Source organism: Sebastes fasciatus, chromosome 19 (assembly GCF_043250625.1).
Source record: "Sebastes fasciatus isolate fSebFas1 chromosome 19, fSebFas1.pri, whole genome shotgun sequence".
Lineage (NCBI taxonomy): Eukaryota > Metazoa > Chordata > Actinopteri > Perciformes > Sebastidae > Sebastes > Sebastes fasciatus.
Genome location: NC_133813.1, coordinates 21,441,870 through 21,564,428, shown reverse-complemented (window position 1 = coordinate 21,564,428; position 122,559 = coordinate 21,441,870). Strand labels below are relative to the sequence as shown.

The 122,559-nt window shown below is 40.5% G+C and overlaps 11 protein-coding genes across 21 annotated transcripts; 10 read left to right on the top strand and 1 right to left on the bottom strand.

Moving 5' to 3' along the window:
• Window positions 1-4,339: 4,339 nt before the first annotated feature.
• Window positions 4,340-14,850, top strand: LOC141757264 (synaptic vesicle 2-related protein-like). Of its 3 annotated transcripts, XM_074617641.1 has the most exons (17): window positions 6,262-6,347; window positions 8,574-8,709; window positions 8,884-9,014; window positions 9,855-9,940; window positions 10,031-10,129; window positions 11,345-11,416; window positions 11,514-11,638; window positions 11,747-11,810; window positions 11,931-12,056; window positions 12,128-12,256; window positions 12,462-12,535; window positions 12,862-12,938; window positions 13,033-13,137; window positions 13,675-13,786; window positions 13,882-13,963; window positions 14,045-14,134; window positions 14,279-14,850. In XM_074617641.1, exons 2-17 carry the CDS (start codon window positions 8,651-8,653, stop codon window positions 14,486-14,488), a joined length of 1,641 nt encoding a protein of 546 aa, XP_074473742.1. In that variant the 5' UTR covers window positions 6,262-6,347; window positions 8,574-8,650; the 3' UTR covers window positions 14,489-14,850. The 3 variants fall into 3 exon arrangements, with proteins under 3 accessions (XP_074473741.1, XP_074473742.1, XP_074473743.1); XM_074617640.1 differs by lacking the exon at window positions 8,574-8,709 and having other exon boundaries at window positions 4,340-6,347; XM_074617642.1 differs by lacking the exon at window positions 6,262-6,347 and having other exon boundaries at window positions 7,859-8,805.
• A 104-nt stretch (window positions 14,851-14,954) lies between these two features.
• LOC141757265 (synaptic vesicle 2-related protein-like) lies at window positions 14,955-28,538 on the top strand. The gene is made up of 17 exons (XM_074617644.1): window positions 14,955-15,959; window positions 18,396-18,537; window positions 18,764-18,894; window positions 21,738-21,823; window positions 21,914-22,012; window positions 22,603-22,674; window positions 22,771-22,895; window positions 23,022-23,085; window positions 23,207-23,332; window positions 23,404-23,532; window positions 25,158-25,231; window positions 25,497-25,573; window positions 25,672-25,776; window positions 26,042-26,153; window positions 26,754-26,835; window positions 26,913-27,002; window positions 27,118-28,538. The coding sequence occupies exons 2-17, from the start codon at window positions 18,476-18,478 to the stop codon at window positions 27,325-27,327; spliced, it is 1,644 nt and encodes a 547-aa protein (XP_074473745.1). The 5' UTR covers window positions 14,955-15,959; window positions 18,396-18,475; the 3' UTR covers window positions 27,328-28,538.
• A 357-nt stretch (window positions 28,539-28,895) lies between these two features.
• On the top strand, window positions 28,896-54,960 carry ssh1b (slingshot protein phosphatase 1b). 2 transcript variants are annotated; one of them, XM_074617620.1, is made up of 15 exons: window positions 28,896-29,430; window positions 32,558-32,595; window positions 38,754-38,854; window positions 40,657-40,721; window positions 42,079-42,200; window positions 42,294-42,362; window positions 42,735-42,800; window positions 44,464-44,658; window positions 45,330-45,423; window positions 45,670-45,798; window positions 45,970-46,016; window positions 46,744-46,890; window positions 47,935-48,135; window positions 48,295-48,937; window positions 49,685-54,960. In XM_074617620.1, exons 1-15 carry the CDS (start codon window positions 29,350-29,352, stop codon window positions 50,315-50,317), a joined length of 2,631 nt encoding a protein of 876 aa, XP_074473721.1. In that variant the 5' UTR covers window positions 28,896-29,349; the 3' UTR covers window positions 50,318-54,960. The 2 variants fall into 2 exon arrangements, with proteins under 2 accessions (XP_074473721.1, XP_074473722.1); XM_074617621.1 differs by lacking the exons at window positions 28,896-29,430; window positions 32,558-32,595 and adding an exon at window positions 35,023-35,308.
• A 2,978-nt stretch (window positions 54,961-57,938) lies between these two features.
• On the top strand, window positions 57,939-78,913 carry coro1cb (coronin, actin binding protein, 1Cb). 2 transcript variants are annotated; one of them, XM_074617618.1, is made up of 11 exons: window positions 57,939-60,344; window positions 69,376-69,575; window positions 71,947-72,069; window positions 73,449-73,578; window positions 73,814-73,995; window positions 74,154-74,273; window positions 74,653-74,757; window positions 74,847-74,992; window positions 76,107-76,164; window positions 76,259-76,501; window positions 77,912-78,913. In XM_074617618.1, the coding sequence occupies exons 1-11, from the start codon at window positions 58,355-58,357 to the stop codon at window positions 78,041-78,043; spliced, it is 3,429 nt and encodes a 1,142-aa protein (XP_074473719.1). In that variant the 5' UTR covers window positions 57,939-58,354; the 3' UTR covers window positions 78,044-78,913. The 2 variants fall into 2 exon arrangements, with proteins under 2 accessions (XP_074473719.1, XP_074473720.1); XM_074617619.1 differs by lacking the exon at window positions 57,939-60,344 and adding an exon at window positions 62,677-63,096.
• Window positions 78,914-80,699: 1,786 nt separating this feature from the next.
• On the top strand, window positions 80,700-85,990 carry LOC141756916 (uncharacterized). 2 transcript variants are annotated; one of them, XM_074616966.1, is made up of 3 exons: window positions 80,700-81,108; window positions 81,319-81,426; window positions 82,470-85,990. In XM_074616966.1, the coding sequence occupies exon 3, from the start codon at window positions 82,478-82,480 to the stop codon at window positions 84,077-84,079; it is 1,602 nt and encodes a 533-aa protein (XP_074473067.1). In that variant the 5' UTR covers window positions 80,700-81,108; window positions 81,319-81,426; window positions 82,470-82,477; the 3' UTR covers window positions 84,080-85,990. The 2 variants fall into 2 exon arrangements, with proteins under 2 accessions (XP_074473067.1, XP_074473068.1); XM_074616967.1 differs by having other exon boundaries at window positions 81,316-81,426.
• An 827-nt stretch (window positions 85,991-86,817) lies between these two features.
• On the top strand, window positions 86,818-89,834 carry tmem119b (transmembrane protein 119b). Its single transcript, XM_074616968.1, has 2 exons — window positions 86,818-87,042; window positions 87,890-89,834. The coding sequence occupies exon 2, from the start codon at window positions 87,906-87,908 to the stop codon at window positions 88,755-88,757; it is 852 nt and encodes a 283-aa protein (XP_074473069.1). The 5' UTR covers window positions 86,818-87,042; window positions 87,890-87,905; the 3' UTR covers window positions 88,758-89,834.
• Window positions 89,835-96,501: 6,667 nt separating this feature from the next.
• Window positions 96,502-99,479, top strand: LOC141757321 (chemerin-like receptor 1). Of its 2 annotated transcripts, XR_012591623.1 has the most exons (3): window positions 96,502-96,699; window positions 96,780-96,859; window positions 96,990-99,479. XR_012591623.1 is itself a non-coding variant. In XM_074617739.1 (2 exons), exon 2 carries the CDS (start codon window positions 97,004-97,006, stop codon window positions 98,021-98,023), a length of 1,020 nt encoding a protein of 339 aa, XP_074473840.1. In that variant the 5' UTR covers window positions 96,777-96,859; window positions 96,990-97,003; the 3' UTR covers window positions 98,024-99,479. The 2 variants fall into 2 exon arrangements, 1 of the variants encoding a protein (XP_074473840.1); XM_074617739.1 differs by lacking the exon at window positions 96,502-96,699 and having other exon boundaries at window positions 96,777-96,859.
• Window positions 99,480-100,715: 1,236 nt separating this feature from the next.
• rnf185 (ring finger protein 185) lies at window positions 100,716-105,482 on the top strand. Its single transcript, XM_074617030.1, has 6 exons — window positions 100,716-101,280; window positions 102,621-102,639; window positions 102,763-102,875; window positions 103,038-103,092; window positions 103,523-103,640; window positions 103,727-105,482. The coding sequence occupies exons 1-6, from the start codon at window positions 101,099-101,101 to the stop codon at window positions 103,822-103,824; spliced, it is 585 nt and encodes a 194-aa protein (XP_074473131.1). The 5' UTR covers window positions 100,716-101,098; the 3' UTR covers window positions 103,825-105,482.
• Window positions 105,118-109,785, bottom strand: LOC141756949 (uncharacterized). 4 transcript variants are annotated; one of them, XM_074617026.1, is made up of 2 exons: window positions 109,477-109,785; window positions 105,118-106,465 (listed from the first exon to the last, which is right to left on the bottom strand). In XM_074617026.1, the coding sequence occupies exons 1-2, from the start codon at window positions 109,604-109,606 to the stop codon at window positions 105,768-105,770; spliced, it is 828 nt and encodes a 275-aa protein (XP_074473127.1). In that variant the 5' UTR covers window positions 109,607-109,785; the 3' UTR covers window positions 105,118-105,767. The 4 variants fall into 4 exon arrangements, with proteins under 4 accessions (XP_074473127.1, XP_074473129.1, XP_074473130.1 ...); XM_074617028.1 differs by lacking the exon at window positions 109,477-109,785 and adding an exon at window positions 109,024-109,147; XM_074617029.1 differs by lacking the exon at window positions 109,477-109,785 and adding an exon at window positions 109,015-109,085.
• Window positions 109,180-115,884, top strand: LOC141756951 (homeobox protein goosecoid-2). The gene is made up of 4 exons (XM_074617032.1): window positions 109,180-109,313; window positions 114,326-114,665; window positions 114,762-114,997; window positions 115,330-115,884. The coding sequence occupies exons 2-4, from the start codon at window positions 114,437-114,439 to the stop codon at window positions 115,405-115,407; spliced, it is 543 nt and encodes a 180-aa protein (XP_074473133.1). The 5' UTR covers window positions 109,180-109,313; window positions 114,326-114,436; the 3' UTR covers window positions 115,408-115,884.
• A 1,103-nt stretch (window positions 115,885-116,987) lies between these two features.
• ess2 (ess-2 splicing factor homolog) lies at window positions 116,988-122,349 on the top strand. Of its 2 annotated transcripts, none has more exons than XM_074617490.1 (10): window positions 116,988-117,377; window positions 118,219-118,387; window positions 118,515-118,598; window positions 119,200-119,369; window positions 119,647-119,764; window positions 119,888-120,021; window positions 120,160-120,262; window positions 120,402-120,511; window positions 120,617-120,732; window positions 121,494-122,349. In XM_074617490.1, the coding sequence occupies exons 1-10, from the start codon at window positions 117,228-117,230 to the stop codon at window positions 121,765-121,767; spliced, it is 1,428 nt and encodes a 475-aa protein (XP_074473591.1). In that variant the 5' UTR covers window positions 116,988-117,227; the 3' UTR covers window positions 121,768-122,349. The 2 variants fall into 2 exon arrangements, with proteins under 2 accessions (XP_074473591.1, XP_074473592.1); XM_074617491.1 differs by having other exon boundaries at window positions 116,994-117,377; window positions 118,515-118,577.
• Window positions 122,350-122,559: the final 210 nt, after the last annotated feature.

Here is a 122,559-nt window from a genome sequence, read left to right as displayed (position 1 = left end):
AATATCATACCTTAAAGTGGCTATCTCAAACATTGTCATTTAAATAAATGAATGTTAAGTCACTATTGCCAAATGAAGTAACAAAATGGTGATTGAGCCTATAGCCCACTGATGAAAATATTGCAATATTTATATTACTGCAGTATTATGAAATGGATGTCTGTAGTGATATTCCTGGAAAAATGCTGTTGTAGACACAAAAGATGGAACAATGCACATAATTCTGAAAACTAGATTTTTTTTCTACTCTATTTCTATGTTCATGTATCGAGAAAAAGACTCCAGACTAAACTCGAAAACTGCTAATTTCGACGCACAATTCCAATGTTTTCACTCAAATAGAAATTTTAAATCAACCAGGACTGAAATTGTAAGGATTGACACTTTAAATACTGGCTTAAAGGTACAGTGTGTAGGATTTGGATCTAGTGGTGTGGTTGCAGATTGCAACCAACTGAGTATCCCTTCACTCACTCCTCCCTTTCCAAGACTGTGGTAACGTGAGCTCAGAGGCGATCCATACCATAATAACACGACTTTAGGAGCAACAGAAGTCAGACGGCGGCTGGCGGTACCACGGTTTTGCATTCTGCAGCTCACATTACCATATTTCCCCAACGTGTTGGAGACCTAGTCTGGCCTTCAGGTAACGCAAAACGTGAAAGGCTCTAATTAGAGTCAGTGTTTGGTCTGACCGTTCTGGGCTAAACATGTTGAAGCAACATGGCGGACTCTGTGAAGAGGACCCACTCCCTATATAGATATGAAGGCTCATTCTAAGCTAACAAAAACACAAAGATTCTTAGTTTCAGGTGATTATACACACTAATAAAAACATGGTTATAAATATTATATTCCATTTCGGCTAATAGATCCCCCGAAATGTTACACACTGTGTTTAAGGTGGAAACCCCAAAAAATAATAGCAGTACATATCAATAAAACTTGATACCAAATGCGTTCTCTAATTTAATCACAGAGGTGGCCTCTCCCAAACGTTTAACATTTCTTGATGGGAATTTCTTTGTGTGTCTGTGAATAACACCTGAAAAAATCCTTCTGACACTCCAACTGTTCTTTGATAAGTTGGGTTTTGCTGTCAAGGCTCTAAATGTCTTGCATCAAATGCAAAAGTAAACAAAAAGAGGTAAAGCAGCGAGCCGCTAGGTCTGTCTCAGACACTCTGCCCTGTTGTTGGCTCTGTGTGGGCGTCTGTGTGAGCAGGCTGTTGGCCGGGCACCGAGCGCAGGGCCGAGATTTTCTGCCATTCAGAGGAAACGTGACCTCTGCTTGGACACGTGGCAGATGGTAAAACAACAGTATGCTGTAAGAGGATGGACAGTTTTGCTAAAGATAGAGAGCAACAAGATAAGATGTGGCTTTTTTTGGGCAACATTGTCATCTGATGTAAACTGGACAGTGTCCCTGACGTTTAAGATATGAACAGAGATGAACGAAACACAGTCCAGTGTATAAGGTAACACACAAAAAAATCCAAAATGAACAACTAAGATAAACATCAAATTTTGATGTCAGGCTACAACGGAAGAGGAAAGTCTATCTGACCTGGAGACCATCACCTGAGAGGGTGCTCCATTGTCCCTGTCTATCCAGTATGGTGCAGGATCCTGTTACGCAGCCACAAAGTGGCAGTTAGGCTCCTGAAAGAGATAGCGCTCCTCGTGGGCCATTGACTGACACCACACATCACCCAGGGCAACACACATTTAGGGGGCTCCAGGTGTTTAGAGAAACCTGACCGTCACAGGCCTCCATCACACCAGTCAAGTACAGTACCTCCACTGTTGCTACTGTTTCCACAAGCATACAGTGAGTCGGTGACATGCTATGACCCGATTACCCAGTTTGGGTACATGTTGCGTCGCTAAATTGATTAAACGTGTTACTTCTAGACAGTAAAATGTAGTTAACTTTTATTTAAAGCAGCATTAATTTCTTTTTCGCAACATTTTTTTTTTTTTTTAACCTTTTTTTACTTTAGAAAGTCGTTGTTGTGAACATATTAGCAAAAAGTTGCCTATTTCCTCATCCCGTACACAAAGCAACATTAGTATTCAGTTGGAGTTGTGTTTCTGGTCACCTGACATCCAATTTTTACTCTATTTTAGCTCCGTTTTTGGTCGCCACCAATTGCTGAGGGAAATATGTGTCTTTAACTGCTAAGTGCTCCGCTATGTTCACAAGCAAGTCACTAACTTTGTCTGTCTGTCGTTTGGTGCTGAGCAGGTAGTGTACAATGGGTTCCTGAGAGGTATTCATTGAAAATTGCTTCTGCGGCAGAGTGAACCATCCTAAACAGTAAAGTTGTGGGCATAGACTGTACTGTATATGAGAAATGGCAGCATCACTGTGACGTCACCCATTGTTTTGTGCACTGCTGTTTTGAAGCCTCGAGTTCGGCATCTTGGCCGTCGCCCCCTTTGTTTTTAGCCGTTGCCATCTTGGATATTTTACAACCAGAAGTGACACAAGAGGGTGGAGCCAACACTGATTAATGATCTTTAGGCGATCAAATTGTTATAGTTAACTTCCATGACCTGAAAACACAATGTGAAAGGGTTAAAGTTCTAAAAACAAAACAGGGACATCACCCAGACCAGACAACGCCGTGGTAGCGACCTGTCAATCCCATGGTAACCACGCCCTAAAGCATCCCCTGCTTTATGGTCTATTTGACTCTAAATGGGACCATAATTTACTAAATGAACATCATGCTGTATTGAAGAAGACTTGAAACTATAGATTTAGACCATATACTCATGTTTACTGAGGTAATAAATCAAGTGAGAAGAAGGCTCATTTTCTCATAGACTTCTTTACAATCTGACTTCTTTTTTACAACCAGAGGAGTCGCCCCCTGCTGGTTGTTAGAAAGAATGCAAGTTTAAGGCACTTCAGCATTGGCTTCACTTTTCACAACCAGTTGCTGCTTGGTTGCGGGATATAAACCCAAAACAATTGGCTGAAAGATGCTAAACTGCTCCATAGAGCTGAACTGCAGAGTCAGGTGATAATTCTTCAAGGATTGGTCACCACGAGCGACGCCTTTCACATTACAGATAGTCGTTTGATCAATTGAGGATATAAAAATATTGATTTGCGTAGCTTTAAAGCCATTAATTCATTTGAATTTGAACATATTTGACTGTGGCGCCCCCCCAGAGGTACACTACTCATCCAGTATCAGAAAATACTCTGAGGCTGTCAGCAATGCACACCTATATCAGACCAGTTTCTACCTGTATTGTCTTTTCTACAAATACAAAAATATGCACATGTGATGCTGCAATATATGCTTAAAATAATCTACAAAAAGTGTTTTTAAGTACAATAACACAACTGCATACACAAGCCATGTTCATGTAATTACCTCCTTTACTTCCAAAGCCGGGTGCGTCATTGTTGAATCTGTGTGATGAACCCAAGAAATCCCGATTACTTTGAACTCAGACAGACACAGCACTACAATGGCTGTTTTAGTAGCCGATGAGTTCTCCCATAGTGGAGCCTCTTAAGTCAGCACAGGTATTTCACCTAGAATCTACTGTCTCCTCTGCTGCTCAGGTTTGCATCGGCCCCTGATTCAAGTATACTGGCTCGGAGACTTTACTTTACCACGGCCTGGGACGGAGAGGCTGAAGAAGAGGAGGAGGAGGAGGAGTCTGGCGCTGCTGCTTCCTGCCGGGCTGGCGTCCCTGCATTATAGGTAATGAGGCAGTAATGAGCTACCTGGCTCTGGAAGCAACTGGGCTGCTTAAACATTCATGGAGCCCAGGCCGCAAACATCCATTCAGCGCTTCACCTGAGTGTTCAACAGCTACTCCATGTGTTTAAGGAAGAGTGTGTGTATATGCGTGTGTGTGTGTGTGTGTGCATGCAGGTATGTATTACAAGGATGCAGTAACTCTATCCTCCCAGAGACCCGTCCTCACCCTCCTCCCCACAAAATTACAGCACAGGTATTCGATTACTGATCTTTGATTAGGCAGATGCATTTCAAACTAATTACTAACTGCTCATTAGAGCCAAGACGACCAGACGACCAGTTTGGGATTAGACTATTGCAGATTCGGTGATACCAGCTGTCAAAGTCACAGATTTAATTTCAGATCTACAGTAATGTGTAACTATAATTGTTATGCATCCTGTTGGTGCCATCTTCAACATTGAGAAGCTTTTAAATTAAACCTCAAATGATTAATCTGCAACTTGGTGGAACTGACTATATGTATTGTATGAAAAAAACTCATATATAAGTGGCACAAAATGTTATTTTTTTAAGAATGTCTGCCTTTATTTTAAAAAGTTCAATGGAGCGTCACCAGGAAATGTGTGGGGAGAGAGAACAGATGAAGATGAAACATTATGCTATGTGTTTTTAAATTGTTTTAAAATTGACATCACAATAACACAACAATGCACCCTGGTGCTTTTATCTCTTGTATCTTTGTCTAGTGGTTCAGTTGTGACCGGCCTGCGGACAGCGTAACGTTGCCCTCTCATTCCGTCTGTTTAAAATTTAACATTGCGCTTCCTGTAAGAATCAACAAAGGCATCTTACGTTACTGCCTGAAGATCGGCCAAAAACACACGGTGACATAAGAGAGCATGCTGGAAAAAACATAATCATTAACATAATGTAATCCATTATGCAAATACTGAGGGGTTTCTAGGATCTACTCAATCTTTAAAGAAGACCACTGTTTTAATCAGCGCCCAATAAAACAAACACACACACACACACACACACATATACACTCAGACACACACACACCATGCTCACCAAAGATGAGCTGTGGTGGCCACATCTTAATGATTTACAGTGCACTCATTGAAAACCCAGTTTGTCTATTATCATTTGATGCAAGCACCACATATCTCTACACACCAATCCTATGTGTTTGGCACATTTAATCCATCCATTGTATAATTACATTATAAATGCAGTGGCAACTTCTGCTTGAAAACATACAGTATTTAAATCATGTGTTTACCATCTATCTATGATGGACTGAATATTTCTAACTGAAAGTTTTACATTCATTTAGATACCTACTATTTGGAAGTTATATGTTTTAGATGATGGCTCAAAAGAGAACTCAAAACTAAATTAAATCTAAACAGCTTCATATTATTTGAAGTATTTTTTACAGCAAATCGGTGCCAATGTGATATCTGAGCTATGGTACCAATACAAAAAAGCTTTTTCAAAACCTTTCTATTGTGAGCAATACACTTTTTATATTGAACAAATTAGCCTCAAAGTTCTGAAATGCTGTTCAATGCTGTATTAACTCCAGAAAATGATGAACAGTATTTTAAATTGTATATATCTATATAGAGTCAAGAAGAATCTGAGAATTAGCTGTACTTTAAGTATTCAGTACTATTGACACGATTTGGTCAGTCTTCAAAAACTATTGTGGTTAGATAGCCAGCCATAAAATCTGTCTCCTGCAGTATCTCCTTCACTTTTGCATTAATTTCTTTTCATAGCCTCACTCCTGCACTGAGGGTTCAACCTTCAAACCACACACTGTACAGTATTAACTCTCACACACGCAAGAACACACTTCAAAAATCTCAACACTTGAGAAGAGAAGTAATAAAAGGTAAATAATACGGGCTATTGCGATCTTGTTTCTAAAGAGTGAATGACAAGTCGGATCACAAGGTATCCTCGATCCACCACTTGTCCAAATAAATATTCACAAGCCCAAACAACTAAACTTTCAACTAATCCTTTATTCATGTGAGCAAACGGATTGCTGTCGACAGGGCAAGACTCTGAAGGCCAAAACGAGCTGTGGGGCTATTGGTTTCAGAAGTAAAGCATTTAGTGAACAAATCGCACAATAATTAAAGTACAGCATCACAAAACCAGCTGTTTTAGTGTTTTGTGCATGCAAACAGGATTTTAACAGATTGAATGTGTGTTAGCAGGATAGATCATTCACATGTCAAAATATAAACTACACTCGACTACAATATTTTGACTTTTAAGCATCTACAGTAGAATCAAATCTTACCTTTGAATCCATGTCTTCGCTCTCTGTGCAAATCAGAAAAGCTCTGCTGAGGTTCTGTGTTGTTCTGTGTGAGTGTGGCCCAGCAGCTGATGTGACCAGAGGATTTGTGGGGACAGAGGGATGTATTGTATATTCTACCTGTATTTATGACCGTCCCATAATGCAGCAGACTCAGCATGTCCTCACAGTGTCCTACTTTTTCTACAGCGTTTATTTTCAGGTTGGCCTTATTCACTTGGAGACGTGCAGAGGACTGAAAGTGTCAGACAGTCACAGACAAGATGTCCTCCTGTGGCGGTAAATACTCTGTAATTTATTTTTTAGCTTGTGGCACCTTACAAAAGGCAGTGTCTCGGAGCTCCTTGTCACGTTGTCTATGAGTTGAAAAGAGAGATTTCCCTTCTAAACTTCTCAGAGTGTTTCATTTAGATTAATGCTAAAGCTCCCCCAAAAAAAGTAAGATTGTGCAATATTAAAAAAAACAAAAGTCCAAATATGAATGTGCTGATAAAACAGCTGTACTTTTACTTAGCATGTCGATATCATGACTTTTACTTGTAGTGGAGTATTTTTACATCGTTGTATGGCCCTTTTCACAGCAGCCATTGTGACGTCATGGCAGGGCAAACACAGGTGTAATTGATAAAATGAATTATGGTCCCGTTCTATTTTGTGTTTCACAGCCATTCCAGTGAGTCAGCATGCACAATACCAGGGCACTGGCATACCAAATGCAACAATGCCATAATTAATGTTATTAATTACACCTGTGTTCACCCTGCAAAGACATGTTAAAATGGCTGATGTGAAAAGGGCCTATTGGTGCTTTTACCGAGGCAAACGATATCAATGATGATGCTACTCATTTACAAGTTATCTCATATACTTTTCACTTTACTGCATTTTACTTTTCCTAAGCATAGCATCATGTTTTATATTTTTAAGTATGTTTTTGTTCTATGTAGCCAGTGGTTTCTTTTCATTTTAGTTTGCAGTAAGTAGAAACTTGTTCGAGAGACAAGGTAACCCAGAGCCCAGTGTCGGAGGAGCAGCAGGCCTGAACTGCATACTGAAGTCAAAGCAGGGCCGGCTTAAGGCCCTAGGTCATATAGGCGGTTGCCTAAGGCACCACCTTCTGGGGGGCAATGGTCGCCCTCTAGAACAAAGTAAATAAATAAGAAAAAAATGTAAAAAGAAAATGCCGGTGGGCGCCCTTCCTCATTTTCTGCATTGAGGTAACACATGAACCAATAAAGAAAGAAAGAAAGAAAGAAAGAAATACACTTTTCACCTCTGTAACTGTCTTTCTCACACTTGAACGTCACACTATGGCTGTGCGCACTGGGGGCCCGGGTTGGGGGCCGGTGTGGTTGGGGGGAGCACCATGCCATGAGCATCAAAACAGCCCGAGCATGGGTCAGGACGTAAGATGTCAAGAGGCGTAGATATGTAGTATTTTCACATTTTATTTCTTCATAATGAAAAGGTCCAAGCCTTCAGGTGCACAAGGAAGAAAATTGAGAAAAGAGGAGGGAGGAAAAGAGGTAGAGGAGGCAAGGGGCCTCTGTGAAGAGATACAGTAGGCTTTGGAATGTAAGTCTATGATTGTTGCATGTTTGTGCGAATATGAACCCACACACAGCTATGAACTCAAGAAGTGCAACATCTGACAACAGCAACCTTTACAGAGAAAACCTTCTGGCCATTTGATCCAGAACAACATGAAGGATGAGAGCACAACCTGCTGTTGGCTGCAGGCTATACCAGGTAATCAGCTAAAGAACCACGGAGCTGTAGGCGTAGTGTAAGATGTACCATATGTCACCCTCCCATCATATATTTGTTAACTTTACTTATGTAAGATATATGTCACCCTCCCTTCACATATTTGTTCACTTTACTTATGTCAACATTTCTTCACTCATCCCCCTGTGTCCACAGGGATAGTGTAAGGGCTCTGTAACATACCTTCTCTGTGTTTGCTTTAACTTTTGGTGATCAGTTAATTGAGCTTAAGCTTAGCTCACTGTTGTACTTATTGTAAGTCCTGCTGGATAAGAACATAAGCTAAGAGCCTTTATTAAGGGGACAATGGGTGGTTAATACAGTTTGATTTATCTCTACTGGTTAGATTTTTGTTTGTAATTTAGTTACTGGCGATAATAAAATACAAAAAAAAGAATATTCAATAACTAGTGTCGTAGTTTGTGTCTTGTTTTTGATTTTTACTTTGACATCTAAACCCCCCAACGAAACATCAAGTGTTGAAGTTTGAAGCTGTAGAAGTGTTGAATCTGAAATATGCAAAGTGTTCACCATTTTCAATCCTATCATCTCTACCTATTATTCGAATGAATCTAGCCCTCTAAAGAGAACGTTTAAATAAATATGGATGAACCATTTTGCACAAGTCAGAAATTAACCTACAAAGTTTAAGTCCATTCACTCCTGCACAGTAGCACCTTTTTGGATCCTGGTGAAACCCCCTCCCCTTTCTTCTCTTGTCGTCTGATTGGGTGTCAGACTGCACCAGCAGGTTTGATTAGAACACAGGTGTGTTGTTTGGTGACAGTCGGAGCTCTCTAACACTTCACACTGAAATGGACAACTGGAGAGGAGCCAAGATCGCTTACAAGCGATGGAGAAATCCTGAACAAAAGTAAAACAACCACATGATTCTACTTTATTATTTCCTCATATACAGTATATGGGCTATGTATATCCAGGATTAGGCGAACCCATTTTAAGATAAAAGGTAATATATTGCAATTGAAACTCAACCTTTTGTGCTCAATAATTCCTGAATTTCTCCTTTTGGTGTGCTGACATTCAGGGTTGAGGCAAATGCAGTGGATCACAGCGATGAGGACGAAACGGACAATGAGATCTGCACTATAGCCTCAGCAGGAGTCAACTCAGAGGGAATAAAGTCTGCATCCAGATCTGGATTTGATAACACTGATGGTTTGTAGAACACTGTTGTACACATTTTGATCTTGTCTGTCTGCCATGTTTGGAAATGTGAAAAATACAGTATCATCAAGGTGGTCTCTCTCTCTCTCTCTCTCTCTCTCTCTCTCTCTCTCTTTCGCTCTCTCACTTTCACTCTCACTCTCACTCTCACTCTCTCTCTCTCACTCTCTCTCTCTCTCTCTCTCCCTCCCTCTCTCTCTCTACAAAAGTAAATATATCCATTCTTCAGCAGAATGGCCACTGTCAGGGTTTCATCATCATGTTATTGGATCATTATTGTTGACGTATTGACATGTGACTTTAATTTACTTTAATGTTGTAGTTTGGTCAGCGTAGAAATAATTTTGATTGCTTTATATACTTTTGTAGTTTAATTTATAACAATGAGTCATATACGATAAATTAATGTAATGTTTGTTTTGTTACATTTTGATTTGAAAAGTAACTATAGCTGTGGAAAAAAATGTAATGCGGTAAAAAGTACAGTATTTCCCTTTAAAATGTAGTGGAATAGAAGTACAAAGTAGCATTAAACAGAAGTTTAAATACCTCAAAGATGTACTTTTGCTAATACACAAAGTCAGAGTTTGTGTGCTGATCTGAGGCCTGTTGGTGTGATTCACGCGATTAAGTCTATCAGCTTCTGTTGCTCTGAAAGTTATCAGCTAAAGTATTATTTTTAACATCATTATTCAACACAGTTTTGAGATGTGTAATAAATTATTTTAAAATATTAGTTATGCATCATGTTGTTTATTCTTGAGTGATTCTGCATGCATTTCTTTACATGGGGACAGTGAACTTGCAGTGACTGTCTTGTCCCTTTTACAGAAACCTTTACAATAGACGATGCTCTTGATGCCATCGGCTTTGGAAAGTTCCAATGGAAAATGTCTGTCCTCACCGGACTGTCATGGGTAAGAATCCTAAAACATGCAGAAATGTCCTCACTCTGACTTCCAGATACTGTATGTCTCTCATGTAGCACTCTGCCTCTCTGAGAGCAGATAGGAGACGCCATGGAGATGATGATCCTCAGTATCTTGAGCCCTCAGCTGCACTGTGAGTGGAGGCTGCCCAGCTACCAGGTGGCTCTCATTACATCGGTAAAGTCTCTTTAAGTATTGTCAGAAAAGTGTTATTCTACAGCATGTTGATTTATAAATGTGTGAAAATGTTCGTTCTCAAGATCTTTTTTAATGCCTCCATGAAAATTTGCATAAGCGTAGCCGGCCAATCAGGACGTGCCCACCCGAATACGCGCGGAACCCCAGAGTATATAATGCAGCACACATAGCTGTCTGTCATTCTTTTCTCCTCAACGAACGCCAATTTGCCTACTGACTGGTCATCTCCACGGATGGAGTCGCCGCTTCAAGAACCTTGTCAGTGCCCATCATGTCCCGGCCTCCTTTTCAGGGTCTGTGACACAGGACTGGTGAAAGGGGTGGGATGTGTGTCTACATGTTCCCGTGCTCCTTGATGACCTGGGGAATGTGGTGTGCAGGGTGTCAACTGCTTGTCTTTTTGAACCCTACAGGGTTAGGCATGGCTCTACCTGGGTTGGCTGGGGCCCCTCTACTTCTATGTTGTGTCGTGGCAGGTTGTGCATTCATTGGGCTCCACCCAATGAACGCATAGAGTCCAGTAGAGGGCGGAGCCTGTGTGAGTTAGAAACAAAGGTTCTAATTCTTTGGGGTTTCGCACATATTCGGATAGGGATGTCCTGATTGGCCGGCTATGCTTATACAAATTTTCAGTGTGGGAATGCATGCTCGTGATTGGACAGGAGTATTGCCCATAGAGTCCAGTAGAGGGCTCCGCATAGCTTTTAGAACTAGGATTACAATATTGTAACCCTGAAGAAACTGGGGGCACAATAGAGGAGAATTGGTTGAATTTACTTTTGTAGAGCAGCAACAGAAGGTGGGGGGTAACAAAAAGTGCTTTGAGTTTGCGGATGACAGTCTTTGTTGCAGCATATGTGGATGTCAGTGGTAATCTGTCCTATTCTCGTGAATACGATAGCCCTATCTCAGGAACACTTTGAGGGAATATCTTCCAATTTGGCACAAACGTCCACTTGGACTTGATGATGAAATGATTAGATTTTCGGTAGTCAAAGTTCAAGGTCACTGTGACCTCAAGAAACACTTTTTTTGGGCCATAACTCAAGAATTCATTTGCTAATTATGACAATTTCACACAAATGTCTAACAGGATAAAATGATGAAGTGATGACATTTTGGACAGACAACTAGACTGATTGGCAGAGGCATATAACCGCAAGGCGGTAATTCTAGTTGTTTTTTTTGCCTCAGGTGGTGTTTGTCGGAATGGGGATCGGTTCACCTATAATGGGGAATGTGTCCGACCAGTACGGCCGAAAAGCAGTAAGTCTGATATCTGGGTTTTTCATGATTTAGTGTTTTTTGGACTTGCTTTGATGTTTAACTTGTGTGTTTTGGTATATGTCTCTGTGGTGAACAGGGTCTGACGATTTGTATGTGCTGGACTCTGTTCTACGGCCTGTTGAGTGCCTTCGCTCCAGTGTACGGCTGGCTCTTGGTCCTGCGGGGCCTCGTAGGCTTTGGCATCGGAGGAGCTCCTCAGTCGTAAGTTCGACTGCTTCCTCTGCTCGTGAGGAGATGAAGAGACTGAAAAGACTAGCACAATTTAATAGCCATGAAATGATTTGCAACAAACCTTTGGTCTCTTTTAAGGGTGACACTGTACTCAGAATTCCTCCCAGTGAAGTCAAGAGGCATCAGCATCATGCTGATTGCGGTACTGTGATGGTTTTGTTATAACTGCATGACTTTTACTGTATTCCAGTGTTAAATCGTTGATCTGATTAAGTATACCGCTCATTGATTCCCTCCTGATTGATGTGTTTGTGTGCATCAGGTATTCTATGCTCTTGGTTCTGTGTTCGAGGTCCTCTTGGCGTTGTTGGTAATGCCCACTCTCGGCTGGAGGTGGCTGCTCGGCTTCTCCACTATACCGATGGCGATCTTTGTTTGCTTCACATTTGTAAGTATGCTTGTTATAAAATAAAACCAGCTGATAGTCAAGCTGTCAACTGAACTTTCTGTGTTACACAGTGGCTGCCTGAAAGCGCTCGTTTTAATGTGCTGACGGGGAAACCAGAGAAGGCCATGGCAACTTTAAGACGCATCGCCAAAGAGAATGGCAAGGACATGCCTCGAGGGAAGCTTACCGCCTATAAACAGGTGAGGTTAAAGATATACATATATATATACATATATATATGTATATATATACGTATATATATATATATGTATACTGTATATATATATATATACTGTATATATTTAGCATTTTTTTTTTCAGATAAAGGATATCAGTGTCCAATACAATGCCTAATTATTGATATTAATAAATACGCCTTCTATTTTTGTCATTTTAATTTCACAGATTGACCGTGGACGGATCAAAGATCTCTTCAGTCCTCCGTATTGGAGGACTACTCTTCTTCTGTGGTTTATATGGTTAGCTTGAGTAACACATTTTCTATTTTAATTGGGTTTGTTGATCAAAGGTAATATTTAATCAAGGCTGGATTACCAAGTAGTGATGGGTATCTATAGGGCACCAGGAAACATAATGCTGAGATTGCCCTGCTTTGTGCACTGTACATGATGGCCAATTAAAGGCCTGTATACATACAGATTGCACAGAGAGTGGGAGCAACAGGGGACCATAGCTGATTTTTGCCCCAGTGTCCACTAATGGGTTAATCCAGCCATGTGTTTATGGCTTTATTTTCAACTACTTGTTCACAACTTAGAACCCTGTATTGTTATTTCATCCAAAGGTTTGCAAATACCTTCTCCTATTACGGGATAGTGTTGTTGACAACTGAGCTGCTCCAAGCTGGACATTCATGTGTGAGTAAGTAACACCTCCATGTGTACCAGCTTTTAACATTTGTCATGTTGTGTCTTAAATTAGAACACAAAAATAAAACTGTCCTTCTTCCTTATAGCGATACAAGGGGCCAAGATTGAACCAAGCTGTAGTCTGGAATGCAAATATTTGACATCAGCTGACTACAAAGACCTTTTATGGACGACCTTGGCTGAATTCCCAGGTAAAATGCTCCCTATTAGCATTTTCTCAGAGCTGTGTTACTGTATGTAATTGAAACTGTAAGGTGAAGAAGACCTTCATGATTGCTCTTGCAACAACAGTGTTACGCCAATATACAGAGGTTCCTCCATATTTCTTCATTATCCATCCATAACAAAAATCTGAGACAACACGGATACAATACTGATCAAATTCAAGAGCTGATGGATTTTGTAAATGCATCTCTATATTTATAGAATTTCTCTAAATGTCTCACTGAGGAACCAAAAGTTCAGGTCAAATATAAAAAAGTTTTAAACACATCAATGGCATGACATTTGGTGCACATATAAAGCTGTCTTTACATTTATATTTGCATACTTTTACATTGCGACTTTCTTGAAAAAACATGTCTTAGGTTTTGTTGATATACAGTCGGCACACCTCTGTCACCCCTCAGGAAAGTGCGATACACAAATGTGTTTTATGAGTGGCTTAGGCTGTGTCTTTACAACTCTTGACTGCCGCATTTTAAAGATATGTTTGCTGTTTGTTTCAGGTATTTTAATTAACACTGTGGCGATTGACCGTATTGGCAGGAAGAAGAGCATGGCTCTGTGTTTCTTCATGTTTTCTTTGTTCATGCTGCCCATATTTGGTTGTATTGGGAGGTAAGATTGTGTGTTATTGTGTAATATTGGAACAACAGCAATATATTAAAACATCACGGCTGACCTCTTAACTGTCTGTCTTTCTGTCCATGCAGGATAGCTGTCACAATCTGCATCTTTGTTGCCAGAGCCTTCATCGCTGGAGGATTCCAAGTTGCCTATGTTTACACACCAGAGGTAGATATACATACCATTTCACGACATTAACTTTTGTTTTTAGATCATTTGAACTGAACAAAATCTCTCTCCTCTCATTAGGTTTTCCCTACAGAAAACAGAGCCTTAGCAATGGGGACTGCAAATGCGATAAGCAGGGTGGGTGCCCTGATTACCTCCTTCGTGGCGCAGGTATGCAGAAGTGACCATCTCTGTTGGCACTTTCCAAAGAAACTATAGTTCAAAATGAGTTCCAGCACCAGTCTGATATGAGACTCCTTCAGGCTGTGTGTTTTTTATCGGCCTGGCTCCTCACATCTTGTGTTTTGGTTCTAGGTGTTAATCAGGACATCAGTGTATGGGACCCTGTCGTTGTACTGTGTCATAAGTCTGCTGGGTGGCGTTGCATCCTTGATGCTGCCCTTTGAGACGTTGGGCAGGGGTCTGCAGGAGTCCAGTCTTGATCAGGAGGCCAGTCTTGATCAGGAGGCCGGAGGGCAGACGATCACCACAACCAGCCAGTCAAATGGCAGCACGGGAGAGTGAACCAGAGGGAGATGCCACAGTAGCCTGTTTAACTGTGGACTGAATCCTGTGAGCGACCATGGGTGAAGACCAACGGGACAATCTCATTACAGGCAGGGAGTGATAATTGAGGGTAGGCCTACTTCCCATGTCTAATGAGAGCGGAAGCACACTTGTGCTTGGACTGGTTTGTTTACTTTCTCTCTTCCATCTAGGCCACGAGAAGCAACAGAGGGACATTTATGGACAATGCTGATTCATTGTAGGGGCTCTGCTTAGAGCTACACATTTCAAGCCTTGCCCTCACATTTTGGATAAAAATTACTTCTTGTGTTTATTTATAAGCCAGGTTGCCTTTTGCCAATTAAAGTTGTTCAATATGCTTTAGGCTCTATTTTATTGTGTCAGCGCATCTTGGTGTAATTTGCACAATAAAAGATGCATGGTTCTATTACATTAGAGCTGTAACAATTACTCGATTAAACAAATCTTTATCATAAAAAGTATAGAAAGTCAGTAAGACTAAGAATCTGAGAATTAGCTGTCAATTTGCAGTACTTTCAGTATTCAATACTATGGACACAAGGTCAATCCTCATCCAGCCATAAAATCTGGTTCCTACAGTATCTCCTCCACCTTTGCATTATTTTTTTTAGCCTCACTCCTGCACTGAGGGTTCAACCTCAGTAATTAAAAAAGCTTGATATTTTAGACTTCAAACCACACACTGTACAGTATTAAATCTCACACACTTTAAAATCTCAACACCTGAGAAGAGAAGTAATAAAAGGTAAATAATACGGGCTATTGCGATATTGTTTCTAAAGAGTGAAGGACAGGTTTGATCACAAGGTGTCCTCGATCCACCACAAATAAATATTCACAGGCCCAAACAACTAAACTTACAACTAATCCTTTATTCATGTGAGCAAACGGATTGCTGTCGACAGGGCAGGACTCTGAAGGCCAAAACGAGCTGTGAGGGTATTGGTTTCAGAAGTAAAGCATTCAGTGAACAAATCGCACAATAATTAAAGTACAGTATCACAAAACCAGCTGTTTTAGTGTTTTGTGCATGCAAATGGGATTTTAACAGATTGAATGTCTGTTAGCAGGATAGATCATTAACATGCTAAAATATTTTTTTTTTTAAATGACTACAATATTTAACATGTACAGTAGATATCAAATCTTACCTTTGTATCCATGTCTTCGTTCTCTGTGCAAATCAGAAAAGCTCTGCTGAGGTTCTGTGTTGTTCTGTGTGAGTGTGGCCCAGCAGCTGATGTGACCAGAGGATTTGTGGGGACAGAGGGATGTATTGTATATTCTACCTGTATTTATGATCGTCCCATAATGCAGCAGACTCAGCATGTCCTCACAATGTTTTACTTTTCTACAGCGTTTATCTTCAGGTTGGCCTTATTCACTTGCAGGGCTGCAGAGGACTGAAAGCGTCAGACAGTCACAGACGAGATGTCCTCCTGCGGTGGTATATACTCTTTATATATTTTTTGATGGTATATAGTATGCTTACCAGCACATCACACTGCCGGTAATGAGTTTTGAACAGGCTTATGTCCATGCAACATGCTGCATCTGCAAGTAAATTTCCATTTGCTCAAGTAATGTACTTCCGTACTCTACCTGAGTATTTCCTATTTATGTTACTCTATACTTCTATAATATTGTACTTTTTACTCCATTACTTTTATCTGACAGCAATAGTTACTTTTCAGAAACAAAAAAATACATGGTAAGTATAAATTAAAGGTATAATATATAACTTTAAGAGTAAACCAGTTGGCTTGTGGAACCTTACGAAAGGCAGTGCCTTGGAGCTCCTTGTCATGTTGTCTATGAGTTGAAAAGAGAGATTTCCCTTTCTTAACATCTCAGATTATTTCATTTAAAGTAATGCTAGAGTCCCCCAAAAACAAGATTATGCAATAATAAAAAAAATATTTAAAAAAATGAGAAAAGTCCAAACAATGAATATGAATGTGCTGATAATACATCTGTACTTTTACTTTGGTAGGATGTCAAATTCATGACCTTTACTTGTAATGGACTACTGAAGTCAAAGCCTCATAAAGTGTGTGTGAGTGTGGTGTTCTTGTAGACATGCTACAGGAAGTGATGCTTTTTAGATAGAGTACCATGTCTTGAATAAATCCCTTCCTCTCATGAGGCTTCTGGGAAGAGAAACAATAGGCTTTAGAAAGTGTAAATACCACTATGGTTGTTGTTTGTGTGAAAATGAACCTACATACAGCTATGAACCCAAGAAGTGAACAACAGAAGGATGAGAGCACAACCTGCTGTTGGCTGCTGGCTATAACAGTTGATCAGCTAGTGAACCACAGTGCTGTAGTCGTAAGCTGTACCTCATGTCACCCTCCCATTGGTGAATCACACCTCACTGTTGTACGTATTGTAAGTCCCACTGGATGAGAACATAAACTAAGAGCCTTTATTAAAGGGACAAGAAAAGATGAATACAGTTTGATTTACCTCTACTGGTTAGATTTTTGTTAGTAATTTAATTACTGGCAATAATCAAATTAAAGCTGCAAGCAGCGATGAACGGGCCCTTGCACATCTGCGCACATCAGGGGCACTGGCGGGACACCGGTAGACACAGCTGTGCATTTCCATGTCCATTGGTAGCAGTGATTCCTGCGTGGAGTGTGTGTCACTGGAAATGATGTATTGCAAATTTTGTACCACTTCCTGTGTCCATTATGTGGCGCTGGAGATCACACATTAATATATACAACATGTTGCTGTATAAAATGTGTAGACCACACCATGTCAATTTCATGTAACTCAGATGATCTTTGTCACTTAAGGCTGACTTCCTGTCGTCAGTAGGTGGCACTCTTGACTATAATATGGGTACGTAGATGTCTTCAGGCCAGCACTCTTATCCAGCAAGTCAAATTTGGGACAGATTGGTCAAGTTACAACACCTTCCTGTGTCATGGCGAACATGCAAATTGCTTTCCTCACCACGGCAACTCCATTCCACGTAAACACAAAAGCTTCTCAAATTGGTATTGTGACAGTCTTGAGATTCTGCTGACCAAATTTGAGATTGATCTGTGGAATCGTCTAGGAGTTTCAAAATGTTCCTTACCTGTAAAGTACCTAAAGTGGCGTATTGTCACATGACCTATGACATCATCGTTCGAGGTATCGACTATTCCTTCGTAATTTACCGTCACTTTAGTCAGAGGGCTATACCAACCAAATTTGAAAATAATACAATAAACCCTCCAGGAGGAATTTTTGTGAGTTTTTGTGCATTCTAAAGTCATTAAACGTGTTCGTAAAATGACCGTTAATGCACAAAATCCAATGTCTTCATGACGGGTGAAAAAAAATTCTAATTTTTTATATATGTTCTTTAAAATGAGAGTAATGCTCCCACCAAATTTTGCAAACATCAAAGGTACCCTGTCATACGTTTGGGGGCGTTATGGAGTGTTCTGAAGTTTTTTCTCCAATTTTTGTGAGTTTTCGAGCATCCCAAACCCCTCAAAAATGCGATTGCGCAGCAAAAAAATGATCTCTACAAAGATAATAGGTTCTTGGTACTTTTGTGCTCAGGCCCTAAAAAGAATATTCCAAAACTGGTGTTTTGTATTTACATTTTTACTTTGACATCTAAACCCCCAATTAAACACCAAGTGATGAAGCTGAAATATGCAAAGTGTTCTCCATTCTCCGTCTTATCATTCCTACTCATTATTTTAATGAAATTAGCCCTCTAAAGAGAATGTTGAAATAATCACGACTGACCCATTTTGCCAAAGTCAGAAACTAACCTACGAAACTCAAGTCCATTCACTCGTGACAAAAGCATTATTTTGTTTCTTGGTGTAACCCCCTCCCTTTTCTCTTGTCTCTATTGTTCCCTGATTAGGTGTCAGACTGCACCAGCAGGTTTGACCAAAACACAGCCTGTTTGGTGACAGTCACAGCTCTCTCACACTTCACACTGAAATGGACAACTGGAGCAGAGAAGCTAAGGTTGTTTACAAGCGCTGGAGAAATCCTGAAGACAGGTAAAACAACCACATGATTCTACTTTAATATTTCCTCATACAGTATGTACTTATAGGGAGTGCACTCTGAGGCAAAACCTGCCCTGCTGTGCACATACATGAGTGTTGCCACAAGACTATGTATACCCAGGCAAACCCATTTTATGATAAGAGGTAATATATTGCACTTGAAACCTTTTGTGCTTAATAATTCCTGAATTTCTCATTTTGGTGTGCTGACATTTAGGGGTGAGGAAAATGCAGTGGATCACAGCGATGAGGACGACACAGAAAATGAGATCTACACTGTAGCCTCAGCAGGAGACAACTCGGAGGGAATAAAGTCTGCATCCAGATCTGGATTTGATCAAACTGAGGGTTTGTAGAACACTGTTAGTTATACACATTTTGATCTTGTCTGCCATTTTTGGAAATGTGAAAAGTACATATCATCAAGATGGCCTTTCAATATAAAAGTGTCTAAGTTTTGCAAACTGAAAATCAGTCTACCCTGGCTAATATGCTTGTTTTGTTGGGAAAAGGTCAATTTCAAGGACAATTTGCATATAAACTGAGGAAAAGATATTGGCCTACATTGTAGCAGTGTAGATCGGCTGACCTACCATCAGTGTTGGAGGAAGTATTTCGATAATTTACTGAAGTAAAAGTAGCAATACCACAAAAGTTCTGCATTCAAAATTGTACTAAAAGTACAAATGTATTGGTAACAACTTGAAGTATCAGAAGTAAACATATCCATTATGCAGCAGAATGGCCCCTGTCAGAGTTTCATCATCATGTTATTGGATCATTATTGATGACTCATTGACATGTGACTTTAATTTACTACTTATGTTGTAGTTGGTCTGCGTAGAGAGCATTTTAATTGCTTCATATACTTTTTGGTAGTTTAATCTATAACAATGAGTCATATTTGATAAATTAATGTCATGTTTTGTTTGTTATATTTTATTTTGAAAAGTATCAAATAACTATCGGTATGCTCAGTTGATATCTTTGGATCCAAAACTCAGATGAGATTAGATAACAGTTTATTCAAACTAGTTGGACTGGAGGCTTTAGTGAGTCGCGCCAGAGCAGAGCATGCGGAGAGAGCAGGGCCGATGGCTGGGAAGCAGATTGACGAGGCACTGTGCGAGGCAGACAGGCACGGATCCCAGGCAGGAAATGAGCCTGAAGCACAGGTAGAAACAAGATTCAGGCGTGTTCATTTTGGCTGAGGTGTTAGTAGCACATTGGCAAACTGACCCATCAGGAGAAAATTGTAGGTTAGATTATGTCGTCAGCCTGGAAGATAGCTCAGGGCTTTTGCCCTTTTCTACCCATAAGCCATCAATTGAGAGAGGAGGGGGCGATGAAGGACTAGCCCACTTGGCTCAGGCTCACGACCTAATGTGACCTCCAATGAAGGATATACTGCAGGAGCTTGAAGAGTGGATGGGTCTCAGGTGTGCTGGTGGATTGGCAGCAGGAGAGGAATGGAGTGCCACGCCCAGACAACCACAGACGGAGCAAACAGACATGGAGTTATGAATGGAACTATGGTTTGGTGAATTCCTGGCTGACAGCCAGCGGCTGTAATCAAAGTGGATATGTCTCCTCACGCTCTGCGCAGGTTGTGACCAATGTGAACGAAGTCACATGTGTTACGAGCAGGCTACCTGCGCGTCACAGCTATAAATACCACGTGGTAGCCTACACCCAGCCTCTCAGAATCTACCCGCCCTTAAAAAAGGTTCAGAGGGACCGGCGTGACTGGCAGTCATCCAGGAATTCACAGAACCATCGTTGCATTTGTAAACTATGTTCTGTTTCATTCCTTCCTGACTGCCAGTGGCAGTAAACAAAGTGAATGACTCCTACCAGCAGCGTCACGAGGAAACGGACACCCGCCTACTGGTCAACCATAGATGCCGATGGTAGAACAGCCGATGCCAGTGTGGATCCAGAAGCCACATGAAAGCGATAGAACCTTGAGAAGGTGCAAGGTGCTGTCCAGGACGCCACCTCGCAGATCACAGATAGTCGCAACCCTGTCATTATAGCCCAGGATGTGGCCACACCCCTGGTAGAATGATAGATGACATCGGAGGGGGCAGGTTGACCTGCTACCTCATAAGCCTGTTTGATTGTCTCAACAACCCAGTGGGAAAGCCTGTGTTTAGACAGTGCACATCCCTTGTCTTGCCTCCTGCGCACTAACTGACCTTCCATCAATGTGGCCATGGTTTACAGATATAGCTGCCACATGAACCTTCAAGGTTGAAACAGCCCGGCCAGCTTCAAAAAGATACTGCAAGTACCGCAGTGTGTCCTGCAAAGGGAATGAGACAGGGTCTGACCCTCCTGTCCCTGCAACATAAAGAAAAACAGAACAGTTTTTATACACCATTCTTGTGGAAGGAGCCTTTGCACTCTGCAAGGTCTCACAAACTGAGGGTTCAAGGTCAGTCAGGAGTGACCATACCCAGAGTTGAAAGAGACTCGGGGACGGATGCCAAACCTTCCCGTCCAGCTGGAACAGGAGGTCCATCCTTATTGGAAGCGGCCAAGGGTCCCCGTCCAACAGGCTGAGGAGTGTGTAGAACCATATCCTCAATGGCCACCTGAGGGCCACAAGGAGGACCCTGTGATTTGACAACCTCACTCTGTGAAGCGTGAGCGTTATCAGGGGGATCGGAGGGAATGCATAGAGAAACCACTCGGCCCGGCGTTGGCAAGAGCATCCATCCCAAGTGGACAGGCCGAACGGCAGGATGGCAAACTGATATACTTGACCTTGAAAGGCAAAGCAAACGACCTTTCTGTGTCCTGAATGAATAGGAATATGAAAGTAGGCGTCCCTGAGGTCTTAAATCTTCAATCTTCCCCCCGCTGACTACCGGTCCTCAGCGTGTGCCCTGAGGTTTCAAAAACATCCTTTAATTTGTACCCAATTTACAAGCAACAAAACGTTTGTGTGCTGTTGGCAACACATTCACATGATTAAGTCTAATCAGCTTCTGTTGCTCTGAAAGTTATCAGCTCCTAGCTAAAGTATTATTTTTAACATCATTATTCAACACAGTTTTGAGATGTGTCATATTTTAACATATTAGTTATGCATCATGTTGTGCTTGTTGTGATTCTTGAGTGATTCTGCATGCATTTCTTTACATGGGGACAGTGAACTTGCAGTGACTGTCTTGTCCCTTTTACAGAAACCTTTACAATAGACGATGCACTTGATGCCATCGGCTTTGGAAAGTTCCAATGGAAAATGTCTGTCCTCACCGGACTGTCATGGGTAAGAGTCCTAAAACATGCAGAAATGTCCTCACTGTGACTTCCAGATACTGTATGTCTCTCATGTAGCACTCTGCCTCTCTGAGAGCAGATAGGAGACGCCATGGAGATGATGATCCTCAGTATCTTGGGCCCTCAGCTGCACTGTGAGTGGAGGCTGCCCAGCTACCAGGTGGCTCTCATGACATCGGTAAAATCCCTTTAGGTATTGTCAGAAAAATGTTTTTTTTTATATATATATATATATATATTTGGGTTTGGCATACAACAGAAGTCAATAATGAGTTCTTGGGTTTTGGCTGTGTTGAGCATGAGGTCCTTGTTGTCGCACTAAGTGACAGCTTGGGCCACCTCAGTGCGGTACTGGGTTTCGCCTTTATTGGAGATGAGGCCTACAATGGTTTTAGAAGACAAGATTTTGGTGGTCAAAGATCACTGTGACCTCACATAGATAGATAGATAGATAGATGTTGTCAGTCTGTACAGAGCCTCACATAAATACATAGGTGTATTATACACCACAACATAACTACACGAAAGACATCGAGACATCCACATTCATATACACATACCTAGTGATACTATGGTAGAGGGGACGGAACTGAATGGGTTGAGGGGGTGCCTGCGGTCATGTGCTATGGTGTGAGCTTTGCGTGTAATGGCTTTGCTGTTGAGGTCGGAGCGGTTGGGGAAGCCAGTCATTTTGGAGGCTTATTGTGTGATGCGTGTGAGTTTGCTCCTATTAGAGGCAGGTAATTCTAGGTTTTTTTTTGGCCTCAGGTGGTGTTTGTCGGAATGGGGATCGGTTCACCTATAATAGGGAATGTGTCCGACCAGTACGGCAGAAAAGTAGTAAGTCTGATATCTGGGTTTTTCATGATTTATTTTGTTTGTACATGCTTTGATGTTGACTTGTGTGTTTTCTGTATATGTCTCTGTGGTGAACAGGGTCTGACGATTTGTATGTGCTGGACTCTGTTCTACGGCCTGTTGAGTGCCTTCGCTCCGGTGTACGGTTGGCTCTTGGTCCTGAGGGGCCTCGTAGGCTTTGGCATCGGAGGAACTCCTCAGTCGTAAGTTCGACTGCTTCAATAAAGTCCAATAAAAACTTCCATACTTCCTCTGCTCGTGAGGAGATGAAGCTTGCACTGAACAGACACAACAGCACATTTTACAACAAACCTTTGGTCTCTTTTTAGGGTTACACTGTACTCAGAATTCCTCCCAGCGAAGTCAAGAGGCATCTCCATTATGCTGATTGCGGTACTGTGATGGTTTTTGATATTACTGCATGACTTTTACTGTATTCCAGTGTTAAATCGTTGATCTGATTAAGTATACTGCTCATTGATTCCCTCCTGATTGATGTGTTTGTGTGCATCAGGCCTTCTGGGCTCTTGGTTCTGTGTTCGAGGTCCTCTTGGCGTTGTTTATAATGCCCACTCTCGGCTGGAGGTGGCTGCTCGGCTTCTCCACTATACCGATGGCGATCTTTATTTGCTTCACTTTCGTAAGTATGGTTGTTATAAAATAAAACCAGCTGAGAGTCAAGCTGTCAACTGAACTTTCTGTGTTACACAGTGGCTGCCTGAAAGCGCTCGTTTTAATGTGCTGACGGGGAAACCAGAGAAGGCCATGGCAACTTTAAGACGCATCGCCAAAGAGAATGGCAAGGACATGCCTCGAGGGAAGCTTATCGCCTATAAACAGGTGAGGCTAAAGATATAAATAGCTTCTGACATTTTTTTTTTCAGATAAAGGATATGAGTGTCAAATACAGTGCTTAATTACTGACATCAATAAATACACCTGCAATGCTTTACTGAATCGTGGCTACATGCCGCTGCTCTGGACTCACTCTATGGTATAAATGCTTTTTCACTCATACGGGCGGACAGGAAGGAAAACTCAGGGAAAAGCTGTGGAGGGATTTGTGTTTGCATAAATGTGCGGTGGTGTCGCCAATACACAATTAAAGATATAATATGTAACAGTGACTTTGAACTTCTGTGCATCGGTTTGAGACAATTTTATCTCCCTCGAGAATTTGGCTGCATTTTACTATTTGTTGTTTATGTTTCCCCAAGCGGCAAAGTACACGTTGCCACCGCTTCGATAGCAGAATGTGTGCACAATCTGCAACAGTAATTCCTTGAAGCCCCTGCCGTTGTTCTGAGCGATCTGAACAACTGCAGCCTGGAGACAAGTTTGCCAGGATTCTGACCGAAGGAAGGAAAATACACTGGACAGATGTTACATACCAATGCCTATCAATCCAGGAGCAAACCACCAATATCCAACTCTGACCACAATGGGGGTGCATCTTATTCCAACCAAGGTGAAAAGCAAAAAAAAACTGAGACCAAGGTGGTACGACAGTGGACTCAGAGAAACAACGATGAGCTAGGAACCTGCTTGGACTACACTGACTGGGAGGTGCTGAGAGAGGGCACTTTGGATGCAAAATGCACAGTGACAACAGATTACATCAACTTCTGTGTACAGTCTATCATCTCCACAAAAACAAAACCTACATAACAAAAGACATTAAACACACAATGGACCTACAGTAAGGAAATTAGCTTTTAAAAACAAGGACACATTGGAGCTGCAAAAAAGAGGGTGCATGTAGACAGTACGCTGTCATGGACCTACCATGTTGACTTCATCTGCTATAAGGCATAACAGAGGATCTCCTTTTGAAGGAGACACATTTGGTCATTTGGAGCCAGTAAGGAAATATTCAATCTATTCTTCTGCACCACCATACAAAGCGTCCGGCACTACGGAGGCTCAGTCTGGTTCTCAGTCCAACTGAATCCAGGATACTACGGCTCCTTGGGATCTGCTCCAAGCTGGTGGGTCACTAAGCGTATACCTCAGACTGGCCAACAAAATCACTGTGGATCCTTCTCATGTCCTACATAATAAGGAGTACCAGCTTCTGGCCTCTGGGAGGCGCTTTAGGGTGCCAGGCTGCAGGAAGAATCAGTACTAGCACTCTTTTGTTTCTTCCTTACTTTTTAACACTACTCAACCAACTAAAGAGGAGTGCAAGGAGGTGATCACCCCCAGCCCCCCCCCCCCCCCCCCCCCACACACACACACACACACACATACACTCACCATACTTGGACTGTGCGCCGCCACGTGTGTGCATGTTTGTGGGTTTTTCTCAGATGTTTTTTCGTATCTTCTGATGGTTGCTGGCGGTTGACCTTGCCGATGTTTTTTGTGCTGTTTTATATTTATGATTTTATGTTATTCCGTTGATTGTTTGGAGCGTGTGATGCAAGACAAGTAAAGTTTTATCTTATCTTTTTTTAATTTCACAGAATGACCGTGGACGGATCAAAGATCTCTTCAGTCCTCAGTACCGGAGGACTACTCTTCTTCTGTGGTTTATATGGTTAGCTTGAGTAACACATTTTCTATTTTTCTCCTTTCTATCAAATTTCCTTAATCGGGTATTTTGATCAAAGATAATTATCTAATCAAGGCTGAGATTGCCTTGTGTAGTCTGCTGTGTGCACTGCTTATGATGGCCAATCAAAGGGCATGTGTACATACACAATGCACCATAACTATTTTTTGTCCACTAATGGGTTCATCTAGCCATGTGTTTAATGCTTTATTTTCAACTACTTGTACGCAATCTTGTTATTCTATAAAAGGTTTGCATATACCTTCACCTATTACGGGATAGTCCTGTTGACAACTGAGCTGTTCCAAGCTGGACATTCATGTGCGAGTAAGTAACACCTCCATGTGGATCAGCTTTTAACATTTGTCATGTTGTGTCTTAAATTAGAACAAACACCAAAATAAAACTGTCCTTCTTCCTTATAGCGATACAAGGGGCCAAGATTGAACCGAGCTGTAGTCTGGAATGCAAATATTTGACATCAGCTGACTACAAAGACCTTTTATGGACGACCTTGGCTGAATTCCCAGGTAAAATGCTCCCTATTAGCATTTTCTCAAAGCTTTGGTATGTCTTTACATTTATATTTGCATACTTTTACATTGCAACTTTCTTGAAAAAACAGGCTCGTTGATATACAGTAGGCTCACCTCTGTCACCCCTCAGGACAGTGAGATACACAAATGTGTTTTTATGAGTGGCTTAGGCTGTTGAATTATAATTCATTCACACTGTCTTTACAACTCTTGACTGCCGCATTTAAAACATGTTTGCTGTTTTCCATGTTTGTTTCAGGTATTTTACTTGTCCTTGTGGCAATTGACCGTATTGGCAGGAAGAAGTGCCTGGCTCTGTGTTTCTTCATGTTTTTTTTGGTACTTCTGCCCGTATATGGTTGTATTGGGAGGTAAGATTGTGTCTGTGTGTTATTTGGCCTCATGCAGCAACATCCTCTTAAATTTCTCTTATATTTTCTGTTAAGAGAAAAAAAGAGAAGTCAACTCCAAATGCACAAAACATTCTTCACCATCCAGATCTGCTCAGGTGTGCCGACTGATGAATCCCACTTGATCATAATTTGGAGGCGGATCGACGATTGTTTATTGTTAGCATAGGTAACACCCCTAGAACACTACATAAGGGCAGGTGTTGTGCCATGTGCAAATACTGTGGCACATGCCCAAGAATTAGAGAGATGCCACCAAAAAATTCTGTAAGAAGAAGAACTTCAGCAGATTAGTAGGTGGGTTTTATTTATCCCAAATAAAAAAAAATCTGGAACAGTAGTAGTGAAATTGAGGTACTGTTAAATAAACTTAAACAAAGTAAATATGTGAACGTTTGGTGCATCTGGAGTTGACTTCTCTTATTTTTTCTCTTAACAGAAAGTTAAGAGAAATTTAAGAAAATGTTGCTGCATGATGCCCAATGTGTAATATTGGAACAACAGCAATATATTAAAACATCACGGCTGAGATCTTAACTGTCTGTCTTTCTGTCCATGCAGGATAGCTGTGACAATCTGCATCTTTGTTGCCAGAGCCTTCATCGCTGGAGGATTCCAAGTTGCCTATGTTTACACACCAGAGGTAGATATACCATTTTACCACTTTAACTTGTGTTTTTAGATCATTTGAACGGAACAAAATCTCTCTCCTCTCATTAGGTTTTCCCTACAGAAAACAGAGCCTTAGCAATGGGGACTGCAAGTGCGATAAGCAGGGTGGGTGCCCTGTTGACCTCCTTTGTGGCGCAGGTATGTAGAAGTGACCATCTCTGTTGGCACTTTCCAAAGAAACTAGTTCGAAATGAGTTCCAGCAGTTCTGTTTTTTATCGGCCTGGCTCCTCACATCTTGTGTTTTGGTTCTAGGTGTTAATCAGGACATCAGTGTACGGGACCCTGTCGTTGTACTGTGTCATAAGTCTGCTGGGTGGCGTTGCATCCTTGATGCTGCCCTTTGAGACGTTGGGCAGGGGTCTGCAGGAGTCCAGTCTTGATCAGGAGGCCAGTCTTGATCAGGAGGCCGGAGGGCAGACGATCACCACAACCAGCCAGTCAAATGGCAGCACGGGAGAGTGAACCAGAGGGAGATGCCACAGTAGCCTGTTTAACTGTGGACTGAATCCTGTGAGCGACCATGGGTGAAGACCAACGGGACAATCTCATTACAGGCAGGGAGTGATAATTGAGGGTAGGCCTACTTCCCATGTCTAATGAGAGCGGAAGCACACTTGTGCTTGGACTGGTTTGTTTACTTTCTCTCTTCCATCTAGGCCACGAGAAGCAACAGAGGGACATTTATGGACAATGCTGATTCATTGTAGGGGCTCTGCTTAGAGCTACACATTTCAAGCCTTCCCCTCACATTTTGGATAAAATGACTTATTGTATTTATTTTAGGGGCTCAAACAGAGGGTGAAAAGAGGTGCTGCGACAAAGCCGGTATTAGAAAAATAAAGTTGTTGTTTTTTTACATTAAAGCATGTACCCTTACCAAAAAGAAGTTTATTCAAGTGTGCTATTAGTATACTTCTTTTGAACATTAAATAAGAGCGTACTTTCGGTTTACTTTGTATGTATTTATCAGAGATATACTTTACAAAAGTATACATAAGTATACTTGGCTCATACTGACAAGTATACAGAAAAGTCTAAGTATACTTGGCTCAATTCTTTTTTAAATTTTTTTACAAACATAGCATAACAAACATAACAAAACATAACAACGGTGCCATAATACAAAAAAAATGATATCTTACATTTAACATTTAATGTGTACATACATAAAAACACACACACATCGCCTCACACTCCCACACAAAGACAGGTCCAGCCTTCTTCCCACCCCTGGAGATAAAGTTACAGAAAAAATAACAGAAAAATATTTTTTAAAATAATTTAATTAGTTAGTTAGAATTAAAAGTAATAAGTACTACAGTAGTGTAGTTCATGTTGGTAAGATAGAAACCTTAAATAAATAAATAAAATAATTAATTAAATGAATGAAGAGGGGGAAAAAAAAGAAAAACCACGCAGAAAATACTAATTCATAATTAAGTAAATACCCTAGAAATGTTAAGAAGATCCTATATAAGTGATCCATAGCATAGGTTATTTTTTACTTGGCTCATACTGACAAGTATACAGAAAAGTCTAAGTATACTTGGCGTATAGGCCTACTTGTACTTACTTTTTGATAGAGTAGCCTATTAAAGTGTTCTAGTAGAAATCCAAAATAAAAGTATGCACCTGAAAATAAGCATACTAGGTCCTCTTTAATATTTTTTTTTATTTTTGATATATATATATCTTTTTTTTTTTTTTTTGATTTTTGATTTGGTGGAACAAAACAATCCATTTGGTGACATCACCTCAGACTCGAGGAGATGTGTGAGGGGCATGTTAACTGTGTTCTGGTGTTTATGGTGTCACTAGTGTAATGATGAGCAGATTAATCGATTATGAAAATAATCGTTGCTTGGTTGCCCTCCTGGACACATTATGTCAACCTCAGTGCTTTCATAACACGAGCAGCATCGTATTATTACATTATATATTATTATCTTCCACATTTGTATTTGGGAGTTCCTAGTCTGGCCAGTCACCTTGACAACATTGGCCCAATGACAGCGCGCACGCGAACTAGGCCAGCCAATCACAGGCGTCCGTCGCTAGCTGCATGTCATTTCTGCTTCTGCTCCGCTTTGCAACCTGCAAACCGTGTTTTGTTTGTCTTGTCTGCGCAGCAGCAGTGATGAGACCGCGGGCTCCCTTGCTGCCGCTGCTGCTGCTGGCTCGGTACAAACGGAGGAAACCTCTTCTTCCCTTCTCGTGACTTTTCCCGCTCATGAGGACTCCGGTAATAACCGCAGAGGACGCACGGAGCAGGACCGAACGGGAGCGCACCACCGCCGGCTGGGCTCTGGACTCAGCTGCTGCTGCTGCTGCTGGATGAGAGAGGAGAGAGTCTGACTAGGCATTTTCTCCCCGGTGACAAGAGACAATCTCAGCGGCGCATCTTCCCACATCCTCCTCCTCCTCCCTCTTCCTCTCTCCTCTCCTCCTCCACCGCTGCCCTCCAAGGCTGCAGCCCCACCGACCATGGCCCTGGTGACTCTGCAGCGCTCCCCCACTCCCAGTGCAGCATCCTCGGCCAGCACGACCAACAGCAGTGCGGGGGAGGTGAGTGGGAAACGCCGGGGCTCGGTCTTTGTGTGAGGGAAACGACGAGAAATGCACCCTGCAGGAGCAATACCCTACCCAATACCCAATATCCCTGCTAGGAAGGGTTAACCTACTGTGTGTGTGTGTTGTAAACTTGATATATTGTGTCATTGTTAGCATGCAGAGTTGTTGTTTGTGTGTCTATACTGTGGAAGCAGGATTTGTAAACACAATCCTGCAGGGTGGGGGGGTGGGGAGGCTGCTGGGTTTAGCTTGTCAGAACAAAGTGGTCATTTTGCTGCTTGCACAAACATTTGCTGCGTTGCACACTCAGGTTGTTCTCCCTCCTTCCTTGTTATTGGCCTTTTTATGTGTAGTAATGCATGCAAGCCTCAATGTTGGGGAGGAGATCTTTAAAGGGGAATGACATCAATTTTTTTTTTAAACTTTATTGCCATTAATACAAATTAACAGGCAATTAATCATCACAAAATAAAACCACCTTGAGACTGGGCCTCACCTGACATACATGTACACAAAAACAAAGTAATGGATGGAGTGCACACACATCCACCCACATATATACTTACAAAAACTGTACATCAAAGACAATTAAGTACAGGATTCCTGACTAAGGTATTCTATAACTAACATCCATCTCCTTTTAAAAATAGGCAATTTCAGTTGTACCTGGGCAGTCATGTATTCCATCATTCCATCATGACATACATTTTTAACATCTATGTTCAGTGTGTGTGTGCCCCAGGACACTTCAGTAGTCAAGTGTTCATGAACTTTCACTTAATGAGTGATGCTACACTGAGGTATACAACCCAGGGATGTGAGATGTCTGCAACACCTCACACACAAATCACAATGTAAAAAAAAGAGATGTTATTTTCTAGCTTTAGACAACTGCAGTCAGATTCCTGATAACGAGAAGTATAACATTGAGTTTGAGAATGTGAATCAGACTATTAAAGTTGCAGTAGGCAGAATGCTTTTGGCATCATTGGGCAACAATAACCATAATAACCTTTCAGCATATTGTAATTCAAGTGTTCTGAGAGAAAACTAGACTTCTGCACCTCCTTGTGACTCTGTTTTCAGGCTTTAAAAAATCTCGTGCCCGTGGCGGGAGACTTTGGCCAATCACAGGTCATTTCAGAGAGGGAAGCGTTCTTATTGGCTGTTCATTCAACGGAGGCGTCAATCACTCGCAAACGCCTACCAAACGGTCTAACTAGGGAGCGCTGATCAAATATGAATAAATATTCTGTTACTGTAATGCCTATTTCTCATAACATCTTGTAGTGAACTGTTTAGCTGTAAAATGAGAAAGTTTGCTCCGGCTGGTGGGCGGTGCTTGGTATTTCCTCAACTGATCTCAACATGGCTGCTGGGTCACAAACTTTCTCATTTTACAGCTAAACAGTACACTACAAGATGTTTCTGAAAACATTTGAAGTGACAAATCGTCATTACAGTAACAGAATATTGATTCATATTTGATCAGCGCTGCCTAGTTTGACCGTTTGATCGGAGTTCGCAAGTGATTGACAGCTGCTTAGAGACGGCAAGTCTCCAGCTCGGCTCTCATTGGTTGTTTTCTTCCGGTCTGTGAAATCTTGCAGACGCCGTTAGGAGCACCGGAGGACACAGAGGCACATGATTTTTTTCAGATTACCTGTCTCATGCACTACTGTAAGGATATAGCGACCGTTTTATAAAAATAACTTTTTTAATCATATTTTGCTCCAATTCTACCCACTGCAGCTTTAAATCCCATGTGCAAAACAAAAATATTAGCGGCAAAAGTCAACATTCAAATGTGGAGCTGCAGTGCCAGATGTGAACGTCCCAGTGAAATCATAACATCAGCGTTGGTGCTCCAGTTTCTAGTTTTAGGAAAGTGGATTACGTGCTCTGAAGTAGGCTGACTGAACTGAGACACAAAAACAAGCAGCGACATTCTTCCTCTGATTAGAAGTTGGGTTTTAAATATCACTTTCTGCATTACAGCTCTACTATTCTGCAAGAGTCAGCCAGCGAGAAGGAAAAGTGGAGGGGTGTGATGTGTTTTTATGCTGAACTTGTGCTGTTTGAAGGCCTCCTACTTAAGGATGCACGATCCGGCTTTCTCAGTCCCGATAGCGATACCTGGGCTTTGGGTATCGGCCGATACCGAGTACCGATCCGATACCAGTGTTTGATTAATAAGCTGTATGCCTCACTATATAGAAGTGACTGGGATCATCACTTTATGTGTAAGGAAGCATCAGGCCTGACTTAAACATTGCTTTTCCTAACTTTGTAAAACAAAATATAACTAATAAATACATAGATATGCATTTATTTAATTATTCTTTATTATTAAAATAATAAATTATACTCTAGCAACTTGGCAAAAAGATCTTCAAAATTAACAGGAATTACAATTCAGGTGTAAACCTTTTTAATGCAGCAACAAATTGGTCAACAGGAATTAAAATTCCAGTATATACTGTAGTATATAATGTATATACTATAGTATATAAATATAGAATTCAATTAAATATATCTGCCTCATTGTCACTGATACTCAATCCAGCTATTTGAGTCAGTATCGGCCCGATACACGATCCGGTATTGGTATCAGAGCATCCCTACTCCTAATGATTCAACTGTCCCTCTGTAGCAGAAGAGATCACAACACTGACAGGGGAGGACCAGCAGTTGGCGCTGGCACGCTTTATTCCAATCTCATGGTCCTCAACATCCATTTACGCCACTGTACCACCTCACATCTTAAAGATTTAACGGGACATAAATCCGTAAATCCATAAATCCAGCAAACAGATATTTTTTTGCCCCAGTAATGATGCTCACAACGAATGTCGGCCTCCAGATGACCCAAACAACATTTGCCTGTGCTCATTGCAGTATCTCTGTTCACTAATCCTGTCTGGGACTTCACACAAAAACAACTCTCTGGTTCTGTTCAGCTACAAATATTAGATTCACAAAGATGTCTGTTTTTAAGAACAGGAAGACGATGTAAAAATCCTCTCCTCCAGTTTTTCCCCGACATTCGTTTGACACTGCCGTCACACGACAGTCACACTGTTGCAGTCTTTATATTCTCTGCCTTGTTTTTGTCTTTCAGGATTTTGGAAGTGATGATGAGCGGAAAAATAATCAGAGGTAAGATCTTTCTGTTTAAAAAGTTGTGTATTTGAAGTTCTTGCAGAGAGATGTCAAACAAATGTATAGTATTTCGGATTTGCTGAATGTATTTTGTGTGCTGTCCTTGTGGTCAGTGAATGAGCAACAAGGGGAGATACCAGCAGACGGTGATGTCTCACGCTGTAATTTTTTGTTTGATTGTATTTGAGATGGTAGTATCACTACATGACATGATTTTAACCAGTCTCATCTTAACAACACAGTTTATTGTCTTGAACATTTCAGGCTGCAACAGAGCTGAAATCCCCCAATGTGCAGTTAATATTTTTCATTATAGCATATTAATCTGGCTTTTAATTATTTGTAAAACACTTTATGAGACTTTTACAAAATGTTACGCAAAATAAAATTGCATTTGGAAAGCTGGGAGTAAACAGTAGGCTACAGATGAAAACAGTTGCTTAGTTAATAAAAGGATGACATCATGAAATACAATACTTTAAGTTTTCACTTAGTTTCTAGATCAGCGTCACAACCGTACAAGATGCGGTCACAAAACTTTACAGGTGTGTAGTTGAGATCAAAATGAAGGCTGAAGATGGGTGGGGTCCTGGTAAAGGGTGCCAGTGGGGAACATTATACCGTGGCCTGATTTGGCATTGTGGGTAGTGTAATCCCATTGCCAGCAGGTCTCTAGTTTGGTTGTGTTTCTGCCAAATGCTTATTGCACAATTGATTCTATAATTGATGTAATGGTTCTATAATTGGAACAAGGGTTTAAACAACACACAATTTGGCAATGACAGTTACACTTCAAATGACTAATGTAGGGCTGGGCTGCACCCTCTTAGTCGATTAGTTGAATAATCGGTTTTGGTCTTAGTCGAGTAAGATTTCTTTAGTTGATTAATCATTTTTGTCATGCTGAATGACTTATTTCTAAGGAACTTATGAGCACGACTCTGGTAAACACAGGATTTAAAGTGGTGCTTTTGTGTGATTCCTTGTGGAGAAACTCACTCACAGATCTACTGTATAATCAATCAGTCGACAAAAACGTATGGGAGTTAGTCGGCCAAGAATGTCTTTGGTTGAGGGCAGCCCTAATGTCAAAGTATCATGCTGCCTTGATTATTAAGAACTACTTTGGCAGGTGATGAGCTGCTTGTCTTGTCCTCAGTCCCGAAGATTCAGAAATATCAGTGGCAGTTTATTTTCTGTAAAGTTTCTCACGGTTGTCGAAGAGAAAAACCTGCTGGAAGTACAGTTGAGTTAAAGGGATAGTTCGGGTGTTTTGCAGTGGGGTTGTATGAGGTTCTTATCCACGGTCCGTGTATTACCTACAGTAGATGACGGTCGGCACACCCCCAGCATCGAGAAACAGACAGGAGTACCAGCACGGTAGCAAAGCGATATACTGCTGTGGACGAGGCCGGCAGAAAAACTTATTTTAGCTATCGAAAAGAAAGGCTAACCTAAAAAATGACCAAAATCTGTTTAAGTGTATGCTATACTTAGAATATTGTCACGGCTTTATCTTGCCTTCAGATAGCCCTTTCCTTCTCCTTTTCGACAGAGAACTGAACTGAAAGTGAAACTTATCTGTACCCACTCCAAAAAAAAAAACAGTATAGATGCGTTTCACTTTCAGTTCAGTTCCCCATCGGAAAATATTCGAAATATAGCGTACACTTACATGAATATACATTTTTTAGGCACGCCTTTCTTTTAGGTGGCTAAAATGTGTTTTTCTGCCTCCCTGTCCTCATCACTGTATTGCTTTGCTCCGGTGCCGGTACTCCTGTCTGTTTCTCCAAGCAGGGGGCGTGCCGACCGTATTCTACTGTAAGTAATACACCTATAATGGATAAGCACCTCATACAACCCCTCTTCGAAACACCTGAACCATCCCTTTAACATGACAGGTGTTTAAAATGTTTCCTCTGTTTAGCTACATACCAGTGAGTAGGCCTACATAAACTGTTGTTCCCGCTCGGTCACAAAGCTTTTCTTTAATCAACCCAACGTCATAAATGTCATGATTTGTGTCAGCAGAGCTTTGGCACAGACTCTGTCTTTGTGCTCACTATGTGTGTGAGTCTGTGTGTGTGTGTGTGTGTGTGTGTTGGTGTGTGTGTGGGGGGTGTCATTCACAGTAGTTGAAACAGTCGTGTCATGCTTCGTCTTGAGTGTCGACATGATGAGTAACATGTTTCTGTGGCTCAGTAATTCATCAGCGTGGAGAGTCTTCATTTAGGATTCTGCATGTCAGACTTGAGATCGACGCCTAGTAACATTTCCACCGCCTCCCCAGCGCTCGCATGAATGATGGTATTGTGGCAGAGGGTTGCGTAGGGAGAGCTGATTGTCGAAGCACGTGCTGCGAAGAGGAGATAGTGAGCGGAGACTGAGAGAGAGGACAGGGCAGCGCAGACAAGGACAGAGAGCTGTGGGAGGAAAAAAGAGGAAGACCCAAGACCACGGCTAGAGAAGTTAAACTGCTTGGAGAGGCTGCAGTCTCCTGACCGCGGACAGGGATATTCAGGTGTAGAAGATGGATGGGAGGATGTCAGCTAAATTGGAGAGTTTGTTTCTGAGGAGACTGTAAATAGTCCAGTAACTATACTAGCAGGATGCATCTGGTTGTGAAACCTTCACATAAAGCCATGCTCACCGTGCTGCCTCACTTTGTGGAAAAGGCTGCTCTGACTCGGAGGGAGATCTGTCGCATGTAAGTTCTCACAGAGACACAAACAAGAAGTTGATAGTCGACGTGATAGTAGACACTTATTAGAGTAACTCAACATTTAGTATGGGATGTTTAGAGTTAAATTATGATGATGTCACAGTGTGATTAGTTACATTTAGCTGCATGAAACTTTACATTTTTACGACAGTCATCCACATTTTAAAGACTTTTGTGATCGAGCTTTGACAAGAGTTTGACGTTGTTACTTTGAAATCAACAAACCTTTCTCAAGTGTATTTATTAATTGACATCACGCCTTGTGATTAATTTACTGTTGTCTCCAAGTCGCACGTCTTCCACATCCATTTGAAATGAAACGGTGATACCACGTAGCAGGGGGAGCTGAAACAAAAGGCCTTGTGATGGTCCCACTCAGTCATACCAGGCTTTGTGTGTGTTGGTCGAGCAGGGGGAATGAGACTGCGGTTAAACAAAGCTGCACTCTGTTCTGTGTGAGAAAAGACTAAAAGCTAAAGCTCCTCTCCTGCTTCACTGCAGCCCTCATAACAAAGTCATGACCCAGAAGTGCTGCATCCAAAACGCCGGTCGGAGAGGAGCGGAAGTTTTAAAGCCCGAGCACATATGGATAGTCCTGGTGTAACGCTTGATTCACCGTAGGTCAGCGAGCCCACGTCTGTTAATCATGCTGTAAAAACACAGGGCTGTAAAAGTCACTGCATCAGGACTCTGCTGACTTTCAGCCAGCGATGAGTCCTCTGTCCTGCTCGCTGGACCAATGAGGACTTAATAAGTATGCAGCCTACACCTGGCTGCTCACTGTACGTACAGTATCCTGACTGCAGACATTTCACATCCCTGTGGCAACTTTGTTCATCGCAATTCTTGAACACACCACGTGTTTTAAAGCGGGATTTCAACTCCGATTTACGATGACAGAAAATGATTAGAGAAATTTTGATGATTGATTCATTGTTAAAGTCTTTGCCAAACATCTATCGGTTTTAGCTTCTAAGTTTTGAGGATTTGCTTTTCTTTGTCTTATGTGATAGTAAATTGAATATCTTTCGGTTCGGGAGTCGAACATATCAAGCAAAAGAGAGGCGAAGTCCCTCCCCTTCCTGTGTCTCCCATGAGACCTTATTTTGGAAAAAAATATGTACGGTAGTCATCCCATTTGAGTTGTGGGATTTATTCCACACTTGATATTTGTCAATTTAAAAGATAATTTTGCAAGTGAATAAAAGTTTGTCGTAGTATCATTTCGTTTTGTGTGATACCGCTCAGTGAACTACATCACTCGTCTCGCACAACATACGCCACCAACACCACGCTGTAGGAGTGGAGTTGACACAAATCACTTGAGTTTTGGAGATGTTGATGTTGAGTCCAACCTGTCTGGCAAAGTTGTTGAGCCTGTCAGTTTTGGCCTGCATGTTCGAGTGGTTGGTTGTAAGGAGAGCGATATCTTCGGCAAAGTCAAGATCTTCCAGCTGAGAGAACAGGGTCCACTGGATGCCTCTGGGTTTGTCTGCTGTGGTATTTGTTGTGATCCAGTCTATGGTAACAAGGAAGAGGATGGGAGAGATGATGCACCCCTGTCTCACTCCGGACTGCACGGAAAACTTTTCAGAGATGGTATTGCCCATGATGACACTGCACTCAAAATGTTCATAGAATTTTTTTATGATGGTCGCGGCGGCGGCCATTTTTATATGTGTACCATTTCCATTGCAAAGAACTGTGGCCGTTGTAGCTGCCTAACTCATTCTGTTTTGTGTGCATCGACTCTGCTGAGCGCCATTTTCTTTTGAACTAGTCAAATGACCACGGCAAACAGTTCACTGTCTATACTCTCGTTCTATTTCTACGGGTTGACCGTTGACTCGGATGAGCTGAGGATGATTAGTAAAGGATCTGGCTCTAGATTAGAGTCAAATGTTAGAATACATGAAAAAACATAACCACATTGTAGCGACTCAATCACAAATAGGCTAAGTAAAGTCCCGCGGTCCAAGTGAACAGGGAAAATATAGTGAAACCACACCTCTGTGCCAACTACCGGTGTAGTGACAGTAACAAAAAAAAGAATGTGGGATGCCTACAGGCTTAAAGTTGCTTCTGAAGACTATATCACATATGGAAGAAGCCTTTAGAAAAATAGCTTTGTATAGGTTTTTTTTTGGTAGAGTGGAGTCTGTGCAACATTTAGAATTGAACTAAACCACGTCTGTTTCTGTTTGTCATCTTTTTCCCATTTTTAGTCTAAAGCCAAAAATAAGATGCGTTGTGGAGATAAGGAAGGCTCAGTGGTGTATGGCATGTATGGATGAGGGAAAGTATGTGTGTGAGTGTTGTTTAAGGTGCATACGTAAGGCTTCCCAGCAAGAGAACGAGTGGTTATGGAGAGCAGCCCTTTTGTACCCTCTCAGGTACAGCCAGTTACTCAGTTACCACCCACCCACATGATGTTTTATTTATGACAGTTATCAACAACTTCTTGCCTCCTGACTGATTTCTTAACTAGTCAGTTTGATTTTTATGACTGGAATCTGGAGATATCAGAGCTGTATGATGAAGGGAGTCTGAACACAATGTGTTTAACTACGATGTACCTGTGACAGCCAGTTGTGCCAGTAGTAGATATCAAATCACACTTTTTTTTTTAACTTTTTTTTTTTTTAAAAGGAGGGGGAACTACGACGGAGTATTAGTCACATTCAGGAAAAATAAATAAATCTGAGATTTCGAGAATAAAGTCATAGGTTTACGAGAAAAAAAGTCGTAATATTATGAGAATAAAGTCATAATATTATATAGTAGTAATTTTATGTGTTATTTTAGAGGGGAAATAGAGCAGTGTGTGAAAATGAGGAATGTGGAGCACCTTGTGAAGTTATACGTTAGTAAAGGTTTCACAAATAACAAAATACTTAATTTTTGGCACATCAGCACCACATTATCATAAGTATCAGGACCTTGAAAAGATTGTGCAGGATACTGCGTTTATTGCGCAGAAAGAACCACACAGACCTGAGGGAAACTGTCTTTTGTGGAGGAGGAAATAAAAAAAATTTCTCGTAAAGTTATGACTTTATTCTCGTAATATTACGACTTTTTTTCTCATAAACCTATGACTTTATTCTCAAAATATTAAAACTTTTTTTCTCGTAAAGTTATGACTTTATTCTCATAAAATTGAGACTTTTTTTCTCGTAAATTTATGACTATTCTCGAAATCTCCGATTTTTTTCCCCCCCTCAATGTGGCCCTAATACTCCGTCGTAGGAAACGATAGATTAATCACTGACTTGGTGAAAGTTGGTGCTCAACATTTTAAGCTGAAGTTCAGGGTTTCCTGGGAGTGTAGTGTAGTGCAGCTATAGAGTTCACTGTACTGCCGTTCTTTGATGGCAGTTGTTAACATTTCAAATGCCCTGAATGTATTTTCCACCTCTGCTTTTTCCAGCCTCAGTGAGAGCTTCTTCATGGTCAAAGGAGCCGCCCTCTTCCTCCAGCAGGGCGGCAGCGCACAAGGACCAAAGACCCCGACCCACCACAAACTCGCAGGTAGGAACAAACATGCACAGAAGAAGCTTTGTTTCTTGTTCTTTTGCCCATATCCTCTGCACAAATGAGCTCCAAACAGGATAGTGTATTTGCTGAGGTGGCTTTTCTCTTCGTAGGTTTGTCTGTGTTTATTCTGAACTGTGTCAGGAGTACTGTACCTGGCCGGGTCCAACCTGAAGTGACCTGAAGTGACCTGCAGTTTAACACAAGGGATGCTCACAAATCAGTTCAAACAAGATCAAATCTCAAGCAGTTAAAGACTGTACCTGTTCTTTAACCTTTTGAATACTGGGACTTTATTTATTACATAATAATCCTGCTGATGATGATGTTTGTCTGCACTTAAAATGCGGCATAATCATGCCCAATCTAAAAATAAGTGATGGGGTTCTTTAATAGATGCTCACTGTTTACAAGTTTCTAATCTGACGTCCTGTTGAGCCTGAAGTCATTTGGACAAGACGGAAGTCTGTTTACACGTGACTCAGGAGTTACTCGCTAACACTTTAGCTTAGCACGCCTGGAAGGTCTCAGGGTTTAGAGTTGTCTTCATTGAGACAAGTCCACGAGCATATTTCCTCCCACTTGAGACAAAAAATAACAATGAATGTACAATAGAAGAAGCTGAATGATCAGTTTGTAGTTGACCTTTAGATTTTTTTTGTTAGAAATTCCAGAAAGAGCGTCTCTGCAGTCAAGCCTGTCAGTGATTAAAGTGTGCATTGTTTTCTACCCCAGGTGAATAGGGAAAAACAACTAATAGACATCACCGTGAAACTTCCCCAGTTAATTACTTACATTAAGACAATTGTTTTTTGTATTACAAGTTTTCTGTATGAGGCATTATCTTATTAAATACTGTATATGTGCTGATTTGCAAACATTCAGAACAGAAATCTGAACGTTGGTTAAAGCCAGGTTCAAAATTCTTGTTTCATTTTGTTGACATATTAGAGTCAAATGTTTTTACAGAGGGAATTTTGGATATCTTTTTATCACTCCATAAATCAGAAAAATACTGTCAACACTAGAGCCATTAAAGAAAACCTTTGCCATGTTTTTAGGGATAAAATGTTCAGGCTATGAATGATATATGAACAAACAACTCTGTGAAAACCTTCAGAATATAGATACGAGTGAAACTGGAAAGTTTGGTGGATGTAAGAGCTACTGAAGAGAGATTTCTGGCTCGGAAACGGCCTTTAAAGATGTTAAATTCTATACATTTTGAAGACACTACAGGGGAATAGGGTAAAAATAATATTAACTAATAGATATCACCATGAGACTTCCTCAGTTGATTACTGACATTAAGACAATTATTTTTGTATTACAAGTTTTCTGAAATGTTATGTTTAAATATGCACATGAGGCATTCTCTAATGCTAACTTCTGGTGAATTTAGGTGAAATCTACAGACGCAAATAGACAAAGTGTAGTAAAATAAACACTTCATTTTGGACAGTTTCTTTCCACTTGTCTGAAAGAAGACACGTTATGGAAGCCAAATATCCCAAAATCTCAAAATTGACCAGTGTATGAAAAACAATGGTTTTAAGTCTGAACTTGGTAATATTCTTCAACTTGTTAAAGGCAGTTTTAGTTGTTATTGCAGCGGTGAAAAATAATTTTCTCTGTCAGGACTTTTGTGAGATGAGTCCAGTTTAGACATCCAGACTGTGATAATGACCTTCATTTGTCTAATCAAACATGAGTAAAAGAATGAACTAAACTAGTTCTCATTGAATCGCAGGAGACTCATTCAGTTTCCTAATAAGTCTGAAAGTGTGTTTCACTTTCAGGTGATTTACCTCAACACCTGCAGGTCATGTTTAAGATCCTCCGGTCTGAAGATCGCATCAAGCTGGTCAGTATAATACTTCCATACACCCACTCCATCACTCACATTTATTTATTTATTTTCAAAAGTATTAGGATATGTGTTGTGTGTGTGTGTGTGTGTGTGGGTGCTGTACACTTGAAGTTGTTAATTTAACCCATTTGTGACTGCAACTGAAATGTTTCATTTCCTTTTGGTGGAAGTGTTGCCTAAAGCACAAATTTGGTTTCAAAATTGGTCAAACTGTTTGACTGAAAAGTGAGTTTTTCTTATCATACTGTATCTAGTCTTTGGGCACATGGTACTACTGTTTTTACAATAGAGTGTATCTCAGAAACTACAAGGAGCACAATCAAGTATTTACAGATACAATATCAAAGATATGCACACTAGGGCTGTCAAAGTTATCGTGATAATAATGCAAATTCGTTATAACGCCACTGATTTCGTTAACGCAATCGATCTTTCCGAGGTTGCAGCGTGATCAGCTTTAAAGCTAGAGTGAAGATACTGGCATCATATGAAACTAGAAGGATGTTAAATAACGCTTCAAACATGCACTAAATTTTGGCGAGGAAAAACTGTCATAGTCGAGTCAACACACTGACAAACTGTTGTTGCCTGTTGGGCTGAAGTTTGCCATGTTCTGATTTGAACATATTTGTTATGCTAAATGCAGTACCTGCGAGGGTTTTATAATTAATATATAACTAATATTTGTCATTGTTTTGTGTTGTTAATTGATTTCCAAATTTGAATAATAAATCTATACTTACATTTGCATAAAGCAGCATATTTGTCCACTCCCATGTTGATAAGAGTATTAAGTACTTGACAAATCTCCCTTAAAGGTACATTTTGAACAGATTAAAAATGTGTTAATTTGCAATTAATCGCAATTAATCATGGACAATCATACGATTGCTTGCGATTAAATATTGGAATTGATTGACATCCCTAATACACACATATGCAATGTAAAAAAAAAAAAAAAATCTAATATGGAAAACATTCAATAAACACAATGTTAGCTTTTTTCCTCATTTTTCAAAAATGTGACTATTAATTAAAGTGTGATTATTCATTGATCTAAAAATGTTAAAGTGGATAATTATTAAGTAATAATTTCAAGACTTTTGACCAATCATAACAAATGTTGTGGCATTGTTCCTTATCATACTAAATACAAAGTTTGGGCACAAATGGGTTAATTCATAGAAAGTTACAGCACAAGTCTTTACTCTCTTACTCATTTTAACGTTAAAACCATTTTAGAAAAGTGTTGTTTACTGAGTGACTGATGGTTATCATACAGTCACACACGTTTTCGTACAACACCAGTAAATCCAGTATATTTCTTGCATGCTCTCCTTTTGTTCCACAGGCTGTACGGCTAGAGAGCGGATGGTCAGACCGCGTGCGCTACATGGTCGTCATCTACACCAACGGCCATCAGGATACGGAGGAAAACATCGTCGTGGGTATGGACTTCACAGACAAGGACAGGTAATCAACCTCTCTGCAGCTTTACGTTTAGTGCAGTCTAATCTCATTGTTAGATCTGTTAAAATGTTATTCTTAAATCTTTGTGATTTACAGTAAAAATTGCTCTGTTGGGATGGTGCTGCCACTGTGGAGTGATACCAACATACATTTAGATGGAGATGGGTGAGTTTCAGTTTGTCCTTTCATAAAAGATGGAATACCTAAATCAGCTGGCTGAATATTTCTGCTGGTATTCAGACGGGCCACCGGCTGCATGTTTTGGTTGTTCCCTGCCTTTTTAGGTTTTACTGCCCACCAGTGGCAGAGGCGTGAATTACAAGCATTTTTCTCTCTCTCTCTGTGTCTGTGTGTGAGAACAGTTCTTGCTGACCTGTTAACATTGTCTCTGTATGCCGGAGGAATGTTCCACCGGTTGGTGTCCTGAATAGTCCCCATGAACGAGCCGTGTCCAGTCTGTGTTTACATCCCCCTGATCTTCATCTCCACCCACACTCAAACTGATCTTCCTTCTCTCCTCCTCCTCTTCCTCACCAGAGGCTTCAGCGTGAACACGGCGGGGCGGTCCCATGTCTTCAAGCCTGTGTCTGTGCAGGCCATGTGGTGAGTGAATCCTTCCTGTTTACCTGCGATTACTGTTGTTGTTGTTGTTGTTGTTGTGTGTTTGTGTGGCGTGTGCACGGACAGGAGGAAAAAACGCATCGACCGTGCTGGATAAATGTTGTTTTAGACTCTTACATTAGATCGAAACATGTGTACCAGACCTCAAGGCAATGTTCAAGTTAATTTGAGTTTTCAGATTTTGTCTGCCTCTTTTCATGCCTGTGTGCAGCGTGAAGGTACACAATGCTGAAGGGTGAGATTACCCTAGTTAGCTCAATTATGGGATCAAGTAGCAGCTCCACAAAAAGGTAATAAATAACTGTTGTCCAACACTGAGGCTTTGTACTCCTTAGCCCAACGCTTCTCTTAACGAACATACATACAAAATGACACCAATTACTTTGTTCTAATCATATCCATATAAGAATAAACGTAAAGCATAATGAGATGTTAGATTATTGTTTGGCTCTATACTATTTCTGTCATCCCTGTACGTATATGGAACACTGACTTCACACGAAATGCGTCCTGCAGCGAGCTGCCATGAAATGTAGGAAGCAAAACAAAAGTTGGGGAAAGGTTCAACTTTTAGCGGCAAAGTGCGGCCACAGAGGACCCGCAGCCAATCCCTAAACAGATCCTGTGAGTCCTGTGACATGTTGTCCTCTGTTACAAAGAATTTCTTCCTGCCTGAAACACGAACACGACAACATATGAATTGAATTGAATTCATATTTAGATTTACATTTTTATTTGAAAAAAGGACAATGTACATTATCAACATTCAAACAAATGTAAACGGACCCGAGTTGGCTGAGAGGCGAGTTTTCATCGGCAGTCCCTTTGCCTGATGTTGTTAGGCATCCTAGAATAATAAAAATAATACAATATGTACAATAGTGAAGAACATACTACATTGTGGTAAAAAAACAAACATATATAATACAGTTAAGAAACCTGAGTGTACAAAATCCAAATAGAAGTACAGTTGCCAACCTTGAGATCTCAAAAATAGGGAGGATTTCGAAACCAAAGCGGTGGAGGGTCTGGGGGTCCTCAACAGAAAATTTCAGAGACTTTGTTTCCTGCTTTTTGGTGACTTTTAAACAATGAAAATAGCAAAATAATTATAAAGACCGTTGCAACAGCAGTTTTATGTTTATTACTTTTAATTTTACTTTTAATTCTCAGGAACGAACACAGAGTAATTGGCCCCTCTGGCGTGAACTTGCATGAATCTCTGGCATCATCAGTTTTCATTCACTCATTCGTTCATTTTCTGCCCCTGCTTGAGTAGGTTGATTTCTTTCTCCTACTCTATCTATCCATCATTGAAGAGATTTAATGATGCAGACAACATCCCTACCTTTGTGTGGGTGCTTTTTATCACATAGACATGCAGCATTGGGTAAAAGTAGCATTACCTCGCGTTAAACCTCACAAAATTAAATTAAAATCTACTTAAATTATTTTTGTAAAATAACAAACAACTATAGAGCATTTGATTATAATTTTCTCCTGGCAGGACCATTTGAACTGTCCTTCATTATTGTCACCATTGTGTGTTCAAAGACTTCTGACTCTGTCTTGCTCTAACAACATGCCACCTGCTGGTCACTTATCAGAATGACCAATAAAATAAGTCTGCTCTGTGTCTCTGCAGGTCTGCCCTGCAGGTCCTCCACAAGGCATGCGAGGTGTCGCGCCGCTTCAACTACTTCCAAGGAGGCATCGCTCTCACGTGGATGGCCTTCTACGAGAGCTGCATCACCTCAGAGCAGAGCTGCATCAACGAGTGGAACACTATGACCGACCTGGAGACCACCCGGCCCGACTCGCCCACCATGTTCGTCGACCGGTGAGACCCGACAGGCCGCTTCATGTGACACTACTGTTTTAGTGAGAAAAATGAATTCACAATACTCACAACCTGATGTAATTATCCCTTATGATATAAGTGGATTTCAAACAGTATCAGTCTCACGTGGTGAGCAACTAACGATTATTTTCATTATCGATTAATCTGCCCATTATTTTATAGATGAATGGATTAATTGCTTGGTCTAAAAAAATGTCAGAAAATAGTCAAAAATGGCTATCCAGGTGTCTCAAAGGCCTGGGGGATGTCTTTAAATGTCTTCTTACCCAAATATATTCAGTTTAATATGATATAAAACAGAGAAAAGCAGAAAATCTCCATATTTGAGGCTAAAAACAGCATATTCTGCCTTTTTTTTCATGAAAAATTACTTTAAACGGTTAATCAATTATCAAAATTGTTGGCAAATATCTTTCTGTTGATTAGTCGACTAATCGTTGCAGCTCTAAATGTGGCCAAACAGACCAACTGCTGCTGATTTCTAACATGTCTGGTGTGTGTGTGTAGTGTACGTCCTTAGTCATGGATAGATTTCAATGCTTTGGACACCAGCTGTTGTCCCTTTTGTCTTCAGCTGTGGGAACATGTTACACTGTCATGCTAATTTTCATTCAGACAGCAGCACTGATGTGTTGACTCATTATGTGCAGGCCGACTGAGCGAGAGAGAACCGAGTGTCTCATTAAAGCCAAGCTACGCAGCATCATGACGTTTCAAGACCTGGAGAACATCACCTCCAAGGAGGTATGTGCCAAATCAACATCATCAATGTGTGTAATTGGTCCAGATCTTTTTTTAAAACTGTATTATTTGTATCTATTTTTTTTTTATTAATAACAGTCCTTAACTGTACACTGAAAATCCTGTAAGTTCAAGTAGAGTGTTGTTCCGTAATAAAGATGTTTTAGTGCTTTTAGAGTGTTTTAGTGCTTCTCTGTGTATCGCTGTTTTTGGAGAGTAAAGTGTTTCTTGTTCGATCTTCGTCCACAGATCCGTAACGAGCTGGAGCAGCATATGAGCTGTAACCTCACGGAGTACAAAGAGTTTATAGACAACGAGATGCTTTTGATCCTGGGTCAGATGGACAAGCCCACGCTTATCTTCGACCATGTGTACTTGGTGAGTTTTTCAACCTTAATTTTATGCTACCTTTACCTGTTTTTAGATCATATTTTATATCCTATTTTTAAATTATTCTATAACTTTTCCTCCACGCTGATACCCACGTACTGTCAATTTATACTTACCTAATTTTTAGCAATTATTCTCAATAACTTTCTGTCTCTGTAGGGCTCTGAGTGGAACGCTTCCAACCTGGAAGAACTACGTGAATGCGGGTGAGCTGATAGTTTAACCTCTCCAACCTCGGCCAACTTTACTGTCTTTCAGTCTCTGAAGCAGGCTCCTAGAAAATCTAAGGAATCCATTGGTACCAACCATGTCATGCTAGCATGTCAGGAAGGAGGCTAAATAACGCTCCAAAGTTAGGCTAAATTTTGGCGTCCCTTGACCTTTGACCTCAAGATATGTGAATGAAAATGGGTTCTATGGGTACCCATGAGTCTCCCCTTTACAGACACCCCCATTTTCTGTATACTGGGGTCCCTAAACAGTCATGGAATCACATAAATTGGGTATGATTGTAAAGTTGAGACTCTTGTGGATCCAATGAGCCCAACAATATTCATGTGTGATGATGTTAGTCCCCATAGGAGCTATTTCATTGTAGTGAGACCATTTTTTTTAAACTTGACCTCACTGTAGACTCTACTGTAGAGAATGACCTGTGGTGACCTCTAGGATAATCACGGCCTCATGAAACTTTACAGCCACAAGCTAGAGACCTAGGTAAAGAGGGGTGAAGTGGAAAAGGTTCACACTAACATACAATGTTACCACAAAACACAGGCACTGGTAACTGGTAGTTACTTAAGTAATGCTCTTTTAGTATATTTTCAAAACCATATATAGTATTTTGTTATGTAATATGATTTGGGAGTGAATTCCATTCTTGTATATTACTGCATTCAGGTGAAGACTAACATGTTGTTGTTTTGATTGCAGCGTGGGTCACATCCTGAATGTTACCAGAGAGATTGACAACTTCTTCCCGGGGATGTTTTCTTATAACAACATCCGCGTATACGATGAGGACGCCACCGACCTGCTGGCCCACTGGAACGACACCTACAACTTTATTGTCAAAGCCAAGTAAGTCCTCACATGTAAAAAATAAACCAGTGGGCTGGGTAAAAGGCAGAATCAGGTTTATCTCACCAAGTATATACATACACTCTATTCTATGCAGCTCTCTCATTGTACTTACACAGAATAGAAATAACAGAATAAAAGAATACTAAAATAAAATGTCTATATACGAGTCAAGTGTTCGGGAGTTGCAAACAATACAAATAGTGCAAAGAAATAAATACTGGATGAATATACATGAACTGGATGATCATGTACAGACTGTACATTTGAAGGTGTCTATATACTGTATATACAGTGAGTAGGACGACAGCTATGTACGTATTACAATATTTACATGAAGTGACAGATGATATGTACAAATTACAAAAGAATATGCATTAAAGCCTGTAAATTCTAATCTAAAAATGTGCATTCAAGACTAAATTATAATCTAAAAATGTGCATTGAAGACTGTAAAAATTATAATCTGTAACGGCCGCAGTGGATATTTGGTTTTACAGGGTTATTGACAGTGTATGACTGAGTGTTTCTGTACTTAAGTGTTCATCAGAGTGATGGCCTGAGGGAAGAAACAGAAAATTCTTCAGATTATGAAATGTAAAACCAGGCTGTTATCCAACAAGTGTAGAAAACAACAGTGGACAGAACTGTGCCCCCACGGCACTTTGGTATTAATAGATGTGGGTTTTAGTCATCATTTTAAAGTCATCACAGCTTGACTGGCTCCCATCATGTATTCTCCCCGAGCACCGGAGCTGTGACCACACCGGACACATTTTTTCTCCCGCCCAAATGCACGACACGGCTGTGAGTAACATAGAGAGAGAGAAATGGTGCATTCAGTCTGGTTGCTATGCAACTGTCTAAGCATGTTAACCTGAAGTAAAAAAGGATGTTTGTAAAAAATAAAAATGGAGAAGCTCATCCTGAAAACCATCAGATCCAAACATAAACAGAATAGTTTAACTACTACTACACTGTCCTAACTATCACCAACTAGATCCACATAATGGGGATGCAAAGTCATTATTTTCTGTCTAATAGGAAGAACAATTCCAAGTGCCTGGTGCACTGTAAGATGGGGGTGAGCCGGTCCGCCTCTACAGTTATTGCCTATGCAATGAAGGAGTACGGCTGGTCCCTGGAGAGAGCCTACAACTTTGTCAAGCAGAAACGGAGTATAGCTCAGCCAAACGCCGGTTTCATGAGACAGCTGGCAGAGTACGAGGGAATCCTGGACGCAAGGTAAGCAGGTCTTTAGTTTCACTCGGGTTTGCACTTCGCTGCAGTCACCTGGGTGTTTTTTTTTACTTTAGTGCAGCCATGAGGTTTCATCTCCAGGGCTGATACTAAATTAAACATAGCTGCTTTTTATGAAGCTAATGGCTCCTTTGCCCTTCACAGTAAACATCGCCACAACAAGCTGTGGAGGCCTGGAACGGATGAGGAAGGATCAGATGATTTGCAAGCCTCTGGCCACAGTACTGGTGGGGAGGATACGCCAGTGTCCAGAGGGGATGAAGCGTGGGGAGGCTGCGGGGCGTCTCCGTGCAGGGCTCCGGGCCTGGAGATGGAGCCCCTTGACTCTCTGAACTATAATTATTACTTCAGACGTTTGTCGGACTCTGCGCTAGACAGCGAGCCCTCCACCCCGGTGCGGGGTCCCCCTCTGCTAGGCATGGAAAGAGTTTTCATTGAGATCGAGGACGTGGAGAGGGACGCCCTATTGGAGGACGAGGGCTTCCCCATGGCCCATTTAGCCCTGCCTGGCGAGGGAACGGCGGCTCAGACGTGCGGCCGCCTCGACCCCCTGGAGGACATGAGGCATAGGCTCGAGATCAGCACTTTGGAGGAAGAGGACGAGGAGGAGGCTAAGAAAGAGGAAGCTGAGATGGCGGCCTTGGCTGCAACCCCTGGAAATTCAGATGGGAAGAGGGCAGGGGAGGACGCCGAGAGGACGGAGGAAAGCCGGTTAGGCCTGGCCAACCTGAACACCAACAACAGCAACCGCCTCGCCGCCAAGCGCAGCTGCCCCGCAGCTTTTGACGTGAGTTAAGAAAATAAAGCTTTTAATTGTGGTTAAAGTCATGTTTTGTGTTTAACAACTGCTTTCATGTCAGAAGCATATGTAACTTAAAGCTGCAGCGGGTAGAAATGGAGCAAATATGATAAAAAAAAGTCACTTTATCCTGACAGTAGTGCACGAGCTGGAGCCTCGCCGTCTCTGAGCAGCTGTCAATCACTCGCGAACTCCGATCAAACAGTCAAACTAGGCAGCGCTGACTGAATATGAATCAGTATTCTGTTACTGTAATGCCTATTTCTCGCCTCAAATGTTTGTGACCCGGTAGCCACGTTGAGATCTATTGAGGAAATCCCAAGCACCGCCCACCAGCCAGAGCAAACTTTCTCATTTTACAGCTAAACAGTACACGACAAGATGTTAAATTTGATCAGCGCTGCCTAGATTAACCGTTTGATCAGAGTTTGCAAGTGATTGACAGCTGCCTCCTTTGAATGAACAGCCAATAGGAACGCTCTCTCTCTGAAATGACCTGTGATTGGCCAAAGTCTCCCGTCACGGGGCTTAATTCTTTAAAGCCTGTAAACAGAGCCATGAGGAGGTGCAGAAGTCTAGTTATCTCTCATAGCACTTGAATTACAATATGCTGAAAGGTTGTTATGTCATTTTTGCCGTATGATGCCAAAAACATTCTGCCTACTGCAGCTTTAAAGTTTGAAATATTCTGCATACCACTGACCATATACTGTATTTGTATGTTACTCCATTTAGGACAGTGCTAGCACAGGAAACCCTTTAAAAGTGAAGCCCTCCTATCAGTCCTGTAAAGACTGCCTGCGTCTACCACAAGGGCGGCGCTGTGACCGTCCAGCAGGAGGCCGTTCTCACCGCCTTAACCCCTCCCGCCACTGCACTATCCCCACCATATGCATAGATCCACCCGGGACCAATTTTGCCTCCTCCACCACAATTCTGCAGTCTCTGCAAGCCCCTGTAGTCGTCCCACCCAGCTTGGTCCAGCCCTGTAGTCATCTGTACCGCTGTGCCACCTGCATCCCCGGTGTCCCGCTAACCAACCGCCAGAAACCGGTCTCACCCATGAGCTGCGAGGAGACGCCTCCTGACCACAGCTCGGCGGACACTGCAGAGGACATGGGGGACGACGTGGGAGCCCCTGTAACCTCGAGGGAGGTTACAGGGGCCATCGGTGCGGCTCCTGCTGAAGGTTTAGAATTACAACCGGGTGGTGCGGCGGAGCTCCAGCAGCAGGCGCTGGCCCAGCTACAGATGCCAGGACTGGGGATAGAATTTGGTCTGGAGCTGATGCGACAGAGGGCGGAGCAGCTGGAGAAGCTGCCGAGCTTGGCCATGGAGGGCCAGCTCCCAGTAGGGCCTCTGCCTTAACACAGTGGCCCGGGACATGGATGAGATGGAGGAGGAGGCTCACCACTGCCTCCAGCAGGTACCTTTTAGATGACTGCCGCTGTGGTGTCGTACCAGAAACGAAGCTCTGCTTTGACCTGTACTGTCATGTCCTGGCCTCATAGCTGCACTGTCACAAGCTGCATTTCCAGAGAGTGTCCTGTCATTGTCTACCGGCATTAAAGATCCAGATGAGGCTGGTTGTTTTTGACTATACGCTAAAGGCTTGAACGCTTCTGGCCAGGTAAGGACTGAAGACTTTTCCCCCGTGTCCTTCCACTTGTCCCTCAGAGGCCCATCTGGTCTCTTCTGAGCCTGCTGACCACATACAGGATCATCACACTTCCCCACAGCCCAGTGGAGATGAGCCTTATGCTGCCATTTTACCCTCAACAGGCAGGTTTGGCATATTCCCAAGACAGGAGACAGTGGTGGTTGTTGTTCCTTTCTAACTCCTGAGAAAGCTACAGCTAGCGCTCTGATGTTGATGGAGAGAAAAAGTAACACGCTTCTGTCAGTGTACTGTGTGTTTTTCAATCCAAACTCATCAACAGTATCCATGAAGGAGCTCAGTGAATGTTCGCAGTTGAGCCATTTTGGTTTGCATTCGGCGTCTCCTCGTGTTACCACTGATAGCTGAATCCTCACTAACCTCCACTTATATATTTTTTTTCCCTGCTGCAGCTGCTTTTGCATCACGAAAGGGCATTTCACGTGGAAGCATAATAATTTTGAAAAAGGATGTGAGCCTCTTTATGCCTCTTTGTAAAGCGTCGTACCTCGGACCACAAGCATCTCTCGGACTGTTTTGGTCAAAGACTCTTTTGTTGTCTCTCCGCTCAGTGGCTGGTTCACCCTGACCTCCTGCATTTAATGTAATCATGTACTTAAAGCACTCATTTTAGCCCCACGCATGACTTTGCAGTATTACAAAACATATCGTCAACATGCTTAGACATAAAACATTTAAGTTGTCTTTTTTTAATATATCTATATATATATATATATATAGATATATTAAAATGCATTCAAATTTGTCATAATTCAGTTTAACTGACAACGATCATTCATCAGATGGAGGATAAATTGGTTGATTTGAACCCAACTCCTCGTCTTATGCCTGAAATAACGATAAAAACGACTGAAGTTCGTTACATTCATTCATTCAGATGTCAGGAAACATTCAGAAGCTCAAATGTAATCTTATTTTCCACTCTTGGTCTGATCACTTCCTGATGTAACCAAAGCCATATCACGTTGCCAGGTCCAGTTAATCACTTTCTCACCCAGTCTGCATCTGGGTAGTCATTTCTCTAAGAGGAAAACATGGCTCACACAGTTAACGTTTTGGTCACACTTTGAAAAACAACAGGCTACCTTTTCCTTAAACCCACAAACATTTGGTGAAGGCACACTAATCGTGTATAGAATTAGCACTTGGGCACAACTCCAGTATCCATTCACACACGGTGCACATTTCAGATACATTTAATCAAATTAGTTTGAGAACACTGAAGCAGGAACAGACATCAGAATGAGTTCTATTCTTTGCTTGCAGTGTAAAGTCCATCCTTGTGAGTGTAGTTTATTTGATCTAATGAATATTATTATAATAATTCTGACTTTCCAAAAATATTTCTATTTACAGTGTGAAAATTAAAAATTATAGTCTGAATTTACAATATTAGATTTCCTTTATTTTAAGTACAGAAAAAAAGTCACCTATCAAGAAAACTGCAAAGCCTGGCACTTTTTCAACTCTTCAAGTAGGGCTGCAACTATCCCTCTTTTTCATTGTCAATTAATTTGTTGATTATTTTCTCAATTAATCGATTAGTTGATTGTTCTATAAAATGTCAGAAAATGGTGAAAAATGACGATTGGTGTTTCCCAAAGTCCAAGATGACGTCCTCAAATGTCTTGTTTTGTCCACAAATCAAAAATGTTCCGTTTACAGTGATAGAGGAGTAAAGAAACCAGAAATTATTCATATTTAACAAGCTGGAATCAGAGATTTTTCACTTTTTTTCCCCTAAAAAGTGACTCAAACCGATTTAATCGATCATCAAAATATTTGCCGATTAATTTAATAGTTGACAACTAATCGATAAATCGTTGCAGCTCTATCTTCGAGTCGTTTCCTCATCTGTTATTTAGTCCATTTCGTACACGTTCACATAGCTTGAGCTTGATTGTGCCACCAATCCAAAGTTGCTGTGCCACAGGGTGTTGCTCTACAACTTCTTCTGTTTGGTTGACGTTGTGTTCCTGCTGTTTTTGGCACGCTGGGTGTGCTAGATCGGTACTGAATGGTGCCTGCTTGTATGCGGGAAAAGCGAGTGTTATTACTGTGTTTAAAAGATCTGAGTGCTTCAGAAAGAAATGAAAACTGTGCAAAGAATGAATGCAAATGATTTAATCATCTTTAATTATTGTAATTTTTTTTTTTTTGAAGATTTAACTTTTCTTTAGTTAGATCAGTAGAAACTTCAATGCATCCTCTGTTCCTTCTCCTCCCTTAACTGGACCCCAGGGAGCTGCAGGTTTGCTCCGCTAGTTAGATTGAAATACTTTGGTTTCTTTCCCTCACATGAGCACGATGTAACGTAAGGCACTTACAAAGTTGTTGACAACATTTGATACCACAAACATTTGAAATGGATCCATGTCAGAAAAGTTGCATAAAGTTGTTAATAAATATTGCAGCTATAAGAGTTAAGAAATGTTACAAAGTGGCAAGCTAGAGACGTGAGTGTGGTATCAATTTGTCATTTAACTCCCAGCAAGAAAGCTCTTCTTTTAAAATATCATTGATATGATTCTACTAGAGTGCTCCAGGGATGACTTATTTTTGTAGGCCGATCAGGAAGTCAGCATCGATCTGGTTCCCTCGACAAAAACCCAATGGGATTTTTCCATTGGGTTTTGGATTATTGCAGAAAATGAGCTCTGTGGCAAACACACGTTTATGATACTTACACCTTTTGTTCAGCGAGATAATCTTCACAAATGAACACCACTTTATGATTTTTTAATGCAATCGCCAGAAGTAAAACGTTAGGCTATAAACGAACACAACACAACGAGGCTGTAAAGGCGGACGAGTCGGCGTGATGACGTTTAGTAGTCTCATTTAGCCACTTTTTAAGACGTATATAAAAGCATCAAAATGTATTTATCGATGCATTTTATGTCGTAGAACAAATCGTTAAAATCTCTTAAGCGTGCGTTAACCACAGACCTTATCTCAGGCATCTGTAAATATGCCTGAATATGCATCAATAAAAACCCATTAAAAAAAACCCATTGACTTCCAGACGAGGAAACCAGAAGTGCTGAAATGCTAACTCACTTCCGGGTTTAAGGACTCACTCCCGTAGCACTCTATTTAAGCCAGTTGTTCTCGGTATGTTGACAGGTGGGCCCGATCAGCGTGCTATGAGCACTAAATCCTTCTGTTTGCGTTCCCAGACCACAGCACCACATTTTTGCTCGTTTGCTTCATCTTTTGAATTTGTGTTTGTATTTAAGTGCCTTAACCTTGGCCTTAGCTCTATCATACATCATCACAGGCGTTGGCAAAAAGTCTCTGTGAGCGTGTTGATGGTCTGGCTTTTTGTACATTACTTAACCCTCCTCACTCCCAATAATAACCATGCTCCTTGCAATGTATAACACGGCACAAAATAATAATGTATGCAAACACACATAAAGCTCATGCACAGCAGCCTCCTCCTCCACCCCCGACACGCGCATACTTGATGGACTTCCATTTATTAATAGCCTATAATAATATTGTATTTGTTTGATATTGTTGAAACTTGTGGTACACTGTATTGGTTCAATAGCTGGCTGAGGAACCTTACTTGCTGGAATGAGAACTATCATTTACATTCAAACATTAGATAGGATGGATGAAATTTACCAGTCTGTATATATTTTTCTCTACAATTTGCTATTGAGTACATTAGCTTGCAGATGTGGTTCGATATTAAGAAAAGCACTGATAATGCTACCGTGTATTGAGAAGTACTCATAATTAAGTTCTCGTGTTTGTACCACAGCAAAAAAAAAAAACTTTGGGCCATCTCTAATTTAGGCAAATATCTTCAGGCTCTATTAAAAATGGCAACGATTGAATTTTTTTATTCCCAGGCAGCAGGCATCAAACTGACAATCCTACTTAAGAGCCAGACGTCGAGGACTATGTGGAAGGATATTAAGACATATTGTAATTTAAAAAGGGGGATCCAGGCATTTATAGAGTGTATTTATAGAGCACAAGTCTGCCCCAAAGCATGCGAGGTCGAGACGAGTGGAAAAACATGGAAAAACCTACCTGGGAGTAAGATTTTGTTACGTTAATTGTTTTTTGTTAACTTTTGTGTACTGTACTGTACATTGCCAATGTTCATGTGTAATGCACTTTTTTTTACATTTTGTTAAAATGATGTCCAGTCTAATGTTTATCATGGAAATAAACCATTTCCTCTGCATAATCTGTTCATTCGGTTAAGCTCAGCACACTGTTTTCATTGTTTGTACACATTTTGGTGAAAAAAGGGATCTATATTATGACTTTAACATGCCTTTTTTTGCAATATACTGTACATGTTTGCATCATATGAATCGCCTCTGTCTTCCTCTGGCCTTCACTGTGTTGATCTTAAATGGACAGGGCAGAGAGCGCTCTTATTGAATTAGTCAAATGAAGTCAGTGTGACATCATGAGGCAGGTGACAGCTGGAGGCGAAGATCTTCCTGGAAGACCAAAGTCCTACAGGACGACGGGCAGGCAGAGCACACGGCCTCAGTGAGTATCTACCTATTATATCTGTGATGATTTCATCTCATGCAGTTTATTAGATTAGAAGAAGAGTAGCCTGTATTGATTGTCACGGTAAATGCTAGTTACAATAAGTTATAGGTCAGTTAAAAGTTAACATGTTCTACCTCAGTTTACAGAAGAATCTTCATGTCCAAAAGAGCCATGCCTGTGTTCTATATGTACGCTCCCGTGGTTATGTATACTGAATTATGTTATTCAAGCCATAGAAATAGCTTATTATGAGCTGGTACATTGCACATCTATCGTTTTATGACCCTGCATTGCAGAACGCTGTGAAAATTTTACTGTCAAACTAGATTATGTGTCTGAATATGATCCTGTCGTACTGCTTATTTGAATTTGAGCTTATTACATGTGATGCACTTAAAGGCACAGTATGCTGCTGCATGGGGAAAACCAAAACCTACCCTGAGGCCGGGCTAATAGTTTGTGTACTCAAAGTCACAAGTCTTATAAAACTGTGTGCATGAGAAGAGTCACAGGAATGGGAGATGGAAAGAGATATACGAGGGAGGGAGTTTCACGAGTTGATGTCACAGATGCTTCCCACTGCTGCCACTATAACACATCCATCCCAAAATAACACTTCAGATACACTAAAGCTGCAAGAGCACGCATCTGTCGTGGATTGTTGTGAGCCACGTCATACCAGCAAAGCAGAGCTAGTACCAGTGGTGGAATGTATCTAAGTACAATGACTCAAGTACTGTACTGAAGTACAATTATGAGGTACTTGTACTTTACTTGAATATTTCCAATTTATGCTACTTCTACTCCACTACATTTTGGAAGCCAATAAATTAACTTTTACTGCACTACTACTTTACAACAGTCCCTTTAAGTATACCCAAGTATACTTTATGTAATAAGTATACTAATATCAATCTACTAGTAGTATACTTGTAAGTGTACTACTTCAATACTTGTTGGGACTAAATTGACCCACTTTTTAGTTTATAAAAGTATAATTTAAATGTAAGAGTAGTTAACTTTGAGGACACAACTAGTTTACATCCAAGTTGTATTTTGTACTGCAACTATAACTATACTACTAGTGAACTTATAGGTATACTGTTAGTTTATTATATACAGTACTTGTAGCCCACTTTTTAGTTTATGAAAGTACACTTTAAAGTATACTCTCAGTAAACTACTAGTTTGATTACTAGTATTATTTTTTATTATTATTAGTGCACTTATAGTACTTAGCCAAATATACTTATATTTATCTGTATACTTTTCAGTATAAGCCAAATACACTTAGACTTTTCTGTATTCTTTTCAGTATAAGCCAAGTATACTTGGACTTTTCTGTATACTTGCCAAGTACACTTAGACTTTTCTGTATACTTGTCAGTATAAGCCAAGTATATTTAAGTATAATTTTGTTAAGTATATCTCTGATAAGTACATAAAAAGTAAACTGAAAGTATACTCTCTTATTTTAAGTTTAAAAGAAGTATACTAATAGCACACTTGAATAAACATATTTTTTGTAAGGGCATGTGGTGTTCAGCTGGCATCATATGTGGATATGTTTTTATAATCAAATTGTAATTTTGATCTTTGTTCAAATTAATTCAGCCAATCCACAATCTCTGCACCTACAAGCACCCTGAGTTGGGTATCGCTGGTGTAGACAACAAGAAACATAATTTATAGATAAACAGGAGTAAAGCTTCAAGGGGAATAGTTTCATTTATGTTCTTTGGACAAGCCCGTTGGTTAAATTGACGGGCCTGAATAGAAATGAAGTGTCACTCAGCGCCTCTCGGGCTTGAAATAGCTTAAGCAGCAGAGCGCATGATTGCAGATGCAGGGTGAAGAGGTTCAGCCACCTCTCTTTCCTCACTCACCTTCCAGCCGATGAAATCAAAAGAACATTAGCTTAGCATTTCATCAAGTGTATGCTCCTGGAAAACATACCTGATGCAACAACACATTCAGTTGGTTGTTTGTAAGCTAAAAATACTCAGATTCCACATGCCACTTTAAAGTCTGTTGAGCTGTTTTCCCTTTGCAATAATCTCTCTACCGTCATCCAACATGTCGGGGGTTAAACTCTGTTCTCATCGAGCCCCGGGCAAACAATTCGGATCAGAAGTCAAAGCACTTGTGACTTGAATCACGTATTCCAGGTGACCTTTCTATAGACCCTGTGACCAAAACAACCATAAACATTCAGATGGATTGAAGGGGAAGCACAAACACGCCTTGTCTCCAAACCAGTAATGGACAGTGCATGATGTCTCACATTGTGCTGGCTCTCGGGGGACAGTTATTAGACTTACAAATCATATAAAAGCAAGGCTTTGTTGTAAATCAAGACGTATTAATTTGGTTTCAGAGAGCATCAAAATTATTTTATAACTCATGTCTTTGGCGGCATTTATTAGATCACATTTTCTCTGAGTTTTATTTGACCTTGGCACCTGGCGGCTGACCTCTTATCTCACTTGTCTTGTTTCCTTTTTGGCGTCCTGACTCACTGGCAGCAGTCAGACCAGCTTTAATTATAGCCACCACTGCATTCCTTTCCGACAGAATAGGGGGAGATAGATGGATAGAGAGGCCATGAGAGGGCAAGCATGTAGAAGAATATACAAAAATAGAGAAAGGTTCAAGTTGGTTAAAAATAGATGCCAATGCATGTTGTGTGATTTAATTTCATTGGGATGGGGAGGTTGACATTTGTCTCTCTCTTTTCCAGAACAACAATCATGGGCCAGAAGCTGGAGAGGTTGTCGGAAAAGGATGAAGAGTCGCTTGATAGTTCAGATTGGTCGGGGCAAACTGAAGAGACAGAGCAGTCAGAGACGGCACATCAAGATGAGAGCAGAGATCAGGCCGATGGCAGTTTTGCGACCCCTCAGGGTATTGGTGGGATTAGTGGGATCAGCGGCGGCCCGGCCACTGGGCACGCAGGGGAGCTCACAGTCGCTTCTGCACGTACAGACCCCCAAACTGGGCAACCAATCAGGCCTCTAGGTCAGCGAGAGCACCCTCCTAGCGCAAGGGGAGAGTGGGTGGGTGGAGACAGGGAGAGCCGGAGTGTCACTCGAACTGCAGAGGAGTCAGAAACTGTCCCGAGCCCTAAGGAGACGAGACAAACTTCAAACAAAAGGCGAGGCTCTGAGAGTAAGGCTGTGGTCTATACTGGGACTACAGCTATGGAGGAGCAGGGAAATGGGAAGAAATCAGAACTTGGTCGTAGCAAGTTAGGTCCTGACACTCAAACCAGGACCAAATACGATCCCACCAATGAGGAGGACTTTGTGGTGCTTGAGAAGGATGAGACTTCGATGCCATCAGATCGGGACAGCACTTTTGGCAAAAGGATAAAAACAGAGACTCTTCAATCATCTATTAAAAGAAGAGTTGAGGAGGACTCTTCTGCTAGTGGCGATAACCTAACGCAACCTTCCAGGAATGCCCCGCAAGAAAAGGGCAATGAGAAGAAAAGCAGGAGAAGATCTGACACACTTCCAGTCACGACTGACAGCGTGGAAGCACAAGCTGGGAGTTCGCCCGAAGCCTGTTTTGAGAGGGAAATGGGTCCATATTTGGCTGAAGTGACAGACAGCAGGTGTCGGCTAAAAGGAGCCGGGCGTGTTGGAGCTGCCGACGCCGAGACAACTGGGAGAGGAAGAGCAGAGAGGGAGCAAAACATGAATGACCACTGCGAGGGGAAAGCTTCTACTAACATTAATAGGGAGCACCTGTCAACACAAAACAACAGCGACTCGGTGAAAAGAATAAGAAAGGGCACCGAGGATTTAGAAGGCGTGCTTGAACAGGGTAGGGACAGAGAGTCAAAATGGGAACCATGCTTAGAAAAGGTGGATCCTTCTTTAAGAGAATCAGAAAATCAATATAAAGAAAGCCACGATTCAGGATTTATTGCACAAAAAACACGAGTGGGAGCAGATCCGTCCCATCAGAGCAGGTTTGCTGGCGCTGTCTCTAAAAGGGCTAAAGCAGGTACCAAGAAAGAGGACTCTCACCCCCCAAAGGTTGAGCCCCCTAGCTCTGAAGACAATCCATTTTCATTGGAACAGGGCGATTTAATCCCTTGTCGTCTGCCAGAGAATGAATGCTGTGATGGAAAAATACAGGTCGCGAGCTTAAAGAGGGAGAGCAAGCTTGTTTGCTTCACTGCTGTCATCACCCCTCCGCCTTTAACTCATCTGTTGCCTCAGAGAGACACATCGATGCCGACGCAACTCTGTGATTCTAAAGATGAATCTGTGCCAAAAGAAAAACCCAAAGTTAAAGGTCCACCTCCGCCTGTCCCTAAAAAACCTAAAAACCCATTTATAAAGCTCAAAACTGCAAAATTAAAGTCTACCGATGTGCAAAGAAGAGGCAAAGATCATCTGCGCTCTGAGGAGAGGGTCAAGAGGAGACACACTATTGATTTTAGCAAAGATCTTCCGTGCAACACTCCAGCTAATCAGGACATGTGCTTGCTGTGGGACGAAAGGGGCACTTACACGGCGCCGACCGACGTACGCCGGCTGTCGGTCAACCTCAGCCCTTGGGAACATGATTCGCTCGGACGCATGGATGATCGGTACGGAGACATGGTCGACTTTGACTACTGTGAACGTATGGCACAGCTGTCTCCAGAGGAAGAGCCGCAAGACCTGGACATGTTGGAGAGAAGAGTGTTCTTGGAGAGGCGATCCAGATTTAAAAGCTCGCCTCCTACTGCTGCGAAAAAGCCCCCAAATCGTTTTGCGTCCGCAGAGACTCTTCACATACCTGAGGTCACATTATCACACAATGAAATCAAACCACCAAAACCTGCTTGTTCAGGGAAAAGAGAAGTCTACTCTGAGCTCCTTCCTGAAAGAGTCAGCACCCAAGTCAGCAACGACAGCCGTGGTAACTATGGTAAGCGTAGAGACAACCACAGTAGCGATAGGGATGCAGGATATGGCACTGAGGCGGAATCGTACAAGCCTGTGGCAGAAATGATCAAAGAAAGAAATCAAATGCAGAGACATCAGACCCGGGTCAAACCTGAAGGGGCCAAAGCTCCGGTTCGGGTGGCAGAGGAGAGTCCAAGTGTGAAAGTGTCCCAAATAAAGAATGCCTTTGACGTCCCAAAGAAATCCAAAGAGAGACCACCGGAGGTTCCACCACCTCCAAAGAAAGGTAAGTGAAGTGTTGGAAACTTCAGTTCTATTCTCTTATCAAAGCATTTTATACACTAAAAGCACTTGTGTGTTATATTAGGAGGAGAGGGTACTTTCCAAACTGCATACCACAGACTGTCATGTGAAAAACACATCACTTCAAATGTCATGGTACAACTTCAAGGATTCATGGTTTACTCTGAGTTAAAACACTTCTCTGTTTGTTATATGAAACCTATTAAAAACTAATTTGATGAAATTTAAAAAAGGAATTAAGTTTTATAGAGAAACGTTGACATCTTGAAGACATTTTTAAAAGTTGTGGTTTTGACTTTACTGTGACCTGAAATTAGCAGATTGGCAGATTTTAGATAAAATAATACAAAAAATGAAATATTTGTTTATTTTATATAAACCATAGCTCGGCTCAGCTCTAAGGGGATTTTTTTTGCCTCTTTTATGGCTCATTGTTCTGATTTTACGGTTTTATTCAAAGCAGCTGATGTATTCATGCTCTGCCAGTCATGTAACAGGATCAAAGTCTTGTTATTTAATATACATTTAAACTTTTAAGCCTAATTCGATCAAGTCTTGTTTTTCTTGTCTGGTTGGGAGAGTGATTCAATATAAAACAAAGCAGGGTTTTCCCAGACAACTTTTTCACATGGTCTGAACTGTGTATGTACTATATGTATGTATGAACTTTGTTATTTTATATTTCTTAACAGCAGATACTTTATGTGTCCAAGACAAATTTCCTTCGGGACTATAAAGTCTTATCTTATCTTAACCTCAGGTTCCTCCCACACCCCTCAGGGTGAAGTGGAGACTCAGATTAATCCCTAGGTGTAAATGAGAGTATTAATGTGTTAAACTTTGTCTATGGCAGGAGTTTATCCGCCTTCTGCTAATGCTTACTGTCTGGGATAGGCTCCAAACTCCTTGACCTTTTAGAAATAAGCAGATAAAGACAGAAGCAAATGCATGACTTTTCTTTCCACATCTCCCGTTCATTCATTTAGTTTAAATTCATTCTTTCATGATTTAAACAAGCTGTTATGACATCTTTCTAAAATGGAATATAACGAAAGTAGTTCTGATTTAGGATTATATTAGATGACTCAATATTTACCTAACTCAGAACTGTTTATTTTATATCATTACAGTAGATGTACTGTAATAGTACATGTCCACAGGGGCGTTTTTTATCACAAGGGATCGTCTCACTTCCCAGCATTGGACTCTTGATAGGCTGCCACTAGACAGAAGGCACTAGGCACCTGATTGGATGAACGCTCTCACTGGTGGGCTGCTGCTCCCAGCTTTCAAACCGGAACCAACATGGCGGCTCGTTTAGAAACTTTCTTCTCTTATATTATGAAAATAGTTCACCGAAACGTGTTTCTGAAAACATTTTATGCAAGAAATAAATCATGCGGTTGCTGAATCTGTCTTTATTTTAGATCGACCACGGTTAGTTTAAAAGTTTCTCGGGAGTTTCCAGAGGCGGCGCGTCGCATCGGACGCGCCGGATTTGCATAAAGTAGCCTAGACCTCAACTTTATGCAAATGAGGAGCGGCCAGCGTGACGGTCCGTGTCTCGAATCGCGCCGTCACACTACCAGAATGCATTGCACGGCTGCTTACATAGACAATGAATGGAAAACGTGGAAAGGACGGAGCCTGTGGACACGTACAATAAGTGCAAACCAACTCACAAGGTCGTCAACATATGTATCACATGGTCTTCTCAGTTACCAGTTGTCGTGGAGATGGATCCACTTTAGGACTTCTCATCTGTGTCAGCTTATAAATTAAAATTATGAATGCTCTTCTTGACCTTGACGAAGTAGACCAGGTGATAGGGTGGAAAGACCTGGGGGGGGGAAAGGTAGTAAGTGGCTCTTGAGTTGGGATTGATTTGTAATACTACTATTTCCAAGGTCAAGAATGAGCTTTCATGCTCGTTTCACAGACATATTCAGATTCCACTGACATTCATTATGATGTTTGAGACTTTGTATTATCAAAAACAGTATAACTAATTTGAGAACCCTGCATTTAATCAATCCTAATGAGTGCAAATATGTTCTGTGACAACATTAATATAGAAATGTAAAAAGATTCCTCCGAATATGTGAAGTGTGGGTGCATTATATACTATGGGGGTTCTTCATTGTGTTTGGAGGGTGCAGGCTGGGGTGGGATTGGATGGGATGGGACAGAGGGGGGAGGGGAGGGACCATGACACAAAAGATGCTGCTGGCGATGAAAATCCAAATTTTTTGCATAGCTGAACAAAAATGCATTCATTCAGTAGGTCTATTTCAATAAAACCACGAGGAGGATGCAGAGAGAAACCCAGTTTTCCTGCAGACCCCATCCCCATTCACAGCCCTGGGAGATGAAATCTGACTTTTCGTTTTGCGCATGTGCCGTAGCAGGGTCTTCAACGTATCCTATTGAATTTAATAACGATGAGAGCAGACGATTGCTAGTCTTCCGCAGGTGAGAAGAAGCGGACAAGAGATGCTCTATTTGTTCACTGGCATCCAGAAATACCTTTAGATTTAAAGCACTTTCCTCCAGAGGCCACATATCTGCAAAGTGAGGAGGGGGAATAAGTGCAAAACGACAGAGCTTTTTTTGTGTGGAGACAAGGGATACTAGAGAGCAACGTCCTGCAGGATAAGGGCGCGCCTAAACTACCAGATTCATGTGTTGTGATTGATTACCCCCGTGCTTACGAAAAGCTTGCATAGATTTAGGAGGTAAGAAAAGCATGAAAAGTGTCTTTTGCATTGTTGTATTTTGCATGTAATCTATGTCGGTCGCGGCTGTGCAGCATCCATTTAGCTCGCTGGATGGGGTTGGAGAATGAGTGCAGCCAAAAAACCTTGGGTGGAAATATCTGCACTTGCGTCAGCTGGCGGCGGTCCACCGCAGCTAACAGTTAGCAGCTAACAGTTAGCAGCTAACAGTTAGCAGCTAACAGTTAGCAGCTAACAGCTAGCAGCTAACAGCTAGCAGCTAATAGTTAGCAACTAGCAGCTATCAGTTAGCAGCTAACAGTTAGCAGCTAACAGTTAGCAGCTAATAGTTAGCAACTATCAGCTATCAGTTAGCAGCTAACAGTTAGTAGCAAGCAGCTCAAATTTAGCAGTTAGTAGCTAACAGTTAACAGTTAGCATCTAACAGCTAACAGTTAGCAGCTAACAGCTAAAAGCTAACAGTTAGCAGCTAACAGTTAACAGCTGGCATCCAACAGTTAGCAGTTAGCAGCTAGTAGCTAACCGTTAGCAGCTATGCTAGCTAGCTAACTGATGGGCGGTCCACCGCAGCTAACGGTTCTAACGGTTCGGAGGCAGAGCACACTGTGCAGGCTACTTGGAGCAGTCGAACACAAATTACACATTTAACATTACATGGACAGCCCTGCATGGACATAATACACACGTCTACGGCTACTTGTGTGATGTATTTCTGTATTGAATCACTCCCCTCGGGTCTTCTCCTCCTGCTCTGCGGTGTAACGTCTCTCCGGGTATCAGCGGCTCTTCAGACGGGACCAGTAACCCCGGTAACAGCTGCCGCGCTGCCGGGGCAGTGCGGCGGAACACGTTCCACGGTTACCATCACTACCCTTTAAACTCGCATCTTACATATCAAACTGTTTTCACCACGTGTCCATAAACCACACATGCTTTGTTTCCTTCTCAACATCTGGAGCTCACTAACATCTGCCCTTGTTTCAGAGGATGCTAACGTTAGCATAGCTAGCTTCACTTATCTCTGAATAAAAATGTCCCCACAGCGTTAACACACTGAAGAAACACTGACAGTATAGTTTAAAACCATAGTCTCATTATGATGTTGATGTTTTGGTGTATAGCTGCTTGTTTTAATGGTTGAGGAGGGGACACACCGAGCTTTAGTAGGTAGCATCGGCTAACGTTAGCTAGCAGCCATTGTTTAAGGTTAGCACAGTGCAGCTGTTCACACCTCCACTCATCTAATGTGCTATATTCAGCTTAAGTCTTAATAAATGCAACATGCTTTTATTATTATGATCTTAGGCTGAGTTAAAGTGAGTGTTTTGTTTATTTGTTTATTTATTTATTTTGCACAATTTAAGACTATACAACATAACAAAATAAATAGAGATAAGAGACAATTGTCTCTTATCTCTATTTATTTTATCTCATTATTTCTTTATTTTAGTCATATTGTTTCTTTATGTTAATCTTAAGATTAACATAAAGAAATAATATGACTACATAATAGTGATAAACAATTAGGACAAGACATATATAATAACAATACAGTAAATATATAAAAAAAGACAAGTGTGTGTGTGTGTGTGTGTTGCATGGAAGTGTATGGTTAGTGTTTGTGAGGAGGATATTGATTTAAATATATATAAAGACTTCTGGGCAATCATAACCAAACAACATTGTGAGTGGGAAAAAACAACATAAAAACGGATACATGGACAACATGGGGAACAGCAATTACAAGACAGCATTAAATGACCCTTTAGGCGACTTTTGAAACATTTGACAGATGAACAGTTTTTTGATAGATGTGAAAAGCTACTCCATAATTTGCTTCCCCTAAATCTTATCGAAAATTGACCTCTAGTGATAGAGATAGCGTCTTTTGTTGTGTCCACCCATTTAGTCCAGACAGAGGGAGGCCAGACTCCTGCAGGGCTACATCTTTATTTATATCAGATACATTCTTATACTCCAGGATAATAATAATATCATAGCACTAGTCTGTAACTGCTGAAACAAGGCAGTCCACCACCCTGATCCCCAGTAATACCCTGTGGTTGGGTGGTGATATGGTGGTAAAGAGCAGCACGTTGTGATGTGTGGCATCAACTGAAGCCTGCAGGGGCTGAATGAAGCAGCTCATTTAGTCAGATGCATATTTGGAGTGAGTGTAGCGGCTCCTTGAAATGAGCTCTAATATTGGCTCAAGGAACACGCTGTTCTGGTCTGCTGGAAACTGTAGTCCTGTGCTGTCCAGGCATTGATTCATAAAAAGGGTCTAGTAATCTACCTTCAAACTGTTAATTTCTCTCATAAATGATAATAGTTACAGATGTTTTGTTTATTTGTTTTGCTCAATTTAAGACGATACAACATAACAAAAAAATAAATGAATAATATACAGTAACAACAATACAATACAGTAAATATATCAAAAAAAGATAAGTGTGTGTGTGTGTTGCGTGGAAGTGTATGGTTAGTGTTTGAGGATATTGATTTAAATATCTATAATGACTTCTGGGCAATCGTAACCAAACAACATTGTGAGTGGGAAAAAATTAAAAACATAAATACAGATACATGAACAACATGGGAAAAAGCAATGGCAAGACAGCAATTAAATTACCCTTTAAGCGACTCTTGAAACATTGCATGAATGTGTTTGGGCTAGTACTGGTACAGTACTGGTATGCTCTGTCTGTATATGTGGGAAGAGGATGCCGTCTAAGATTTGAAGAAGTCCATATGAGAAGATGAAGTTCTCTCACAGTATTTGGCTGTTATGTTGATTGAAGTTTTATGGTTAGTTCCCATTTTTTTACACTGTTTTTTGCATCAGTATTTTTTTTAATGTTTATTTTGAAAACACCATAACGTTGTCTAATTTAGAGCTGCAACGATTAATCAATTAGTTGTCAGCTATTAAATTAATCACCTACTATTTTGATAATCGATTAATCAGTGTGAGTCATTTCTTTAAGAAAAGAGAGTCAAAATTCTCTGATTTCAGCTCCTTAAATGTGAATATTTTCTGGTTTCGTAACTCCTCTTTGACAGTAAACTGAATATCTTTGAGTTGTGGACAAAACAAGTAGGGATGCACCGATCAGACTTTTTCAGTACTGGTACCGATAGCGATAGCTGCGCTTTGGGTATTGGCTGATACCGAGTACTGCTCTGATACCAGTGATTAATTAATAAGCTGTATGCCTCACTGTGTGGAAGAGACTGGGATCATTCTTTTATGTGTAAGGCAATATCAGGCGTGACTTAAACATCGCTTTACTAACAAAACAAAATGTGACCAATAAATACATAGATATACATTTATTTAATTGTTAGTCATTATTTAAATAATAAAATCGTAAACCAGCAACTTGGTGAAAAATCTTCAAAATTAACAAGAATTACAATTCAAATATATACTTCTATTAATGCAGCAACACATTGGTCAAAACTTTGGACAAAAACACATTGGACAAAAATTCAGTATCTAATGTATATAGTATATAATCATAAGATTACATTTAATAGATCGTCCCCATTGTCACAGATACTCGATCCAGCTATTTGAGTCAGTATCAGCCCGATATCCAATCCAGTATGGGTATCGGTGCATCCCTAAAAACAAGACATTTGAGGAGGACGTCATCTTGGGCTTTGGGAAACGACATTTTTCACCATTTTCTGACATTTTATAGATCAAACAACTAATGGATTAATCAAGAGAATAATCAACAGATTAATCGACAATAAAAAATAACCGCACTAATCTAAATACTCATTTGACTCCATAGTCTACACATTAACCATGCAAGTATCATAAATCAACTCCGTGTAAGAAAAAGAAATAGGTAGTGTCAATCAATCACAGTCTGTACACACTCTGTCCTGAGAGGAGATCTAATCAGGCCAAATAATTGAAAACACCTGTGTGGGTGTATAATTGGTGTGTAGGGGCTTTAAAGGAACAGTGCATAGCAATTAGAGGAATCTATTTGCAGAAATGGGAATATAATATTAATAAATGTGTTTTCTTAAGTGTATAATCACCTAAAAATAAGAATCGTTGTGTTTTTGTCACCTTAGAATGAGCCGTTTATATCTACATACGGAGCGGGTCCTCTTCACGGAATCGGCCGCCATGTTCTACAGTAGCCCAGAACGGACAAACCAAACACTGGCTCTAGATAGGCACGTTCGAATTTTAACGTTTTTGTGTTGGCCACAGTAGTTCTCCTACATGCTTGGCACACGGGTTTCAGTTGGTTGTAATCTGCAACCTCACCGCTAGATGCCTCCAAATCCAACAAACTGGCCCTTTTAAGGCTTCAATTGAATTTTGCTGATTTCAGATTGTTGTTTATTTTTTTGTATTTATACATTTTAACTGTCCTAATCATCATTTAAAGTACAAAAAAAGTACACCAAAATTATACAAAAAACATTTATTAAAAATATGGGTACTTGGGTCTCATCAAAATAAACAAGAACGCTATTTTAATATGACAGTTTTAAATCAGAGATAATATTTGATTGTGCTGATGCAAGATCTGTTCAGTCCTTTGCAAAGCTGTAAAATATGACTCAGTGATGCTGAGGAAGATTTTGGAAAAATCCATGTTTCTTTATCAGATCAAAAAGGCTGTGATTCAGCTTTTCCATTTTCATAATCCATGACTGAATGTGAAGAAGCAGGTGGTTTGGTGTGATGACAGACTTGTGGTTTGATAACTGGAGAAAAACCCTGCAGCCTGTGTAACGGCTCAGTATGTTGCTTCAGACTGGCAGCTTAATTACCGCCCTGAGACACTATATTTTCCGCATAATTACACAGCAAAACATGCCACTAAACTGATGGAAAATCTCCCTCAGGTATCAAAGATAGTTTTTTGGAATAAGACAATGAATTTTTAGGAGAATCCCCATCGTGTTTGGTTTTCAGGTTTTGGCTGCAATCAGATCTAACCGATTCCAAAGTTGTCAAAATGCAAACGGTGGAATTTGCTGTGAAAACAACTGTTTAGTCTCAATGAATGAAGCTGGAGGCAGAAATGGGAGTTAAAGAAGAAACATGAAGAGGTGAATATGCTTGAGGGTGCACTGAGCCACAATGTGATCATTAAATGCCGATCAACAGTAGAGATCATTTCCAGAATCGTGGAGCAGCAAAAGGCCATGTGGTAAAAATAAATCATCCCTGCGGCCGTTTTTCATAAATCCATACCTTTTTACTGCAACCACACTAGAAAACCCTAAAATAGTAGCTTTATGTCTTCCCCGATTTCATGAAATAGCAATTCTGTCTTCTTACTACTTAAACTTTGTTCTATTTTCTGTTAGTTACACAAGAAATTATGCCATTCTTAATTAACCTACATTTGCTTGCTTTTTAAAGACCAAGAAGAGTCGCATGATTGTGATTTTTGCTGTATAATAAGAAACTGCCGGGCTTCAAATTTGCATTCTGCAGTATGTTGCAGAAGTGGAGCTAATTTAACTTTCTGAGGCGTCATCAGGTAGCCGAAATATTAATGACCACTAAATTTGTGCCGTCATGTAGTCGCAGTAAAATGAGCATAAGTGCTCTCCAGTTTAAACGACATCCACACACTGAAATAATGAAATACACAGTACATGAATTTAACCAGATGTCCATTTTTTAACTTGACTTACTGTAGGCTACTATCTCTGCTTGTGTTTCTATAATGTTCTTGTTAATGGCAGACCATTACAATCCCAGATATACATTTTTCTCATCATATGTTGATACCCAAAAAAATGCAATTGACATTGCTTTACGGTTGTGTCTTGAGATAACTTCTGTCATGATTTAACGCTATATAAAAATGTATTTAATGTAGTTTAATTTAATTCTTCCTGCCTACTAGTCAACAACATTTTGCTGAACTTTCGGTCTCACACACTGAGATAAGGAGGTAAACACAGCTGGAGAAAAAATGTGTCTCGTACAGTTTACCTCAAATATTTGCCAGTAGGTAGAGCTGATCTGTTTCCTTTGCATGCACAGGAACAAACTCACAGTCCCAGTTAATATACATAATCTCAGATCAGACAGACTGTGCTGGCAGTTAACCAAACCCAAAGGTTTTTCTCGGCAATGCCGACAGAAGGATGATCAGTTTCAGATTTTATAGGATCAGCTTCTGTGTTGAAAATGGCTTTCTGTAGGGTTCATAAATTTTATTTTATGTTAGAATTACTACATTTCTGGGCAAAACCACTTATTGTTCTCTTGTTTTCTCCTTACAGATATGTTGCGGCGAGTTGTGCGACAGAGCAAGTTCCGCCATGTCTTCGGTCAGGCCGTGAGGAACGACCAGTGCTACGATGACATCCGTGTGTCCAGGGTCACATGGGATAGCTCCTTCTGTGCCGTCAACCCCAAGTTTGTTGCCATCATCATAGACGCCAGCGGGGGAGGTGCCTTTCTTGTACTTCCTCTACAAAAGGTGAGTGGCGCCCAGCCGTTACAGACGAGCTGTGAGGTCCAAATTTGCATGAAGTGTTCGGAAAAAGTAGAGTTTAAATCAGGGGTGCCCAAACTTTTTCATTTGGAGGGCAAAAACTGGAACTTAATGGTGGGCCAAGGGCCAAAAGCATACACCTGTTGTGTTGTATTGTATTGTATTGTATTGTATTGTATTATTAAGATGCAAAATTGTACTAGGATCCCAAGTTCCCTAATTGAATATACTTTAGCTTTTGCATTGTTAAACCCTTAAAACCCACCTGCTGAATACAATTTGGTTCAATTCCAGTCATACCCAATTTATGTAATTCCAAGATTGTTTAGGGACCCCAGTATGCAGAAATATTCAAATACACCATTTTTAGAATAGGCTAAAATAACATTTATACTGCATTCAACCCAAACTGCATGTGATTATCATAAAGTGGGCATGTCTGTAAAGGGGAGACTCGTGGGTACCCGTAGAACCCATTTTCATTCACACATTTTGAGGTCATAAGTCAAGGGGACCCCTGTGAAAATGACCATGCCGGTTTTTCCTCGTCAAAATTTAAATGAGATGGTTGGTACCGATAGATTCCTTAGGGTTTCCTGTTTCAAATGATCACAGCATCTTCAATCTAGCTCTAAAACAGCCTGCTGCAGACTCAGACGTTGAGATCGCCGGCCTTCCCTTGGGTCTTTTAATTAACAAAAAATAAATTGCTAGAAACATACGGGCGGGCCAAATCGAACCTATTGCGGGCCCACTTTGGGCAGCCCTGGTTTAAATAGTCGGACCTCAAGGGATGGTGTTTTTCAGTTTGTTTGTTCTGCTGTGACATTTTGAAATCCTACACATAGGGGCTTTAACTGTCAGTTAGGAATAAAAAGCTGCACGACGCTGGCAGCTGAGGACCAAAATTGGCCACAGAGGTTGAAAAGCATACCCAGAGAGACAAGGGTTGTACTGTAACACTACGCTGTGTCATAGTATAGCATTCACAGCACGTAGCAAATCAATCCCATAGGCTTGTTGGTCAGCAGACCTTCAGCACACTGCTGCTGTGACCCTGACCTGCCGTTCCCTGAGGCTCGTATCTATAGTAAAAACCACAGATAATCAATGTTTAAATCTGCCTGCTAGTAGAGGGATCCAATGTGTATCCTGTTACTGTTGGCTCATTGAACACGTGATACTCACAGAGGGGACGGGTGCTGTGCCACTGGGTTAATTGATTTATATTCACTGTATTATAAAGTCCTGCCTCTGGAGAAGCTACTGTAACATTGGGCTATTCAGATAGACAGATGTCCAACCATGATGTCAGTGGATGAGGTCATAACTAGGGGTGGGAATCACCAGAGGCACATTTTGCGATGTTTGCATATTGCGATTTATTAACTCTTTTTTTTTCAACTGCAAATTATGCGTTTGGTCAACATCTGTTTTATCTAATAAGATACAGTTTTCCCTCTGTCTATCTCAGAGTTTTCATTCACATATCTTGAGGTCAGAGGTCAAGGGACCCCTTTGAAAATGGCCAGGCCAGTTTTTCCTCGCAAAAATGTAGCTTAACTTTTGAGCGTTTTTTAGCGTTCTTGCCGAGAACAACATGACATGGTTGGTACCAATCGATTCCTTATGTTCTAGTTTCATATCATATCATATGTTCAGACTGAGCCTGCTACAACCTCTGAAAAACAGAATAGCGTCCATCGGATTGTTAAGAGTTTAATATGTTAATAAGTTTATATGATAAAAGATCAATACTTGATGTCCATGGATCGATACCACGCAAAATATCGTGATACTATGCTGTATACATTTTTTCCCCCCAACCCCTAGTCACAACAGTAAAATGGTACTGTGTCCTCATATTACAATTATTCTTTGGGGTCATAAAAAGCCCAGAGGATCAAACGTATTCATGACACTAAGCCTTCTCCTTCTGTTGGTGAATTCAGTGAGGATTTGCTGCTGAATCTCACAGTTCAGTATCTCCCTCTCCTCTCATGGTCGACCACCACAAATGAATGCTATCTTTGGGAAATACTGGTTTACATGTTAGCAGGTCTTGTGTGATATTAAATAAATAACTTTCAGTTGACTTCTGAGTGTCATTTTTTGAAAATGTACAATTATTATTCTAGCTCTCTGTTGTTAGTCTAGGACAGAGGACAGATGTGTGATAAAGTTGCAATGTGATGCTCATAGAAGAGTCAGTAATTGTTCTTGTAGTCCTGCAAAGGTCTGAATATAACTTACAGGATAGTTAAATTAGCCCGGTTAGTCATTTTCATATCTGTCTGACAGATATATCAGTTCACAGGAGGACGCAGCTCACACTCTTTGTCTTCTGTCTCAACAGTCTGGCCGTATAGACAAGGTCTACCCTACAGTATGTGGTCACACGGGCCCAGTGCTGGACATCGACTGGTGTCCTCATAATGACCTCGTCATCGCTAGCGGCTCGGAGGACTGCACGGTCATGGTAAGGACTTGGTTAATCTGAGCTTTGAGGTTTTTTTCTTGGTATATTATGTGTGTTTTAACAGAGTAGCAAATATAAGTATTTATATAACCAATTACATTTTACCCTTCAACGTCTGATTTTACATCTCTAGAACATTTCCAGACTCACATCCAGTGGAATAAAAAATGTCCTGGTGTAAATGATGGGCTTTTTGTTTTTGTTTTTTTTACTGTATCATTTTCAAAGTTAGTTTTTTTTTACATAAAATGTAATCTATTACCTTTTTGAAGCATAATGATGTTAAAGGGGCTCTATGTAAAAATCTGAAATTGCTTGTTAACAGTGACACCTGTTGCCGTTAAGTCAACTACGAAACACCCTGTTGCCCTCGCTCATGCTTGTGCTCGCACTACGTAGACGCGAGCGAGCATCGGTCAAAACAGTGAGGCAACACGCACAAGACTGAACGTGATTTGACAGCCAAAATCAACATATCACTATATATTTCACATGCTTGGCAGTAATGTTCGCTTACCTGTCAAATAGGAATTTTGCCAGCTCGGGGTCCGTTTTGATACCCAAAACCAAACGAAGGTCGCTCCATGAATAAAAGGCCCAGCCGATGTTGATCCTAGTTTTCCCCCCTCGACATCGGTCACATTCCTGTTTTGCTAGACGGGCTTCTCTAGATATAACTTTGTTTTTTTGTGGTTTCGTGGAGTTTGTGTTGGAGTCTGAGTTGTGGTGGGGTCTGGTCGGTGGTTGGCATTAGCGGACTCCATTTCTAACTGAACATGAGCTATGGTTGCACACTGTTAGCCTTGTAGGGGAGCTGAAGAGAGTAGAGGCACTCGCGAGCGTGCATGACGTCACATCCGTTGGATTTTCCCGCATTCTTCACATTAAAAGCCGTCTACAGGCTGATGGAGGAAACCCAGAAAGTCTCGGAAGGTCTAATTTTTTAGGTTTTGTTACAACCTGTTCATACTTTGGGAATAAAACCGATTATACATGTAAAATCTCACACACAGTCCCTTTTAAAGATTTGTTGAATTCAATATATTTTGAGTACTTCTTGAGACTTGAGTTCGTAGTGTCTTTGAGTAAGTGTAGGTAACGGTGTGGTTTTATAGCTTTGTTGCCGTGCTGTTTCCCGGTGTCTGGCAAAGATTGTCATACAATTTTGGCTGGAGTTTTCCTGTGCATGTAAAACACTGTCAAACGTGTCTTGTCCAGTAATACAAAGTCATGCTGTCTGTGTTTTTTTATACAGAATATTAATATTTTCGTAAGCATTAACACTTTAGTCCACTCTTCAGTATTAGAACTGTAACAATCATTTCAGTGGACAGATTTTCTTTGTCTGATATGTAGCTGGTTTTATGTTTCTGCCTCAGGTTTGGCAGATCCCTGAGAACGGGCTGGAGACTCCCCTTTCAGAGCCTGCTGTCGTGTTAGAGGGCCACTCTAAGAGGGTCGGCATCGTGTCTTGGCATCCAACCGCTCGCAACGTTCTCCTCAGTGCAGGTAACCTTTGACTGAGGCCTGCGGTACACCCCGTGCCCTCAAACCGAAATATCCGTTTACGTCATTGACTGCCATTTGCCCACTGTGCACAGCTGAATTCCAAATCGGACCAATTATCTCACAGGCCGCCTTCTGTCATGTTGCTTTGTGTGTGATGTAAAGTGCTTAAAATAGCCTTGGACACAGAGGTGTGAGTGTGCGTGTAGTCAGGCTGTGCTGCGTGTGTCCATTTTAGGGTGCGACAACCAGATCGTCATTTGGAACGTGGGCACGGGAGAGGCCATGATCAACCTGGAGGACATGCACCCTGATGTTATCTTTAGTGTCAGCTGGAGCCGCAACGGCAGCCTGCTCTGCACCGCCTGCAAGGACAAGAAGGTCCGCGTCATCGACCCCCGTAAAAAAAAGATTGTTGCGGTAAGTTGAAACTGCCGCGAGGGGATTTGGGGATTTGGGGATTTGGATGCCTCTAGTGTGGAATCATCTTTCCCAGAATCGCCCACCACTAAACTTGTTGACTCAAAAGCACCTACCAACATGGCTGCCCAATCTGACAAGTGTGTTTCTGTTTTTAGGAGAAGGACAAAGCTCACGAGGGAGCTCGACCTATGAGGGCGATCTTTTTAGCAGACGGAAACATTTTCACCACTGGATTCAGCCGCATGAGCGAACGCCAGCTGGCCCTGTGGAAAACTGTATGTCATGGCAGTAAATCTCATTCATTCCTGAACACACTGATACGCCACATAATATACACCGCCTTCTATATGACAGTGAGCTTTTGTAGAGCCTTGCTTTTGTGCGGCTTCCTGCCCGTGATATAAGTCCAAATATTGTCAATGGTTTCTCGCTTCTGCTTGAGTGTGAAATGAGGATTCTTTTTTTCCTGTCAAATTTTCATTACTCCTCAGCTCCAGTAGGGGGCGGTAAATTCAAAGGGTAACATTAACACTAATTTCACTTTTTCCAGATCTAATTAACAGTAATTTTTTTGTAATGTATTTGCAGAGTATAATTTGTGCTGTGCAACTCAGTTTAGTGCTGCTTCAAATACTGAATTGTGTTTTTTTCCAGGATAACATGGATGAGCCAATATGTGTCCAAGAGATGGACTCCAGTAACGGCATTCTGCTGCCCTTCTACGACCCCGACACCAGCATAGTCTACCTGTGTGGGAAGGTGAGCGGCCGTGTAGAGAAATACCAGTTTTCACATTTCTGATCATTCAAATCAAGTGCTGACTTTGAGCTGTGAATGTGTGTCCTAAGGGCGACAGCAGCATTCGGTACTTTGAGATCACTGATGAGGCGCCGTTTGTTCACTACCTCAACACCTTTTCCACTAAGGAGCCCCAGAGAGGCATGGGATACATGCCCAAAAGAGGCCTGGATGTCAACAAATGTGAAATCGCAAGGTATTGCAGAAATTGTTGTTGTTAATATAACTTAGTATAACACCTCTTCCTAACGTACTGCGATCGAGCAAACTCTGGCGAATGGAGCATTAAAAATCGTCCAGATATACTACGAGCGATGTCACCCTTTATTACATAGAGAGCGATATTGATTACCTGTCAGTTACTGTCAGCGATGATTTTGACAAGTGAAAATAGGTTGGAGGTGCGCGAAACTTTGCATAAATAGAGCCAGAGCGAGCGTTTTTTCAAACAAGGGACACATCGCTTTGCCTGTTCGCTGAAGCACGGAGCAGGTTAGGACATCTCATTGGGAAAAACTGAAACAATCATTTGCAATTGCGTCCAGTTAGGGAGAGGTGTAAGGCTCATTATTTTTGATTATTACAGAACTTGTCTGAAAAATACCCAGATTTTCGGTTTAAACCCAAACGTTGCTTTAAGGGAGACATCACTAGAATCACAACTAAGGATTATTTTCTTAATTCATTAATCTACCGATAGTTTTTCCCAGTTAATTGTTTGGGCTATACAGTGTCAGAAAATTGTGAAAATCTAAATTTCCAAAAGCCCAAGTAACATATTTAAATGTCTTGTTTTGTGCGACCAAAATTCAAAACTCCAAGACATTCAGTTTGGTATCCTAGGAGATTATCAAAAGCAGCAAAATATTCACATTTTATAAACTGGAACTGGAGAGGTTTTGGGCATTTTTGCTTAAAAATGGAAAAACGATTAATCTACTATCAAAATTGTTGCATATTAATATTCTGTCAATCATCTAATCAATTAATCAGCTAATTGTTTCAGGTTTTGACATCACCATAGTTCTCTGTAAACCAGTTTTGTTTACTGCAATAGAAGAGAAAATAGGGACGGAGCTCATCTAAGTCAATTAAAAACAATAAATGGTTAAACTACAAAGTTTTTACAATCTGATTTTTAACAATACATTTTTACCGTATTTAAAATAAACAGACAAATTAAACAAATAAAAATAATTGACTGAATGTATTCCTATCTGATCATTTCTACTCTTACTGTTGTCTCTGTTCTAATATGTTAATATGTTGCCGTTAACTGTTTTGCTGTGTATGATTAATCCTCTCTGTAGGTTTTACAAATTGCACGAGAGAAAATGTGAACCAATCATCATGACAGTCCCGCGTAAGGTACGTCTGTGTTTATATCAGGTTATGAATATGCTGCTTTATAGTTCCCTGTCTTAGCCTCTCGTCATGACGTGTCCCGTGTCCTCTCCGCCAGTCGGATCTGTTCCAGGACGACCTGTATCCCGACACGGCCGGCCCCGATCCCGCCCTGGAGGCGGAGGAGTGGTTCGCCGGGAAGAACGGAGGTCCCATCCTGATCGCGCTCAAAGACGGCTACGTCTCCACAAAGACCCGGGATCTGAAAGTGGTCAAGAAGAACGTCCTGGAGACCAAGCCGGCCACAAAAGCAGAAACCATCCCGACTGTCCAGAAGCACGCTTCTCCAAAGCCCACAAAAGTGAGTGTCATATTTCCCACTTATTTCTTAGCTATGTAGATTTCATTTTTGTTTATGACTAGGTTCTCCAAACAGATTATTATTACCGTTTCCTCTAATAAAAAGCGTTGCATGTTTCAAACTCCCACAGCATTTTTTTGCTGACATTTGAACTCCTCCAATTATTATGGTTGGAACAATTCACGAAAGTCATGGATCAGCACATACTTTGGTATTTGGGCCACGATGCAGCGGAGCAGTGAGGGAAGATGTTAACTGCTTGGAGGGCTTCATTGCCTGTAAAATCCCTGCTCATTCTGCCAGCAAAACTAGTTTTGTAGTAGATAAGATACAGTAGAACGTATCGCCCGAATCTTCTGGAAACAGTTCTGGAAACCTTTAGCAGCCTTTTATGTCGAGCTGCACTATTAATCGTATCACGATTTTGGTTTCCTGTAATATAAATGAACATAGTTGACTGTGATATTGACGTTTAAAATGCGTGTTCCGCTCATAGAAAACATGCATATCAAATCAAGCACTTCCTAAACTAACAGCCAGCCATCGAGGGGCAATAGAGAGGTTTTGGCTTCACTTTTGATGAGCTGTCATGCAGCCGCCACTGCTGCTGCACACACCCTACAGCAGCCGGGGAAAAAAACGTTTTTGCGGTTGCAGTCCAGAGTAGGAGAGTGATACTGTATATTACTCGTTTTGAACGAAAATTCAGGTGAAGACGAATTTTATTTTAAGTCTTATTTGGATGCAAAGATTTGTACATTAGCAGGAATGTAGCACAACGTGAAAGATGTCTGTTTATTTAACCTTTTCCACTCCAACCCTCTTTTTCATATACCTGTTTTTGTCTTTTTTTTAGAAGGGTACAGGAGTTCTTTAGGGGGAGATGGCAGGTCAGCAGTAGATGTCACATAGAAGTGGTGAACATCATCTGAAAGCTGGGAACCTGAAGATTAATTTGAAATGCAGCTCAGCTCTGTGTATCAATTTGTTCTAGTCATAAAGCAGAAATAAAAATCTGCATGTGATTATCATAAAGTGGGCATGTCTGTAAAGGGGAGACTCGTGGGTACCCATAGAACCTATTTTCAGTCACATATCTTGAGGTCAGAGGTCAAGGGACCCCTTTTTTAAAATGGCCATGACAGATTTTTCCCCCGCTTCAGGCTCTGAAAAAAGTAAAGTCGGCCTAGGACGCCGGTGCCCTCAAGAAGTGGAAGAGGTTAAATGTGAAAGTGCAATAAAAATATTTTGTTCCTAAAAGCTACGAATAATCGTGATAAATAATCATGATCTCAATATTGATCAAAATAATTACCATGTTGGCCGTAATCATGCAGCCCTACTCTAAAGAGCCAAGCGAGAGGACTGAAGAACTCGGCCGAGCTAACTTTCTTTTCCGTTTTTGACCAGAAAACGGACCAGAAGATAGAAGATAAACTGGAAGAGGTACTCCGAGAGTTCAAGTCACTCAGGGACCGCGTCATCCTCCAAGACCGTCGAATCGCCAGACTGGAAGACCAGGTTTCCAAGGTTGCCATGTAAGGCGCAGCCCCCCCCCCCTCCCGGGACTGCTCGTCTTTTTTTTTGTGTGTGGAGAGGAATGGAACGGACGGGGTCAGCCACGGCTAAATTCTCCAGATTCGACTTCATTGAGCTTGGCGTCGTCCCCGTGATGAGACCAAGCCCTACATTCCAAGACAAACTTTATTTTTTTCCTCATCAAGTCTCCAGTTTCACACCAGTCTCGCCCCGACACACACACACACACACACACCAGGAAAAAACTCTCGCAGCTCATGTACACGTTTGAAGAAAAGACATTTTTGTTGAAGGAAAAGTCTTAATTTTTTTTTTTTTTTCAAATTGTGGTAAAACATTCTCATGTGAAGTTTGTACTTACTACTCAAAAACTGTATGTAGCATCAGTATTTCCATTGTTATTTTTTTGTGTTGCCAAATATGAATCGTGTGCGGTTTCATGCACTGCTTTTACATTTACTTTCTCTCCTGTTGTACATTCCAGTCACGACCTGGTAGATTGATTTAGTCAAGCTGGATATTTTTTAAACAATAGCTGTTGAACTCTTTTTCCTCCCGCCAGTTTGCTCATTGATAACCATCAGATTTATGAATGTGGAAGAATTCCTTTTAAAGCGTTTTGTTCCTGTTCTTCTGGGCTTGAAATTTAACATTGGGTTTTATTGAGGAGGGGTGGCGGGGGGGGGATGCATCTCTCTGGTGTAAATGTTGTGCAAAATGTAGTGGTGCCTCTTGTCACTGTTAAGGGTCAAACTGAAGTCGCCCTCTCCAGTGCATATTCGGTGTTGGGAAGGGACCACTCATCCAGCTTGTGTTTCACTGAACCCCTGACAAACAGTTCTGTGCACATAATAAAGATTTTACACATGAAAACCTTGATTTTCTTTCCCCTTTTCTTTATATTTGTTTGGCTTTTATCAATCTCTATCCCTGCATGTCGAGTGTAGGGCTCGTTGTGTGTCAGTAGGAGATGATTCATTTATTGTCAATCGATTAATCAACTAATCGTTTCAGCTCTAACTCACCCCTCAGTCCCAAAGCATACCAATCTGTTTAGTTAACTGTTAGCTTCTTTTCCTGCCTGATGGTGGTGCTAAAGCTGCATGAGGTCATTCAAATGGAAAACACTGACTCCTCTGCTGTGACAAATGTATTTTTTTTTATTTTAGGGTGAGGTCTATTTCAGTTTATATGAGATATTCTGACAGTTTTTTATTATTTATTTCCATTACCTCACATTCCCAGATGTTTTATTCAATAACAAAAGAAGAGGGCTTCACTACACAATGGTAGGGCTGGACAATTAATCGAAATTTTATCAAAATCACAATATGGCCTACTGCAATTTTCAAATCACAGGATGAGTAGGAAATGAATATTTTTTAAGGGCGTGTGTCAAAATACCATTTTAAATTAAATATTGTGGTGTTGCAGAGATGTCCTGTTCTACATATCATATTGTACAGTCTTAAGAAAATATCTGTGTATCGGTACAGATCCTTGCAAAAATTCACATCATAATCATTTTAACATGTTTTTCAATGAAAATATGAATAATGATGTAAAAATGATCTGTATTATCAGTCAAAATAATTATTTTTTTCAGAATCGTGCAGCCCTGCACGATGGTCTAAAAGACTTTTCCCCACTCATCCAGGAATTCAATTATGATGAGGGGAATTTGTTTAATGTATTAATTTGGCTTGGGATCTATTGGCAGAAATATAATATGATATGTATGTAATATGTGATATATATATATGATATACTTAGTTAAGAAATCAATCATTTGACACAAAAATGGTTCGCCAGAGTCCAACATCAGAACTGCGTCCATAGCAACGGTCTGTTAAAAAGAAATAACAGACCGTAGAACGCCGTGATTGACCAATCAGAATCGAGTATTCAACAAAGCCTTGTAATATAATATTCATAACTATGTTTTCTTTAGTGTATAATCACCTGAAAATAAGTATTATTGTGTTTCCATTACCTTAGAATTAACTGTTTATATCTACATAGGGAGCGGTTCCTCTCCACAGAGCCGGCCACCATGTTTCTACAGTAGCCCAGAACGGACAAACCAAACACTGGCTCTAGAGAGAGCCATTCGCCGTTTTTGCGTCGGCCGCCGTAGTTGTCCTACACGCTCGGCACCCGGAAGTTCAGTTAGTTGCAATCTGCAACCTCACCACCAGATGCCGCCAGATCCTACACACTGCTCCTTTAAAGGCCCTGAGTTCAAATAAATACATGACATTTTCCTTAAGATAAAAATGCACTTCAGGTCCCCATATTGCCAGAAACAATATTGAGGACATGACTTCTGTAACTTCACTAGTAGCTACGGTCCCGTATATAATATAGTCTCCATCACGTGTACAAGAAATACTTTGATTAAAAGACATCATCATCATCATCACATTAAAACTTGAACCAGCAAACATAGAGTATTGATTGATTTATTTCTTTATTTGGTGACCAGCCCACATGAGCTTACACGACACTGGACAACAACCAGGATGGCCACATGACCAGTCACAACAGACTGTTCCACAAATGCAGAAGTTTACCTTCGTGTCACTTTTTTATTTTCTAAACCCTCAACAGTTTGTTTTTTACAACCACATCTCGGTATGACTCATTAGTACAGGAAGTGGCAGTTATGATTTCCACACTAACAGACCATTTCCGTTTTCTTACAGGGTACAAGTGTGAGTGTAAGCAAGCCTTGTATTTTCACTGTTGTTACATTTTAGTCTTTAAAGCCACGGCACCACACTTCAAATCCATTCATTACATGGACTCTCTGATTTTTTTGCGTATTTTACTCCTGCGTGTATCACACTTGACATGATGCCCTCACATAGTTGATGGTTTGTTGTTATCTGTGCCTTGAAGTTCCGGAGCCTTTTACCCACATGACACTAATCTTAGACGAGTCATCAGAAGAAGACATGCGAGAAACATCTACAGATCTACAGATCTGAGCACTTCCCGCTACTTTATATAAAGTAGTGGTCAGAACATCAGGACATGCAGAGCTCTTCTCAACTTCCAACTTTGAGGTAAGACATCTAATCTTCTGGATCATAAAATATGTTAGCTGAGGCGATAAAAACAAGCTTCTGATACATCTGACTTCCTTGTTGATGCAAGCTCAAAGCCGTGCGTTTCTAAGGGAAGTGTGTCTGTATCTGACTTTTCAGAAATGGTAGTATAGAGCCGGTTTAAAAAAAAAAAAAGTGTGAACATTTCCTGTTTCTTCTATCAAGCAGTGCTGCAGTCAGAGCTCCGAGGATGTTCTCGCAGAGAGGCTGAAATGAGCTGAACTTCTATCAGATTTGATCCTCTCACGTCCATCCCTCTGTCTCACCAGCAGCAAGGTAAGAAACCCACCGGTTTCTCTAAAAATCTTTGTTCTGGATATGTGTTTCTGCTTTTGTGAACCACTGTTTCCTTTCACGTAATGGTGTTGGATACAGTTTACTATACCCGCTCTCTAAAAATGCTATCTTCTATGAGATAAATCAACCTCCTTTGTGAGAGAATCCTGTTCTTTACGTCATACCTTAAATATTCTGAACTTTGACAACATTTCAAGAGTAACAGAACGACTGATTTTGAAACCTTTGCTGCATTTTTCATATGGAAAAGCTTTATATGTGTTTTATAAGAACGTTTCAGGTTTACTCTAAAATGCAGTCGTTGTGTGTTTTTTCTTGTGTAAGTGTAGCAATGGGTGTGGTGAAAGACGCATGACCGTTTCATCATAAGATGTCACTAGCAGACACATGACACATTGATTTTTTTCCCCCATGTGTGTGTGTGTGTCTTTTTTACTACAGCTGTTTAGTAGTTTCCATAACCAACCTCTTGCATTGCATCCTGCAAATATAATAAATATTGTGGTGCTTTAGAGATGTTCTGGCCTATACACATCATACTCTACAGATATAAGAAACATCTTTGTTCGGTACAGATCCCCGCAAAAAATCACACCATAATCATTTGATCTGTTTATAAAATGGAAAATAAGAATAATGATGTAATCATGTCGCAATTGCAATATCAGTCAAAATAATAATTACATATTTTTTTCAAAATTGTGCAGCCCTACACGATGGTCCAAAAGACTTTTCCCCACTCATCCAGGAATTAAATTATGACGAGGGAAATTGTTTAATGTATTAATTTGATAACGTTTACTACCTGCTCTCTAAAAATGATATCTTCTATTAGATAAATCAACCTTCTTTGTGAGAAAATCCTTCGTGGTCTACGTCATACCTTAAATATTCTGAACTTTGACAACATTTCAAGAGTTACAGAACGTCTGATTTTGAAACCTTTGCTGCATGTGACACCTTTTTATTATGGAAAAACTTTAAATGTGGTTTATAAGAAAGAATCTTTTCTGTCATTTCAGAAACAACAATGGCGCTACTCAGCGTGAAGACGTATCTGGCTCTGCTTTGGGGAATATCTCTTTTGTTTGCTCTGGAGTCCATGAGTGCTTCCGTCTCAACTGCTGAACCTCGCAAACCTGCAGAGATTAGTGTCGCTGCGCCAACGGAGACCACTGTGTCACCCGCAGTGGAAACGAAAGAGGCGGTCGTCACTCACGGAAGCGATGGCGCTTCTGATTTGGTTCCCGTGAAAACTGTAGCAGCAACTACAAGCAGCACAGATCCTTCCCACAGCACGACAAAACCTGTGGAGGATCAGATACACCAACAACCAACCACCGCTTCTACTGGCGCGGCTGCTCCCGCAACAGCTTCTGCAGCAACAGTGGCCGTGTCTTCGCCGAAGCCTACATCCACCGCTAAGCCTGAAGTTACATCCCGGTTATCTTCCACCACCTCTCCTGCTAATTCTACTCCTCCGGCTCCAGTCGTCATGCCGACCCCCAGCAGTCCCTCAGCTGTTACTACGACCGCAACGACAGCTAACCCCACCTCTGGGGCTGCATCTGTGGTTGACTCCACAAGAAGTGTGACATCCACCACCAGTGCTGAGATTTTGTCTCCGTCTCAGCCCGTTTCTGGGACTAGAACCCCCGTCTCCACATCGCAGTTTCCTGACACAGCAGGCTCCACTGCTGAGGCCCCCACCATCTCATTCTCAACCGATTCTCCCATCACCACCACCAATGTCTCAACCACCACCAATGTCTCCACCACCGATGTCCCTACCACCACCAATGTCCCCATCACCACCACCAATGTCCCCATCACCACCACCAATGTCCCCATCACCACCACCAATGTCCCCATCACCACCACCAATGTCCCCATCACCACCACCAATGTCCCTACCACCACCAATGTCTCCACCATCACCAACGTCTTCACCATCACCAATGTCTCCACCACCACCAATGTCTCCACCACCACCAATGTCTCCACCACCAATGTCCCTACCACCACCACCAATGTCCCTACCACCACCACCAATGTCCCTACCACCACCACCAATGTCTCCACCATCACCGATGTCTCCGCCAGCAATGTCTCCTCCACCACTACCAATGTCTCCACCACCAATGTCCCCACCACCACCACCACCAATGTCTCCACCACCACCAATGACTCCACCAGTCCTGCAGTGATCTTGATCCCGGATGTGCCAACCACCAAATCAACTCCAGCGACCACAACAGCACCTGGTGGAGTCTCAAAGAGCCCAGCCAGCACTGAGGTCCAACCCTGCTCCACCCGGGGCGTGATGAGGCACTGCCTCATCGCCATCGCCTCCCTGGCCGCGTTGGCCACCGTCTTCATGGTCTGCACCGTCGTCCTCTGCACCAAGCTGTCAAAAAGGAAGTACAAGGTCAGGAACCCTCAGCCGGCCACCGAGATGATGTGCATCTCGGCCCTGCTGCCCGAGAGGAGTCACACCGCCTACTACTCAAGACAACGCAATCCGGTCAGTAACGGAGTCCTGGTGATGCACGCCGGTGCAGACAGCGACGAGGACGGAGAAGATAACCTCACTCTCAGCAGCTTCCTTCCAGAAAACGACCGCTATGTTTAGAGGGGATTAATATTTTTGTTATCAGATTGGACCGATCTGTCTGATGTCAGTGACGCGGAAACAGTTTCCGTTTGAATAGACTTCCCGTTTGATGTCGGCGGTTTGGCTTCGCTGCACACCCTATTTCTGTGGAGGAAGAGACATAGAGACCACAAACACAAACAAAACCAAAACTGTTTCGTGTTCATGTACCATTAACTGTATCTGGCGTTTGGTGTGGTCAGGTCATCAAATGTGTATTTTTAGGCAAGACTTTTTGCATTCTTTTACACTTGCCCTCCACAAGAGACTTGAAGTCAGGATGAGGAGAGCGATCAAAGACATTTGTTTTTTGAACATCCTGAGCTGAGCACCGATGGTATTTCACTTAGCGACGGGAGACAGGAAGGCTTGTTTTGTCAAGGGATTAGGGTTCTTCACAGACGCTGTATAGTTTACAAGAACGTGCTATTCTGGAAGCACTGAGGCTTCATTGTATGAACGCTGTAATTTGATTAATGGTAAACTGTATGTGACTCTGTTTATATGGGTGTAGGGATGCAGCTTCTGTATTGTGATAATTTATTGAACTAATGTCTTATTTAACGCTTTGGTAACTCTGTATTTTACGGTTCTGTAATTGCTTAATCGTTTTTATTTGGTACTAATTTTAGGGACGATGAAGACAAAGTTCAGAGACTATTGTTGATTTACAGAGGAATTTCCTTAAAGGAACAGTGTGTAACATTTCGGGGGATCTATTAGCAGAAATGGAATATGTAAGGGATAATGTACAGCGAGTCGTTGTTGAGAAAGCGGAGGCCGCTAGCTGTTCATTATCCCGCTTATTACACGGCTACTTACTTAAGAAATCAATACTTTGACACAAAAATGGTCCTCCATCCAGTCCGACATCAGAACTGCGTCCATAGCAACGGTCTGTTATACATAGCAACGGTCTAACAGACTGTAGAACGCCGTGATTGACCAACCAGAACCGAGTATTCAACAAAGCCTTGTAATATAATATTCATAACTATGTTTTCATTAGTGTATAATCACCTGAAACTAAGAATCATTGTGTTTTCATTAGCTTAGAATATTTCTACAGCTACTAGCAAACACCGGCTCTAACTTTGCGCGTTGAGGTTACCTGAAGGCCACCGTAATTCTCCGACATGCTTGTGAAACTGCGCTAACACGAGCGGCAGAGTGGTCGTGTAAAGAAGGAAAACTTCCAAAAACTGTCGTAAGACTCGCTGCCTTACGACTTATCCTAAACTCAACCATCTCGCGAGAGTTTTGCCAATTGTGAGTTACGGCCTCACAGAGTGCAAAACCGTGGTACCGCCAGCAGCTGTCTGACTTGCTCCTAAAGTAGTGTTATTATGGTAAGGATGCTCCTCTGAGCAGGCGAACGGCTTTACCACTGTTTTGCACTCGGCGGCTCACGTTACCGCAGTCTTGGAAAGGGAGGAGTGAGCGGAGGGGTACTCAGTTGGTTGCAATTTGCAACCACACTGCTAGATGCTGCCAAATCCTACGCACTGTACCTTTAAAAGAACTACTCCCAAGAAAAAGATTTAGCTACATCATCTTTAATTGGAATTAATGATTTGGTAGTTTACTAGCTGAACACATTCTGTATTTTTGCCTATACTTGGTGCCAACGCCTTCCTAGGAAATTCCCTGAAAATTATTAGACTTGAAATAAGGGTTTACCAAAGTTTTTCTTGCTTCAAACAGATAGCTGTTCACTCAAAATAATATCATTGTTCTGAGTTATTCTGTTAAACTTTGTGCTGCAAATGTTCAACATAACAGCTTGAGTGGAAAAACAGTGCAACCTTTCAACACAAGTCTGCTCTGTTTCTATCATGTCAAAGGTGTTTCGTGTCTCTAAACAGTCACAATAAAACTCTGTGGACTAAGTCAGTTCCCTTATTCATGACAGGCTTTATAAAAGGCCTTTCTTCTACTCTGGACTGGATTTCATATTCACTTCCCTTCCAGCGAAAACAAAACAGACGTCTGACTGCTTATTAGGGCTTTTTTTTTTCTCCGCGTTGTTGAGCTACGTGTAACTGAAACAGACACCGGTGATATCAACAGAGCTGAGACAAATGTAAACCTGGAGGATGCAGGTCTCCATCTCATGCTCCTGATGTCCATATAAAGCTACACTTGTCTTGACCGATCACAAACACAGCGGAGTTGCCAAAAATGCATTCGCAGACATACACAATCACTCATACGCAGTCACACTCTCTCTCCCTAAAGAGGTCACACACACACCGTGTGAGTTTAATTGCTTGAGCAGAATGCCCCTTTTTCTGACTGTTACGGGTGTTTTGTCTGCACAGGAAACATTAACCTCTTCCTGCATTAGCATGGCGACTCTTAACAAGCTGCTCTTTTTGTCCCAGCAGGCCTTGCTGCTGTTAGTCATCAGTGTCAGAGGCTGAGGTTGAAGGAAAGGCTAGACTGTCAATCAGAGGCTCCGTCTGCAGAAAGATATGTTAAAAGAGAACACATGTTGCAGATGATGATGTTTGAGGGTTGATGTTTTTAGAGTTATGTTTGTGTTGGCCTTGCACATCCAGTTGGCCGCACAGGAGAGTGGAGGAGAGGGTCCCTGCCCCCACAGCACATTACAAACTCCTACCTAACAAGAACAATCTGTGTGCAGGCCGGAGAGCCCAGACGCTCTCTGGGAAGCTGGAGGGGGAGGAGAACAGTGGAGAGGCAGAAGGAGGGATTTGTCCTCATAGTTAACGACATCTTTTTTTTTTCTCCTTTTGCACTATCCAGACAAACCTCCAGCCTGAAATGTGAAACTGCAGAAGTGGCGTGCCTCGCCGAGCATTTGCAACTCTCTGCTGTACTCTCACTCTCTCTCTTAGTTCACTTTTTCCAGACTGGTTTCACACACCCTCCATCAGAGGCGATTCCAACAGAGACACTTCTTCTGCCGGCAGTGGATGGTGAGAAAAATGTTTTGACGTTTCATTGTTTTTTCTTTGAATTTCTTGATGTTAGTTCACATGTCAATTTTTGAAGTGGATGATGTGACAGCATTGTGATACCTTCAGAGCAGCATCCAGCCTCAGGAAGTCAGAGCATGACCACTAAAAAGTCAGTTAAAGTGAAGGACTGAAGACAGAATCTAGGTCATAGTACTTTTTTTGGGGGAATTTAAAAAAAATCTGCCGAGTGAAGATTAGTTCCATGTGTGCACATGACCACCTTATGTGCGTATGTTTATGCATCTGGTTGCACAGGCATGTGTGGCCGTGTATATTTGGTCTGGGGTGAGTGTGTGTGGTTAATTCTGGAAAAAAAAAAAAAAAAGACATCTCACCCCCCTTTTTCCAGATGAGAGCAGAAGCTCATGTGGCTCAGCTTGCACACAGATGGAGCAGACTAAGGATAAAAGTGTAGGAGCTGCTGCTGCAAGTTGACACACAGACCGAGTAGAGAGCTGATTGTGATCCAAATAAATAAATAAAGCCGTGTTTAAAGGGTCAGATCACCCACATTTATTATAAAAAAAAACATTTTCTCTTGTATCTATAGTCATGCAGATAGTTTTAGTTCTATTTGCACTTTTTTTTTTTTAGATATCTGTTGTGTGGTGCAGGGATGACGTATTTTTGTAGGCCAACCAGGAAGTCAGCATCGCCCTTGTTCCCTTTGATTTTTCAATTGGGTGTTGGATTATTGCCGAAAATAAGCTCTGTGGCAAACAAACGTTTATGATACTTTCACGTTTTGTTCAGCAAGATAATCTTCACAAATGGCACTGACATTTCAGTTTCCTGTTCTTTACAGATCCTGAGGGGAAACCATGCTACCGATGGCCCTTCATCTGATTGGTCTGTGTGTGGTGTTCTGCATCGGCAGCAGCTCGGCCACACCTCGACCTTTTTACGGTCTTCTAGAAGGAAGTACAGACGAGGAAGAGCTCACTATCTCCACTTCCTCTCTGCCCACCAGCAACATTTCCACTGAGTACCAAACCACACCTGCTGGCCCCACCCACATGGAAACTGACTTCCTGAATCGAGTCGTGGACTTTCTGGAGGAGAACATGCTCCTCATCCTTGTCGCGGGCTCTTTCGTCCTCCTCGTCTTCCTCATTATCTGTGGGGCGATCGTAATGAGCCGCAGGCGCAAAGTCAACGCCTACTACCCTTCCTCCTTCCCTTCAAAAATGTACGTGGACGACAGGGACAAAACTGGAGGTGCTAAACTCTTTAATGAAGTGCCGGAAAAGGCCGTTCCTGAGCAAGAAAGTGAGCCGGTGGACTCTCACAAGCAGCTCCAGGCAGACATCATGAGGGCTGCCAAGAGGCTGCGCACACCAAATAAAAGTGTTGATGCTGCAGAGGGAAGTGATCCCAGTAAGAAAGTAGCAGACCACAGTCCTGAGGACAGCTCTCAGCCAGATGGCAGCATCCTGGACCAGCAGCTCCCGACTCTCCCTGAGGAAAAGGAGCTGGGTGAGCTTTCTGACAGTGAAGCAGCTGCAACAGCAGCAGCAGGAAGCCCTGAGCTTAATCCTCCAGAGCAGCTTCATCCAGAGGACGATGAGTCACAAGAGCTTCTAACTGGCAGGAGTCTGAGGCCCTCCTCTCTGCATATTCACAATGACTCTGCCACACTTCAGCTGATCGCAGGAGAGAAAACTGCTTTCTAACTATTCTGAACACTGTGACCTGAATGTATTGTTTTATTTGTCCAGTGAATTTACGAAAAGGTATCAAGGGAATTGCAGAAAGGTTGCTAAACTCCAATCACAGGTTGTTTTTATTTGCAATATTGTATTTTTTTTCATTCAGTGTAGGGTAGATGCATGCAGCAGCCTGTTGCTTTGCTTTGACTGGATACATCTTTATGCCAGATTATAGACATGTCTTATGGAGTAACGTCATTAACATCTGGTACAAAGCATATTTATTTTTATGGGATGTTTTGTGTTGTTTAAAGGGTAGTGTGGTAACGCCGTTTGCATCGCTCAGAGGCCATCCTCACCATAATAACACTACTTTAGAAGCAAAGGAAGTCAGACTGTGGCAGACGGTATCACACTTCTACACCCTGCGGCTCACGTTACCACTAGGGATGCTAATTTTTTTTCTAACCGGTGCTGTGGTTTTAGTGCCTTACAAGCTGCACAACTGCAATGATAGGCCGATGCACAAACAGGTTATATCCGTCATTTATCACCAGCTGCAGTGTATGTGCAAAACAGACAACTGAGTCCCCAGTTCACCCATCAGGGAGAGTTACTGTAGCAGCCAAGATGCTGCATGCATGTTGAGCTGCGAGGTCGTGGCGGTGTCTTCCTGGCGTTATCTGTCAGCCGGGCGTAACACTAGCGAGTGTCCGACAGGCCGTGTGTGTGTGTTGCGTTCGCACCTGTAGCGTTGCTGATGGCTTCATGCTCAACGTTAGCGAATGTCTGACAGACAGTGTGTGTGGCGGCGGTGAGTGTGGGGTTTTTGGTGGCGTTATAGCTGTGAATGTAGCAGTGCAGTGTGTGTAGTTTATTTCTTTTAACCGTTTAACCGATAGCATTAATCCGTACAAATTCTTAATGATGGTTAATGGTTAATTATTAACATCCCTAGTTACCGCAGTTTCACAAGCGTGTCGGAGAACTGCGTTGGTCTTCAGGTAACGTAAACATGCAAAAGCCTCTCGCTAGTCTTGTCCATTCTGGGCTACTGTAGAATCATGGCGGACTCCGTGAAGAGGACCTGCTCCCTAAACTCCTTCTAAACTAACAAAAAAAAACAACGATTCTTAGGTTCTGGTGATTATTCACTAATGAAAACATAGTTAGGAATATTATATTTCTAATAGATCCCTTGAAATGTTACACACTGTTCCTTTAAGAACGCACTCAGTTTGTGTAATTCGTTAAAATATTCTGCACATAAGCCACTTCAGTAAACATTATGTGTTATGTTCCTAAATACTTTGTAATTCTGTGCAAAACTCCAAGTGTTGACAATGTTTTACAGATCGGTATTTGCATGTTCAAGATTATTCACATATAGAAAACCACTGCTTGGGAATTAGTTTTGGTTTCAGGATACTTTTATTGCAACTATTCAAGGAAGCATTGCTTAATAATCATAAATTACACTTAAAGCCAAATGGACCCTTTCATTGTTTCAAGCCACTTTGCATAATTGCATATCAAAAGGGTCAGTGTTTAGGGTGCAGATAGGATACAGCTCTCAGCCTTTAATCATTGTCTCCATCACACCGTTCAAACTAAACACTCCCCCTGCACAAAATCCTAAAATCTCAAATATAAGGCCCACCTTTGTACCACAAAGCCCAGACAGTGCTTACATTGTGCGTTTACATGACAGGCTAAAAGATACAGAGGACCGCAGACTAATACGGAAAGCCTGGTGTGACACTGCTACGGAGGGTTGACGACGGTGACATCAATCAACAATACTGCAGGACAAAGTGAGGATGCTGGACTACTTCTCATCTTGATAGCAGGAAGCAACAGCGGCGCCCCGGCTCAGAGTGAGTGCGCTCCGTTTTACAAGCTGGCCCGGACTGCCTCCTGCTGGTCGTCCTGCTGCTTGAGGCGATAGTCAGCCAGGGCAGCCTTGATGGCATCCTCCGCAAGCACTGATGAGAAACAATTCGATATATTAAATATACATACAGTATGTGGAGCAGTGTGGAAAGGAAGAGCATCACTGAAAACTTACTGGAGCAGTGAAGTTTAACTGGTGGAAGACTGAGCTCTTTGGCAATGTCAGTGTTCCTGATTGTCAAAGCTTCGTCCACCTGGAAAGAAAAGCACACAGTTCCAGTCACCACAAATACCTTTCCTAGTTAATGATAAGACATGAGCAGAATAAATAAGAATATGAGAAGCAATACATGACGCACTCGGAGAAAGAAATGTCTAATGTGTTCACTCACAGATTTGCCCTTCACCCACTCGGTGACCAGAGAGCTGGAGGCAATAGCAGAACCACAGCCAAAGGTTTTGAACCTGGCATCCACAATCTTCCCCATGTCATCAACCTCAATCTGTCAAAAATGAGAGGTTTTAGGGTTATACTCAAATACCAAAGGCGACTTAACTCCAATTCTTAAAATCTATAACCACTGGAAACTGCAAAAAATAAGAGAAATGCTTCATGGTAATGTTAAACTATAAGTAACAGTGTTAATATAATTCAGTTTTAATGGCTCTGTGTGTATAAGAAAGGGTGTAATCCATCCATGCTTTAGTGACAAACAACATACCTGGAGCTTCATCACATCTCCACAGGCTGGAGCGCCCACCAATCCAGTCCCAACATTCTTGGAGCGTTTGTCCAAAGTGCCCACATTTCTCGGGTTCTCATAATGATCCACCACCTTCAGAGAGAAAAGAAAGAAAACACTGTGTTAGGAAGAAAACAATGTGGGGTTTAACAAGTTGTCGCTGAAATAAATGTGATGAAGTAGAACAACAGTAGCATCCCGGGAGGATTTTTGTATTCTGCTATAATCAGAAAAAAGAGTCAATAAGTTTTGAGCATCACCGTGACACAAGTTTTCAGCATGACGTAAGAAGCATTGAAATAAACAGATTAGGACAGGATATCATTGTCAACTAAATCAACTCCTGCATCCTGCCCCCTCCCCCCTAGTTTCTGCCAAGTCACTCTGACTTTAACAATATGAAGTGGCTGAGCTTGCATCACAAAATATCCTATAAAGACTACATTTAATACACTAATTTGGAATTGTTTGTTTTGCTCTCTGTTAGTTATCCACATATGTATAATCTTTCAGCTTTTTAAACAAGTTTTATGGTGTAGAATACAATTAGATAAAAGAAATATCTTTATCTTACAGCTTTTTAAAGGACATTTTGCTGTACGTATCCAAGCCTAACCGTTTTGCCAGATGGGATGTCAGATTTAAAGGCAGGTAGGCCTACTACGTCACAGCCCAAAAAAAAAAAAAAAAACTACAATAAGAAAGTATACTGTTTTAAATCATTCAAACATTAAGAGAGAACCATCTCTGTTTTTACCAGACCTGCATAAACTAACTTAATTTTAATATTATCATTGACCCTGTGTCTCCATGTTGCATCAGACATCACATCACACAATGAAACTCAAACTGTGCATGTGATTAAGGATGTTGTGTTAAGATGTATCCTCAAGAAGATACAATTCTATTACAGGTATATAACAGAACATTTACAGGTTTCTAGCACACTGTTAAAAGCTTATTAATCGGATGGGATTCAAGTGTTTAAGCTGTGGCCACCTGAGAGGCAGATTAGTGACGTCTCGCAAACTGGCATGAAACAAATAATGTTCCAACTTTCTACAAAAGAAAGATGAATGTTGAAATAAATATGTTTGATGTAATGCTATATTTTAAATCAGGATAAGATTGAGATTTTTTGGGGGGAAAATTCCATATTGATTCAAGTAAAAATGGTTAACCATCATACCTCAACGTTAAAAACAAAAAGCCATGAAGACCTTTAAATTATTACATGTGATGTATATAACATAAACTCTGGCATTATGAAATGTTTAAGTAATTATTTAAGTTTTGTCTTTTTCTCAGTTGTCTATGTATCTGTTTCTACCGCTTGAGCATGTTTTCAATAAAGAAAGCATAAAAAAAAAGAAACAAATAATGTTCCAACTTTCTACAAAAGAAACGTTAAGATGAATGTTGAAATAAATATGTTTGATTTAATGCTATATTTTAAATCAGGATAAGATTGAGATTTTTGGGGGAAAATTCCATATTCATTCAATTAAAATTGGTCACCATCATAATAAACAATGTTAAAAACAAAAAAGTAAATTATTTTATATTATTATTATATTATTATTATAATTAAATTACTACATGTGATATATATATATATAAACTCTGGCATTATGAAATGTTTATGTAATTATTTTAGTTTTTTTCTCAGTTGTCTATGTATCTGTTTGTACCACTGTAAATGAGCATTTGTTCAATAAAGAAAGCATAAAAAATAAACAAATAATGTTATCTAATGTTAGTTAGTGACAGCAGACTGATGTAACCTATATTGTATTTATACATCCAACTATATAGAAAACTAGCTGATTACCTACTCATGATGACACACTTACTCATGATGACACACTTACACGTCATGATTGTTATGATCTAACTACTCAAAGCTGATGGTAATATTTGTAAACAATAGACATAACAGCAGCTAGCACACAGTGATCCAGCCTCCTTTTACTGAAGCTATAACAGACTAGGTGTTTTACCTTCTGGTGGTAGCAGCACTGGGTGATGAACTCCGGAGCAGCGAGCCTCCTGGTGAGGAAAGTCAGAGGACTGAGACACTTGTTCGCGATGGTGCCGGCCATGTTGACAGTCAGTGAAGGAGAATGTCGCAGTTAGAAAGAGGAGAGCTTTTATACACGTCTCTGTTAGGGGCGGGGCCAAACTCATCACATCTGCGCATGTGCAGTTTATGTAAAACATGTTTTTATAAGACTGATTTTATAACATATTTGACTACGATTGAAAACTTAAAAACTCAAAAAATTTGAATGGGCAAAGACTATTATTTATTTATTATTTAGACATTTCAAATTTATTCCAAATGTTTAAAGGATCCCAGTTTTTTTTTCTTTTTATTCATCTTTTCCTTTCCTTACATTTTATTTGTTGTATAATTTATTTTATTTTTTTTTTATTTTTTTTACTGTGAAATATATCTACTGATTTTTTTTGTCATAAAAAATCTGAACATGTTTATGTTACTACTGTATTGAACTTTCTAAAAAAAAAAAAATTGCCTGCGCAATATTTTTATAGTATGCAACCTCTACTGCTCCCATATATCCATATATATATATCCATATATATATATATATATATATATATAAAAATAATAATGTATTTACAAATAATATACAGTATAATAATAAAGGAAGTACTTGGTATATGGTAACTATAGAAGCAAAATATATATATACATATATATATAAATAAAGGAAGTAACTATAGAAGCAAAAAATAAAAAAATACATATATATATAATTTGCTTCTTGCAAATTTTGCTTCCCGCAAAATATATATATATATATATATATATATATTGCTTCTATAGTTACCATATACCAAGTACTTCCTTTATTATTATACTTTATATTATTTGTAAATACACTATTATTTTTATTTTTATTTTATTTTATTTTATTTTTTTGCTACTTAACTTACTGTTTTCTTAATGGAGCTTCCTAGCAAAAAGTATTTCACACGATTGTACTCGTATAAACGGTGTGACAATAAACATCTTAAATCTTGAATCTTGAATCTAAATACGGTAGAGAGAAAAACAACAACAACAACATCTTTTTATAATATAGTACATCCATGGTGAACATTCATTAACCCACTTCTAAAAAATGAAAAATATATATAGCTCCCTCCCTTCCCACAGAGGGCTCTCTTTTCCTTGGCTGGTTTTGGTTTTGTTTGATGCAAACATTTTTTTCACACACCCACACATGCCTACATCACTGATTACTGACTTTCCACGTTTATTTAGTTATTTCTTCAACACATGCGCAGAACAATCTGGCCTTCACTCGCCGAAATTGAGCCAATCGCAACGCACGACCGCAGCTTCAGTCACACTGCGCATGCGTTATACCCCATACCCCAAGACCCATGTCCGCCCGTGACCCAGCCTCCTTTCAATAAGCCTTGGGCTTTTGGTTTTGTTTGCTGCAGACATTTTCGCACACCCACACATGCCTACATTACTGATTACTGACTTTCCACATTTATTTAGATATTTATTGTTAGTTGGTTAAATAAATGCCTTTTACTATTTTAAAACTCGTCTGGTCTGTCATTTTGGTAGCAGCCTTTGAGCTGGGATGTAACAGCGGTATAGCTACGGTGAAAATATTTACTGTAGGTAGGCGGCTACATTCAAATTAGTACAAAGTACAGTAGTTGATCAAATCTACTGTAGCCTATGTTACTTTGCACTACTGTGGCTTAAAAGACTTGACGGCAGAAGGCATCAGTAATATAACACAATAATATCAGGGTATAAAAGAGGTCATTCTGCTTTTAGGCTACTTTTACTTTTGATAGGCTGCCATAACCTAAGTATATTTCAGCGCTAATTATTCTGTACTTTTATGTAAAGGAACAGTGTGTAACATTTCAGTGGATCTATCAGCAGAAATATTCATAACTATGTTTTTATTAGTGTACCTGAAACTAAGAATCGTTGCGTTTCGTTAGCTTAGAATGAGCCCTTCATATCTACATAGGGAGCAGGTCCTCTTCACGGAGTCCACCATGTTGCTCCTCCATGTTGCTACAGTAGCCCAGAACGGACAAACCAAATACTGTCTCTAGAGAGACTTTCGTGTTTTTACGTTAGCCTACCTGAAGGCCACTGTAGTTCTCCAACCATTACCACGGTTTTGTACATGGGCAGTCTTGAAAGGGAGGAGTGAGCAGAGGGGTACTCAGTTGGTTGCAATTTGCAACCACACCACTAGATGCTACTAAACCCACAATGTATCTTTAAAGTAAAACTGAGAATGCAGGACTTTTACTTGCAATTTAGTGTTTTGTAGGCTACATTATGGTATTTGTACTTGAGTAAAGGATCTGAATACTTCTCCCACTGCTGCTAAAAAGCCCTATGAAACAAATAGAAGTCAGGATGGGGTCTTTAAAGGGGTAAAATTGACTGTTTTTATGAAAGCAGAATCTACAGATTTGTTGGTCAGTTGGCTTGTGCTTGAAACATAATGTACTCAGCTTTTTTTCTGTTACATAACTGCATCATATGATTTTTAGGGAACTGCTCTTACTTACAACAGCACTGCCAATGTAGAACGTGACATGAAAAGTTGAATTGAAGATTGAAGACAAAAACTTCCTCTTCCTGCCATTTGTTGTACTGGCTTTCTTAAACATCTAAAAGACTCTATATCTGCCGTTAATATGCTGTTATTAAAGACATAAGAGGTCCAGTGCTACTATTAGTAGTGATAAATATAATCCTAATGCTCTTTATCTTCACAAATTATCAATTTGTTTTTAAAAGAAAGCAGGGCACAGATGTGTGCTATATTTTATGGGTGTGCGTACCACAAACATTTATGGTTGACTTTTAATTCTGATTTATTAGTATGGGTATTTTGGATGGAGTGTATGATGTTTTTTATATTTGACATTTTATCTTTCTTACTGCAGATCTATAGTCAAAAATCAACTAATTCCCTTTGAGTTACAATAAACACTGCAACAGGAAATCACCCTTGACCTAAGTTTTGCAAACTCTGCCCTTCTGGCTAAATGGTGTAGGCCGATAGGCACACCCTTATGGGAATGTCAGCTTGTGGTTTTGTCTGTTCGTGTGGTTGTGTAAAGGGGATCTCCATTGTGATTTTGCAACACTTTACTGAAAAGCTGTTGTAAGACTTGAAATATTTATTATATATATATATATAGTGTATATTTTCAGTTGTTTTGACCTCCGTGACCAAGTGAACCCACTTAAACAGCTGACACTGGTCTCACCCACAAACGTATGTGTAAACGTAGATGTGTTTACGGTAAGTGAGAGGAGGGCAGATTCTCATTTGTTCCATGACATATCAACTGTGATTCCTCTTTCGTCATTATCACTGCCCAGGAAACAGAAGTGAGAAGTTGCATCCAGCAGCAAGGGAATACAGCACTTTAAAGTGATTTGCTTCTACGACGAGACATAACGTGAGTACTTGAGTACATTTTATATAATAAACTAAGATAGATTTTCTTGATAAAAATTGTGAACTGTTCATAGAATCATCTATGTGTATATGTATGTATATAAACGAAGACACTGTGCTATATATTTCAGGAAAAGTAACCAGCATGGAGGTGGATTATATTGAATTTGGCGATTACACTGCAGACAATGAAACCGAGAATGACACCACCACTACAACAACTGGACAGATTTTCAATAGTCCTCAGTCTTCTTTGACTCATGTTCTAGTGGCGATCAACATCATTATATCTGTTATTGGCCTTGGAGGAAATTCATTGGTGATATGGATTTGTGGATGGAAAATGAAAAGAACGGTCTACACCACCTGGTACATCAGTCTGGCCATTTCAGACTTTTTGTTCTGTGCCTTTTTGCCCCTGGAAGTTTTCTACGTGATCACCTCACACTGGCCTTTCGGACTGGTCTTGTGCAAGCTCGCCTCCTCCGCCCTGTTTCTCAACATGTACAGCTCTGTGTTTCTGTTGGTCCTGATCAGCGCTGACCGCTGTTTAATGATTTCATTTCCAGTGTGGTCACATAACCACCGGACAGTGCGGAAAGCATTTGGAGTTGTCGTCCTCATGTGGTTCCTCTCTGCACTCCTAACGTTGCCCTCACTGATCTTCAGACAAACCACGGTCCACGGCTCAGTCACTCAGTGCCACAACGGTTACATGGGATCCTCCAGACACCAGACGGTGGTGCTGACTCGGTTCATCTGCGGGTTCCTGATTCCTTTCCTCATGATTGTGTTCTGCAGCTCGGTGCTCACTGTGAAGCTGAGAAGTTTGACCATCAGGTCAACAAAGCCTTACAAAGTCATGGCGGCGCTCATTTTTTCATTTTTCTTCTGCTGGGTCCCCTATCATACCTTTGTTCTTTTAGAGTCAGACTTGAAGAACCACAACCACAGCGTAGACGTACTTAAAACTGGCCTGAAGGTGGGGGCCACCCTGGCTGCAGCAAACAGTTTCATATCCCCACTTCTCTACGTGTTCATTGGTAACGACTTTAAACGAATCCTAAAGCGGTCTTTGACATCAAGGATAGAGGAGGCAATGGCGGAGGATTTCCGTACAGGTGGTCTCAATCACTCAAAGTGTAAGTCAATGGAAGTTATCTAAAATCAAGTTGAAACCTTTGTCATCAATGACAAGGAGTATTTCACAGTACAGAACATGATTATAGAGCTGGGTGATATTGACAAAATCATGTCATAGGCATATTTTACCCGTGTATACTGTATATACATAGACGTATCAATGATTTATTTATAATGATGATAAAACCTCATTAATCTTTACACAATATCAAATTTGCATGACACAATAATCACATTTGGTCATTTGGACTGTGTTGGACAGCTATGGATTAGCCACTGACATTAATTATTGTGTCTTTCATCTTAAAAAAAAATTATATATGTATATTATTAAAAAATGTTAGATTGTTGTTATGAGTGTGAATGAATAGCTTGTGTGTTGTTATGTTAGCAAACCAGCTTGCTTCAAAATGCCCCTTGTAGGATGAATAAAGTATTTTGAATGAAATTATATTAAATTCAGCATTTTACAAAATATTATTTGGTTGAGCTGACTGTGAACTAAAACATCATTGAAATAACCATGTGGCCATCAAAACATATATGTTTTAAGTAAATCTAGTCCTCCGAAGAAAAGAAAAAAAGGGAACAAAAAGAAGAGAAAAAAAGCACTGGAAAAAACAATTACCTTTATTCTCAATCTTGTAATTAGTAATTGATACATATTTGCATTTTCTAAGGGAAAGTAAATAAATGAATGATGTTCTTTGTTGTAACTTAATTCTGTTCTGTAAATTTCAAACTTCCCTTTTGATTTAAAGCTGCAGTGGGTAGAAATGGAGCAAATATGATTTTAAGCAGTTATTTTTATAAAACGGTCGCTATATCCTGACAGTAGTGCATGAGACAGGTAATCTGAAAAAATCATGTGCCTCTGTGTCCTCCGGTGCTCCTAATGGCATCTACAAGATTTCACAGATCGGAGGAAACAACCAATCAGAGCCGAGCTGGAGCCTGCTGTATCTAAGCAGCTGTCAATTACACGCATAGTCTGATCAAATGTTCAAACTAAGCAGCGCTGATCAAATATTAATCAATATTCTGTAACTGTAATGCCTATTTCTCACCTATAAAGTTTTCAGAAACATCTTGTAGTGTACTGTTTAGCTGTTAAATGAGAAAGTTTGTGACCCGGCAGCCATGTTGAGATAAATTGAGGAAATATCAAGCACCGCCCACCAGCCGGAACACAGCCAATAGGAACGCTCTCTCTCTGAAATGACCTGTGATTGGCCAAAGTCTGGATTTTTTAAAACCTGAAAACAGAGCCATGAGGAGGTGCAGAAGTCTAGTTTTCTCTCAGAACACTTGAATTACAATATGATGAAATTTGGTTATGGAAATTTTGCCCAATGATGCCAAAAACATTCTGCCTATTGCAGGTTTAATGTAGCTGTACTACTAGCAAGCAGTAGGCTACTGTTGCACATTATTGTTGTATTTGTTTTATTTCAAGTTAATAAAGCATATCAAACATGCTCTTGTTAATATTTCTTGATTCAAAATGGAAAAATGTGAAAGAAGTAGCTCATAGTTTTAGATTTACAACATTAATAAATACTGACGTTTGATTGGTGGAGCCTCTTGTTGTGGGCACCTGATAGGCCTGACTGAGGGAATTACAACTCAGCTAACTCGTAGCCACGCCCCCTGCCTCCCTCCAGGATTTAGTGATGGGAATTCCGTCTCTTTTTAGTGAGCAAGATCATTTGGCTCAGCTCACCAAGAAGAGCTGGCTCTTTCAGCTCCCAAACGGTTCTTCATTTTACCACTTCTGCCTTTTATAATTCAGCCAAATTTAGCGCTGTTTTCACCTATGATTAGTATGTGTGCACATGTATCACTTAAATTATTAAATATAATTATACTAAACCCTATAATTTCCAGAATACCATAATTTTACATGCTGCTTTGTTTCCGACTGTCACTCGTCCTTTCTGCTATTCGCGCACCGCAATCCTCTCTCTCTTTCTCTCCTCTTCCTCCTGCTCTGTACCTGTAGACCGTCAGTGCGCCGCCCACCAACGCCCCTCCCTGCTTGATGGTATGATCCTTGTCTGTCATCACCTGATTGGTCTCACGGACGTCATTAACACAACATTCAGTCACAGTATGTGCATGGAGTGCCCGTGGTGCGGAGAAGATCGTCCTATCATTCTGCCTTGAATTAATAAACGGAAAAAACGTCTCTCGGACGGAGCCGGCTCTTATGGTACGTGTCCACAGGCTCTGTCCTTTCCACGCTCCTCATTTGTTGTCTATGTAAGCAGCCGCACAATGCATTCTGGTAGCGTGGCGGCGCCATTTGAGAGACGGAGCGTTACAACGACGCAACTCGCCGCCTCTCGAAACTACCGAGAATCTTTTAAACTAAGCCTTGTCGATCCAAAATAAAGACAGATTCAGCAACTGCATGGCTTATTTCTCGCCTCAAATGTTTTCAGAAACACATTTCGGTGAACTATTTTCGTGAAATAAGAGAAGAAAGTTTCCAAACGAGCCTCCATACTGTTTCCGGTTTGAAAGCTGGGAGCAGCAGCCCATGGAGGGAAAGCCTTCGTCCAATCAGGTGGGGACAGCATGTGTCTAGTGACAGCCCACCAAGCATCCAATGTTGGGAAGCGTCGCGTCCCCTCGCGATAAAAAACGTACCATTATCGTTCACTTAAAAGAGCCGGCTCTTTGAACCGGCTCGTTCGTAACTGACACATCACTACCAGGATGTACTTCCGGTTAACACTGTGCTGACGGACGTGTGATGCAACCAGACGTCAGGACAATAAGTTTTAGCATTTTTAGTTAGAAAATCACGTTGGGAACGACACGCGGATTAACGGCCTTGTATTGTTTGTTCGTTGTTTTGTATTTAGTAGATCCGTCCGACAGTAAAACCGGTTTCCTGTCCTCTCTCTAACGGCAGTAACTCCTTCTCTAGATGGGAGCTAACGGTCGCTAGCAGCCGGTGGATGTTTCTGGATTTCACGTCTTGTCCTCTTTGTTAGCTATAACCCCATCACCTGGGCCTCCATATGTACTTGTTTTGAGTCGCTGGGTGCCGGCGGAGTCACCTGTAACCCTCTTGTTGTTGAGTCTTTAAATGGCCACCGCTGCCCCCCCTCCTCCAGCCCCTGGCTCCACTGCGGCCACTGAGAACCCGAGTCCCGGATCCAGCAGCTCCACCGCGGCTGACAGCGGCAACCAGGACAGCACCTTCGAGTGTAACATCTGTCTGGACACCGCCAAGGATGCAGTGATCAGCCTGTGTGGACACCTCTTCTGGTAAGAACTAAGCTACTGTCTGGGACTCCTGTTTACATTATAACCCACCTCAGTCTATATTAATATAATAGTATTAAAGGTCCCATATTGTAAAAAGTTAAATTTTCGTGTCTTTTATTTTATAAAGCAGGTTTAAGTACTATATAAATACTGTGAAAGTATCAAAACGCTCAATATATGGAGAAATACAAACAGCCCGTATTCAGAAATTGCGCGTTTGAAACAAGCCGTTAGGATTTCTGTCCATTTGTGATGTCACCAATATACAATATTTAGACCATTACACGGTTTTACGCGTAAACATTCTAAATGTGTCCAAGTTTATATCCTGTTGCAGTGTATGTTAATGACATGAGCTGACAGGGAGTAAACATGGACCCAAACTGTTGCCTAGCAACGCAATTCGGTTGCAATTCCATTGAATTGCACTATAACGGAGTGTTTTAGACAGATGGTGAATACAGGCATATTCAAGAAGACAGTATGAGGAAAATAAAGTGTTTTTGAAACATTAAAGCATACATGTTCTCGTAGAAACCCAAAACACAAGTATGAACCTGAAAATGAGCACGGTATGGGACCTTTAAGGCCAGATCTAGATCAGTCTAGCTAATATTATTTCTCATATGATTGAACAAGAGATTAACTGGGTATACACCAGTCTATTGGCATACATCCTACTGGCCAACATTAGTTTCGAAAGTTAACAACAACAACAACCATCATCAGTTGTACTGTTGATATCTGGTTAGATTTACTCTAACAGTAATGGTGTAAAATAATGATATTGAAAACTACCAGGCATGGCATACAAGTGCTTCTCTAGAATAAAAACAATGTTTGTTATTACTAGCTAGTTATTACAGGAATATCATTCAATAGTTTTGCTGGTTTAATGTTTACAAAGTATAGACCTAATACCATAAAAGTATAGTCTGTAAATACAAGCTTAGAGCTGCAAGTGCAGAGCTTTTGTGTAAGCATAAGCAGTGATTTTGTCATCTTGGTGACTCCATACAAACTTTCCAGCCTCTGTAGCCAGGACAGGATAGGACAGGTCTTTAGCATGTGGTCTGATATCAGTGGTGACAGTGCCAGTTTAGTTATTCATTTTCATCAATCCTCTTAACGTGAAGCCATTTTCTTCTGTTTTCTTCTTTAGTTGCTAGCTTTCACTAATGAAGTGAGGCAATGTTTTTTAATTTGTGAACACAGGATATATGGATGCCATTTTCTTTTTTAGTAAATGTTGTATATTCTGCACAGCCAGGTTGTTCTGGTACATATATAATGTTTTACTAATCAAACTCTTGTTTCCCTTTGCTCCTCCTCTCAATCAGTTGGCCTTGCTTGCATCAGGTAAGCTGATCTTTGTTTTCTCCTTCTTCACTATTCAATATAATATATATAATCACATATCAAATGACAATGCATTGTTATTGATGGTATATAACTGATTAGTATGTCTTTGTCTTTACGCAGTGGTTGGAGACCAGACCCAACAGACAAGTGTGTCCGGTGTGTAAAGCTGGCATCAGCCGAGACAAAGTAATCCCCTTGTATGGACGGGGAAGTACAGGTCAACAAGACCCCAGGTGTGTACTTTAATGTAGTAGTACATTTCAGGCTGACTCTAAACTTCATGTATTATGTAATCATAATACACACAATATGACACACTTAAAATGAGCATTTTTTCTGAACTGTTATGAATGTATTAAATCACAGCTTTTACAAAATGTGGTTTTGTTTTATAGAGAAAGAACACCCCCTCGACCACAAGGTCAGAGGCCTGAGCCAGAAAACCGTGGTGTAAGTACTTTGTACAAGTATACTTGTATGGTAATAAAAAAAAAGTGTGCGATTGCATGATTTTGTGCCAGATCAATACTTTGATTCCAAATGTGTTAGACAGCTGTATGTAGTTTCTCAGTGTCAGCCGTTGAGTAAAATGATGCATTCATGATGAAACAATTCCATAATATGATGTAGATGCTGTCGTGCAAACCTGTGTTTTATCCATTAACAAAAGAACATTTCCCACTGGGATCTATTAGATACTAAGCGCTGAGAAGAGTAGAGACGTCTCTTGAGAATGATCACACAAATTTCCCTGGCTGTTGCGTCACATCTCACTTGCTGTATTTTTTTTAACCGTCCCTCAGATACTTTGAATATATGGCTATATATTAAGGGAACCAACACAAGTCTTCATGTTAATGATAAAATCCATGTTTCCCAGGGCTTTCAAGGGTTTGGCTTTGGAGATGGCGGTTTCCAGATGTCATTTGGAATCGGTGCCTTTCCATTTGGTATTTTTGCTACAGCCTTTAACATCAATGACGGAAGACCTCCTCCAGGTATTTATGTTTCAAACACTTCACCACTCTGTGTCTTTTTATCAACAACATGCCAAATAACCTCTGTTAAACAATTCCCCAAACAGCGGCCCCTGGGACACCACAACACATGGATGAACAGTTTCTGTCTCGACTCTTCCTGTTTGTCGCTCTGGTGATTATGTTCTGGCTGCTGATTGCATAAATGCACGGAAAGACAACATCTTCTGCGACATTATGGCACATCATCACGGTTTGCACCAATATGATTCTGCCTCCTTTCTGGTTACTTTTTTTCCCTCTCTCTCCTTGACACAAAGCCATGTGAGATTTGAATGACGCAGGTTTTTTTCCGAAAATAAAGATATGGATAACATCTATCAAGGTGAACCATTTAGCCTTGGTTTCCTAATGTTTCAACTCATAAACACAGTTGCTTTGCAAAGCAGCACACCCAAATTCTTCACCCAAACTGCATCAGCTAAAAGCTTCAAACGTCATGCTGCTTGTTACAACATGTCTGTCTCTCTTTTGTTTATTTTAATCAGACACATACATGAGGTTGTTCAGATTAGAGAAAATGGAAGAGATCATTCTCAGTACTCTTTTGTTGTTATTGTTTTTGAGTTATTACTGCTCATTTACTTAGATTTTCATTCACACTTTTAATCCCATATGTTGTATATGGTAATTTCCTTTCAGCCTATATTTGGCCCCTATTTGATCCCTATCCCCTTTAAGGCTATCTTTTATTTGAAATTAATTTTAGTCAGTTGGCCCTATTCCTATTGACTGCTCATAGCAGGAAGAGCACAGGTGTTAAAAATAACATTAATGATGCGTTCGAAATCACATACTATTCATTATATACAAAATATGTGCGCTATCGATCAACATACTTTTATGTGAATAAACAGTAGTATGTATCTCTTCAGATGCACTGAGCAGTAATTTATGTTGTCACTTCCTGAGAGCCTCTTTACCGGTTGGAGACGCATAACCATGGCAACCCGTACCAACCTGATATGACCAAAATGATGATTTGTGAGAATCATAAAGTCTGAACAAATTTTTAAAATGTATTACGGCAAGCAAAGTGAAATCTTTACTTACCCATGTCACTACCGCATTGCACTGTGGGATATTTATGCCACCATAGTGTCCACTGTTTGCATACTGTAATATTTCACCAGACATTTTATGCAATTTGCTTACTATTGGTTTCAGAGATGCTAAAAAAAATCTCACATACTGTTTTAGTGTACTAAACAGCACGCTATTATGGAATTTCGGACACAACCTAGCTCTGTTATACTCAAATGTACCAGTAAACCATGACTGTGATCATTTATTTTATTATTAACAGCTGTGCTTTTAAAATCTTTTAAATCTCTTGTCAATTTATCACAAACACAACCTGTATTGTTTTGAATTATTGCAGAGTCTTACTAGCATGTGCCTCATCCATTTTGTCTCTCTGTTCACTGATGTACTAAGATTCTTTTTTTTTAATATAGCTCTTCCTAATCTTACAAATTACACGTCATTGTCGAAATTTACCAAAATCACACACGTTTTGTGGAATCAAAACAATGTCACGCATTGTCTCTTTATTTTAGATGAGATTAAAAAGAAATGTTGATGCATGTAAGCAGTTGAAAGATTTAATTTATGAAACAGTGTTCCTCTCCAAAATGTAAAGTATTTCTTTTTTGCTCAGTTTTCTCTGTCCCTGTAATTAAATGTAAAATACTGTAGATTATTACTGGAATGAAGACTGGCTGGTTGAACATGAAACCACTTTTCTAAATGTGAATTCACTCTATTGACAGAAAATCTATGTAAATAAAAAAATTAATCAGAGTCTGTCTGGTTTATCAAGGTGTAAATATGTTAGGGCTTTCTCACAAGCCTTACTCATCTAACAAATATGCAAATCAAGACCCACCAAACCACAGTGGTGTGGAAAAAAAATGCAACAACTTGCTCAATAGTAAAAGGTATTCTTCATTGTTAATTTCAAATTAAAAAAAGGATGTACTTCAGACTCAACCACTGTGTGCTGTAAAAAAAAAAGAAAAATAGATATTTTGGTCATTTTGTGGAAGAGGTTTTTAGAAAGCAGAATAAAGTATAAAAATAGTCAGTTTAGTCCTGCATTGCCGGCTCTGGCGGTTTCTCTTGCTGTGCAACGTTGAACTCTGCTTCATACATAATCTGCTGGATCTTTATTTTTGTCTCGCACCTTTTCTGTGGAGCGAGTCGCTTCAGAGCAGGGACAAAGCTCAGAAGAAACAGTTCGTCCTCATCCCGCGGCCTGTTGGGAAATGTCGTGCCATTGTCTTTGACCAGCCACTTTGTAGGGGATGATGCACTTTGAGGAGACGACAGCGAAAGTGACTCTTGATTCTGGCGCCGTTTCCGTCCAGTCTTGGGGGTGATCTGCTGGCCCGATGGCATCTTTGCCAGAACAGCCAGCTGGGCCATCTGTGTGTCTTGAGCCACTGAAGGGAGCTGCGTCACAAACCCTACCTGGGGCTTCAGGTCAGCTTGACTCACGGGACCCTTCATGACGGAATGGGGCGTCTTGACTGCCTCGGATGGCGTGGTTTCTCCCTCGGCACTGCCAGATTCGTTGTCAGGATTGTCGTGGTCGTCGTCATTGTTGCCTCCGATGTCTCCCACTCCGCTTCTTGATCCAGTGAAGGGTGCGATAAAATTCATAAGTTGTCGATATTTCCATCTACTTTGCGCAATCTCTCCTTGCTTCTTGCTTTTGATCTCCATTCGGACTTCCTTCAAGTACCGGTCTCTCATGTTCTTCCATTTTCTTTTACATTCCTCACCTAGAAAAGTAAAATATCAGTGTAAGGAGCAAGAAATCTCATACAAATTCAATAAACAGGAATGAAAGAAATATTCCCAGCAACAATTAAGCAGCCAGTAACCTGGACGTCCCCTAAAACTGCATCGTTTTTAAACTATTATAATTAAAATATTTTCCATAAAATTATATTCCCAAACATTTTGTGAGGAAAAATCGTCTAAATGGCTTGTGAGAAGTGTGCTCTTCTTCTCTCACCCGGCAAATATTTATATATATTTATATCATTGTTGAAGTTGTAATTAGTAATTAGATTCGGTTGAGAAATATTCGAAGGTATTCAAAGCTTTGCAGCACGGCGCCGTGCAACAGGCTGACATGTTTTTCTGTCTGTCTGTCTCCAGCTCCCCCATTTCAGTGCCCAGGACAGCGCCGGTGACGCACTACTGTACACGCACGTACTTCTACACACAACAAACAGCGATATCCGTCTGAGAATAACTAATAATAATTAATGTTGAACGTGAATAATGTGGGATTATTCCTTATTTCATGGGCTATTTTGGTATTTATACATTATTATTGCATACTTATATATAAAAAATAAATAAAAAAGTAAGCTTTCGAATAATTATTTGGAGGTCGAATACCATGGCAACGGTTGAAGCTTCGAAGCATTCGGGTCAGCCCTAGAAAGCAGCCAAATCAATGCGATAGCACTTCAATTGTTCCTCTGTTAAGTTTATGTTTTATTTTTGAGACTGTCAGAGAGGTGTTGATTATGGTTGCAAATACTTATCTTCTTGATAAAATGTCAGAAAAGAGTGAAAAATGCCCATTACATCCCGGAAGTTCAAGATGACATATTTAGATTGCTTGTTTTGGTCCAAAACCCCAAAATATTCTATTTACTATACAATAAGACAAACAAAGAAAAAGGCTATTTTGTCTTTGAAAATGACTGAAATCATTAACTGATTATCATAATAATAATTGATGATTATTTTCCCGTGAACTGATTAATGATTAATCAGGGCTTGATTTATAATCTGGCATTTGAGAATGAACAATACAATCAGTGGCCACTAAAATCATACAGTTGAATCAACACCTCTTAGAAAGTTTATTTATAATCTTCCTAAATGAATAACATGTGGCATGTTGGATCAGGCCAGGAAGTGTAGGCTATTATACATTATAATGGACTATTAAAAATAGCAAAACACTACTTTATCCTGGTAAATTTCAAATAAAGCATTAAAGGTCCCATATCGTGCTCATTTTCAGGTTCATACTATATTTTGGGTTTCTACTAGAACATGTTTACATGCTGTAATGTTCAACAACACAAGCCTGAATATACCTGTATTTACCCCTCTGTCTGAAACGCTCCGTTTTAGTGCATTTTAATGGAATTGCAACAGAATTGTGTTGCTAGGCAACAGTTTGGGTCCATGTTTACTTCCTGTCAGCTGATGTCATTCACACACACTGCAACAGGAAATAAACTGGGACACATTTAGAATGTTTACGTTTAAAACCATATAATGGTCTAAATTTTGTATATTTTTGACATCACAAATGGACAGAAATCCTATAACGGCTTGTTTCAAATGCGCAATTTCTGAATATGGGGCTGTGTGTGTTTCTCCGTATACTGAGCGTTTTGATAGTTTAAGATAAGATAAGATAAGATTAACCTTTATTAATCCTCGCAGGGATATTCAGGTGTCAAAGCAGCAACATCAGCAAACAGTGAAACACAGAAGAGGTACAGGTATACAAAAATTATAAAAACAATAATAGAGATATAAAAGATACAGAGTGAATGGGTGAACATAGTGTGTACAGTCCATCAATAAATAAATGTACATATGTGCAGTCTATAAAGTGGTATATAGGATGTATAGTTTAAAGTAAGTGTAAAGTGCGCCAGTGGTTAGAGTCCAAGATGGTTGCAGATAGTGCATGTTTAAAGGCATTTAAACCTGTTTTAAAGGCACTTAAGCCTGTTTTATAATGTAAAAGACAAGAAAATCTCACTTTTTACAATATGGGACCTTTAAGCTTCAATTATAAGTCTGTATAAAGTTACACAAAGAAAGGCTAAATGTTATTTTTGATCTAGTCTGGAGATCATTCTTAATTCATCCGTGTTATAAGCCGCCCCATCATAAATTGACAGTGTGCACCTGATGATGTTTGAGGATGGGGGCCTCCCTCTCTCTGTAATGGTCTAAATATTGTATATTTGTGACATCACAAATGGACAGAAATGAGCGTTTTGATAGTTTAACAGTATTTATATAAAGCACTTAAACCTGTTTTATAATGTAAAAGACAAGAAAATCTCACTTTTTACAATATGGGACCTTTAAGCTTTAATTATAAGTCTGTATAAAGTTAGGTAAAGAAATGCTAAATGTTATTTTTGATCTAGTCTGGAGGTCCTTCATCCGTGTTACATGCCGCCCCATCATACACCTGTGCACCTGATAATGTTTGAGGGGGGCCTCTCCTCCCTCCCTTTAATACATCCATGCTCCGTCCCCTGGCTCTGACATGTTTTACCTAACAAACCGTGCTGCCGCTGCCGCCGCCAACGCTCCCACGAGAAGCTCTCCCTCTCTGTGGAGCGAGGCGGAAAAAGTACGCGGCTCGGTGGTCCCCGGTAAACACCGAGTCCGTGTGACGCTGCGCATGTTTCCCCCTCCGCCGTGCCGTGTTGGACACGCGGCCGGCGGCGGCGCAGCAGCAGCAGAGCCGTACCGTGCCGTGCCGTCCGGTGCAGCGCGGCCTACAGCGTGCGAGCCGCGGCTGCTGCTACCGCTAGCACGGTACGGTACGCGCGGCTGCATCCACACCACCGGGTGAGTGAACATCACACCACAAAGAAACAACAACATGCCTGTAAGACTCATGAGAAACACCTCTTATCTCCACGGTAACACCGCTAACGTCTGCGTGTCTAGTCGTCCATGACAACTAGGAAATAACTGTCAGTAAAGTTGTGATAAACAGTGAAATACTCACACGGCAGACCCAGGATGATACTGATGCTTCTCCACGCATTTACACGACTTTCCGTGCAGCGGTAATTGGGCAAAGTGACATTGTACAGCTCTGGGTAATTATATACAGCCAATATTAACTTATCGTCCATCTTGCCCCCCTATGTGTTGTGTGCCTGTGCGCGGACGCGGAAGCGGCAGTCTTCTCCCGCCTTTTCCGCCCAGCTGCTGCTCTGCTGCTGCTGATGCCTCACCGCGAGTTATCGCGTTGAGTGGCGGAGCTGCTGCTGCCGCGCTGTGTCGCTCCAACGTTACACGGTGGGCAATGTAGTCCACTGTCACAGGGGGGCGCACCACTCTGCTTTAGCCTCTCTTACTGCTTGTTGGTATTATATCCATAGATTATTTATATCCCAGGGGTCCCAACATAAATCTCCTGGGTAGCCATTTGATAAGATTTCCTTTTTGTGAATGACATACCTTTTTTATAATGCATAGCTCCCAATGAGACTTTTTTTTTACAAAATAAAAGCCCCCAACTCTCATTGTATGTTAACAGGAAACTATGAATTCAACCTATTGGTATTATTCAACTTTTCAATGATATTCATACAAATTAAACCCATTAGCACTTTTCCAACTATTCCTATTTCTTCTCCTTCTTCATACAGATTAAAGCCATCAATGCAGTGTAGTGTCAGCTATTCAAAAACCTTCAAATCTTCCCCATCTTTTATAAATGATTGGTAATATTGAAGTTTTCAATGATATTCACACGAATGAAACCATTCCCACTTTTCCAACTATTCCTACTTCTCCTTCTTCTTCATACAGATTAAAGCCAGCAGTGCAGTGTAGCGTCTTCAAAAACCTTAAAATATTCCACATCTTTTATACACTATTGGTATAATTCAACTTTTCAATGATATTCATACAAATTAAATCCATTAGCACTTTCCCAACTATTCCTATTTCTTCTCCTTCTTCATACAGATTAAAGTCAGCAATGCAGTGTAGCATCAGTTATTCGAAAACCTTAAAATATTCCACATCTTTGATAAATTATTGGTATTATTCAACTTTTCAATGAAATTCATAAAAATTAAACCCATTCCCACTTTTCCAACTGTTCCTACTACTTCACCTTCTTCTCACAACATTTAAGCCAGCATTACAGCGTAGCGTCAGCTCTTCAGCAACCAGCATTCACACCGCAATTTCTTCAGAAACTTCTTTTCTAGTTAGTATTTTATTATTTTACATGAACATTGTCACATTTTGGTCAACAAATCAAATATATCCTATATACAACATAATAATAATATTAATCTCTACAAAATCATAATAAAATACAAAAAAGAAACACAAATTAAATACATATTCCTAATCTGCACCATGATCTAACCTTTATAAAAAAGAAGTATACTTCAAGTTTATTTTACAAACTAAACTTAAGTATATTTCAAGTATATTCCCAAGTATACTTTATGTAATAAGTATACCAATATCAATGTAGTTGATCACTTGTAAGTGCACTACTTCAATACTTCTTGGGACTAAATTGGCCCGCTTTTTAGTTTATAAAAGTATACTTAAGTATACTTTAAATGTAAGAGTAGTAAACTTTGAGTACACAACTAGTTTACATCCAAGTTGTATTTTGTACTGCAACTATAATATGAACTATACTACAAGTGAACTTATGGGTATAGTGTTTTTTACAACTTTTTAGATTATAAAAGTATACTTTAAAGTATACTCTCAGTAAACTACTAGTTTAATAGTTTTACTGCAAGTGTACTTGTAAGTTTTCTTTAAGTTAATTTATATTTATTTAATTTATAGTACTTAGCCAAATATACTTTTCAGTATAAGCCAAGTATACTTGGACTTTTCTGTATACCTGCTAAGTACACTTAGACTTTTCTGTATACTTGTCGGTATATAAGCCAAGTATAATTAAGTATAATTTTGTTAAGTATATCTCTGATAAGTACATAAAAAGTAAACTGAAAAAAGGTTTAAAAGAAGTATACTAATAGCACACTTGAATAAACTCCTTTTTTGTAAGGGAATCTAATTTACAAGCAGCCAATTGATGTTCATAGAGAGTGTATGTGTGTTGTATATACGAGTATTGTGTGGTGGTGTGTGCTTTACTTCAAGATCTGTCCAAATTAACAATGTATTCCAAGTAGTCTCCCCACTCTCGCCACATAAAATAAAATGTTTTGTTGTTGTTTTGAAAATGTTTTTTGTTGTTTTGATCACTGTCATGATAGTCTCTTCTGAAAGGTAACTGCAGTATAATATCAAAAAGTCATAATTAGTCGGAGTCATACTGAGACAAATTTACAGAGACACAAACATAAAAAATAAAAAATATAATTATTAATAATAATAATAATAATAATAATAATAATAATAATAATAATAATAATAATAAGACCATTTAAATGAAAGACATATTCCCCACGTTTTTTTTCCACACTATATTTAAAATTACAAGTCTCTGTTGTACACACTGCTTTTACAAAATAATCAGCGGTGTAGTGGAGTGTATACAGGGTTTACCCACCTCTTTTTCTGGTGGTTCTGGTGGTATCAGCCAAAAAGCCTTAGGAATATATAGGAGAGTATACCTACTTCCTCCTCGGTAACCCACTGTAACCTACCCATCTACCTTGTAGTACACCCACCTCATCAACAACCACTACACCACCAATAATAATCTGTTGTTGCATCGATATTGTGGTTTTAAAATGGTTTATAGAGACAGAATTGAGAATCTATAGTTTGTCAAGGTTGTGTGTGAATTCAATTAAATACTATCTCAAATTACATTAGGATTTTAATGCATTAAATGAAGATTTAAACAAACTACAGTTTTACAAAATAGAAAATAAATCCTTAGGGGTATAAATGCCACTTGACTTTCAATTTCGGTAACATAAACTAACAAAACATATGGTTTCTATGAGTTCAACACCACCATAGAGCCTGCAGGGTGATGTTGAAGCCAAATTACACACCAGAGCCTAGAGCTCATTTTCAGAATCTAGGCAAAATATATGGGAAAAAGATATATAATATTTGTATTAACGCAGCTATGGAGTTTCTTCAACCACATGGTTGTTTTTCTTGATTCTTCCCAAGCCCCCAGTGTATCACCATCTGACAAGTGCTTCCTGAGCTTTCAACATTGACTGTGTTTCCCTGCACAAGCAAGAGTCTGGAGAAAACAGAGAGGAAGGTTGATCCTCTGCATTTCCTGGTCACACAGCTGCAATCTCCGATTCCCTGGAGGTTTTGGGCCCCGGTCCAGCAGTGAACAGAGACACTGAGCTTTTTCACACGTGAATAGTCTGATGCCATGAGGGGTTTCTCTGCTCATTTATCACCAGTCAGCGTGTTTGTAATCCTTTTTGTTCAAACTGAATTGTACTGGTTTGATTTGTGTCCTTTATTATTCCTGTTTCCAATGCAATTCTGCATTATAACAGTGAAATGTTTTCCAGAAATATAGGCTTAGTGTCTTCAAAATGCAGTAGGATAAGGCAGAGAAGCAATTATATATATGTTTTTTTCAGCCTTGGCTTGGTGTTTTGTCACTTTATCTGAACCGGTGTTTGGTTGGCTTTTGTTTCTGGGGAGTAAAATAAATCAACTGGTAGTTTCCATTACATGTCACTTCAGGTTGGGCCTTGTAAAGTCAGATGTTGAATAGAACCATTTCTGATGCACCACAAATAATGCTTAGTAGAAAATCACATTAAACTGAAGGGAAGCAGCTCCTTAAACATCTAGAAAACCTGCATCAGCCATGGTGTCTTTTCTTACCTCTTGTACCAAATATTGCTCTTACAACAACAAAATGAACCTTTATCATTTTAATCCCCAGTAATGAATTTTGAACCGATTGAACCAACGCGGATGTGGTACAATTCCTTCTATTGAGAGCCACAATAACTGCTAGATAGCGATCTCACATGCTCCGCAAACTATACATCAACAATCTGGACGCTATTAAACCCAAGTGAAAAGGATGGGATGGTGTTTATTGTTATCTGTTTTCAAAAGCCCTTATAAGAGGAGCTTAAGACAGATTGTGGAAATCCATTAATTCTCTGGAAGAAAAAAAAAAGGTGTATTGCCTTGTATGAAATCACAGGATTTGTTAGAGGGGGGATGAATTTAACCTGTAATAGCTTTACCTCAGCTGTGCACATTGTCAGAGAAGTGAGACTGCACCGCACAGATAAGACACATGATGCATGAATGTGAATACTAACCACATGGAGGGACCCCTTTTTCTGAATGTACTCTCACCATTTGTGTTTATCTGTACTGAGTAATAAATCTATTAGTGTCACCACCCACTCGTCACTAGCATTTCATTCAACTGCCGTGGGTGTGTAATTAGTATGCATTGCTGTTGTGTCATTTACTGAACATATCTACTAATTCGCACAAGATCATTCGTTGATAAAGCTAAATAGAAAAGCGATATTATGAAATAAATGTAAGAGCTAATCCTCAAATTCAGCATAACACAAGTCTCTGGCCACACCAAAAAAAAAAAAAGTTCATCTTTAAATCCAGGTTTCTAATACCAAGCAATCCCCTTTTCTCTAAAACCCCAACAATAAGGATCTTAGGAGCTCTCCACTTCTCATTTTATGCAGTGAAATCTGATTTCTTTCGGAGAAAGGAATGAGGCAAGATTAACTGAATCTGCCGTCCTCCCTAACCTCTTCACAAAACTGCCCAGATTAGCTAGGAATTAAGTTTCAACCGTTTTATGTGTCTGGTCCACAGGGGGGATTATAGTTTTACTCTTTTTTTTTTTTGCCTCCCAATTTCATTATAAGGGCCTGACACACTGTTGTAGAGAGAGGAGAAGCAGAAGAGCAGCTGAGCCTGGTTGTGTGTCAATATCCTGTGATCATTGCTGCTTGTGTTTTATTGGGATTTCTTTGGAGATGATCAGGATGGAGAGACAAAAGTTTCCTTTCACTATTGAAAACATACTGAGCAAATATCCAAACAGCAATGGAGACAGACGGTCATGTGGAACAAGTGGCGCTGGACTAAAAGAGAAGGCAGTGAGTCCTGTTGGAAGCCAGACAGAGACTGTTCATCATGCCTGCCTTTGCTGCTGCTACTGCTCCCACTGTGGAGACACATACCACCCTGATTTCATTCATGACGGTAAGACCAAACTCTTTATGAGAAGAGTCACTTCTGTTGACACAGTGATTTAAACTGCAGTTTACTTTCCTCCCTAACCTAATATCCTCCCTGCAGCCTGTCAGTACGGATGGCCCACAGCAATGTTCACAGACCCATGCAGGCTGGGAGATGCTCACAGGGAGGAGCAGTCGCCCAGTCAGGTGCAGAGGCGAACCAGACGACACCGCACTATTTTCACAGAGGAGCAGCTGGATGCACTGGAGGAGCTGTTCCTGCAGAACCAGTATCCAGATGTGACCACGAGGGAGAAACTAGCACAGCACACTCACTTAAGGGAAGAAAGAGTAGAGGTAAGACTGCCACATTCAGCCTTTCAACAAATAAAAGTCATGTTTTCACAGTGATACAGGGTTAGATGAGTTTCAACGTGCTGTATTGTGCCAGCCATGGCATTACTTAAGATGTGTGCGTGTTAAACACTTCATTTGAGCACTGGATTTGACCTAAACTCTGCTCAATCTGTCATATTCTAATTATATGACTGTGTTGATAATGATGTCCAATGCTACTTGTTTATTTAAATGTAAATACACAATGTGCCAAATAAGATAAGCAGCCTATAGTATGTCATGAAACAAGAAAATCACAACTAAATAACATGACTTTTTTTTTCTGCTGGTAGGTTTGGTTTAAAAACCGAAGAGCAAAGTGGAGGCGTCAGAAAAGACTATCATTTGGTGTGGGAAACACAGAAAACTAGATTTTGTACTGTATATTTGGACCACAGCATTGGAAAAGAAGAGAGCCGTGTATGTGTGTGTGTGTGTGTGAGCTTGAGTTACATAAATACAAGGTTTTTTTTAAAGAATATTGCTATTGTTATGAAATATAATAGCTAGACAAAATCTTTCTTTTTTTTCAGAAAATAGACCATTTTTTTGTATCAGTCAAATCATTCATGAGACAGTTTTGTAGCCTATTTGTGAATCTGATTGGTTGAGTGCATGATTGAAGCACTTGCAGTATATGCTAATACTAATACTGAGAGTTAAATCTGTAATTTGTTATAGTTTGCACTGGTTGTGAAAAAGTGTCCTTGAGAACAAGTAAAGTTCTTTTGAGACAGATGGAGGAACTTTCTTTATACAAACCATAACACATCCAGGTTGAAGCATCATATCAATTTAAAAGCTGTCATGCAGTGAACACATCTGAATAAAATGTAATTATATCACTGTCAAAACTCCTCCATGCAGTTTTGTGTGTATAATAAGGGGGGAATTATCTAGGCTTTTCAGCAACTTTCATCTCACAGATCTCCATATCTGTTAGTAAATTTAAACCAGTGATTGTCAGTCTGGGGGCTCAGGAGATAATTAGTGGGGTCACAAGGTCATTTCTGGGTTAGAATATAAATAGTATTTATTTTGTATGTAGGCAGATAACAGGGATCAGAGTGAAACATCTGGATATTGCTCTATAAATACAGAATCTTTTATTATTAGTAGTATTATTATTATTATTGTTGTTAAAATTGTTGTTTTATTAAATATATGTTTATTTAAATATAACCACAGATTAATTTACAAAGGGTAATATCAGTACTGCATTCTTAAGTGAGTAGCCTAAATCTGACATAACACAGAAACACTTTCTACAAAAAATATTATGATTTCACTGAAGAACACAACTTTTTATATTTAAGTTATAGTAAACGTTAACTCAGATGTCTTTAATTCGTCAACACATAAGATAAGATAAGATGAGATATTCCTTTATTAGTCCCGCAGTGGGGAAATGTGCAGTGTACAGCAGCAAAGGGGATAGTACAAAAAACAAGATGCATCAGCTAACACAGTAAAAAAGAGCTAAACAAAGTGTAACAAAATATGAACCATTTAAATAGAAGGAAGTATAAAAATAGAAGCAGTATATATAGTATTGACAATAAACAGACTATTAACAAAATTGCACAAGTGGAAAATGATATTCCACATAATAAAAATAATAATAATAATAATAATAATAATAATCTGAAAATAAAATATCTACAAAATCATAATAAAATACGAAAAGAAACACAAATTAAATACATATTCCTAATCTGCACCATGATCTAACCCTTATAAAAAAATAAGTATACTTAAAGTACCTAAACATATAATAATAAGAATAAGAATAGTTGTTGTTGTTGTTCTTGTTCTTCTTCTTTTTATTATTATTATTATTATTATTATTATTAATGATAAGAATGTCTTTGTTTATACTGAAAATTTCCTGAGAGGCAGTAAACTTCCGGTGACGTACGGTAGGTGTTACGTAATACGTAATACGTACTGCGTACTGCGTTGTTTGTACGCTGGTGCTGAAGTTAGCCGACGGTAACTAATGTTTGAGCTCTCTAACTGGTTAACGTTACAGTCAGTGACGTTCACCTAGTTTTAACTGTCTAGGTATATACTATATACTTTAAATACTTAAACCGTGTTTCTCAAGTACAAACGCCGCCTTCCGTTTCCGTTCAGTCGGTGTTTGTTGTTGAGGACTAGCCGTTAGCATAGCAGGCTAACCTGCTCTACAATGGAGGGCAGCGCCAGCGTGAGGAAAGCTCTGTCCGGGACTCTGGTCCCTATGACGGTCTCTACGGTGGCTCTCCTACAACAACAACCAGAGGAGGACGACAAGGGGAAGAGGCACAGGAAGGTCCTCGATGAAGAGGTGTACATTGAGGTAACGTCAGCTGAATGACAGACACGTAATGACCAGTTCTGAACCATCCAGACCTCTCAGGTCGTCTGGATCAGGTCTGCTTAGTGTCCCCAGAGTCACAACTCAACATGCAGAAGCAGCGTTCAGTTTTTATGCACCAAATATTTAGATAGAGAGATAGTAACTATTGATCCAGAGGGAAATTCAAGTTTCCAGCATCACAGTTCCATAGTGCAGAACATGTTAGTAAAAAGGCAGTAGAAAAGTTAGTAGTGCAAAGTACAAAAAAATATACCAGATATAAAAATATAAGCAGATGAAGAAAACTGAATATAGTGCAGAGTAACAGCTGTGATGCACGACTAATAAAAAAGTGAATATAGTGCAGAAGAGACTGTTAAAATTGAGTATAGTGCAGGGTAACTCCAGTAGCTTAGTCTAAAGTGCACTGTGTGCATTACTATCTGTCCTGCAGACCGTCCTCCTTTGTCCACCCCCCCTCCCTAGATAGGTGTTGTACAGTTATTGTATATTGGTAAAATTTCCATTTTTTAAATTCTTATTTTAATCTAACGATTTTATCTATACTTTTGTTATTATACTTCTTATTTGCACCAACAAAATCAAAGCAAATTCCTAGTGTATACCTCTTACACCTGGCAATAAACACGATTCGGATTCTGTTAGGGACGAGCGGTAGTCATCAGACAACAGAACAGCATCCATGCAAATACCAGATTGAGGGAAAGTGAGACTTAGTCTGAGAAATACATGTCAATTTTGTTCTTTGTTGTATAATAACAAAGAACATTATCTTCCCTTTTTACAAAGTCAAATAAACCCACCTGTCATCTTCCAACAGAGTTTAGAGAAGATCATCCAGAGGGACTTCTTCCCAGATGTCACTAAACTGCAAGCGCAGAAGGACTATCTTGACGCGGAGGACACTGGTGACCTGGAGAGAATGAGAGAGATATCCATCCGATATGGATCATCTTTGACTAAATCTACACCACGGTCTACTGCACCCTGTGAGTAGTATGAGGAGTGAAAGTGAACACTGTATTTTCATGTTGTTATACCTTAATTACAGAATGAAATATTTAGTCTGAATGCACTTTACACCATTTTCCCCCTTTGTTTCTCTTTATATGTAAGATGTGACGCCAGCAAGCTTTGAGACACCAGTGGGCCGCTCAGGGTCTCCCTCCTCCATACATGGTAATAAAGGTTTAGATGGCGGTGAGTGTCTATATTTTGATTGATTGACTGATTGATCCCAGATGGGAAATTGTGGTGTTACAGCAGCAATTTACATAGATCACAAAAAACATGCATCACTCAAACAAAAGACACAAGGTAGGTACGAAAAACACTGTATTTACAATCTCTATATAAATGTACATACCAACTACTTTAAACTAGATAAAATAAATTTAAATAATACAATGAAATATAATTAAAGACATACATGTATCTGCTGCTTGAAGTAGAATGTGCCTTGTGCATTGCCACTCAGAAGATAAGTTTCCTCTCCCGGCACAGAGGAGAGTCATTGTATATTGCTATAGCTGTGGGCAGGAATGATTTCCTGTAGTAGTCCTTGTTACAGCAGAGTTGGAGGAGCCTCCCCCTGAAAACATTCTGCTGTCTGACCAGTAAATGTTGTCCATTATGCTTAGCAGTTTATGCAACATCCTTCTCTCAACAATGAAATGTAGGGGCTCCAGGGCGGTCCCTAGCACAGAGCCAGACGTCTTAATCAGTTAAGAAGATGAAGAACATGGACTTACAAATGCTTAACAGTAATTTAACCCCATTGCTATCGATGTTGTATTTATAGAGAGCAAGGATGGTGACAAGGAAGAGAAAGAGCTGCCCTGTCTGGATCGCTTCCTTGCTAAAAATACCAGTGAGGATAATGCATCATTTGAGCAGATTATGGATCTGGCAGAAGACAAGGAGAAGCTGAGGCATTCCTGGTTATATGAAGCTGAGGCTGAATACAAGCAGGTATGTGTGTGCAGAGTTAAACACTTGAATTCAATTTAATGAATGAAATGTTTGGATTACAGGTGTGCTGATCATAACATTGTTGCATGTAATAGTTTTGTAACATTACATTTCATAGCTTACTCCTGCAAGGAAAACAACATCTTTGATGGTTATGAGGATTGCTTGATTTTGTTTGCAGTGGCAGGTGATCACTGTCAGTTAGACGGCTATTAAAGTATTGGTACACCCCTGGACTACATTGAAAACATCTATAAACACTTCTGATATTTTTCAGCGCCATGATGAGAACCTTGCATTACCATCAGTAGAGAAAGCAGCTCTTGAATGTGTCAAAGCTGGACTTGAGACATGGGAGTACAAAGCGAAGAATGCCTTGATGTATTATCCAGAGGGTAAGAAGACCAAACTTGGATAGAATTTCTTTCTTTTCTCTTTTTTTTTGACATACATCCCTATCAAAGGCATGCAATTGATCAAATTTAGCTGTTTTTTCACATTATTATTGTTTTAATCAGGTGTTCCAGACGATGATGCTCTATTTAAGAAGCCACGGGAGGTCGTTCACAAGAACACACGCTTTGCTGGAGACCCGTTCAGCAAAGCTCTCAACAAAAGCCAGATTCAGCAGGCTGCTGCCCTTAATGCACAGGTAAGTTTTAGGAATATGGTTTATGGAAACACTGATAGTTTTGTTTTGGCCTATATGAGCCCCATACTTTGTGAATGCAGTTGAATAAAAGTGTTAATTCAAGAGTGATGTAGCTGATGTATCGTGTTTTATGTTCAGTTCAAACAGGGTAAAGTGGGCCCCGATGGGAAAGAGCTCATTCCACATGAATCCCCAACAGTGAATGGATATGGCTTTGAAAGTATGCCATCTCCTGCACCTGGTAAGTGGGTCTTAACATCCTCCTCAACACAGTAACAGTCCTGAGACAGATAAAAACTAATTGTGTGTGCCTTAAATGGCTCATTCAGCAAATACGTACATTTGGAGTAGGTTTCTCAAAGCAGTTTCTGTCCCCTCAGGTTTAACTGACTCGCCTTTGATGACCTGGGGTGAGATCGAGAGCACCCCATTTCGTCTGGATGGATCGGACTCCCCATATGTTGAGAGGAATCATGGTCCATCCTTTAAGGTACTGAACCTTCAGTTGTAGCCGTAACGATTTAAGTTAATTAAAGTAATCATTGATTTTTATTATTTGTAAAGTTGTAAAATGAATATATGTTGTTTGTAAAAGATTCCAGAACCAGGAAGACGAGAGAGGCTGGGTTTAAAGATGGCCAATGAAGCTGCCGTTAAAAACCGTGCAAAGAAACAGGAGGCATTGCGAAAGGTCACGGAGAACCTTGCAAGGTAAAGACATTTTACCTTATGCACTCTTAATTAGGGATGTCCCGAATAAAATTTTTTGGGCTCCGGAGAATAATCTTTCAGTTAGTAGGCAGCACTGACTTGTGTCATTAAGGCAGACTGCACAATTCCTCTGCCACACACACAGAGGCTTCTCCCTGCACATTTTTTCAAACAAAATTGTGTCATGATGAGTCCAAGAGTGCGAGTGTTTTTACGCCTTGTGTCGACAGCGGTTGCATTCCGACATAAGCAATGGTGACGAGGGCTCTGGCTTGGCTCGTCTCCATGAAATGACTCGCCAGACATTTTTCCGTTCTCGGCTGAGATGGAGCGTTGCAGAACGTACCTTTAGGTTTAATTAAAGGCATTTATTTTTAAGAATTCTTAGATTCTACAGTATTGATGTTTGTATTTTTATTTGTTATTGAATAAGAAGCATTTTTGGTGTGTTTTATGCGTGTTTGTAATCCCGAGAAGATTAAAAAAAAAACCCACAAAGAACAGAATTCCAGAACTGATAACTGAATACCTGCCAAACAAACAAATAACTGAATAGTTGAATAATAGGGTCCAGCCCTACTTTTGATTATACCTGCCTCTACAACAGTAAGTAACAACAGCTGGCTGCATCAGTCAACTCCTCTCTTTAACTAAGCTTAAATTCTAAATTATTTTTGGCTACTTTCTTTCTTTATTAGTGCAGTTGTGAAACAATCAATACTATTATAAACTAACTGACCACATCAACTTTTGTGTTGCAGTCTTACGCCTAAAGGTCTGAGCCCGGCCCTCACCCCCGCCCTGCAGAGGCTCGTAAATCGGACATCCAGCAAATACACGGACAAAGCGCTACGAGCGAGTTACACCCCGTCGCCCTCCGATAGAGTCTGCAAGAGTCCCTTCGGTGGCCCGGCCACTCCCACAGGAACGCCAACACCAACCAAAGCCAAGACGCCTGGCTCTCAGGACCTCACATCACTCACAGACAATCTGCTGCAACTTCCCAAGAGACGGAAAGCCTCAGACTTTTTCTAAGTAAGAGAAGCTGTTCTCTGGGGTTAGGGTTCTCTGCTGGGATTGTACAAAAACAGACATATTATAATGTGGAGAATTATGAACTGTCCAGATCCCGGTTTCTCCAATTAGAGAGCACATCTTTCAGCTGGATGTCTGGATAAAGAAATGCACAGAGGACTGAAGAATTTCTAAGGATTTATGTGTTACATTTTTGAGCAGATGGGTTAATGTACATCCCTGTGAAATACAGTGTCCAAATTCTATTTAATTACTTCTCGTTAATCTTATTTTTAATATTTAGTTTTATCCCAAATACAAGGTTTCATAGATTTGTGTACAGTTGTTTCCACTCTAACAAAGGTTTGTTATCCCTACCACACAGCCACCTACCCAGCAGCACATGCTTAAATGATGTTAATATAATTATAATCCAGTAGCTGTTTCTGAGAATCACACATGCAAGAAAGATTTCAACGCACAGCATCCAATAGCTGTCACCCAGCTCTCCTTATATGCTGTCATGACATTTCAATGTTTGTCTTTGCATCATAGAAATTACTCGAACCCAACGTCAAACTGTTGTGTTAGTGTTAAAAATGACACGGGGGGCTTCAGTTAGACAGCTCACTGATAGTCAGTGTAAATGATGTTTCATTTTGCACTATATTGAAAAAATATACAGGCAGAGTTGGGCTCAGCATCATAAATCTGTACAACCGTTTTCTTAAAATCTGTAATAAAATTTTTGACAAAAAAAGGTCTGCAAAAGAATATAAAACCATGTATCACCAGTTGACATACTTGTTAATA

Coding starts and splice junctions, on each gene's coding strand:
- LOC141757264 (XM_074617640.1), top strand. CDS start 6,061: ATGTCTTCGCTCTCTGTGCAAATCAGAAAAGCTCTGCTGAGGTTCTGT. Junction 6,348..8,883: donor CAAGATGTCCTCCTGTGGCG/GTAAATACTCTG, acceptor GCTGACATTCAG/GGTTGAGGCAAATGCAGTGG. Junction 13,787..13,881: donor ATATTTGGTTGTATTGGGAG/GTAAGATTGTGT, acceptor CTGTCCATGCAG/GATAGCTGTCACAATCTGCA.
- LOC141757265 (XM_074617644.1), top strand. CDS start 18,476: ATGGACAACTGGAGCAGAGAAGCTAAGGTTGTTTACAAGCGCTGGAGA. Junction 18,538..18,763: donor TGGAGAAATCCTGAAGACAG/GTAAAACAACCA, acceptor GCTGACATTTAG/GGGTGAGGAAAATGCAGTGG. Junction 25,574..25,671: donor AGCTGGACATTCATGTGCGA/GTAAGTAACACC, acceptor TCTTCCTTATAG/CGATACAAGGGGCCAAGATT.
- ssh1b (XM_074617620.1), top strand. CDS start 29,350: ATGGCCCTGGTGACTCTGCAGCGCTCCCCCACTCCCAGTGCAGCATCC. Junction 46,017..46,743: donor GAAGAACTACGTGAATGCGG/GTGAGCTGATAG, acceptor TTTTGATTGCAG/CGTGGGTCACATCCTGAATG. Junction 48,136..48,294: donor GAGGGAATCCTGGACGCAAG/GTAAGCAGGTCT, acceptor TGCCCTTCACAG/TAAACATCGCCACAACAAGC.
- coro1cb (XM_074617618.1), top strand. CDS start 58,355: ATGGAGGAGCAGGGAAATGGGAAGAAATCAGAACTTGGTCGTAGCAAG. Junction 72,070..73,448: donor CGGAGGACTGCACGGTCATG/GTAAGGACTTGG, acceptor TTTCTGCCTCAG/GTTTGGCAGATCCCTGAGAA. Junction 76,165..76,258: donor TCATGACAGTCCCGCGTAAG/GTACGTCTGTGT, acceptor CCTCTCCGCCAG/TCGGATCTGTTCCAGGACGA.
- LOC141756916 (XM_074616966.1), top strand. CDS start 82,478: ATGGCGCTACTCAGCGTGAAGACGTATCTGGCTCTGCTTTGGGGAATA.
- tmem119b (XM_074616968.1), top strand. CDS start 87,906: ATGCTACCGATGGCCCTTCATCTGATTGGTCTGTGTGTGGTGTTCTGC.
- LOC141757321 (XM_074617739.1), top strand. CDS start 97,004: ATGGAGGTGGATTATATTGAATTTGGCGATTACACTGCAGACAATGAA.
- rnf185 (XM_074617030.1), top strand. CDS start 101,099: ATGGCCACCGCTGCCCCCCCTCCTCCAGCCCCTGGCTCCACTGCGGCC. Junction 103,093..103,522: donor CTGAGCCAGAAAACCGTGGT/GTAAGTACTTTG, acceptor CATGTTTCCCAG/GGCTTTCAAGGGTTTGGCTT. Junction 103,641..103,726: donor TGACGGAAGACCTCCTCCAG/GTATTTATGTTT, acceptor TTCCCCAAACAG/CGGCCCCTGGGACACCACAA.
- LOC141756949 (XM_074617026.1), bottom strand. CDS start 109,606: ATGGACGATAAGTTAATATTGGCTGTATATAATTACCCAGAGCTGTAC. Junction 106,466..109,476: donor TATCATCCTGGGTCTGCCGT/GTGAGTATTTCA, acceptor TTACTTTTCTAG/GTGAGGAATGTAAAAGAAAA.
- LOC141756951 (XM_074617032.1), top strand. CDS start 114,437: ATGATCAGGATGGAGAGACAAAAGTTTCCTTTCACTATTGAAAACATA. Junction 114,666..114,761: donor CCCTGATTTCATTCATGACG/GTAAGACCAAAC, acceptor TCCTCCCTGCAG/CCTGTCAGTACGGATGGCCC. Junction 114,998..115,329: donor TAAGGGAAGAAAGAGTAGAG/GTAAGACTGCCA, acceptor TTCTGCTGGTAG/GTTTGGTTTAAAAACCGAAG.
- ess2 (XM_074617490.1), top strand. CDS start 117,228: ATGGAGGGCAGCGCCAGCGTGAGGAAAGCTCTGTCCGGGACTCTGGTC. Junction 117,378..118,218: donor ATGAAGAGGTGTACATTGAG/GTAACGTCAGCT, acceptor ATCTTCCAACAG/AGTTTAGAGAAGATCATCCA. Junction 118,388..118,514: donor ACCACGGTCTACTGCACCCT/GTGAGTAGTATG, acceptor TTTATATGTAAG/ATGTGACGCCAGCAAGCTTT.